Source organism: Lactuca sativa, chromosome 1, assembly GCF_002870075.4.
Source record: "Lactuca sativa cultivar Salinas chromosome 1, Lsat_Salinas_v11, whole genome shotgun sequence".
In the NCBI taxonomy this organism is placed as follows: Eukaryota; Viridiplantae; Streptophyta; class Magnoliopsida; order Asterales; family Asteraceae; genus Lactuca; species Lactuca sativa.
In genome coordinates this window covers 133,230,354-133,374,532 of record NC_056623.2, presented here as the reverse complement: position 1 = coordinate 133,374,532, position 144,179 = coordinate 133,230,354, and the positions used below count along the sequence as shown (strand labels likewise).

Here is a 144,179-nt window from a genome sequence, read left to right as displayed (position 1 = left end):
ACTTATTTAATCTAAACTAGATGGTTACCCCCGCTCCGCGGGGGGCAGAATTTCAACCTTCATACATTTAAGAACCCTTTGGTGCAAAAACCCATGAATGGAACAGCTAAATACGAACAATGTGCTTACTATACCTTCTTTGCATTCTTCAAAAACATTTCACACCTAGGATTTCCAACTGCAAATCCTTGTATTTATATCCATTACATTTTCTGGAGTCAATTATTCCATTCATCCGTTTATAACAATTCTCATGTCTATTCCATTTGTTTACCATCCTCCATATATTTCTCAACCGCATCATAAAGTTGTTCAACAAACGCCACCTAATCACCTCCACTTCCAGGACTCGCACACGATTCCATTTTCTTGTACCTATAATATAAAAAAAATTATAAAATTTTTTGTTGAATTCAAGAATTAATAAATAAAATAAAATGTTTTTTCACCAAATGTCATCGGGACCCAGTACCCACCCGGTTTAAGAACCCGATGAATTTCCATCATGTACTTTCCATCTACATCAACAAATACCAATGTACTTTCGTTTAAGACATTGTATTTTGAAAAATCTGCCCAATTAATTAAAATACTAAAAATTGTCCGCACCATTTGAACCACATGGAATCAAGCAGCGGGAGCAATGAGCCATGTCTCTTCCATAGGTAAGGACCAAAACTTGAACTTCCGCTTCATGGTTATCTGTAGGTGCAAATGACAGTGCTATCACATTTCTCTTCCATAGGTAAGGACCAAAACTTGCAACGTAAAAATAACGCCAAAAAAAGAAAAAATCAGAATTTTCAAAAATCCTAAATCAAATAAAAAAACATTCAGATAGAATTGAAAATAAAAACATACGTACCCCACAACTGGTGTCAAGTGTAGTCCTTACAACAATTCATTAAAACAATCAATTTTTGCAAAGGAAAATTTAAACACGTGTAAGTTATGAATTTTTTTCCTGATTTATAAAATTTATTTGATTTGATGAAACATAAATAATCCAACACCAGAAACAGATCAATAAGTCCACTGCTGTTAAATTAGATTAGAAAACTAAATTTTAGGTTATACTAAAAAAACTATTAAGTGTACCAACGATGAATAAGAAGGTTTTGGAGTAACGAATGAAGGAATAGATAGAACAGGTGCAACTACAATCGCCAACACTATTATCACTTGTATAATGTAGATCTCCACCTAATTTTCCTGGAATGAAAAAGATGAGAGAACTATCATTAAAGAAACTACCAAAATAGAAACGTTTCAGAGCATAGTATGTAATTTGATTCATGGTTGCTCATCAAGATAGGTATAGGTGTAAAGATTCACGGTTGCTTGTCCACTTCTTGAAGCTCGACTCCCATCATTACCTGATTCCATGGAATTGGTGAGTCCATTCCTAGGTTCTTCGGCTGAAACATAGTAACACACAAGACCCAAGGGTTCAGAGATAGAGCCATTGTCTTCCTTAGGAATAGAATCAACATGTTGGACATTATTAAAAAAGAATTGATGCCTTCATGGTCTTCCTGCATAATAAGTGATAAATGCATCAATGGAACCTGAGAACAACAAATAGAAGAAGCATTGTAATAATAATTTAAATTAATAGGTAGTGAATGAAGTGAGAAAACTTATAAAAACTTCACCCTACCATTTAAACTTGAATTCATGATTACATGATATAAGCACATCAACTGGAAGGGAACAGCTAGTGTTGCCAACACTCCTTAAACTTGGATTCAGGTACCTGAGGGCATAAATCATTACATGTAAGCTTGGTATACGAAAAGAAGATTTTAGAATAAACAATCACCATAAAAACTTATGTTATATAAGGTTTATTTATTAAATTTGTGTTTACTGAGATCTTTTTGCCAAAACTACAGTAGTAACAAAAAAAAAGGTTATAAAAAAAGACCAGATAGGGTTTAAAATAGGCATTAAACATTTACCTCCTTCTTGTGAATGCCAAAAACTTTACACATGGCATCATAATTAGAAGCTGGTTTTGTGATTTGTAACTACATTGACAGGATGCAATCTGGCTATGTCAAGATGCTGAGAAAATATATCAAGAAAAACACACAAAAAAACAATCATTTAAAAAAAATCCAAATAAAAGAAATGTTAACATAAACAGTGGAAACCATTCGACTGATTTCTTGTAGGGTGAAATCACATATAAAAATGACAGAAAAGATAGTTGAGGAGAAAATAATCAAAATTAGAAATTGATTTCTCGGCTATTGTTAAATTTTAATAACTTTACATGAAAATTCATGATGATAATATATTAAAAACGTTTAGGCTAATAAGTATTTTTGGTCACTGAGTGGAAGTCAAACAACATAATACATAATAGTATCAGACAAAAAGCATATGATATAACTGAACTTTTAGACTATTAAAATTTATTTATGTTTTATTTCAATAAAAATATTTAAAAAAATAGAAACCGAGTATCTGGAACAGATTCCGGTCCCAACAGTTCTCAGGGTGGTTCCAAAATATCAGAAACCGATGTAACGTAAAAGTATTAACATTTTTTTTTCGTTTGACCATAACAAATTTAGCAAGTTGAAAAGATTATGATGCATTTTTTTACTTACTGGAAGTGGCGCATAATAGCAGTATCTTGTGGTTAACATACTATTCCATGTGACCAAAGATCCAAATCCAAGAATCCAGCATTCCAAGATCGGAACAATCTTCCCCTGAAAATTCAAAATATAATCATCTTTTGAATTATTCATAGTATAAGCCACAAAAATAAACAAAAATTAGCTAAAAAAATGTGGAGCCTCGTAAAAAATCGGAAGAAAATTTGACACAGACCTCAAGTTTCACAGGAGTTTCGTTTGGAGGGACTATAAAATGAAATGAGGGTAATGAATTCTAATCAATTAGACCATGATTTCCAAAACAAATTAAACACATTACGACATAAATTAACAACAAATGATTCAATTATGCCTCAATGTATATACATATACATTAAAGACAGAAATATAGAGAGATACAACTTTGAATGAGTAAACAACATCAAAATATTAATGTATCTGTATATATTTTGAGCCACAACTTTTTTTGTTTGTACAATAAATATGTACTCGTGTTTTGACCAATTTATCCTTGTATTATTATTTACATAGTAATAGATTTAGAAACTTACACAACCTTTTGTTGTCTCTGTTGTAGTCTTTGCACCTTCAACCATTATCATGTGGTGTCCATTGACAAATTTCAATTATTTAAAATAACTTTTAGTGAAACAGAAAAAAAAGGGAAAACATTAGGATCGCTCCCTACTTTACCACAACAGTCATTTGAATCAAGAAAATCCTTTCTCTTCAATCACAAGTTACTAATTCATAGATATGGTGAAGTTACATTGACCATATGTGCAAGCAATGATGTAAGAGACCAAAAATTTGTATTTGACATTTTAACAAACACTTGGTGGACGTAATTCAGTTGAGGTTTTACTGAGGTTCAGAATCAAGAATAAAAAAAAACGAAATCAAATAAGAAAGACGATTACATATTTGTTTTTTATATCGTTGAAGAAGCACAATCCCAAACATTTCCTCATCTGTTTACTGCTTTCCCTAGTCAAACAACAACAACCGTATCAAATTCTGTGACAAACAAATCCAAACAATCCATTTTGTTCCATTTCTGTTGAAAAAACAACAACAACAACAACAACAACAACAACAAAAAGAAGAAGATCAGGGGAGCTGTCGGAGCCGACCCCATTCACGCACCTGCCCAGCCTCTCTCTCTTTCCTCCATCGTGTCTGTCGATTTGAACAACAATCCAAGCACCTCTGTGAACTCAAAGAAACCACCCAAGCACCCCCCCCCCCCCCCCCCCTTATGGCTACTGTACTGATCTCACTCTCTCCATTTTGTTTGGAACCGACGAAGTGGAGAAGAAGAATGACCGATGAGCTAACCGGTTGTGGCAAGCCTCCATCCGACCCTTAATGTTGTTGATTTTGTTTTCTTCTTCTTCGATTGAACATCACAGAACCACGATGGGACCAACAGTTTTTCCCTCCCCCCTTCGCAATCCGCTACCGGATCAGCCCCTTTCTTCCATCACAGTTGACGACAGCTCTTGTTGAAGCCTTCGTCCTTCTTCTCCGATCAAACTAAGAGTCGGTGGAGATTTCCCAATCCATCCCGTTATGTATTTCCATTCGTGTTTCTCTTTTTCCCTCTCTCTACCAGACGAAGAGTACACCACAAAGGGGCGACCAGAGGTCAACCACTCCCCTGCTCAACAGATTTGCCACCATCGAACAACCCTCCCCACCTCCCTGATATGTTGCGTTCGTGCTCCTCATCGGTGTGCGAATGATCCTGATCTGTTAGGAGAAACCGTATGGAAGGATGGAGATGAAGAAGCGGTGGAAGATAAAAGGAAGACGGTGGAAGGATCGGGATATGACAAATACACAAAATATAGGACCAACAATGACAGAAATAAACAATGTAAGTAGAAGGGCCGAATTAGACAAAAATGTGGCAGTTTACTGTAGTTAAGGTACGAAAAATTTAATATATATATATATATATATATATATATATATATATATATATATATATATATATATATAATAAGAAAAATCTTTTAATAATCAGTGAAATTTAAATACAAATAATCTAAATAAATAATTTAGTAAAAATATAACAAAAATTGTAAACTAACTTATAGAAAAAAAAAAGCATAATAATTAGAAGGTGTAATTAAGAAACTCACGTGTCTACTTTTTTAGAAAAAAATCGTATATTTTTTAAGAACGGCAAAAAAAAAATTCAAAAACAAAACAATCTTGCTATTTGATGGAGTTTCCAAGAAACAAGGTCATCTTATGGGTCATCATATTACGTAGATGTGCATGTATTCTTCCTATAAGTAGACCACTTCAAAATAACATTCAACATCTCATCCTCCAATGTGTTGGCCAAAAACCCTCTCGAAGAGTTCAAAGAGTAAAGGTAAAGCAAATATTGATGGAGGACCTCCACCCCCACCCCCACCCCAGATGAAAAAAGAAAAACATTCAACATCTTATCCTCCAATGTCACCGCCTAAATCCAACATATTCCCACAGACGAATGGGGCTTGGAGTCGCCAACCTCGTACGACGGAAGATGTGCATCGTCGCCCAAAAAGTTCATCCACTAACTTGGGATCTCATCATCGAAAGTCTTGGGCAAAAGCCCTCGAAAGGCTCAACAGAAATAATAATGTTGGCGTAGCACCTCCACCCCTGACGAAAAAAGAAAAAGAACAAGGTTCATTCACTAACTTGGGATCTCATCATCGAAAGTTATTGGCAAAAGCCCTCGAAAGGATCAAGAGAAATAATAATGTTCGTTTCAACGAAGAAATGTTTGGCGTAGCACTTCCACCCCATACGAAAAAAGAAAAAGAACAACGAAGAAACGCTAGAAAGTTTGCTCCTGGAGAGTTTGAGGGTGTTCATATATATGGGGCATTTGCGGAAACCTCTACTAAGCCACCATAGAAATCCTCCGCCTATCCACTGTGGTTTAATAAACATAGACGCAGTACAAGCTGGAGCCATTACTAAGCCATCATCACAGTTAAAACATGGTGGAAATAAGGAATCGTAACTTTTTCTATTGTTCATTGTTTGTAATCTTGATTGAAGTTCTAGACTTGTAATCTTGATCAGTGTTTTTCCAAAGTTTTGATGTTCTAATTTTTAAATATCATTTGCCTTTCTCCTAAAATCATTAAATAAGACTTGTTGCAACTCCTATGTCACAAACGCAAACAAGGTATCATTTGATAATTGTACAAAAAAAATTGTAAAACATTATGCAGATTTTGGCAATTTAGCCAATTTTGATTTTGGAATGCTAAAATAGTTGTTCAATTATTCGTGGTTTTTTATGTGCGGGAAAAGTAGAAGAAAACCAAACTAGAGCACACAAAGTCGGCTGCCATAGTCATTAACAAAACTAAAAGGATTTGATGCTACAAAGTTGGTGTGAAAATTAAAAATAAAAAGGAATTTTTGCCTTTACTTCATTTTAGTTTACTCATTATATATATATATATATATATATATATATATATATATATATATATATATATATATATATATATATATATATATATATATATATATATCATATAACCCTTACATTTATCAATTTTGTTGCAAACAATAATTTTAGATTGTTTATATAAATTTTGTCCTCCTTACGAAAACTAAATACTTTTTAGTTCATTGGTAAAGAAATTTTCCTCGGACCCCTGCTAGCTGCGTTAGATCCCAACTAGAAGGTAATTTTGTTTTTTCATTGACATCAACTATCCAAAGCCAAATAAATTAATAAATAAATTCTCTGCTCACAAATACACTTATACATAACTAGGAAAAAACCCTGAATGTTGCCACAGGTTTCTAGGTGTTTCTTAAAATAGCAATTTTACTTGACCAAATGCAAAGGAATCATAAAATAAACATTACATTGCAGAGTGGACATTAATATGGTTTGGAGAAGTCATAGTACGTAGAAACGTCTTTTGTGTTAACTGATGACATTGATATTTGAAAAAAATATATGTTGGAATCCTAAGTCGAGTAGGACTTGGAGACCAAGTAATAGCAACCTAGTTCTTAGAAAATCATAAATAAGTATGTTTCTAGTTTCCTAATTGTAATCTAATTACAAGTTGGTAGTTAGGAGTATATATATACATGGTTTTAGGTCGAGTTATGATCATTGGAAAACATTGTAATATCGTGAGTTTTGAGAGAGTTTCTCATATAATCAAAGAGTTATTTTGATTAGAACAATCATGTTTACATATTCCAATCTTTAAAATACACATTAAATTATTGATGTGACTTGAAGAAAATGTTAACAGATCTATTAAATAACCTGAAATTTTATGGATGCTTTTTGGGCTTTTGATCCTATTGATTTGAGTTGCTAGCTTGAAGATTCAGAAAAATATTGTCTGATGACCATAGGACAAAAAAAGCCAAGCGCGTTCAAATATCCGTTATGGATCCAGTCAACTGATGTGTTTGAAATAGTTTCAAACATATGTGGCACTTGATTCTGGAAAAAAAAAAGATATTATGAGGAAGCAAAATACAAAGTTTAACTTACAGCCAATAACCATAAATGACATAAATTAAATTATTTACTGGAGAAACAAATCACTTTCACTAACATTTCAACATTTCAATCAATACATTGCAACTATTGTCACAAATATTCAGTTTGTATTTCACCCTCAGTTTATGCATGCTTAAACACCAAAAAATATCATGACATCTCTACTAAACACATGACCCTCTACTATTTATACGTATCATGTTTCTATTCTATGTAAGATCACTCCATAAAATCTTTACTTTTTTTTTTTTTTTTTACAATACAAGGCGCTAAGAAATTACCAGCTTCATATATCCCTTTTAGATCATAAAGAAGATAAATTCCTCCCCCGTGTGTCTAGTATCAAAGTTAAAACCTTTCCAATTTGGTTACTATTTCAAAGTTCCGATGCTTATTATTCATTTTATAAAACTCCTAAGGCCTTGCGCTTTTGTTCTTAGACGATGTGGGAACTGAGAATTGGGATATACCCATTAACACTCATTTTCTCCCTTATGTGATACAATCTAATATTTTTTATTTTTTCATTATTTAGAGACATACGAACAAAGATTATAAGAAATGGATGTTTAATCTTAAAAGTTGAAAAGCGTAGTGTGTATATATATATATATATATATATATATATATATATATATATATATATATATATATATATATATATATTCACGGTTTTTCCGGTTTTCGGGACCGGACATCGAACCGGGAGCCTTAAAGGTTCAATGGTTCAACTGGTCTGACCGTGACCGGTCCCGAAAACCGGAAAAAACCGTGAATTCGGTCAGACCAGTTGAACCATTGAACCTTTAAGGCTCCCGGTTCGATGTCCGGTCCCGAAAACCGGAAAAACCGTGAATATATATATATTCACGGTTTTTCCGGTTTTCGGGACCCGACCGGTCAGACCGAACCATTGAACCTTTAAGGCTCCCGGTTCGATGTCCGGTCCGGTTTTCAAAACATTGGATTTTATTATTAGTTTTTAAAACTATAAAAAATGTATTGGTTGAAAAAAAAAATATTTTTATTTTTACTCCTTATATTTATATTGATTGTTTTTAATTTTGATTTAAATTAATTAATATTGGGATCAAGTTCAAGAAATGTAAATTAATTTATATGTATGAATTTAGTACTTTAAAATTAATATTTTGCTCCAAATTATTTTTTTTTCTAATAATTTGACATAATTCAAGTCTATGAACTATTGACAAGTATTAATTATTTAGTTATGCATAATTGATTTGTACAAAAGACTTTGTAACTTATATTTTTTAAAATTAAGGATATAACTAATATGTTTTATAATATATATATATATATATATATATATATATATATATACACACACACACGCACACACACACACACACATTCAAATGTTTCCAACAAGTATTGTGTGCCTCTGACAACTAATCAGAATTAAAAAAAATATTCAATAATAAATCATAAAAGGGTATAGCAGTAACTTAATTATGATAAGTATGGTAAATAGTTAAAATCATTAGTAACCTTTAAATATGGAATTTTTTAATAAACACTACAAAATCACTAATATATCCCTTTATTCAGCATCCTCTCTTTCTAAACCTAGCCCACCGTACTTCTCCCCTCGTCGACTGATGTCCAACCCCACTCCAATCAATTACGGCTTTGTCCCAGACACCAATTACATGGGCAGAAGCACACAACCATGTGTGACCTTCGAGGAGTTTCTCTGCCTTCATCTCAGCTTCGATGTCTTTCTATTTCGAACGAAATATGGTGTACAAATCGGACGTCTGATTCATCATTGCTTAATCCAGGTCAACTTTGTTTCCTCATTTTTTTGTTTTTGTTCAGTAATTTTGAGATTTCAAAAATTACCTCCTAAATTAATGTGAGCATCTGATCTTGAAACTTTAGAAGATCTGACTCCCCATGTCTCTATTTCATTTGACATGTCAACTTTTGTGATAAGTCCTACAAGGAAGAGGCTGATGTCATACTCTCAATTGATAATTCTGGTGTTTTTCGTCTATGCTAATACGTGTGTGTTTAATTTATCAGATGATAACATCAGGCTGCTTCACAACTAGGGATGATGATGTTTAAGTTATAACCTGGAAGTGTTGGACGACCCGGGCAAACCTCGTGGTATTTTTCTTAGATTTTAGTGTTTTGAAACTGTAATGCTTCTTTTCTACTTCACCTGTTAATCTGGTTTGGTGTTGGTTTAATGAGGTCTTTATTTTCTCTATTTTGACTTTGCTTATGATTAATTATTCCATAAACATGATGATTTAATTTGATTTCTTTGAACTAATTTCATACTCTTGATAATACAAATTCTCTAAGAATATTCCAAACCATTTTGGGTGAATATTCATAGTATCATTCTTGCAGAATAAACATGTTTCTTAGGATTAGATTCTATTAGAATAAATTATAAATTTTTAATGAGTATTACATTATGTCAGGATTTATAGTTTTTATTCTCTTATAATGGACAAATTTTATTATTTTTTGAAAGTTGATTAAGTTTGTCATTGTGGATGTATAGAATGTTACTCTTATGCACATAATTTAGAATGTTCATGGTGAATGTATAGAATATTACTCTTGCATATTCGATTTCATAGAAGTTGTTCTCATATAATGCTCAATTTTAAGGAAGTTATTCTCAAATAATGCATGAAAGAAACATTGTGACATCCCCATTTGCAAGGTAACCTTGGTAAGGCCAACTGTGATACCAACTGTGACATCCCCATTTGCAAGTTTAAGTCTAGAAATAAATCCATTCCCAGAGCATTAGTTTAAGCCAAAAGGCTCCTCCTCTCGGAGCTTCCCGGTGCTCCGGGACTTGCTTCTAGCACCTTGGAGGTGCTAGGGAAAAAACCTTGAGGGTTTGGGGTATTTGGGAAGAAAGAAGTGGACAGTTGTGAAGAAAATGGGAGATTTGTGCCTCTATTTATAGGTTGCCAGTGCCGAGTACGCCAAGCGTACTAAAAATTAAGCTAAGCGTAATGGTTAGACTGAGCGTACTCAAAATTACGCTGGGCGTAATGTGCCACGTGTCTCCATCTGGTGACATATTCTACAACTTGGTTAAGACTATTTATTCTAGATAATATTTTGTTGAAAAGTCGTTTTCGACCTCTATTATCTTCAAATTGACTAGCCCGGATCTATGGGCGTTACAATTATCTCCCCCTTAGGATGATTACGTCCCGGAATCATCAACAAAATAGGGCTCACATTGTCACAACTGGAAATTTTGTGTCATGTAATCTATACATTCAAGCTAATGTGAATCAAAAACTTCAATCAAATACATCATACTAGTACTACAAATAGTCATCAAGCAATTGGAAACCTTAGAAGTCCTTGCTTAAGTCCATTTTGGGCTAGGACTCCCTTATTGGATCCAAATGGACCAATAAGCTTCCAATTAGACTATCATGAGCTTAGAACCCTAATTGGGCTCTAATTGGACCCACACTAATTTATTTCAACATTTTGGGCCATATTGGGCCTAGAATGAAATAAATCACAAGCTTTGATCCATAATTTAACCTAATCTAGCTTATTAAAGCATAAAAATCACAATTTTATTTTATAAGGCCAATAAACACCCAAACTACCTCTAATATTGGGCTTAGGGGCAAAAAGCCCAAAAATCCTTTCTTCTCTCCCCATTCTCGGCCCAAGCCCAAGGAAAAAGGGAGAGTTGACTTTGGGTTGCCACCTCACTAATATCCCACATATCTCCATGCATGGACCAACATGTATCAAGGAATGACAACTCAACCTTTTCTCTTCTCTTTCTTCTTGCTCTCGGCCAAACACAACACACACACACTCATAAAAATCTATTCTACTCTCTCTAAATCTTGAAGAACATCTCCTTCCCCCTTCTTCAAAAATTTCGAGAATCAAGAGCTTCTCAAGGAGGCTTTTCCCACAAAATCATCATCTAAGGTAAGTTAATGTTTAACTTATGATCTAACTCCCTCTATTTCATTAAAATCTCTTCTAAATTCATTCATATTTGTGATCTTGCATCCTAGAGGTCGAACTCTTCACCAAAGGGTGCTTAGGCCAAAAATCACTTCATTTTCCTCATTTTCTTTGCAAAACCGAGCCCCCACACCCAAGGTGAGCTTCATACCCCCTATTTTCTGTTTTTATGAGTTTTGTGGGGGGGGGAATACAAGTGAAAGTGTAGATCTATATGTGTTTTGTATGCCTTGTATGATTTCCATGCTTATATGTATGCATTTGTGTGTTATAATGTTGGATCTAGCCATAAAACCCCTCAAAACCGAGATATATCTTGTGTTAAATGACTTTAGCTTCAAATATATTTCTACATACAAAGCGTTTCAAGAAAAATGGTTAAGTGGTTTAGTAACAATTTTCTTTGGGTTAAAAACACAAATTTTGGGCCTAAAATGTGAAAAATACAAAATTAAGGGTCCAAATTGACATATCACGAATTCTGATGGATGAGGTGTGCCAAAATAGTTTCAATAAAACAATTTCTGGAAATATAGTCATTTAGGGGATTAAAAACATAAATTTCAAGCTTAATGGGCTAAAAATGACATTTTTGGCCCAATGAGGCCCATTATGCGAGATTTTCTGTTTTGGAGGGCCAAAACTGTATTTTTCTGTAAAACAGTGGACTATAAGTGTTCCAAATTCTATTCAAAGGTTTAAAATGCTTTTTAAATTTAAAAAGGACCAAAGTTGCAAAAATTTTCCAATTTGGGCCAAAATTGTCAAAGTTGCGAAAAAGAAGGGTTAAAACCGAGAAAACTGCATTTTCTGGGACTTAAACTGTTTTCTATGAAAAATATGCTGAAAAATATTAATTTCAATAATTTTTGGTGTTAAAATGTCAAGAAAATTAATTTAAGGACCAAACCGGGAAGTATTTAATAAAAGGGTTGAAAATGTAAATTTTACAAACAATGAGGGGCTGAAAACAGAAAAATTTCAAGGCTGATTCAATATACACAATTTGATCAAACAATGGCACCGCGACTATCGACGAGATACAGTACATTACAATACCAAAAGTCGTTGTTAAACGAATTGGCTCGGTCTCGAACCAATAGAAATCTACAACTACTAACACTACGACACTACGATACTACGATTCATACAAGTAACGTTTGGTAATACATTATACATGCGAGTGTGCACAGACGTCTACGCACCATCTTTGGGCCCCAAAAGTGTAAAATCTTGTTCGTTGAGCCTAGCTAGCCCAATGACCTGATCTTAAGGCCCGAAGACATTTTTTTTACGGAGTGTTGGGTTTTACCGATCCGACACAACGTAAATGGACTTTCAATGGCTTGTATACTACTGGTCCCCAAGGGTCCTTTGGTATAGCTAGTAAAGTCTACATTTTATGCGAGGCGGGTCGGGGACCCCTCGTACATTTTTATCCCCAACCGGTTAATGAAGTCATCGGGGTCTTCGTGACCTCTTTCTCTTCGGATGTGGGACTACACATAGTCAGGGCGATTGGGTAACGTGATTAGTACGGACGACGCCTACGGGATCGTTAGTATAGCTATAGACTAGTCGTTTGTGTAACGCGTGTTTGTAGCAAATAATCATGCTCAAAAATAATCCAACGTCGCCTGGGACTGACACTACACGCTATGCAATGTTTTCAATGTGACTTCATGGAATTCAAGGAATTAGGAAAACATCGGGTTTTCCTAGGGTTTCAATACATACAAATTTGAAATGCATACTATTTTAAATGAACAATTTTTTTACAAGCATAGAAACAAACAAGCATACCTATGGATCTTCACAACATTTTCAAAAGCTTTTCTTTTCAGAAAATATCGGATTTTCTGGTAGTTTTCAAACAATACAAAACATTGGATTTCAAACACTACTTATGAACTCACCAACATTTCATATGTTGACGTTTTTCAAAATACTTGTATTCTCAGGGAACCAGTGATACAAAGGAAATAATATTCAGTGATGGCTTGCAGTCTATTTATGTACGAATCGAACAATTTATTTTTGGGAATGTAATGTTTAAACAATGTATGTCATGTAAACGCTACCGGTTGTACTATATTAATGCATGGTGACGAATGTTGTTATGTTTCATATATACTCAATGTTATGGTATTCAATTGAGTCACAACAGCCCCCGGACGTTTCCGCCGTCTGGTTCGGGGGTGTGACACACATGATGACTCCATACGTTATCTCTTCATCCTAAGTAATAACCGTAACTTTGATGTTTCTTCGAACGAGTATCTAACGCTTAAGACTTCCTGACTGTAGGCGGTGCTCGATCTTGCACTTGCTCCCTATCATATGTTAGATTCCAAATTATGACCTTCAAGTCAAAATCTCGATCCTCAATGGATACAAACTTATGATAAGTTCTTTTATTACTATCATGGATCGATGTGTCATACTCTAATGACCTCTCATCTTATGTTGCAAAACTTAGACTCAGGTCTCTTAGAGTTAAATTACAGAACAGACTATACCTTCCTTCATATTCTAACGTGATACAATCGCATTTCAATACGTAGCATTTCTAGCTACCAACTTCTTAACAATCATCACGATACTTCTACTGATCGCCTTGGTTAGTTTTCATTTCAATCTTCTAGTTTAAGTCAGATGCTACATCGAACTTGGTTCTCTGAACCACGTATCATACTCATCGTAGTCAGACTCCATTTGATATGACCACTAGGGTCGAAATAATAATCTTTTTAGTCATTACCCAAATGATGGTAACGATATACTTGAATAAAATGAAATGAATTGTTAGCTCCATGGTAACCTTGTGACTTTCCCTGATTCAAGCGTAAGTCCTGTGCTTCCGGTAGTATATGCATCTACTACCTTTCACACCTACTCATACTCATCCCAAGTATTGTCTCGCAGTTTTCCATGTCACCATGCAAGAAAATCACATAACAATTTAACACATCAGATAACAAAACGAAGGCTTTATTATTTCTTGAAACTATTACATAGGTGTTTAAGTTCACCCTAGACTAAGCCTCTAATAGGTTACATCATATGATTCTATCTCTTTGGCAACCTGATAAATCGATCTTCTGGTATGGGTTCCTCATCCTTGGTTCCTTGCTTTGTTTTCGGCTTCGTTGAGGATCATGTGGAATGCCCTTGGCCTTGGTGCTTCGTTTTTCTTTTGGCAATTTCTAGACAGGTGCCCCTTGCCTCCACATATGTAGCATACCTTATCGGTATGTGTACAATCCTTGGAATAGTGACCAATCCTTCCACACTTGTAACAAGTCACTTCTTCGTTGCACTTCCCGAAGTGTTTCTTTTTACACTTCTCGCACCACTTAGTTTCACCTCCTCCTCCTCCTTCAGTCTTTGAGAACTTTCTTTCTTTGTTGGATTTTGCACATCCTTCAAACTTCCACTTCTCTCCTTTCTTATATTTTTCTATACCCTTTTCTCTTAGCTGGGTCTCTACGTTCTTAGCTGCCCTAATAACTGTTTTCAAGGTAATTGCCATTTTGACCATTGGGCCAAAGTCAGTGGGCAATTCGTTAGCAAACCTATCAATATTGGAGAGTTCAGTAGGAACCAAGTAGGGAAATAGCTTCATCCTCTCAATGAATGCAGTGGCATACTCATTCACACTCATATTCCCTTTCTTCAGGTTTTGAAACTCGTTGTTTAGGTCTATCAGATCTACCTCTGAGCAGTACTGCATTTTCAACTATTCCAAAAAGTCTTCCCATGACATTCTTAGGGCTTCTCCTCGTGGCATCGTATCTGCCAATAGCTTCCACCAGCTCAAGACTCCAGTTTTCAGCTGTCTTACTGCGAAGACAGTCTTTTATGTCTCGCTGCAGCTGCAGCTCTCAAACACCATCTCCATCTCGGAGATCCAATCCATAATCTCAACAGGCTTTGGGCTTCCTGAGAGACTCGGTGGTTTCGCACATAATAAATTCATGTACATTCATCCATCCTTGTCGTTTCTCCTCTCCGGGCCATCCCTTCGTTCACCTTGAGTCCCTACTTGACTCACTTGGCGGTTGTAGTTCCCTTCCTCAGATTGCACGGGAATTGGCTCGGTCGGCTCAACAAGTATGGTAGATTTGTCCCTATTTTTGTGGAACATATGTCTCATTTCTTCCCTTCGTTCAGCTAGCATAGCCCGAATCATGGCTTGTACTTCAGCCATGGTGATTGGCTCGGGTGAAACTTCTACTACAACAGGTATTTGCTGAATCACTAGGGGTTGATTCCTATTCACATTCGCATTCCCGTTTCCGCTATCGGTCCTTGCCATCTTGATCTATACACCGAATAAGGTGAATCTAGATCTTTATTTAGGATTGACATTTAAATCATCCTTATCACTCCGAAACGTTTATATGCTAGTTCTAATATCGTATTCGTACATTTAGAATCCTAAACACATAACGTTTCCAGATCCGGTCGGCAACAGACCATATATTCGATCAAACTATAGCATAACAAATCATTTAGCATGTAACAACAATTTAGGCATCATTCCTAAAATAAGCTAGTGCTTGTGTCTATTCAGGTGTATTACCTAAATCTATTAGACACACTCCTCATAATCATTGCCAAGCATTCCATGTTTATGTCTAGAAATAAATCCATATTCCTAGTTCGCTTAAACTAATGCTCTGATACCAACTGTGACATCCCCATTTGCAAGGCCAGAAAAGACCGATTTTGTTTATGCTTTGTAAAAATCAGAGTTCTCTTTCAATAAAAACGTTGCGGAATTTGTTCCTAGAAAAACATGATAATTTCATTATCAAAGCATTTCCGAAGAAATGTATTTTTATTCATTTTAAAGCATTTGGGATGTCATCGTCAATACATAAACATACGCATAAACAGAACTTACATTCATTATCACTAGTGATTTATATCTCCTTAATCTCTCAGTGTAATATGACTTCATATCAACACCTGTGATATAAATAAGTTGAGTGGGTCAGATTGGGAAACCTGGTGAGTACATAGGGTTTTCAACCCACAATAATATAATTATTATGTTTAAACATCAGCAATCAACCCAATTACCCATCCCCTGTATCTTCCTTATTCTTATAGGACTGTCACTAAATCCATAGCTGCCAATGCTCCTTCTTAAAGAACTAATTCCATAGCTGCTATAGTTTATTTGTAACACCCAAAGTTTGGAAAGCCAAGAAAAGAAAGAAAAGCCCAATTTTGAGGGGAGACTCGGCGAGTCCAAGGAGGGACTCGGCGAGTCCGAGCGGGATCCGGGTTGAGGTGCAAGCGACCAACTCGGCGAGTCGGCCAAGGTGACTCGGGGAGTCTGGTCTGAGCAAGGAAAACCCTAAATCCGGGACTTGGAGCCTATTTAAGCGTCTCATTCTCCTCCCTAGGGTTCCTTTACTGCCTCTCTACCCCAGAACGCCAAACCCTAGCCACCATATCCGTTTTTGAGCTAGATCTTGCCTTGAAGAGTGCACTAAAGCTTGGAGAAGGAAGAAAGGCCTTGGAGGTGCAAGAAGGGACTGTAGATTCGGGATTGAGAAGACATTTCAGACCAATTGGAGGTAATAAGTTGTTGCTTGGATTCCCTTTGCACCTAGATCTATTCTTATGTATGAGTTTTGGACATTTTTAGCATGATAAGTAACCATTTCGAGTTAGAGGTCCAGATCTGAGGTTGCTACCTCAGATCCATGCTTGTTTTGGTCTAGAATCCCCTAAAAGTATCAGCCCTTGGTATGTTGAAGAAGTAGGTTTGCCATAAACCCTAGTTTGAATGTGTTTTGAGCCTAGATCTCTTAATCTACATGTAATGTTTGCCACTTTACGTAGGGGATTGGCTTTAGAAGTATGGATCTGTAAGTTGGAAGCCCTGTTTGGCTCGAAAAGTCATTGCATGGATTAAGGACTGAATAGACTCGGCGAGTCCTTCGAGTGGACTCGGCGAGTAGCTTGAAGATGAGGAGGAACTCGACGAGTGGGATGAACAACTCGTCGAGTCGGATGAAGTTAGGCATGAACTCGACGAGTCGGAAGAACAACTCGACGAGTTGGTTGAAGATTGCCTTGTGCTCGGCGAGTCTGTTCTTAGACTCGGTGAGTCAGGCTTCGTAGTCCCAAACCCTTCGAGTTAAGACTCGAATCAGTGAGTCGGGTGGAGACTCAACGAGTTGGACAGGTCAGGACTCGGAAATAGTTGACTCGGCGAGTCATGGACTGACTCGGCGAGTCGGGTCACGAATAGAAGGACCCTGAGCATATGAACTCGACGAGTTATTAGGTGGACTCGACGAGTAGGGTTGACCTGGAAGGTTGACTTTGACCAGGATTTTGACCTTGACTAGAGTTGACCTAGTTGACCTTTGGAGGTCAGTTGGACTAAGGGTTATTTTGGCATTTGTAGCTCGAGGAGCTAGTGGAGCAGTAGTTCGGAGTCAGAGGTCAAGTAGCAGTCAAGGACTAGCAGTATCAGTTCAGCAGTCTCAGGTGAGTTTCCTTCCAGTAGGAATGGGTCTAAGGCCACAATGTCGGCCCGTTTAGCTAGTAGTAGTTTCCGGATTTGATCTGATGCAGTAGATAGTATGTCTGATGCCTTCGTGGCTCGGACAGGATTTATGTGTTATGTGTTCCGGGCTACGGCCCGATGTAGTATGCAGTATATGTGTGTTCATGCTAGTTGATATATTTATGTTATGTTCTGTTCAGTTAGCCCGGACTTCGGTCCGATGCAGGGGACAAGGTCCCAGTCTGTTAGTTCGGACTTCGGTCCGATGCAGGGGGCAAGGCCCCAGTCAGTCCGGATTTCGGTCCGATGCAGGGGACAAGGTCCTAGTCAGTTAGCTCGGACTTTGGTCCGATGCAGGGGCAAGGCCCCAGTTAGTCCGGACTTCGGTCCGATGCAGGGGACAAGGTCCCAGTCAGTTTCCGGACTTCGGTCCGATGCAGGGGGCAAGGCCCCAGTTAATCCGAACCTCGGTCCGATGCAGTGGGCAAGGCCCATTATGTGCTTTATATGTTATTGCATGGTATGTGGTAGATTGGGGGAGCTCACTAAGCTTCGTGCTTACGGTTTTCAGTTTTGGTTTCAGGTACTCGGTTTTCAAAAGCGAAGCTCGGGAAGATTGCAGTGCACACACCATAGTCAGTTAGCCTGGGGATGATTGACTCTGATAATGAGATTATGTTTTGAATTAATAGTCTAAAATTATGTTATGACTTATGATACAGTTTTTGTAAATATGGTTTTAGTAATGTTTTAAAAGAAATTTTTAGTTGTGATTTTTGGGTCGTTACATTATTTATCGGGTACAAAATCCATAGCTACCAGTGTTTATCTAATAGGTACTAAGTCCACAGCTACCAATTCCTAACATGTACTAAGTCCATAGCTACCAGTGTTTGTCCAATAGGCACTAAGTCCATAGCTGCCGATGTTTATTAGGCACTAAGTCTATAGCTACCAATGTTTACTCACATCATCTTTTATTTCTCATCATTCATCTACCTATGTCATACCCAACATATTCGTATATATAAAATATGTATACAGTTTAAATCTTTTAAAACATGTATTAAAAAACGTTCATCAAGCATAGACATCAAGTATTTAGATAATATGCACACATAGCACGTAGTTTATATAAAATATTCCATATCTATGTGTAGGGTGAAAGTAACTACGCACTCACCTGATACGGTTTTGAGTCGGTACTCGGACAGCACTTCGGTACTCTTAAAACAATTTCTCTCAACAAAACCTAGTATCATTACCACTAGGGTTTAGTTTAGTATTTACCGGGACTAATTTAATAGTCTAGCTGTTATTACTATTATATAAGTGTTAAACAACACTACATAACTCATAATAATAGCCCAAATAATTATTTTAAGGTCCTAATAATGTTAGTATAATTAATTAGAAGCTATATTAAAAATAGCGTAGGCGTAGCTCACTTACAGCGGGTTTTATCGAAAATCGGGCTTTGCTGGAGCAGCGTTCCCGAGCCGAAAGACTTTTCCTCTCGGAGATTCCCAGTGCTCCGAGACTTGATTCTAACACCTTGGAGGTGCTAGGGAAAAACCTTGAGGGTTTGGGGGTATTTGGGAGGAAAGAAGTGGAGAGTTGTGAAGAAAATGGGAGATTTACGCCTCTATTTATAGGCTGCCAGCGCCGAGTACGCCGAGCATACTAAAAGATTACGCTAAGTGTAATGGTTACACTGAGCGTACTCAAAATTACGCTGGGCCTAATGTGCCACGTGTCACCATCTGGTGGCTAGCCTTGGGGAGGAAGCAACGGCTGTGATCGCGCCATGTCACCTAAACTCGCACATCACCCTCCCGACTTAGAAAAATCATAACTCTCGCATACGAGCTCCATTTTAGACGTTCTTTATATCCACACGTAGGTGGGATCATAATATATAACTTCCATTTAGAGTCCTTCAGCTAATTCTCGATCGATCTTAAATTTAACAGTAGGAGGAGATTAGACTGTTAAATGACCGTGAAGAATTCGTAACTCCTTCATACGGACTCTGTTTTCGTCATTCTTTTTACTGTTGAGTTCCTATTAATGAGATATTCAACCCTCATTTAGGTCATGTAAGCCAAAAACTGATCGAACTAAAAATCGAGTTTCGGGTTGTACACTGTTAATCTGAAACTTCGAAAAATCATAACTTCCTCATACGAAGTCAGATTTGGGCTTTATTTTTATGGACGCTCTCGGTTTAATGTATTCTACGACTTTTGTTTATATCGCTAAGGATAAATCTCAGTCTATCGTAAATTCACTATTTACGCATTCCGGTATCGTGCCGGTTCCGTCGCGAAACTTCGACGGGTCATAACTTCTTCATTATAACTCGGATTTTGGCGTCCTTTATATGTACGGAAACCTTGTGAAATATTCTACAACTTGGTTAAGATTATTTATTCTAAATAATATTTTGTCTAAAAGTCATTTTCGACCCCTATTATCTTCAAATTGACTAGCCCAGATCTACGGGCGTTACAAACATGATGATCCAATGCTTGAAGGTTGGATGATGGCATGTGGGATGAAGATTGTCACAACTAGAAAATTTAGTGTTGAGATTGTGATTCATGTACAAACTAATTTCCTATATGTAACCTTGCAACATCAAATTAGTGAAATACAAAGTACAATGTTATTTGAATTCATATGACCGTACATTTAGAATTAAGATGAAATTGCCACATGCAAGCCTAAAACTTGATCCAATAGCTAAGCCCAAACAATTTTGGGCCTTGACCTATGATTTCTCGGCCCAACACCCTAGGCCGAAACACATTTCCTTTGGGCCTTAAAGGGCCAAAAACTCTCTTATTGGGCCCAAATAAGCACAAAAGCCATACACACCTCATTGTGCCGAAAACCCTCTATATTCCAGGTTAGAGCATGAGTAAAACAAAAAAAATAATAATAATTGAAATTAGTGGTGACACCTCATAATTACCCAACAAATCTTAAGGTAATTATCTATCATATATCCATGCAAGTGTACTAATAACCATCATATATCCATGCAAATGTACTAATAACCATCATATATTAATGCAAAGTGTATTAATAACCATCAGATATCCATGCAAAGTGTACTAATAACCATCGTATATCCATGCTAATTAACCACCATGTATCAATAACCCACCATTCTCGTCCTCCTTTTAAACTTACGACCAAACATACACACACACACACACACCAAAAACCTCTCTACTCATTTCACTCTCAAATTTCCTCTCATTCCCCCCTCCAAAAATCGTGAGCCATCTCCAAGGAATGATACTTCTTCAAGAGGTCCTAGGAATTTTGGGTAAGTTCCTTGTAAAACTTAAGTATTTTTATACATGTTAAGGTCAAGATCATCCTATTTACACACATTTTTGTGTGACCCCTAGAACACTTTCTATTTCGAGAATCTTTTCAAGCTTGTGCAAGGCTAGGCTTGACATCATCTTCATTTTCTTACCACTACCACAATAAATCATCAAGGGCTTCATACCCCCATCTTTTCGTGTTTTTCATACTTTTCTGGGAGGGGGGGGAGGATACAAGTCAAATCTTGTTTAACCATTGGATATTCGCATGTACCTATGTGTATTGTGTTTAACCGTTGGGTAATTGCATGCATCTTAAATATTGTGTTGAAAACGGAACAAATTCTTGGGTAATAAGGTTTTTATCTTGTTTTAGCTATATAAAATCATGGTGTACATGTTTGACAACATATTTATTACACAAAAATTTCATGATTATCATATGTATTTTGTAGATCGTGACTTGCTAGAGACACAACAAGTTAGAATATTTTGTGTTAAGAAACTCTCAAACTAATTTTTTGTGAAATAAACAAACTACAAAACTTGACATTTTGCTAAAATTAACTTTATTAGTAAAGTATTTTTAACTAAATTGGAACTATTTTTTGATGGGTTAAAACTTGAGAAATTATGCTATATGACATGTTCACTAAGGATTATTTACAAAAAGTATTATAAATAATCTAAATAAAATGATATACAAAACAGAAGTTATGACAGAAAATTTGCGTGTCATAAACTAAACAATATGAAACCTGCCAGTCGCGTGTCATAATCTGTCTATCATGAAGCTGTTAAAGCATGAGCAATAAGCTGTATGTCATAAAGCTGTAAACACGTGTCATAAAACTCCTGTAATAAAGTTACACTAGTAACGGCATTTTCATTATTCAATAATGGGACTCAAAGTTTGTGTAAATCTCTTAAGGCTCTTGTGAGACGTTATATCACCGTACCTACCTAGCGTACACCGTAAGTCTTATAGTTATAACAAGAGTTTCCTGGAGGGAGAGCGAGGTAATTATGTACAGATCTATACAGGGTGATACCCCCACACATGAGTTGTTCGCTACAGCTAGACGGGGCCAGTGTAGGGTGACAAATATCTTACCGAAACTGACACTTGAAAAACCTAATGACAGACATATCAGTCACATCAAGCATGGTTATAAGGACTCACATAAAGATTAATAATACGATTTTGGTTTATGGGAAGCTTACACTTCATCGATTTTATTAAACTACAATTTTTCTTACACCTCCCGTTTAAGGGTTTAAGACTACAATTTTTCTTACATCGAAAAATATTGGATTTTCTGGGAACTTACACTTCAGTTTTACAAACAAAAGAACACAAATGACATGCATGCATATATTCACGGTTTTAGAATGAGACTTACAAACTATTTTCATAGAAAATATCAGATTTTCTGAAAGTACTACGAGAACTATTCTAAACAAGTACAATACCATTTTATACAACATGCTTATGAACTCACCAATTTTTAGTTGACGCTTTTCAAAACGACTTGTATTCTCAGGGATCTGTAACAGGTAATCAGGTCTGTGATGAGGTCAAGTGGTGCAACCTTATGAAATTTTATTTTTTGTCACTTTTGTGTAACTGATGAACAAGTAAAATATGTAAACAATGTAAGTATGTGTTTTCAGTGTATGTCACTTATAATGCTATGTTTCATTCATATTCAATTGTTATGGTATTATACAATAACGTCATCCGCCCCTGGACGTTTCCATCGTCCTAGTTCAAGGGTGTGACAAAGAAGAGCAATGGTCAATGATCTTCATAAAAGAAAGCACTGATAGAATAATTACAATATAATGATAAGACTATATATATAGTATATTCCGGTAGAATATTTACTTAGAACAATCTACAATTAATTTTTGTTTTGTTGATTGTTTCATTTTGATAGAATAGTATATTAAGATTTTTATTTTTTAAGAATGTGATGACAAAAATTTAAATTGTATCAAAAAATTTGTTAATCTTAGAAAGTTCATTTAATCAAAAAATGTTGTTATTTCGTTTGAAGGATGATATGATATTCTTGTAGAATATAGCTTCATATATATATATATATATATATATATATATATATATATATATATATATATATATGAAGCTATAAGAACAAAGGTGTAAGTGAATTTTAATGTTTGATTGAACTTGTAACATGATGCACTCATGTTTAAACGAACTCGGAGGGTGTTTTGTTTAACTTCTAAAATGACTTTTGACTTTTTCTTTTAGAAAAAGCCAAAAAGATGTTTTGGAAGATGAGAATGACTTTTGAAAATGACTTTTCCACTAGAGTAAATTTGGTCTTTTTGAAAAGTCACGAAATCATGATTTTTCCAACTTTTCAACAGTGTTAAATATTAAAATTACTTTTATATCTCCATCTACCCCCAATAAATATGTAAACATGTCATTTTTAGTCATTTTGCATGTAAAAATTAAACCAAACATTTTAACTTTTAATTTTTTCCCTTCAAAAGCTAATCCAAACATATTTTAAAAAAACAGCTTTTCTAAAAAGTCCTTTTACAAAAAGTCGTTTTACAAAAAGGACTTTTGCCCCACAAAAGCTAAGCCAAACACCCTCTAGATAACCTGATAAATCTGTCCAACTTAATAATTACGTAATAAGCTTTTGTACAATTTCATAATGTTAATAGTTTATATACCTAAATAAGTATTTTGTTACTCAAAATATGAAAATGAAGAATTTCGAGTAAAAAGAAGTGGGGGTCTTATTAAGCATCACTGGTGGATACCTATTGCAACAGATTACCGATAAAATATGTTTGCCATGGATTATCGACAGTAGATGATAACGGATTACCGATAGATTTTAGCATTATAAAAATATTTTGAAAAATTCATGGAAAAAAATTACATCAAGAATTATCTTAAGGGATAATGACTTGAAAGGGTAACGAACATTCGATTTTTTTCACATTTAGTCACTAAACTTTTTTTCATTATCTATTTGCCATTGAACTATTGAAACTATTCATATTTACCCTTATGACCGGCTGTTACCGGTCATAAGGGTAAAATATGAACAATTTCAATAGTTTAATGGCAAATATATAACGAAAAAAAGTTTAGTGACTAAATGTGTACAAAATTGAAAGTTCGTTTCCCTCTAAAAAGTTCAATGACTAAATGTGAACAAACTTCCTCTTGTATTATGTTTTATAACAAATTATTTATTTTTGTTAAATTGTAACAACATTTGTTGATGAAAAAATCTATGAAATAAAAAAAAAAAAAAACAAAACCCTGAAAATATATTTAAAAAAAACAAAAAACCGAAACCGAAATAAAAAACCAATGGTTTGACATTTTTCAAAATAAAAAATCAAAATTTCCAATCTGATTTTGGTTTTACTAAAAAATGAACCATTCTCACTGATGTGAATTATGACCATTGGTTTGTCATGCGGAATTTGTGACATCCAATGAATACGTAGTTACAACATCGTCTGAACTTGTAATTCATAGTAAGGGGTTAGAGTATCATCGCATGAATACGTAGTTACAACATCGCCTGAACTCATAATTCATCACCTACAGGTTATGGGCTTGCTGGTGTTTCCACTGGTTGTCTAGAATAGTACGTCTAGCATAGACAACAAGTATTCAAATAATATGCACACATAGTACGTAATTTATATAAAATACTTCATATCTATGTGTAAGATGAAAGTAGCTATATATACCATAAAAATCCCATAAATGCTTCCTAACTTCAAACCCCAAGGTTTACTCTACTAAAGCTTTATATTCTCGGCTCTCTGGACCTAGAAGGGTCCAAATTCCTAACTTCAAACCCTAAGGTTTACTCTACTATAGCTTCATATTCTCGGCTCTCTGGACCTAGAAGGGTCCAAATCTATAACACAAATTTGCAAGAGGGGTTTGAGGCATTCAAAACCCCAAAGATGAAGTGATTCAAGTCCTAACCCCAAAATGGAATCTACACAATAGGGAAGGAAAGGGGTTCATTTTTGTACCTCAGAATGAAGCTCCTTGCTTGAATAACTCAGAACAATAACCTTCCTTGGTCCCTCTTGCTGGAACTTTTCTCCTTTCTTGCAAACTCACACCAAAAAGCTCAAGATAGCTCTTCCTCTCACTCTACACACTCAAGCTCGCTAGGGTTCTCACTTATGGGAAATGTAGTCGCAACTCAAGGCCATAAGTACCTTTAAATAAGGCTTGAGCCCAAAGATTTAGGGTTTTTGCCAACAGCGCGGACTCGTCGAGTCGCCTCACCGACTCGTCAAGTCCATTCATTAATCTGAGTCATCAGTCACGACCTTACTCGACGAGTTGAGGCGTCAACTCGTCGAGTCTCTCTTCTTAATTCAAAAGAAAAATACTTAAATTATGATGCCTGGAAATCCGGATGTTACATTTTGTTTTTTTTTTATTTCATAGATTTCTTCATTAACAAATGTTGCTACAATTAAACAAAAATAAATAATTTGCTAAAACATAATACAATAGGAAGTTTGTTCACATTTAGTCATTGAACTTTTTAGAGGGAAACGAACTTTTGATTTTGTTCACATTTAGTCATTAAACTTTTTTTCGTTATCTATTTGCCACTAAACTATTGAAACTGTTCACATTTTACCCTTATGACCGATAACAGCCGGTCATAAGGGTAAAATGTGATTAGTTTCAATAGTTCAATGGCAAATACATAACAAAAAAAAATTTAGTGACTAAATGTGAACAAAGTCAAAAGTTCGTTACCCTTTCAAGTCATTATCCCTTATCTTAAAATCCTGATCAAATCCATATTTTGAAACCATCAAAAATAATTGCAAAAAAGTACCAGTCAACGTCATCTTATGGGTCATCATATTACGTAGCTATGTATGTATTTGTCCTATAAGTAGACCACTTCAAAATTACATTTAACATCACTACCTCCAATGTCACCGCCTAAATCCAACCTATATTCATGGGCGAAGGGGTTTTGGAGTGGCCAACCTCCTACGATGGAAGATGTGCATCATCGCCCAAAAAGTTCATCCACTCACTTGAGATCTCAATCTACATCCACTACTGCTATGCCACCATCAGGTGGTGCTATATATCAACGCGACATCACTTCGGGATCTCAATCAACATCCACTGGTATCTCACCATCCGCCAGTGCTATATATAATTGCGATGGCAGTACTTCAGCTTCTAGAATTATCTACTCTGATTCAGGACAAAATCCATATAAGGCTTTGGGGAAATCCAAACTACGGACAAAAAATTGATAGGTCGTGCTGGAACCATTACTAGGCCAAGTTCGCTGTTTTGACACATGGTGGTCATAAACAATTGTAACTTTTACTACTGCTTATTCTGGTAATTTTGATTGAAGTTGTCTGTTTTGTTTTGTTTTGTTTTTTATCCCCATATGTCGTGTTTTTATAAAGTTCATTGCTGTAGTTTTTAAATATCATTTACCTTTCTCATAATATTGTCACACAGATACGGAGTAAAACTAGTTGCAACTCCTACTTTACAAACGCAACCAAGGTAGCATTTTTAGATAGGATGGAAAGAGATTGCAAGCTGTTATATAATTCTCTAAATTAAAAAGTTGTTAAGAAATAATGCAGATTTTGACAATTTTGACATTGAAATGTCAAAATAGTTGTTCAATTATTGGTTGTTATTTATGTGTGGGAAAAATAGAAGAAAATCAAACTAGAAAACACAAAGTCGGCTGCTAGGTATATGGTCACCACAGTACCATATTCTATTTGAGCTAAAAATTTCTTGTTAGTACCCTTTAGTCGATGGCAAGTTTCTATTATATTTGAAAGATTTTTTGGTTCATGTTTAGATAATGAATTTTGACTAGAGATCAGAATTCTTTTTTTGTAATGTATGTAGTTTATGTATGTGTGTGTTGCAAGTATTGGTTTGGCTGACGCCAACTCAGCTCCAATGAATATCTTCGGGAACTATCTACGGTAGCTCATTATGGGTCTGAGTTCGGGGAAAATAGTACACAGAGATGGAATCTCGGTCGGGATTATGGAATTAATGTGTTATCCTATATTGTATCTTTTTGAGCTGCCACATAGTTTAGTTCAGAGTAATCAAAAAAAAAATCTTCAACCGAACGGAACTTCCAAAGTCAAAAACTCCATCAGCCCGAAAACCCTAATTCTGATGATTACCTTTCAGGCATATACAACAACTAGTTTCCTTGAGGAGGAAATTATTATCGATCATTTATGAAGCGAATACCATAGATAAGTCCAACCGCTAATAATCTAGATAAAAACCAATTTCTAAATATATGATCAAAAGACTTTTGATGTTGGTCTTGAATTCCCGACAAGATGACAACTTCCAAAGAACATACATCGGACACAATCCAATAACTCACACCTCTCATCACAATCGATCTCATTTCCTAGTGCTCAACCAACTAATAGATCCTCTAAGGATATTATTGCGAACGCATCAATTTGAAATCTTCAACACCACCCAAACACTGTTAACCAACTCGTGGTAAAATGATCATATTTACATACATCAGTCCATAAGTATAAAAGCTCAACATGGAGCTTCTTGTGGACAACCATGACCTTTCTGCCGCCCACTAGATTTTATGACAATTCATCACTAACACACCCCTCCTACGAGAATTCAATGAATGAATCATGATCTCATCGGTGACTAAATTCCCATTCCGGCTCAAGCCAACAACCATTTCTCTATGGGTTCTCCAACTCCACTCACCATTGTACCTAACTTGCGATTACCTCACTAGTCTAAACATCGTTGCCCAAGAAGCTGAAACTATAAAATTTTAAGTAGAGGAAAAACCTAGATCCTTGTGAAACCACTCAAAATTTTGAATTTCATTGACCTAAAACTACTACAACAAGCATTCTGGAACTGACCTTCACCAACATAAATAGGAGAGACATGGCTAATGCCCTCGAGGAATCCATTTAACTACTAGAAAAACTTGAAATCTTCTTAACAGTACTACATGCAATACCAAATCACCACTTGCCACATGCACATCATAACTAGACTTCATGCTAATCTCAAAATGAACAAGTCACTTGAATAAATAATGTACCAAAATCCTGAGGCCCGAACTACTATCCTTAATTCCTAACATACATCTAATACTTAGCCTCTAAAAACTACAACTGCAATATGATGGTGGAAGCTAAAGTCTAACTGTCATCCTACATCAACCAACGCATGCTAAAAACCAACCATAGTTTGGAATCAACACACAAATTCTATTGGGGAAATCATACTATTACATTAAAACACAAATGCTATAGGGAAACCATAGTGTTACATCAACACACAAATGTCATAGGGAAACTGTAGTCTTATATGAACCTACAATCACACAAATGCCAAACATAAGAGCACTCTAGCCAGAACACAACTGGAACCTGGGAAAGTTAGTTATACTTCATTAGGTTTTTGGACCATATCTCGAATCCCAAGTCTTTATTAAACAAGAAAATACGTTGAGATTCTCATCTTAATCTTCAACCCGAGTCTAGCCAACTATTTCTCTACACATGCCAAAACTCTCATATTAATCCGATACTTATAAACCTCAAAATGATTTTCGAACACCATCATGCGCTAATCAACATCTTCCATAACAAAATGAATTAAGGGAAGTCAATCTTTGGAAAAATATGGACAGGCCACAACAAAATCAGGCAATCCTATTGATACAACTAATCCTAGAAAGATTTTACAAAATCTATGCATTGCATCACCACCCTTCTTGACTAAGTTAACCTAAAACTAAACTTTCTACCACTAAGTGGCACATGGAGCACTTGGCGTATGGCGTACAGTCATTTAGTACTTAATGCTAAAATCCCTGAAATATCCTAATAAATCGAGGAAAACACCATTACCAACCGATTAATCGTGGCTTAAACAATCTCATTCCATAAATTCCATACACATTGTTGGCACATAACAAATCCCTAATGATATCATTATGACCTTTAACAACCATAACCATCATGAGGGTTTTTCTCAACACTCGTCTACTCACATATTTTTTATGGTACCAAACGTAATGTTTTACAAAAAAAAGGATCCTTATTACAAGTTAACCTAATTAACCAAAAAAGGACCCCCTGATACAAAAATTGATCAGCCTTTGTCAATCCTTTACAATAGATAATTGATCCTTACTACAAGTTAACCAAGCTCTTTAAATTCGTTACAAAACCTAAGGGGCTCATCCTTTATTCTCAAGAAAATATTCGGCGCTCCCCATGGCGAAATACTTTCCGGTCTTGTTCAACAAATCCTATGCTACGAGGATGACTCATGCATGCCTAAAGACATATGCCTAAATGGTGCTTTGGCTTCCCAATCCACACCCGCGATTTGATAAATTCTAGAATTCTTCTCAACGCTTGGAAGGAAATTCGACAAATCCTTGATAAATATAATGAGAAAACTTTATAATCACGAGCACCCTGATAAAAAATTAATTCCATCGCATCGCGTAACAATAATCCTGAACCAGCAATATCACGTACTCATACAACATATTGTGACAATAGTGAAATTAGGTCAACGATTGTCACCTGTCAATGTGACATGCAATATGCCTAATTTATAATATCTAACAACTTTTAGTTTAAATACAAATTTATACTTCAATATATATAAATAAAAACATAATCTAAATAGTACATATCAACACAATTCTGTGTTTCCAACCATTTTATGACAAAGTCTAACATGTCAAATTAATCACTATTTGAAAGTTAGTTTACCACCCTAGTTTTGCAATACTTTCGCGAGACTATATGCTTGTTTTATATATATATATATATATATATATATATATATATATATATATATATATATATATATATATATATATATATATGTATAAAATAAAATAATAAATATTGTTTTATAATAAACATTAAATGTTATTGATAATTTTATAATTATAACCGATATATCGTTGGTTTATCATTATTATAGAAGTATGTGGGCTTATTTATATGTTATTATTGTTGGATTCACATTACTTTAAAAGCTAATATTGCTATATATATTGTAATTATGCTGCACATTTCTAGATAGAAGTATAGATATAGTCTTGTAACTTAAGGCTTTAGACACACATTCACTTATTGTTGGAACCCTATTATTGCTCTCCGAATCCTAAGTTAGGATTCATATTCGGAGCATTGAACGTGTATGAATTGCTAGTGATGGAATGAGTTTTACCTCTTGTGTTGGAAGAAGGCCTATTTTATAGAAGAAGCTTAGACCGGTCCTTAGCTTCTTCTTCTCGATTTTGTGTTTACCCTTATGATACGATAGCAAACCTTGTTTTTATTAAAATAGTCTTGTTTCTTCCTTGTTTTTTCTTGGCGATGCTTCATAGGATGTATACGGTGATATGGCGATTCTTCCTCTAATGCTCGGTATTATATATGTACTTGTGTCTTTTGCTTGCAGGCCGGGCTTGTTGGCTGGCCTAGTGTTATGTGGAATGGCTGCCATACCCCATTAGGCCCCCAACATAATTTTTATAAAGTGCTACTAATTTATAGTAATTAAGATTAAAAAGGTTTTACTTTCTTGCCTTATCACTTGGCTAAATTGACGTCTCTTTGCTTGATCACACGCCCATAACTGCTAGTAGGCCTTCAGACACATGAACCCCTCTTTAGTAGCAGTTGGCTTCTCGCTTTCCATATCATAAATCCTTGCCAAATCTTATTCAGTTTCTTCCTTTTATTCTTCCATCTCTTGCTTCGATATTTCCTTTGTCATTTTTGATTCCTAAATCCCCGTATGCTTTGCGAAAGAATATCTCATTTAGTGATTCTCAGTGCTCATTCGACCATCAGCCATGAGCGTCTTGACCAAGTGTCACACCCCCAAACCAAGGATGGCGGAAACGTCCAGGGGTGGAGGACTTCATGTTCAGTATCACAACAATATGTATAATAGTGCTCAAAGTAAATACAACCATCATAAATATAATTGAAAAAGTTACACCAAAGTATTTGTTTACATGTTTCAAAATCAATTACAATATGATGACAAAAATAAATTGTTGACGGTTTAACGTCCCATCCTCAAAGCGCTGAAGTTTTCCTGTTTCACTGATTCCCTGAGAATACAAGTAGTTTTGAAAAGTGTCAACAATTAAGTTGGTGAGTTCATAAGAGTTTTGTTTGGAGTAGAAACCGTTTTCCTTTTTAAAAGCGATAGGATATGAATCCAGAAAATCCAATATTTTCTTAGTTAGGTGTAAACAAAATATTCCTATATGATGTGTTGATGAACCCTAGATTGACCCGTAGATTTCCTCTATAATCATCCAGCGTATATGAGTTATAGAAGATTTGAGTCAGATAAAACGTCGAATGTAGTGGGTCTGCCCTAGGTCCACAACCCAACGAGGAACAGGAGATGAGGCGGGCACCACCAATTCTAAGCCAATCCAGACTAAATTCTTGTAGGACTCAAGCATATACGCTCAATGATTATAGTTGAAGTCTAACAATGCTAACCTTTAATGTGAATATAACCTATACATACCATAGTTCACCGGGGAGTAATAGAGATTAGTGAACCTGAACTATGCATATGATAGCTTATCAAAAGTGATGGTGAATATAGCCTATATGATGTGTTAATGTATCCTAGATTGACCCGTAGATTTCCCCTATAATTGTCCAGCGTATATAAGTTATAGAAGATTTAAGTTAGATAAAACGTCGAATGTAGTGGGTCTGCCCTAGGTCCACAACCCAACGAGGAACAGGAGATGAGGCGGGCACCACCAATTCTAAGCCAATCCAGACTAAATTCTTGTATGACTCAAGCATATACGCTCAACGATTATAGTTGAAGTCTAACAATGTGAACCTTTAATGTGAATATAACCTATACATATCATAGTTCACCGGGGAGTAATAGAGATTAGTGAACCTGAACTATGCATATGAATAGCTTATCGAAAGTGATGGTGAATTCCTTTCTTGTAATTAAGTTCCTAGGGTAGATGAAACATAAACTATACCTATTATAGTTTATTACTTTGTTTGTAATATGTATTTACCATAACTATACCGATTATAACTAACGCGTTCGTTTGTGGGGGTATAATGGCTTAACTATACTTATTATAGATTATCTTAATCGTCCATAGCGGCAATAACTCTTTTGTAAGTGTAAGACCTTTAATATTGTGTTTGTTATATGAATAACCCTAAACTATACCTATTATAGTCTATCGATTTATTTCATGGGAAATGAGCATAGGCCTTACTTGTCATAATTTATCAATGTTTATATTTTAATGGATATAGCCTCGTAATATCGTGTATATATATATATATATATATATATATATATATATATATATATATATATATATATATATATATATATATATATATATATATATATATATTTGTCATACTTGTGAAGGTGTAAATCCATTTGTTTTCTGATGTATGTCTATGTAAGAATACAAAATTTGTTATATATTGCAACTACACATAATCACATAACGATGTATACCTTGCTCAACATGTTACAAGGTGAAATGAAATTTATTGTGTTTTCCTGTTAATAACATTTTCTGTAACTGTTATTGGAAAATTTGTAGAAAAATCATAAAATATCCAAATCAGGTTCTGTAACCTCTGAGAGTTTGGAAAATGAGTCTAGTTTGTTCATAATTTTTATAATAATTTTTAATGACCTCTAACTTGGGTGAAAAAGTCCATAATCACAGACTGGTCCGGATTGATGTTTGAAATGATAGGCAGTTTTGGAAAAATCACCATAAATTGTAGAAAAATCGTGTGGAGATGTGCAAGTAGTCATTTTAAAGCTAAGAAGTGGAACTACATGCACCTAAACAGTTTTGAAAACAAAAATATTTAAGATGTCCAAAACAGTCCGTGAATGGAGTGAAACTTTCCTGATGAAAGCTGTTAGAAAAATGTAGTTATGTTCTAAGTATTTTAACTTGTATTCCCCCCCCCCCCCCCCCCTAAAAACTTGAGAAAACGTGAAAATGTAGGGGTATGAACTCACCTTAAGTGTTTTCAGTAGGTAAGTGTTGAAGAAGAGAAGTGTTCAACCCAAGAACACTTGAAGAATCACTTGAAGATTCGAAGCTCTAACACAAATATATTGGAGTTTGTGTAAGATATCCATGATTTGAGTGGAAATAATTGAGATAATCATAAAGAGAATGGACTATGCTTACCAAATGTGGAGGAAAGACTCAAGATCATCCCTTGAATCTCGAATTTCTAGAGAGAGAAAGTGAGAGAGAAAAGAGTTTGATCTTCTTGTGAAATGAGAGCAAATGAGAGAAAATGAGGAGAGAGGATGATTATCCAGCTCTCAAAAGCATGGGGATGGCTTGTGAGGGAGGTAAAAGGTACAAGGTATGGTGGAAAGGAGTGTGGGTGGTCATGGAGTGGGTATGGGGGTTGCTTGTGTCATAAAATAAGGTAAAGTCAACACTCTACCTTTGTACTTTACCTAATCTTATTTGGATAAGATTTTACCCTTAAAATATGATTAAATTACTAATTTAGGGGTTTTATATTTTAAAATAAAGTTTTGGGTGAAAATCCCATGTTAAAACAATTAAAAATGGGTTTAAAACGCAAAAATACGCAAAAACGGGGTGAAAAATGTATTTTCCAGCGAGATTCTTCGGACCTAGGCCGAGGCTCGGTCCCTAGGCCGAAGTTCGGTCAGATGTGCACGGCTCGGAGGGGCTGGTCTCGGAAGCGAAGGCGCGAGCCAGAAGAAGGAGCGAAGGCGGGGTTCGTCCGAAGGCTCGGTCTGATGAGGAGTCAGAAGCGAAAGTCAGGGGTTCGGTCCGAAGTGATGCTAGAACCGAAGGGACTGTTGTGAACAGTAATGAACAGTACTTTCGGTTCGGATTTCCCTTCTATGCGAGGTTCGGTTCGGACCTTTCTTCTTTGCATGGTTCGGTTCGGATGAACAGTAGTCTCGGTTCGGCTCATCAGTCAACACCTCGGTTCGGATTCATGAACAGTACTCTCAGTTCGGACCCTCATGAATAGTAATTTCGGTTCGGTTCATGAATAGTACTTTCGGTTCGGAGGGTTCGTTTCCTTAAGTCCGTTTTTCGCGTAGACTTCCGTTTTTGGGCTATTTTTCGCCAAATTCGAGGGTCGGGATGCCCCGAGTGATTATAGAAAATTGGGAGAGATTTCGAGAGAGATTTGAGAGAGATTCCTCGTTCTCGGAGAGATTTGGGAGAGATTTGACGTACTTAGAGAGATTTCACATACGAAGAGATATTTGAGAGAGATTTCACATCCTTAGAGAGATTTGGGAGAGATTTGACGTACTTGGAGAGATTTCACATACGAAGAGATATTTGAGAGAGATTTCACATCCTTAGAGAGATTTGGGAGAGATTTGACGTACTTGGAGTGATTTCACATACAGAGAGATATGTGAGAGAGATTTCACATACTTAGAGAGATTTGGGAGAGATTTGACGTACTTGGAGAGATTTCACATACATAGAGATATGTGAGAGAGATTTCACATACTTAGAGAGATTTGGGAGAGATTTGACATACTTGGAGAGATTTCACATACAGAGAGATATGTGAGAGAGATTTCACATACTTACAGAGATTTGGGAGAGATTTGATATAAGAAGAAATAGAGTGAAAACGATTGAGAAAGATCTCATTGGTGTCCTTTTTGAGTGTCCGGCTACGCACTGCAAGGTCCGTAAATCCCGTTACGCCTTGTTTAAGGATCCTGCATACTCCCGATGAGTATGCGACATTGTTTTATCGGTTTGGCTTGCCACGTACCTCAGTTTAAGGTTAAGGAGATCTAGGTGTACGCACTTTTTGATTTAGGATCCCTCGTTAGAATAAAGAGTCGCTTAGGAGTTTCTTATCATAAGCTCTAGTACTTACAGCAAAATGAGCGGACTGGTTTGACTTGTTGACTTTTGTTGACTTTGACTTGACTGAAAATTGACGGTTGTCACACCAAGTTTCTATTATGTATCATCTTGTCAATGAGGATGGTGTCATTCTTCTTTCTCCTAATGCAGCCATCGATCGCCCCCCAATGGGTAAGGTTGGTTTCTGCCCTTACTAGTTTATAATCGGCCTAAGTGTGCCCCTATCAGCATTCTTTGGTTCGGTTGTTGATGTTGGATTAGGTGTCTAAACTTATAACTATAATTGGTATGAAGTATCATGGTCCTTTTTGATTGCCTTCACTCATGCAACTTGATAGGATGACTAGTGGAGAGAGAGAGTAGGATTTATTATATGAATAACAAATTGGTACTCGAAATGATTTTATTAATATATTATAAGATTAATATATTAGTAGGAAATCATATTATTAATTAGTAATTAATCATAAATTAATATGATATTAATTTTGGGATTAAAGGAACTGATTAATAATTGATGGGTTGTTTTGCAAATCATTAATAGTTGTGAAACTGGGCTATTGGACTCCTTAATTAGGAGTGGACGAAATCATATAGGGAGGCCCTATAGATTTCGTCTAAGGCCTCATAAGGAGGAGTCCATGGGTTTCTTACGCCTTAAGCAAGGAATTATGGTTTCCACCTAAAAATCCTAGCAGCCTCAACTATATAAACCCCCTTAACATGGGGTTTTCGGATCCAAGCTTCTAAGAGTTGCCCTAGCCGATTTCCTTGTCTCACAATCATCATCCTTTGCATGGAGTGTTTGTGACTCCATTAGAGAGGAAACATTTGAGGAGCTAAGCTTTCAAGAGTCAAGGTGGTTCTTGTTGTTACTACAAAAAAGTGAGGTAATCATCTAACACTAGTTTATACATGAAAATCAAAATTGTAAGCTATTCTATAAGGTTATTGCTTTGGTGTTCATATTTGTATGTTCTGTAGAGAAAAACTTAGATCCAAAGCAATTAGGTTTGCATGATCACATAAGAATGTAGATATGGTCAAAACCCATCAGTGTTATCAGAGTCTAGGATTTTTTCAATTGAATTGATGCAATAGTGAATTGTCCAAAGAACAAGAAAATCGAATTCTGCTGTCTGATCAGTAAACTCGACGAGTTGAATATCAAACTCGACGAGTTGCATGAACTCGATGAGTTAACTTGGCAAATCGACGAGTTGACTCGTCTGTCCCCTAAAATTTCGATTTTTAGATCAGATTTTGAATAGGTTAATTACTATAACTCGTTTTTATTGCCTAAAATCGATTTTTCTGAATGGTAACATGATATCCTTATCAAAATTAAAGGATTTGGTTAAATTTGGATAATATAAGATTATTTCGATTCAAAGATTTAACCTAGTATATATTGAAAAGTTTTAAAATACACCCTTTTTGTTATATAGTTTAAATTTAAAATTAAAAGTTTTAATTTTAGAAATTTAAATTGTTAAACCCTGGTATTTTTGAATAGTTTAAAAAATACACCCTCATGGATTTTATTAATAAAATTAATTAAGTGTTTAAGTAAAAGAGCAAATTAATAATTCTATAATATGGTTTATATTTAACTAAATTATAAGTCTAATTTATTAAAGGATTAATCTACTTAGTATTTTAAAAGAATAAAATATAACTTATACTATATAAAATTAAAAGCTTAATATGTTATATATGTGTAAGAAAATGTTAGTCTTACCGTTAGTAGGCCTCATTCACGAAGCTGGTCTATAAGGAGTGTTTAAGGAAGTGGCTTGTAAAATGTCCGCCATTAGCTTACCCACCGCACCCTTGACTAGTGGATGGTCATTAGCCGAACGGGTTTCATAGGACACTTAAACTCTAATTAAAAGTATAATGAATTATAAAGTAACTAAACGTTTTTATATAAATTTACAATCTTAGTTACTTTAGGAAAATATGAATTTGATGCTAACGCATGAAATTGCACGTTGCATCTTATTGGTTACTAGTGGAATGACAATGGGTAGCTCATAAATTATCGTTGATTATTGGAGCGTGTGTGGTTAACCATCACATTGATTAGATGATAAATGACATCGAGAACCAAGCTAATTTGCATGGTTATTCACACCTTGTTTATGATCTTCGGTATCCCAGTTACAAACTTGAAGGGCATAATTGAGATTAAACATATCATTGAAAAGTTCAATGAATTTCAAAAGATCTAGGAGTTTCATCTAAAACCTAATTCGTTAAAATTTTGTTTTTTTGGTGGAATTGGTAAATCCTCATATACCTACCTTCAAATAATTTGAACTAGATTACGACATCCATCTTTTGAATTTTGAATTATTATGTTGGATCCTAGCCTTAATATTTCATTTGGGTGTTATATTGAGGATTAAGTCAACTAATTTGAATTTTCTCCCTTTGTAGATGTCTAGCTCTAACAACTATGGTCTTCGTTATCCTTTTGGAAAAAGTTTCCTCTTTGAAGATGATCTTCCACGTGTCGATCAAGGTGAAAAATCAATCCGTTTTTTGCGCATTGGTGGAACTAGAAATCATTATTTTCTTCCTCCACCTCCTCTAGTGATTTTCCCTGACCCATGTTTCCGTCGACTTTAAATGATCAAGGTCACACAAGCCCTATTACCATGCAAGCATCGAGATGGAAATCTTATGTGTGCACACATTCTGAAGATGAAGCTACATATTGACAGACTGGGAACGTTGGGTGTCGTTTTCCCGAGGAAGCTAGTTGACAGACTGAGTCATATGGTCAGTTTGCTAAGGACTACTATATGATAGATCACGATAGGACCCTTATTGATTTGGCGTATTTGCTAATTGTTGCTGAACCAGTAATGCTTTGGCACACTGGTCAAGCAAATTTGTGTGGAAGATCTACTTCCGAAATTTCCATGGACATACACAATGATAATGATGATAGTCCATACATCCATCTTTAAGTACCACACAACTAAACTATAAATCCTGAACTAAACCATCAAGTTCTAAAAAGTTGCAACTTTAGTCCCCAACAAACCTACACTAACCAGATTTAGTCGGTACTACCCATAGTTGTTGGGTGATTAAGATTGCAAGGAAATAGGCATTATTTCCAACATACGTATAATAATATTGTCACACCCCAAAACCGATAACGGCGGAATACGTTTCGGGGTGGATGACGTAGTGAACAGTATCATCACAATTGCATAATAGTAGAAACAAGAATCATACAACCATAGTATTATATAGTGAATTTAATTACAAGCGTGTGTAGTAATGTTTAACAATCACCCAAAAGTAATTCAAAAATAAGAGATGGGTCTTGTATGCTCCACCTTCTCCAAAAATGCCACGTCTGTACCTGTCTATCTTTGACCTGAAGATACAAGTTATTTTGAAAACAATTATCAGCATAAAGCTGGTGAGTTCATAAGAGTTTAGTGTGAGTTTTTGTATCCAAAGCATTAGTGTTTAAAAATGTATCATTTATGTTCATAAGTAGTAGAAACTTAGAAAATCCCATATTTTCCAGAAAATACATTGTAAGTGGCAATCTGTGAAAAGTATGCATTCTTTGTCTCTTTGAAAACAATTTATTGTAAAAATACTTTGGCAAATCTCCAAATAACAAGTGTGATAGGATAAATTAAGCCCGTGACCAATGATAGAGGTGCGAGCTTCCTTTAGTGATAAATACTTACTTACTTCGGGATGCAGTTTAGCATTTAGTGTAGTATTTTAGAGTAGTTATGGTGTATTCCTTGTTTACTGGTAGTGAGGATAATAGAGAATCCCATGACCTTCCCGGTCATGCACAATATAGTGAAGTAGTGGCATCCCTGGGCCGGTACGGCACGGACTGAGTTTAACAGTCGGGATGTAATAGCGTCTGCCCCGTATAGATCTATACATGTAGAGTCGTCTCCTGCTGGAACACTCCGGGCGTAGTGAATAGCGAATAGAGTATCTTATAGCGGGTTAGTGTATTATTGTTTGTTTAGTGTTTTCTCCATTGTTATAGTGTAATAATCTGTTAGTATTGATCATAGTGTATTCTCTTACTAGTGTATCGTCTAGTACTAGTGAGTATTATAGTGTAGGTATTAATAACTTTAGCGAGTAGTAGCGGTAGCGACACTAACCATACCTATTATGGTTATCTTAGTGGGGACGTTTCTTAGCACGTTAGTAAATTTAGCATTAAGTGAAAGCAGAAATATTCGTATCCCATACTGATATACAGATTATATAAGTAAGAAATCAACGACAGTCAGACGGATAACTACTACCCTAAGCCCACAATCAAACAAGAACAGGAAATAAGGCGAGTTATCAGTCCTAAGTCCTCCAAGTCTTATTTATATAAATATATCAGAGTGGTTACATTTTATAAGTAAATTGATTTAATAAAAGTATTTTTCCAAAAGAACATTTATTATCTGACTCACTGTTTAAAAATAGTTTGAAAAGGGTGAAACCCGTTTATAAGGCATAGGGACAAATCACATGTGATTTGAACTAAGAGTAGTGAATCACATGTGATTAATCCTTGTAACTCGGAAATCGATCTGTAAAACTTTACATAAACATTTATAAGCAACTTGTATCTCCCCCCTAAAACATGTAAAACACTTGAAAGGTTCATTAAAGGGGTACGAACTCACCTGAAATCGCGGAAATCGGGTGAATCGGGTAAATCGGGTAATAGTGTCGATTGAGCGTTTGGTACCAAATAACCACTTGAGCACCTTTTAGGACCCTAATGTCATATGAAATATGTATTTTACAAGAAGTTAATCATCTTTTGCTTTTCATTATAGAATTTGGACATTCTAGTGTCGTTTTCGGGGTTTGAAGGCCTAGAGAGGGTCCCCGGGAGTGGTACAAGGCCATGGATGATTTATGGGAGGGTTCTTGAGTTTACTCTCTTAGAGTTTATGGCCTTAAAGCCATTAATTGGGAGTTTACGGCCGTAAGCCCCCTAGGCTTGGCCGTAAACTCAAGTGGTGTCCCAAAGTGTATGTTTAAGGCCTTATATCACTTCCTTAATTTAGTGGTGTGTGTTTTGGACCAAGAGGGAAGGATTAAACATCAAAATTTGTGATATTTTTGGGGAGTTTACGGCCAAGACTTGTTCTTGGGCCATAAACTCCTATAAGTCCTTTAAGATGATGGTTTTACTTGTACAACATGGTCCCAAATGGCTTAGAAAAATCCTAGAAGGCCCTATAGTGAGTTTGGATCAATTTGGCACATATTTATGGGGAGTTTATGGCCCAAGAACATCCTTGGCCGTAAACTCTTCATTTGGTGTCAAAATGAAGTGTTTAATGGTACAACACACTTCCAAAGGCCTTAGATAAATTCCTTTCATGCATTAGGGTAGTTTAGGGGCTTGTTTGACACAAAAGTTTGGGTGTTTACGGCCCAAGCTTAGCCTTGGCCGTAAACTCCACTTTTTATGTTCAAATGATGATGTTGAATGCCTTTAAGCCTTTCTTGTTGTCAAGTCTAAATTCCTAAACACCCTAGAAGAGTTTTTGGAGCCTTAAACATGGATTTGGTGGGTGTTTGAGGTGTTTACGGCCTAAGCACATGCTTGGGCCGTAAACTCCTTTTTAAGCATCATTCTCTTGTGTTTTAAGGTCCAAACTCTTCTAGTTATAAGCCTTAATTAGTATACTAACATACAAGAAGGAAAAAACTTGGTCTTTGGCTTGGATTTGGGGGTTTACGGCCTAAGGAGCTTCTTAGGCCGTAAACTCCTCTTTGAATCTTGATTCCTATGGTTTTTGGCCCTCAAATTCAATGAAGCATGTCAAGAATAAGATAGGGGATGAGTACTTACGTTTGGAAGTCGGAAATTAGCGGGATCGGGGCCGATTTCGAGTCTAGAGAGAGAGAGTAGAGAGAGAGAGTGGGTGTGTAGTGAATGGGTGTTCAAATGTTGTGCACACCCATTGCATATGTCTCGGGAAACGCACCCGATACACGGCTACCCAATGTTTAAAGTTAACTGGGTTAAAACTTTTTACCCGGGTGAAGTGGTTGAAAAGGTAATATAACTTTATTAGGTTAAACGGGGTTAACGCATACGAGTTATATTCCTTATAATAATATCAAGCCATGTTTAAATTTAGACATTCGGATATTGACGATTTCAAATATTACATAAAATAACGTATAGTGACACGTTCCGTTAGTGAAAATGGGATTTTTAACGGAATTAAGTTTGGGGTTGTCACATCATCCTCCCGTTAGGGGAATTTCGTCCCGAAATTCAGAATACAAACAGATACGATACTACAATACTACTAAGCGAAGAGATGAGGGTATTTGAGTTTCATTTGATCCTCGCGCTCCCAAGTGAATTCCGGTCCTCGCTTGGCGTTCCACCGAACCTTCACAATTGGGATGCGGCTTTGTTTCGTCCGCTTTACTTCACGATCTAAAACCTCATCAGGTTCTTCCACGAAGTTGAGGCTCTCATTGATCTCGATCTCGTCAAGGGGGATCACGAGAGTCTCGTCCGACAGACATTTCTTCAAGTTGGAGACGTGGAAGGTTGGATGTATGTTACTTAGTTCGCGGGGTAAGTTTAGTTTGTAAGCTACGGGGCCGATTCTGGCAATAATCTCAAAAGGCCCTATGTACCTTGGGTTCAACTTTCCACGCTTCCCAAAGCGTATCGTGCCTTTCCAGGGCGAGACCTTCAGAAGGACCCGGTCTCCGACCTGGAATTCCAAGGGTTTCCTTCGTTTGTCGGCGTAGCTCTTTTGTCGATCCCTAGCGGCTTTTAGTCGTTCACGTATCTGTACAATCTTCTCGGTCGTCTCTCGAATGATCTCTGGACCAGTGAGGGCACTATCAGGAGTTCGTCCCTTAGCTAACTGAGTGTCTCCCACCTCGGCCCAGCACAAAGGGGATCTGCACTTCCGTCCGTAGAGGGCTTCGAATGGAGCTGCCTTGATGCTTGTATGATAACTATTGTTGTAGGAAAACTCCACAAGAGGTAAGTGTGTATCCCATGATTTCCCGAAGTCAATCACACAAGCTCGCAGCATGTCTTCTAAGGTTTGGATCGTCCTCTCACTTTGTCCGTCAGTCTGCGGATGGTAGGCTGTACTCATATCCAGCCTCGTCCCTAGTGCCTTTTGTAATGATTGCCAAAATCTAGAGGTGAATCTACTATCTCTGTCTGATATAATAGATATAGGGACGCCATGCAATCGCACTATTTCTTTTATATAAGTCCTAGTGAGCTTTTCCATCTTATCCGTCTCTTTGATGGGTAGGAAGTGGGCGGACTTGGTCAACCTGTCAACGATGACCCAAATGGTATCTAATCCACCTGCTGTCTTGGGCAGCTTGGTGATGAAGTCCATTGTGATTCGCTCCCACTTCCATTCTGGTATTTCTGGTTGTTGGAGGAGTCCTGATGGCTTTTGACATTCTACTTTGACCTTCGCGCAAGTAAGGCACTTACTTACAAAGGTAGCGATCTCTGCTTTCATGTTCGGCCACCAGTATAGCTTTTTGAGATCCAGATACATCTTATCTGAACCCGAGTGAACGGAGTAACGAGTGTTGTGTGCTTCTCTCATAACCAAATCTCTGAAACCTCCATGGCGTGGAGTCCAAATTCGGTCCCTAAAGTAATAGGCTCTGTCACCCTTAACCTCCAGATTTTTATCCATTCCACGCAGAGATTCTCCCGTCACGTTTCCAGGCTTTAAAGCTTCTAGCTGAGCCTCTTTGATCTGTGTGGATAGATGTGAGTGTATAGTCATTGTCAACGACTTGGTTCTTCGTCCGGAATATTCTTTTCTGCTCAGGGCGTCTGCTACTACGTTGGCTTTCCCCGGGTGATATCTAATTTCACAGTCGTAATCGTTGAGTAATTCGACCCATCGACGCTGTCTCATGTTGAGTTCTTTCTGGTTCAGTATGTGTTGGAGGCTTTTATGATCAGTGTACACCACGCTCTTCGTCCCATACAAGTAGTGTCTCCAGATTTTTAGTGCGAAGACGACCGCTCCTAACTCGAGGTCGTGAGTAGTGTAGTTCACTTCGTGGTTCTTTAGCTGTCTCGAGGCATAGGCGATAACCTTGCCTCGTTGCATCAAGACACAACCGAGCCCCTGACTGGATGCATCATAGTATACGACGAAATCTTCTGTCCCTTCGGGAAGGGATAATACTGGTGCGGTGCACAGGGCTCGCTTCAGGGTCTGGAATGCCTTCTCCGGTTTCTCTTCCCAGTCGAATGGCACACCCTTTTGTGTTAGCGTGGTGAGAGGCTTCGCAATCCGAGAGAAGTTTTGGATGAACCGTCGGTAGTAGCCAGCGAGGCCTAGAAATTGACGAATTTCCGTAGGCGTCTTTGGTGCTGACCAGTTCTCAATAGCCTTAATTTTGGAGGGGTCCACGTGGATTCCTTCCTCACTGACCACGTGTCCTAAGAATTCAACTCTACGGATCCAAAACTCGCACTTAGAGAACTTTGCATACAACTTCTCGGATCGCAGGGTTTCCAGGACTAATCGTAAATGGCTTCTGTGCTCTTCCTCGCTCCGAGAGTAGACAAGAATGTCGTCAATAAAGACAATGACGAACTGATCTAGATATGGACGACATACCCTATTCATCAAGTCCATGAATACTGCGGGGGCGTTAGTCAGTCCAAAGGGCATCACTACGAACTCGAAATGCCCGTAGCGGGTTCGGAAAGCTGTCTTTGGAACATCTTCCTCAAGCACCCGTAATTGGTGATACCCCGATCTAAGATCAATCTTGGAGAAGTAACTGGCTCCTTGGAGTTGGTCGAATAGGTCGTCGATACGAGGGAGAGGATAGCGATTTTTGATCGTGAGTTTATTGAGTTCCCTATAATCGATGCACATCCAAAACGACCCATCCTTTTTCTTCACGGACAAGACCGGAGCTCCCCAAGGTGAGAAGCTCGGTCTTATAAAACCCTTGCTAAGCAGTTCGTTGAGTTGACCGGATAGTTCTTGCATTTCGGCGGGCGCTAGGCGGTAGGGCGACTTAGCTACGGGGGTAGCTCCTGGGATTAGGTCGATTCTGAATTCAACCTGTCGTTTAGGAGGTAGGCCTGGGAGATCCTCCGGAAAGACATCAGGAAAATCGCATACTACAGGAATGTCTTTTGGATCCTTCGATTTCTGGTTAGTGTCGACGACGTGAGCAAGGAAGACGCGATATTCCTTGCGCAAGTATTTCTGAGCCTGAATACTAGAGATGATACGAAGGTTTGTACTTGGCTTATCTCCGTATATCAATAGGGCCTCTCGATTCGGAAAGTTCAGGCGAATGACTTTCTCGGAGCATAGAATGTCGGCGTAGTGAAGGCTTAGCCAATCCATACCAATAATGGCATCGAAATTTTTGATTGAGACTGGTATAAGATCGATTAAAAAGGGGTGATCATCTAATGTGAGAGTACAACCTATATAGATTTCATTAGAGCTTTCTGTCTTCCCATTAGCCATTTCTACAACGAATGTTTCTTTTAGTGGTTGAGGGGTTTGTTTGAGTAAGTGTTTAAAGTTCTGATTTATGAAGCTCCTTTCTGCACCACTATCGAATAAGACACAGGCATAAGAGTTGTTGAGAAGAAACGTACCCGTGACGACTGTGGGATCGGCTACTGCTTCATTGTGACCGATAGCAAGTAACCTTCCAGTTCCCCCAGCATTTGCAGTCTTCGGACAGTTCTTCTTAAAATGGCCCGCTTCACCGCAGCCATAACAAGTTGGGGTCACTCCCGTACCAGGAACCTGTGTGATAGGTTTGGGAGGGGCCTTGCAAAATCGGACAGTATGGCCCTTCCGACCGCAGTTGGAACATTGCAATTCACGGCATGGACCGTTGTGGTGAAAAGGGCACTTGGGACACTTAGGCAAGTTCCCACTGTAAGCCTTCGGCGGGGCTGGAGCAGCTGGTACGGCCGGGGTGGTGGTAGCATGAACCGCCACAATTTGCTGATCCTTGGAGGCGGTTTGAGTCTTCTTGCCCTTCTTCTTATCCCATCGTTTCCTTTTTCTGTCAGATGATCCGGATGGTGCAGTGGTAATTGTGGTTGTTGTTGCTGGAGTGGAGGAGATTTCGTGGTTGATCAGACTCTGGGCCAATTCCTTGGCGCTGTCAAAAGTGGTAGGGCGTGAGGCCAGAACATTTCCTCGATACGGGGGCACTAAACCCCAGATGTAACGCTCAATCTTCTTGCTTTCAGAGGGGATCATGTTGGGACACATAGCCGCCAAGTCGCAAAACCTGGCCGTATAAGCCGTTATGTCGGTCCCCTTCATCTTGAGGTTCCAGAGTTCTTCCTCAAGCTTCTGAACTTCGCCCCTAGGGCAGTACTCCCCTCTCATAAGATCCTTTAGAGTGTCCCAGCCCATGGCATTGGCTGTGACCAAGGAGAGTGCGTTGACATGGCCGTTCCACCATGACAAAGCCCTATTAGTGAAGGTAGCAGTAGCGAACTTGATTTTGCTCTCTTCGGGACAAGAGCACATTTCGAATACAGCTTCGGTTCTTTCGAACCATTGGGACAATGCCAGAATTCCTCCGCTCCCATCAAAGAAAGTAGGTTTACAATTCATGAAGTCTTTATAAGTGCATCCCTGCACTCGTTGGTGGACTTCACCAAATCTAGAATTTCCACCGCTCGCATCACCTGAGTTCATATGGGCCATGGCTGCTGTTACAGCCGCAGTCACAGCCGCTTGGAACAACACTGGATCGAACTGCGGAGGAGGAGGTGGTGGAGGAGGGGTTTGAGTTTCAGGTCTTCCTCTGCTGGGACGCTTTCGTGGAGGCATCCTTCACTGGAAGATCATAGAAATGATAGTAATAGTAAGAGCCTATTGCGAATATGAATAGGGTGTCTCATGGGTTAAATCAACATAACCCAAGATCAGGGTAAGAGTTATAGCAATAGAGAGATCAACTGCCAAAATACTGGTATTAATGATGCAACACAAGTTCATGAAAATTGACCTAGCAATAGGTCTTACATCACACCATAGAGAAAATGTTGGCAGTTTAGAGGTTCAGCTAGAGTACTTTTAAACTAGGAATGTTTATAGACAAAAGACCTACGGAACATAGAGATAAAAGGCTAGTCCTTTAAACAAAGAGTGAGGTAACTAGATGTCTTCTACTGGCGACGGCTGTTTGTCGGGCGAACCCTTAGATCCTCTAGTTGACGCATAACTTCTTGAAAGTGTCGATCATGAGTCCTTTGGCGTGCTCGGAGTTCCCTAACTTCAGCTCGGGATGCAGCTAGCTGATGCTGCAGAGCCTCGGTGGTCCTCCTTGTCCTGTCCACGGCTTCCTCGAGTTGGCGAATGCGAACAGTATTGAGGTTTGAGTTGGCATCCACTTCTACAATTCGACCAATAGCGGCTTGACCTTGCTCAACATTCCTGGCAATCCTTCGGATCATGATGGGCAGAACCCGATCCGCCGATCCTCCTTCGCTTATGTTGTAGAAACTTCGGTCTCCATTGTAAGGCAAGGGCTGACTCTGCTCCTCGCTCCATCGACGCAAGGATATTACCCACATAGGAGTGGGGCCCTGAAATGTCGGTCGGGGGTTAGGGTTCGGGGCTTCAGGAGGTTGGTTGTTGACTTCTGGCTCGGAGCTTGAGCTATCCGAGAAGCCTTCAGCATGATGATCATCCAAAGGAATAGGGTGATCGTCGTCTGACTCCTCTTCGAGCCATCCTCCATTGCCCTGGTTCGGGAAGTACGGATCACCGGGTAGGTGGAAGCCAGCCATGCTATCTATGCGAGAAAGGGGGAAAGAAGATTAATAGACGTACTGTTCTAAGATGCTTATAGGAGGAATCATTACCAGTTGACCCAATACTTGCATAGTGCATACCGATCACATGTAACCGAAGCAAGATAGTCCTGCGAATAAACCACCCTAACTTCAGACCCCCAATCAAACAAGAACAGGGAATGAAGCAAAGGCTGCAGATTCTGAGTCTATAGCGCCCCAATCACATGTAATCGTGGTGTATCCACTTAGCAACTATTGTCCTACTAGTAACGACCCTTAATGATAACACATACGTATAATCTAGAGATACAAAATACTCCTATAGTATTCTTATGTTAGCGTTATTGTGGTATTTTTGGTAAGTTTTAGACTTGTTGCAACATCACAACCGAACTTAGGCACATGCTAGTCACCCTCAGGAAAACGTAGTTGATCAGGCTACATCACCCTGAATGTGACTATATGTCTCTAAACCCAATTGTGCTGCCCAACAATCTTAATACTTTTGTTTTGTTCTAGGATGATACTGATTTCTGCGTTTCATAGTGATGTGTGTATATATATACTTAGTTAGATCTTTTAGATACTTAACAGTATATATTTTTGGTCAGAGTGTTTTAGTCCCGAAGTGTTTATAGTTCGTATATCTTTTATAGGTTGATATACTTGATTCACTATAAACAATGCTCTGATACCAATCTGTCACACCCCAAAACCGATAACGGCGGAATACGTTTCGGGGTGGATGACGTAGTGAACAGTATCATCACAATTGCATAATAGTAGAAACAAGAATCATACAACCATAGTATCATATAGTGAATTTAATTACAAGCGTGTGTAGTAATGTTTAACAATCACCCAAAAGTAATTCAAAAATAAGAGATGGGTCTTGTATGCTCCACCTTCTCCAAAAATGTCGCGTCTGTACCTGTCTATCTTTGACCTGAAGATACAAGTTATTTTGAAAACAATTATCAGCATAAAGCTGGTGAGTTCATAAGAGTTTAGTGTGAGTTTTTGTATACAAAGCATTAGTGTTTAAAAATGTATCATTTATGTTCATAAGTAGTAGAAACTTAGAAAATCCCATTTTTTCCAGGAAATACATTATAAGTGGCAATCTGTTAAAAGTATGCATTCTTTGTCTCTTTGAAAACAATTTATTGTAAAAATACTTTGGCAAATCTCCAAATAACAAGTGTGATAGGATAAATTAAGCCCGTGACCAATGATAGAGGTGCGAGCTTCCTTTAGTGATAAATACTTAATTACTTCGGGATGCAGTTTAGCATTTAGTGTAGTATTTTAGAGTAGTTATGGTGTATTCCTTGTTTACTGGTAGTGAGGATAATAGAGAATCCCATGACCTTCCCGGTCATGCACAATATAGTGAAGTAGTGGCATCCCTGGGTCGGTACGGCACGGACTGAGATTAACAGTCGGGATGTAATAGCGTCTGCCCCGTATAGATCTATACATGTAGAGTCGTCTCTTGCTGGAACACTCCGGGCGTAGTGAATAGCGAATAGAGTATCTCATAGCGGGTTAGTGTATTATTGTTTGTTTAGTGTTTTCTCCATTGTTATAGTGTAATAATCTGTTAGTATTGATCATAGTGTATTCTCTTACTAGTGTATCGTCTAGTAATAGTGAGTATTATAGTGTAGGTATTAATAACTTTAGCGAGTAGTAGCGGTAGCGACACTAACCATACCTATTATGGTTATCTTAGTGGGGATGTTTCTTAGCACGTTAGTAACTTTAGCATTAAGTGAAAGTAGAAATATTCGTATCCCATACTGATATACAGATTATATAAGTAAGAAATCAACGACAGTCGGACGGATAACTACTACCCTAAGCCCACAATCAAACAAGAACAGGAAATAAGGCGAGATATCGGTCCTAAGTCCTCCAAGTCTTATTTATATAAATATATCAGAGTGGTTACATTTTATAAGTAAATTGATTTAATAAAAGTATTTTTCCAAAAGAACATTTATTATCTGACTCACTGTTTAAAAATAGTTTGAAAAGGGTGAAACCCGTTTATAAGGCATAGGGACAAATCACATGTGATTTGAACTAAGAGTAGTGAATCACATGTGATTAATCCTTGTAACTCGGAAATCGATCTGTAAAACTTTACATAAACATTTATAAGCAACTTGTATCTCCCCCCTAAAACATGTAAAACACTTGAAAGGTTCATTAAAGGGGTACGAACTCACCTGAAATCGCGGAAATCGGGTGAATCGGGTAAATCGGGTAATAGTGTCGATTGAGCGTTTGGTACCAAATAACCACTTGAGCACCTTTTAGGACCCTAATGTCATATGAAATATGTATTTTACAAGAAGTTAATCATCTTTTGCTTTTCATTATAGAATTTGGACATTCTAGTGTCGTTTTCGAAGTTTTAAGGCCTAGAGAGGGTCCCCGGGAGTGGTACAAGGCCATGGATGATTTATGGGAGGGTTCTTGAGTTTAATCTCTTAGAGTTTATGGCCTAAAAGCCATTCATTGGGAGTTTACGGCCGTAAGCCCCCTAGGCTTGGCCGTAAACTCAAGTGGTGTCCCAAAGTGTATGTTTAAGGCCTTATATCACTTCCTTAATTTAGTGGTGTGTGTTTTGGACCAAGAGGGAAGGATTAAACATCAAAATTTGTGATATTTTTGGGGAGTTTACGGCCAAGACTTGTTCTTGGGCCGTAAACTCCTATAAGTCCTTTAAGATGATGGTTTTACTTGTACAACATGGTCCCAAATGGCTTAGAAAAATCCTAGAAGGCCCTATAGTGAGTTTGGATCAATTTGGCACATATTTATGGGGAGTTTACGGCCCAAGAACATCCTTGGCCGTAAACTCTTCATTTGGTGTCAAAATGAAGTGTTTAATGGTACAACACACTTCCAAAGGCCTTAGATAAATTCCTTTCATGCATTAGGGTAGTTTAGGGGCTTGTTTGACACAAAAGTTTGGGTGTTTACGGCCCAAGCTTAGCCTTGGCCGTAAACTCCACTTTTTATGTTCAAATGATGATGTTTAATGCCTTTAAGCCTTTCTTGTTGTCAAGTCTAAATTCCTAAACACCCTAGAAGAGTTTTTGGAGCCTTAAACATGGATTTGGGGGGTGTTTGAGGTGTTTACGGCCTAAGCACATGCTTGGGCCGTAAACTCCTTTTTAAGCATCATTCTCTTGTGTTTTAAGGTCCAAACTCTTCTAGTTATAAGCCTTAATTAGTATACTAACATACAAGAAGGAAAAACTTGGTCTTTGGCTTGGATTTGGGGGTTTACGGCCTAAGGAGCTTCTTAGGCCGTAAACTCCTCTTTGAATCTTGATTCCTATGGTTTTTGGCCCTCAAATTCAATGAAGCATGTCAAGAATAAGATAGGGGATGAGTACTTACGTTTGGAAGTCGGAAATTAGCGGGATCGGGGCCGATTTCGAGTCTAGAGAGAGAAAGTAGAGAGAGAGAGTGGGTGTGTAGTGAATGGGTGTTCAAATGTTGTGCACACCCATTGAATATGTCTCGGGAAACGCAACCGATACACGGCTACCCGATGTTTAAAGTTAACTGGGTTAAAACTTTTTACCCGGGTGAAGTGGTTGAAAAGGTAATATAACTTTATTAGGTTAAACGGGGTTAACGCATACGAGTTATATTCCTTATAATAATATCAAGCCATGTTTAAATTTAGACATTCGGATATTGACGATTTCAAATATTACATAAAATAACGTATAGTGACACGTTCCGTTAGTGAAAATGAGATTTTTAACGGAATTAAGTTTGGGGTTGTCACAAATATTTGTTCGTTAACTTTAAAAACTTACATACTTATTTTTATATATGTGTTGGTATATATTCAAGGCGGTCAACGTTTTGAAATATTCAACGTAAATTTAGAATTTTGTTCATTAATTTTAAAAACTTATTTTCCATTTTATATGTATATGTCTGTATAAATTTGATTTCATCTACGTTCTGATGTATTTTTTTATTTATTTATTTATTTATTTTTTTTTTTTTATGATTTTGTGCTTATTTTATGTATAAAAAACTAAACACATACTTAAATGAATGACGAAAACATAATAACGGTCGAGTCTCCGTAAATTTAGTTGATACATTAAATAAAGTTTCAAATCGATAAATAAAATGTCATTAATCAACATGACAAAAATAAGAAAGTTAAATGGGCTTTATAATGTTTTGGAGTAAAAATATGCAACTTTTGGATATATTTTGTTAGGAAACTCATTTTCTTCTATTGTGAAAAACATTATAGGTTTAGTTAGTTTATCATTAATTTTTTCTTTCGTTGTTATTTTTGTGTATGTGTTTATTTTTTTCATACATGAAAATAAGCACGAAAAAAAATTATGTTAAAACGTAGACGAACTTAAATTTATATCGGCATATATGTAACAAAACAGGTAACTTTTTTTTTCTTTTAATTAATGAATGAGTGTTCTAAATTTACGTTGAGTACTTCAAAAGGTTGACAATCTTGAATTTATGGCGGTACATATATAAAAAGAAGCATGTACAAAAATATTTTTTAAGTTAAAGAACAAAATTTATTATACACAACCCAACTCATAAGTCAAAAACATACATAAAATTAAGCACAAAAACGTAAAAAAACATTATAATAAAAAAAATAAAAAATAATTATATCGAAATATAGACAAACTCGAATAATATAATATGTTCTTTTTTATTTTAAAGCACGAAAATTACTATATGCGATCGACTCTATATAGGAAATGTACACAAAATTAAGCATGAAAACATAAAAAACAAATATATACAAAACATAGACAAACTTTCATTTAAACCGACACAAGCATAAAAAAAAAGTTTTTTTTTTATTTTTTATTTTTTTATTTTTTTTATTTTTAATATCAATTGAAAAATTCTAAATTTCCATTAAAACATTGTTCATCTTCAATTTATTCCAACAAAAATATAAAACTAACCGCATAAAAATTAGTTTTTTTAGGTTAGATAAAGTAAACTATATAAACACTATGGGGATAAATAATAGAGGGATGAAAAGAGAATTTAACATAATTCAGGTCAAGGATCAAAGTTAAATTTTTAAAAAGTAAAAAAAAAAGTCAAAGACTCATAAAATTAAACTATAAACCAAATTACATAAATCGTTAATATGGTTTACCTATTCTTATAAACTCAGTCCTTGACCTGAAAAAACCAAACTACCTTAACGCATAAAAAACTAACTCTGTTTGTAAAAATGTACATTTATGCATGTTTTGGAAACCACAAAAACCAGGTTCGCCAAAAAGAATTAACAATGATTGAGTTTGTGGTGAGATTATTTAGGTAACTTTGAGTAGATTTTATAATATATATATATATATATATATATATATATATATATATATATATATATATATATATATAGGGTTAGGTTATTTTGTTTTTACTAACTATTGTGTGCCAGAATGCACAAATCTAGACCACCGGATGAAATAGAATCAAATATAATGATCTGATGGTCTATGATATCGCAATAGGGTAACATGTACCATATAATCACACAAATTCCAGCATAATGGCATTTTAGTCAATCAATCTATATTAAAAAAGGAAAATTTTGGATTTTTAGGGATAATGAATTCCTTTATTTTTTAAAATATGAATAATTTAAAATAATCCAAATTTAAATCTGATTTTATTCTGTCAGAATGTCAAACATTAATTAGTAAGGATATTTTCGATTTTATTCTTGTGGAATATATTTCCAATGCATATATTTTTGATAATTAACCTGATTTAATAATTCAACATATATTCTTCATATACATTCGAACGTGAATACAAAATCATACATATTCTTACGAACTAATAGTCTTATACAATTTAATATAGTTATACATATTCTAACAGAATATCATCAAAAATGAATAAAAATATTAAGAAATAACATTCTTAAATATAGAATTATTAAGCAAATACACATGCTCTTCATCAAAGGTCCAAATAATGTACTTAATTCAAACTATGATGAAAAATGTGATATATTATCGTAAGAATGTAATTCTTCGCAAAATATATTTGTTGTTGACCTCGATTCCAAATCTTTCTCTTGTATGATCAATATTGAATTTCTTCTTCAAAGCCATTCTGAAAGAATAAAATGCATTATTCATTAGTATTACCAATGGAGCTAATGTACTTGTTGTTAACAAACATTCTCAAAAGACATTATAACAGAATGTATTTCTACAAATAAATTCTGACAGAATAATAGACATTCTAAGAGTTTTGACAGAATACATACCACATGACCAGATTCTAACAGAATGTATTTCATTTTTCCTATCTTGCAATGTTTTTTACTTTTCCTATCTTGACAAATAAGGGGAGATTGAAATAGAATTCTGTCGAATTCAGTGTCTTCAAACCCTAAATCCACAAAAAAAATAATAATAAAAAAATAAAAAGACAATCAACTTTCAAATATTAACAAATTTGGAGCATTCTAAAAGAATAACAACTGTAAATTCTGATAGAGTGTAGTAGACATCAAACAATTGTAATTTATTCTAATCGATATTTCATTGAACACCTTTTAGGCACACATTGTATCATCACAGATTCTATCAGTTGTTACTCATTAGTCAAAGATTTCATATAATATAAACACACATTTATACAAATAAATGCTTGCAGCAATTTTGTATCCTACAAATTCATATTCCAAATCAATAACAAAACATATTTCTAGAAAATCACAACGTACCTTGGTAGGCTGGTCTTTTCCTCTCTTCTAATCGATCTATCATCCACAAACGGTGATGTGGTGACCCTTAAATCGACATCACCTTCAAATCGTCTAGTATTGCAGGAATCAGAGAGAGGATAGACACAACCATTGACTGAGTGGACACCCTCTAATTACTTGTTGCTTGAAGGAGGCATCTTCGTTGTTGCTGCTTCTCTTTTTCGTCTCCGGTCGAAATCAGCGATGTGGGGCGAGAGGGATAGAGAAAGGTGAAGATCGACAGGTAAATCAAAGGCAAATCGAACCTGCCCAAAAGGAACAATCGTGAAAAAATGAGAGGTGATAGGGGGAAACCCCAAAAATCGATGGAAAAATGTGTGTAAACGGCAACAATGGAATGGTCGGCAATTTGGTTAGGGTTATGAAGATGCAAAGGTAGGATTAGAGAAAGAGAGGGAGAAGAGATAATAAAGGAAAAAAATTGATGTCCACGTTTGTAAAAGAAATATATTAGGTATTTGTTTTGTTCCCTTAATTGTAGGGATTTATTTAAATGATCTCATTAATTGCTAGTGCAAAAAACCAAAAATACCCTTTTCTATTTAATTAATTATTTAATTATTTGCAATTTTCTGATTGGTGCATTTAGGCACACAATAGTTGCTAAAAACATTTGAACCTAGCTCTCTCTCTCTCTCTCTCTCTCTCTATATATATATATATATATATATATATATATATATATATATATATATATATATATATATATATATATATATATATATATATAAGTAGGTTTATACGAAAACATAAATATGTTGCGAAAACGCGAAAACAAATTTCATCTTATAAAAAATCAAACACATGTACTTTAAAAACTAAATTTATTAGCAATAAATTAAAGATAATACATTTACATTAGAGGATGTTATAAAATATAGATTTACAGGTAGTTTTAACAACCGTTTTCTTTTTCACGTCCTTAATCACTTTTAAATTCAAGTTTTCATAATAAAAATGTCAGAAAAACATGTTTTGCAAATATGAAACAATTTCTCATGTATCATCGACTATCATCATGTAGTTGAAAGTTTAGATGAATTGTAGTCCAAAATATAAGGTTGGGGTGACATAATCTCATAGGTTGAGGTGGCATAATCTTATATATATATATATATGGGAAAAGTGAATATACATTACGTCCACACCAAAACGTAGGTACTAAACCTTATGAAAATACGTTGTTTTACAATATAAAGATTGCGATTAGGGATTTAAGATTAACAATTGAAGATGTAGATTCATGATCTACATAATAGTTTTGATAAAGAAGCAAAAACATTGATTATCTTCGACCTTGAAATGGGGGATAACAATATTGTTCAGTAGAGTGATGTAATAAACAATTATGGAGGAAAGAAAACAATGATGGTTAAACAATAATGAAAGGATTAAATGTTATTGGGGACAATATATTAACAAGTGAAAACCAAATCATGTATAATTACTACGTTAAAACTAAATTTTTTAAAAGTTTAGTACCTAAGTTTAGGTGAGGCTGTAATGTATATTCTTTATCCTATATATATATATATATATATATATATATATATATATATATATATATATATATATATATATATATATATATATATATTATTCATTTACCCATTATTAAGACTTTACCCATCGCTGAATTCTTTATCTATTCGGTCGTGAAAATATATTAAAATAAAGGAAAATAGACAAAAACAAGCGACCAAAAGCTTTTGTATAAAAAAAAAGCTTTTGTATCAAACTAAGTTTGGTTTATATTTTAATATTTAAAGGATCCAAGTGGTAGTTTTCTTTTTGAGGCAAGTTTAAATATTTTAACTTTTATAATCGACCGGTGTATATGAAAAAATTGTTATTTTGACTATACTTCAATATGCAATTCGTATAGAAAATTTTATTATAACTTTTATATTCTACCATGAATGAAAAATAATTATGACTTAAGATAGGATATAAATGGGCTTAAATATCTTTTGATTTTATATATTTTGTCGGAAAAAATAGGATGTTGGTGAGGATATCACTTTAATGTCATCCTCATGAATAGTTCCCTTGGGTTGGGTTGTGAATGTTGATAGTCACTAACTGATCTATACCTAAATACTACCTATGTCTTCTAAGAGATTTGAACCCATAGCCTCTCATTTGTGAGAGTCACTCCTTACCGTTAGGCCAAAGACCCTTTGAATGTTAACAAACTAAACTTAATAATATATTATTAGTTGTTTTATAAAGTCTTTAAAAGATTTAAAAAGAAAAAAGGAAAATGAAAAAAATGCTTGATTCAATCAAGAAGACTAGTGATTAGATATGAAAAAAATTAATGAGTAATGAAAATTGTTAAAAAAAAAATCTTTAAGTAATAAGGTAAATTTTTAACTCCATTTACTACAAAAATAAATTTTCCGGTTATCGTATTTTGGATAAATATGAATTAACATTAGAGATATTGTTTACACTATAATCATTTATGTGGATATCATTCATTTCGAATAAAATTAAAACTAGTTTTTAATCTCGTAAAGATTTTTGTAATATTTTAAACTTTAAAATATGTGAAATAGTAGTAAAAATAGGTATAATTTATTTAATCTAAAGACAAAACTTTAAAAATGGTCCCTGTGGTTTTCAAAAATATCAAGTTTAGTCCCTAAGTTCAAAAAGCCTCATAGATGGTCCCTGTGGTTTCAAAACTTTTAACATTTGGTCCTTCCGGCTAACTCCGTTACCATTTAGCCGTTAAGTCAGGGGCATTTTTGGTATTTCACTACACAGGGACCATTTATGAGGTTTTCAGTTACTTTTTTTTAAATAAATAAATAAATAAAAGTTAATATGCAAGGGGTCCCCTCTCTCTCTCTCTCTCTCTCTCTCTCTCTCTCTCTTCGTCCTCTTCCTCTTCCTCTTCCTCTTTCCAGTTTCCATTGAAAGCAAATGTGTGTGCATTTCCAGAACTACAATCCATTGAAAGCAAACTCGCCGGAGAAGTCTCCTCTACATTGCCACCTCCATCCACTCCATGGTGTGAATCACCGCCGTTGAAGTCGCATACTCATGCTCCTTCTCATAGGCGTCAAACATCACCGTCAAGTGTTTCACAGCGGCCATCGCTTCTTCACAAGCAATCGCCGATGCGTAATTTAGAGTTCGAGGCTAATCTAAACTAAGATGCTTCACAGTTTATGGAAAAAACGGATAAACGAATAATGTCCGAATCATCAACGAAATATGTTGAAAACAATAACAAAGGGAGAAGACCTAACAAGATCTCTATTCGTTTCCGGGAAAACAGCAAGCAACACGACGGTGTCGCGGAAGAAAATCGCTCATCCACACCAATGGATGATTCCATTCCGCCGCAAGCAGCGGCATCAGCAGAAGATGAATCATTGCCAAAAAGTTTCCAAGAGCTTGGATGGGCTTAACGATTCCACCAAAGACGAGACGAACAAGACTGGAAAAGGGTCCATAAGATTTATCGGAGGCACCGGAGGCGAAGGTGGCTTCATTGTCGGAGATTTTCGACCTGAGGAACAAGGGTATGAAATCGCTTAGAAATAACGCAACAACGACCTAAAGCCTTGGCATCACCGATCTTGTTGAAGATCAAGAGGAGGAGAGAGTTTGGAAGATGGTCGGAAAAGAAGAATTAAGAAGGAAAAGGAAAAGGGTTCTGGGATTTGAAGAATCGAGGGATTAAAGGAGAGAGAGAGAGAGAGAGAGAGAGAGAGACCCTTTTAAATTTCATTTTTTTTTTCTTTTTTGTCAAAGAAAAAAAGAAAACATCATAAATGGTCCCTGGGTACTGAAATGACGAAAATGCCCCTCACTTAACGGTAGAAAACTGACGGTGTTAGACGGAAGGACTAAACATTAAAAGTTTTGAAACCACAGGGACCATCTGTGAGGTTTTTAAAACTTAGGGAGTAAACTTGATATTTTCGAAAACCACAGGGACCATTTTTGAAGTTTTGTCTAATCTAAATAAGAAAAATCTTTTAATAATATGTTAAATTTAAATACAAGTAATCTAAATAAATATTTTAGTAAAAAATAACAAAAATTGTAAACTAACTTATAGAAAAAAAAAACATAATAATTAGAAGGTGTAATCAATGTTTTAAATAACGTAAAGTGTGGCTTGGCGGCAAGGTAAAAGTTAAGCCATGACAAGCCTTGGCGAGTCATGACGTTTTTCAAGGTGTGACTATATTATATACATTAAAAGATATAAATCATATAATTATTGAATTTTATCAAATATCTGAAGTTTTTAGAAGTGTTATATTAATATTTAATAGAAAAAAGTGAATAAAAACTCATTTATTTTAGGCCCAATAAAAAAAAACAAACGAAAAAAAAACAAAAAAACTAGCGCCTTGAAGAAAACTTGCACCATAACGCGATAAGACACGCCTTGACACGTTATTTGGGTGCCACGCTTCATAAACCCGCCTTGGACGTTTTCATAACAGCTACACCACGCGTCACGTGCGTTTTTTAGAACCATGGGTGTAATTAAGAAACTCACATGTCTACTTTTTTAGAAAAAAATCGTATATTTTTTAAGAACCCCCCAAAAAAATTCAAAAATAAAACAATCTTACTATTTGATGGAGTTTCCAAGAAACAAGGTCATCTTATGGGTCATCATATTACGTAGATGTGCATGTATTCTTCCTATAAGTAGACCACTTCAAAATAACATTCAACATCTCATCCTCCAATGTGTTGGCCAAAAACCCTCTCGAAGAGTTCAAAGAGTAAAGGTAAAGCAAATATTGATGGAGGACCTCCACCCCCACCCCCACCCCAGATGAAAAAAGAAAAACATTCAACATCTTATCCTCCAATGTCACCGCCTAAATCCAACATATTCCCACAGACGAATGGGGCTTGGAGTCGCCAACCTCGTACGACGGAAGATGTGCATCGTCGCCCAAAAAGTTCATCCACTAACTTGGGATCTCATCATCGAAAGTCTTGGGCAAAAGCCCTCGAAAGGCTCAACAGAAATAATAATGTTGGCGTAGCACCTCCACCCCTGACGAAAAAAGAAAAAGAACAAGGTTCATTCGCTAAAATGTTTGCTTCACTTGATTTAAATGCTAAAAAGTTTGCTCCTGGAGAGTCTGAGGGTCCGAATGTTCATATATATGGGTCATTTGCGAAAACCTCTACTAAGCCACCATAGAAATCCTCCGCCTATCCACTGTGGTTTAATAAACATAGACGCAGTACAAGCTGGAGCCATTACGTACTAAGCCATCATCACAGTTAAAACATGGTGGAAATAAGGAATCGTAACTTTTTCTATTGTTCATTGTTTGTAATCTTGATTGAAGTTGTAGACTTGTAATCTTCATTGTTTCTAATCTTGATTGAAGTTCTGGACTTGTAATCTTCATCAGTGTTTTTCCAAAGTTGATTGTTCAAATTTTTAAATATCATTTGCCTTTCTCCTAAAATGGTTAAATAAAACTTGTTGCAACTCCTATGTCACAAACGCAAACAAGGTATCATTTGATAATTGTACAAAAAAAATTGTAAAACATTATGCAGATTTTAGCAATTTAGCCAATTTTGACTTTGGAATGCTAAAATAGTTGTTCAATTATTCGTGGTTTTTTATGTGTGGGAAAAGTAGAAGAAAACGAAACTAGAGCACACAAAGTCGGCATAGTCATTAACAAAACTAAAAGGATTTGATGCTACAAAGTTGGTGTGAAAAATAAAAATAAAAAGGAATTTTTGCCTTTACTTCATTTTATAAATTTACTCGTTATATCATATAACCCTTACATTTATCAATTTTGATGCAAACAATAATTTTTAGATTGTTTATATAAATTTTGTCCTCCTTACGGAAACTAAGTACTTTTTAGTTCATTGGTAAAGAAATTTTCCTCGGACCCCTGCTACCTGCGTTAGATCCCCAACTAGAAAGTAATTTTGTTTTTTCATTGACATCAAACTCAAAATTACACTTTTATATTTTCTACCTTCCAACTTTCATTACTTAATTTAACACTAGGTGTGAGACCCATTTATTATATGGGTTTATTTAAAAAAAATTAAATATAAAATTTTATCAATTTGAAAAGTTTAAATTTATAAGAAAAATAAGAAATTTTTTGAATTATTAAAATTAATAAGACTTTAATGCATTGGATACATTACATATATAAACCATTTTTTAATAAATACTTTACATATATATTACCTTATATATTAAATGTGGAATTTTAATTTAATAAAATCAAAAATACAATAAAATGACAAGTAGAAAATACAAAATTTAAAATTTCTAGAAAATACCATGTATCCAAATGAATGAGAAGAAGACATGTGGCAAAAAACCTTCATTTATTATAGTAGATTTTGATCATCTAAAGCCAAATAAATTAATAAATAAATTCTCTGCTCACAAATACACTTATACATAACTAGGAGAAAACCCTGAATGTTGCCTCAGGTTTCTAGGTGTTTCTTAAAATAGCAATTTTACTTGACCAAATGCAAAGGAATCATAAAATAAACATTACATTGCAGAGTGGACATTAATATGGTTTGGAGAACTCATAGTACGTAGAAACATCTTTTGTGTTAACTGATGCCATTGATATTTGAAAAAAAATACACATAAAATTATTAATGTGACTTGAAAAAAATGTTAACTGAGCTATTAAATAACCTGAAATTTTAAGGATGCTTTTTGGGCTTTTGATCCTTTTGATTTGAGTTGCTAGCTTGGAGATTCAGAAAAAATATTGTCTGATGACCATAGGACAAAAAAAGCCAAGCGCTTTCAAATATCCGTTATGGATCCAGTCAACTTATCTGTTTGAAATAGTTTCAAGCATATGTGGCACTTGATTCTCGAAAAAAAAAATTTATGAGGAAGTAAAATACAAAGTTTAACTTACAACCAATAACAATAAATGACATAAATTAAATTATTTACAGGAGAAACAAATCACTTTCACTAACATTTCAACATTTCAATCAATACATTGCAACTATTGTCACAAATATTCGGTTAGTATTTCACCCTCAGTTTATGCATGCTTAAACACCAAAAAATATCATGACATCTCTACTAAACACATGACCCTCTACTATTTATACGTATCATGTTTCTATTCTATGTAACATCACTCCGTAAAAAAATTAATTTTTGTTTTTTTACAATACAAGGCGCTAAGAAATTACCAGGTTCATATATCCATTTTAGATCATATAGAAGATAAATTCCTCCCCCATGTGTCTAGAATCAAAGTTAAAACCTTTCCAATTTGGTTACTATTTCAAAGTTCCATACTCCTTGTGACCAAAATTCAATATGGAAGTTTAAAATAAAGACCAAAACCAAAAAGGATTATACTTTAGACTATGCATTGTAAGACCAAAAACGACATCAACTATCCTAAGTTCATATATATATATATATATATATATATATATATATATATATATATATATATATATATATATATATATATATATATATATATATATATATATATATATATGCTTGCACAAAACAGCGATGATAATTAACTTTATTAGTAAAGTATTTTTAACTAAATTGGCACTATTTTTTGATGGGTTAAAACTTGAGAAATTATGCTATATGACATGTTTGATGGGTTTTGAGCATTCTAACACTTCCTAAGTGTACATGCAACCCTAATAATCTTGGATCTATATTTGTCTAATTATCATGCAAAGTTGTATTCCAAGGTTATATTCCTATTTGGCATACATGGGGAACAATTTTTAACTTGAATGAAAGATAGAATAACTTACCTTGTTGTTGCTTATGTTCCTTGAAACCTTGTGAGCCTAGCACCCCAAGTGTGATGCCTCAAATGCTTCACACAACACCAAATGCTTTTGGAAAGACTTTTGAGAGAACACACACTTCCTAAAATCGGACTAGCCCTCTTGTTTCATATGTGTCGCCGATTTTGGTGGAGAATGGGACTCTTATATAGTGTTGACACATCTAGGGTTATACCATGTAAACCCTAATGTGTCATGACTCTTCATTTCCATGACCCATGAGTTTGTAACTCCCATGGAGCATCCTATGGGTGGAATCCAACTTGATAATCCATGGAGCCTCTTAGCCCACTATACAAGATATGGAGGATTTACATAATCAACCCATATATTTATTAGTTATCTTTTGATCACTTAATTAATTCTAAATTAATTCTTGATTAAACTAATCAAATAATATTATTAATATATTAGAGCTTATAATATATTAATAATCTCCAAGTGTTATTTCTCTCATTTAGTCTATCCAATTGCATGGTGCCATGCAACCCGAATGGACCATGCCGGGTCGGGTCAAGTACTTACCAGAAATAGTTATGGACTTAGACAACTTATCCAACAGTCTCCCACTTGGATAAGTCTAATAACTATAACTGTAATACTTCAGGAACCGATCGGCAATCGCAGCTCTTTCAAGGTCTCTCAGAACTGAGAAGATGTTGATACGCCATTTAAGATAAGTGATCATATAATCCTCTGTTCTAGATATCAGCCGGACAAATACATGGAACAATGTCTTACTTATTGTCCAGCAGTTTGTTTCCCGATTTCCGATTTGTTTGAAAAAGAACTTAATTGAACACATCAACTTAGTTTTGACCGGGCCCGGTACATAGGTCAAAACAAAATCATCGAGGGACCCAGATATCGGCTTCTAATCCAAGAAGGAACATATAAACTTCGACTCATATGTTTGTTCTACCACTCATTGAATTATACACAAAAGCACGTTTTATAACATCGAGTTACCAATGCGTTTTCGTACAATCAATGCATAACCAACTCGTAAGTAACAAATCATATCTCTAGGTTTGAAGACTTATATGATATTACCGTCTCATGATCACTCGAGATAAAATTCCATGAAGTGATTCCAGTGAGTGTGGGTTGAGTCCAATGCTCAGAACTTATGAGCACTCATGATTGTTGTAGCCATGTCCAACACCTTAGACCTCTGCAACCAATCATGACAGTCTTGATTCATACCTACTTCCGACATATGATCGACTGTGGAGGTTTGAATAATATGATATACCAAACATAATTATTCTGGAAGTCAAAACATGCAAAAGAAATATAGTAAACGATCGACAAGAGATAGCAACACTTTACTCATAAATAAAACACCTTTTATTCATCATCTAATGCCAATTACACTTTACAAATTTCGAGGTTATCTAATTACTAAATCTAATATCATCCTTCAGCCATATGCTCCGAGCATGCTGGAGATGCTTAACCCGAGTCAGTCCCTTCGTGAGGGGATCTGCTGGATTCTCATCCGATGATACCCTATTTGCCATGAGGAGTCCTTTTTCTATTCGATGTCTGATAAAATGGTATTTTCTGTCGATGTGTCTGGATCTCTCGTGATCCCTTGGTTCCTTGGCTAAGGCAACAGCTCTTTCACTATCACATAAAATTTCCATTGGCTCTTTAATAGCTGGTACAACTCCAAGGTCTCCAATGAAGTTCTTCAGCCATATCGCCTCCTTTGTTGCCTCGTTAGCTGCAATATACTCTGATTCACAGGTTGAATCAGCCACTGTCTCTTGCTTGGAACTCTTCCAAGAAATTGCTCCTCCGTTTAGGGTAAAGACCCAGCCTGACTGAGAGAGAAAATTATACCTATCAGTCTGGAAGCTAGCATCACTATACCCTACAACTCTCAAGTCATCACTCCCACCAAGGGTAAGGACCCAGTCCTTAGTCCTCCGTAGGTACTTAAGGATATTCTTTACCGCAGTCCAGTGTACCTTGCCAGGGTTCCCCTGATACATGCTAACCATGCTCAGGGCAAAGGCTACATGAGGTCGAGTACAAGTCAATGCATACATGATCCATCCTACAGCCGAAGCATAAGGTATTCGACTGATTTCTGCTATCTCAGCCTCAGTGCTAGGGCTTTGTGTCTTACTCAATCTAGCATTACTTTGGATGGGTAACTCGCCTTTCTTGGAGTCCTGCATGCTGAATCTCTTCAGCACCTTATCCAAGTAGGTACTCTGACTAAGTCCTTCATAGAGAAACACTTCCCAAGCCAGGACTTAACTTCCTGCAGAGTTGGGATGTCATTTCCTATGAGTAGTATGTCATCCACATACAATACCAAAAAGCTAACTATACTCCCACTAGCCTTGATATACACATAAGATTCATCTTCACTCCTAGAAAATCCAAATTCCTTGACTTTCTCATTAAAGCAAAGATTCCATCTGCGAGGTGCTTGCTTTAATCCATAAATGGATTTCTCAAGCTTACACACTCTATTAGGGTACTCGTTGCTGACAAAACCTTCTGGCTGACTCATGTAAACATCTTCAGTCAACTTTCCATTAAGGAAAGCGGTGTTGACATCCATTTGCCATATTTCATAGTCATGAAATGCAGCTATGGCTAACAGAACCCTAATAGACTTAATCTTGGCCACTGGAGAAAGGTCTCATCATAATCAACTCCTGGAGTTTGTGAGAAACCCTTTGCAACCAGTCGTGCCTTATAAGTGTGTACTTTACCATCCATGTCGGTCTTCTTCTTGAAGATCCATTTGCACCCTATTGTCTTATGACCTGGTACATTCTCAACCAAGTTCCAAACTTGATTGTCATACATGGACTGTATCTCGCTGTCCATTGCCTCTTTGCACTTGGGTGACTCAGGGCATGCCATGGCTTCCGCATAACTGTTAGGTTCTTCCAGACCTATCAGTGTCTCATCACTGATAAGTGTATCACCTTCTGCAGTAATATGGAATCCATAGTAATGCTCAGGTGCATTCCTGACCCTTGTGGAACGCCTCAGAGGTACAGACTTGTCAATTGGCTCAACAGGAGTTTCCTCCTCAAGTTGAGTGCTAGGGTTTGAAGTTCCTTCACCGCTTGACTCTTAAATTACTTCAAGACCAACTTGCCTCCCACTGTCTCCTTGGCTTATAAACTCTGTCTCTCGAAAGAAAGCCCTCTTAGCTACAAAGATCACATTTTCACTAGGTCTGTAGAAGAGGTAACCAAAGGATTCCTGTGGGTAGCCGATGAAAATACACCTCTCGCTTCGAGGTTCGAGCTTATCATGAGTCTCGAATCTCACGAAAGCTTTGCAACCCCAAACCTTGATGTGGTATAGTTTGGGTACTTTACCAGTCCACGTCTCATGAGGAGTTCTGGCAACTTTCTTTGTAGGGACTAGATTAAGGATATGGGCAGCAGTCTCTAAGGCATACCCCCAGAATGAGATTGGTAGCGAAGCTCGACTCATCATGGAACGAACCATATCCAACAAGGTTCGATTACGCCTCTCAGCTACACCATTCAACCGTGGTGTCATGGGAGGTGTCAATTGTGAGACAATCCCACATTTCCTAAGATAGTCGAGGAACTCTGAACTAAGATACTCAACACCTTAATCGGATCGAAACATCTTAATGTTCCTGCCCAATTGATTCTCGACTTCCTGTTTAAATTCCTTAAACCTTTCGAAAGTCTCTGACTTATGCTTGATTAAGTAGACATATCCATATCTACTGTAATCATCAGTAAAAGTCAAATAATAACGATTAACATCCCTTGTGGAATGTTTGAAGGGCCCACACACATCCGTGTGTACAAGATCCAACAAACCTTCACCCCTCTCATAAGACCCTGTGAAGGGTAACTTTGTCATTTTTCCAAGCAAGCATGATTCGCAACTATCATCTGACTTTAGGTCAAATGACTCCAAGACTCCATCCTTTTGGAGTTGGCCTATGCGTTTCTTGCTTATATGTCCAAGACGACAATGCCATAATGATGCTTTATCTAAGTTATTATTAACAGAATCAATACACAATACATTATTTCCTAAGTTATCAACCACAGATACTGTTTCATACACACCATCACAAGGTAATGCTTTAAAATAAAGACCATTATTAAAGAAAGCATTAATAGAACCAACTTCATTATCAAATGAAAAGGTGAAACCTTGTTTATACAATGCATGAAAGGAAATAATATTTCTTTCCATTTCTGGCGAACAACAACACTTATTCAAATCTAAACTAAACCCACTACTTAGCGATAAAGTATAAACTCCAATCTTGGTGACATGTAAAGCTTTCCTATTCCCCATGATTAAGTTTATTCTTCCTTGCTTCACATTCTCATTTCTTCTTAGTCCCTGCAAATCAGAACATATATGAATACCACAATCGGTATCAAGGACCCAAGAGTTAGAATGGGGTGAGTTATTAGATAGGATATTGTAAATACCTGCATGGTTGGGTTTAACTTTCCCATCCTCCACATCTTGCTGGTATTTTGGGCAGTTTCGCTTCCAATGTTATTTTTCATGGCAATAGAAGCATTCAACCTTTTTTGGGTCAGAGGAAGGAGTGATGAAACCTTTCTTGGTTCCACTTGAAGAAGAGTTGTCAAGGGTCCTAGCCTTGGTACCCTTCGAAGAGCTCTTTCTCTTCTTCCCTCGACTTTTCCCGATTGCTAGAACCGGAGCGGAGTTTGGAGTAGGAGTGTTAACAACCGACTTCCCCTTAAGACCTGTTTCTACGGTCTTGAGAAGACCCTGAAATTTGCTGAGTGTGACCTCTTCTTTATTCATGTGATATGTCATGCGGAATTGATTATAGCACGATGGTAAGGAGTGCAAAATGATATCTATTGCAAGCTCCTAAGGGAAGTTCACATTAAGCTTCAGCAACCGATCCACATTCCTTTGCATTTTCTACATGTGGCTCGTGAGTGATTCCCCTTCCTTCATCATGGTTGTTATCATGGAGCAGATGATTTCATACCTCTCTTGTCGTGCACTTTGATGGTATCTTTCCATCAGATCTTGGTGCATTTCAAAAGAGTGGAAGTCCTCATAGGACTTTTGGAGTTCCGCTGTCATCATGGCCATCATGATGCATGCCACTTTGGTAGCATCCCTTTCATGTGCCTGGAAGTCAGCGATCTCCTGGGGAGTTGCAGTGGTCTCATCAATCTCCTTAAGCTCCTTGTCGAGCACATATTCTTTGTCCTCGTAGCGGATAATCATCCTGATGTTTCTGATCCATACATTGAAGTTGGATCCATCAAAAGTGACTTTCCCACACAAGTTTATAAGGGTAAAGGAGCCATTGGGATTAGAGCCAGAAGCAACATTGTTTGAAGACATCTGAAGGAAGAGGACAAGATTAGTTTAGATATTAAGAGAGTCCTTAATAAGACACCCAAATGTAATATTAAGGCTAGGATCCAATCACAATATATTATAACTTAGAAGTGGTATGCCGTAATCCAAGCTATAACATATTTGAAAGGTAGGTGAATGATGATTCACCAATTTCCACCACGAAAACCGAAATATTAAATATTAGGTTTTTGATTGGTTTCTTAGAAATTCCTAGATTCTTTTGAGATTCAATGAACTTTTCAACGGCATGTTTCAATCTCGAGTGTGCCCTCCAAGTTTTGTGACTGGGATACCGAGGATCACAAAACGAGGTGTGAAGTAACCATGCAAATCACTTGGTACCCTTAAAGTTTATCACTCAATCGATGTGCCGGTAAACCACACACGCTCCACCGATAATATGATAAACCTTAAGTCACCCTTTACCTACCTTGTTAAGTCCAAGTTAGTGTGCCGATTAAGCACACACGCTCTACCAACGACTTAGACAAAGTGTAAAATGTGATTTCATGGATTAGCACCATATTCACATTTTTCCTAAAGTAACTAAGATTGGGAATTTCATAAAAGCATTTAGTTACTTGATAATATTCAACATACTTTTAATGAGAATTTATAAGTCCTTGTTCTACCCGTTCGGCTAATGACCCTCCACCAGTCAAGCAAGCGGTGGGTAAGAGTGGACACCCATTAAGTTGCCATTTTATAGACAACAACCTTATACCCACCTTATAGATTGGCTTCGTGAATGAGGCGTACTAGCAGTAAGACGACTTTGATCTTATATATATATATATATATATATATATATATATATATATATATATATATATATATATATATATATATTATTAACTTATAATATTATAAGTATAAGGGTTGAATTTTAACTTTTACAATTCTAAGGGTTGGAACTAAAGTTTTAACATGACTTTACTTGTTCCAAAACTGGAGGGCAAGTTTTGTAAACTTTCAAAACTTTTCATTTCTTGTAACTTATGTGTTAATTAGGGTATTAAAAATGAAGACTCTTCATTTTTATAACCCATGTGTTCTTTTAATGGTTTTAAAGCAAAGTGACTTTTGGTTTTCCATAACTTGAGGACAAGTTATGGAGTCCATTAAAACACATAATGATCAAGAATTAATCTACCACATAGGTTACAAACAATTCCTATGATCATCAAAACATCATAAGATCAAGAACATGAATATGAACACTTTCATGAATCACAAATTACACTTAAAACTTTGTAATTTTGATAGCTGTTATTGTAAATGGATTAGCAAGAACATTACACCATCTAAAACAAGTTTTCAAGTACCAAAACAGTTTAGGGTAATGTTTCTAGTCCATTTCCCGCAACAAATGTCGAAAATCTGCATTCTAAGGCTCCTACTCGTCGAGTGCACGAACCTACTCGGCGAGTAGGATGAAGATACACATGAACTCGGCGAGTCCCCCCGTGGACTCGGCGAGTTCATCACGCAGATGTCACAATATCGACTTTTTTCAACAATTTAGCACAAATAACAAACAAACAAGCCTAGTTTCTGATACCACTGATGGGTTTTGAGCATTCTAACACTTCCTAAGTATAAATGCAACCCTAATAACCTTGGATCTCTGTTTGTCTAATTATCATGAAAAGTTGTATTCCAAGGTTATATTCCTATCTAGCATACATGGGGAACAATTTTTAACTTGAATGAAAGATAGAATAACTTACCTTGTTGTTGCTTATGTTCCTTGAAACCTTGTGAGCCTAGCACCCCAAGTGTGATGCCTCAAATGCTTCACACAACACCAAATGCTCTTGGAAAGACTTTTGAGAGAACACAAACTTCCTAAAATCGGCCTAACCCTCTTGTTTCATATGTGTCGCCGATTTTGGTGGAGAATAGGACTCTTATATAGTGTTGACACATCTAGGGTTATACCATGTAAACCCTAATGTGTCATGACTCTTCATTTCCATGACCCATAGGTTTGTAACTCCCATGGAGCATCCATGGAGCATTCATGGAGTATCCTATGGGTGGAACCCAACTTGATAATCCATGGAGCCTCTTAGCCCACTATACAAGATATGGAGGATTTACATAATCAACCCATATATTTAATTAGTTATCTTTTGATCACTTAATTAATTCTTCATCAAACTAATCAAATAATATTATTAATATATTAGAACTTATAATATATTAATAATCTCCAAGTGTTATTTCTCTCATTTAGTCTATCCAATTGCTTGGTGCCATGCAACCCGAATGGACCATGTCGGGTCGGGTCAAGTACTTACCAGAAATAGTTATGGACTTAGACACCTTATCCAACAATGTTCACTAAGGATTTTTTACAAAAGGTATTATAAATAATGTAAATAAAATGATATACAAAATAGAAGTCATGACAGAAAATTCGCGTGTCATAAACTAAACAATATGAAACTTGCCAGTCACGTGTCATAATCTGTCTATCATGAAGCTGTTCAAGCATGAGCAATAAGCTGTATGTCATAAAGATGTAAACACGTGTCATAAAACTCATGTAAAAAATTTACACTAGTAACGGCCTTTTCATTATTCAATAATGGGAGTCAAAGTTTGTGTAAATTTGTTAAGGATCTTGTGAGATGTTCCTTCACCGTACGTACCTAGCGTACACCGTAAGTCCTGTAGTTATAACAAGAGTCTCTTGGAGGGAGAGCGAGGTAATTGTGTATAGATCTATATAGGGTGATACCCTCCACACATGAGTTGTTCGCTACAGCTAGACGAGACCAGTGTAGGGTGACAAATATCTTACCGAAACCGACACTTGAAAAACGTAATGACAGGTATATCAGTCACATCAAGCCTGGTTATAAGGACTCACATAAAGATTAATAATACGATTTTAGTTTATGGGAAGCTTACACTTCACCGATTTTCTTAAACTACAATTTTTCTTACACTTCCAGTCTAAGGATTTAAGACTACAATTTTTGTTACATCGAAAAATATTGGATTTTCTGGGAACTTACACTTCAGTTTTACAAACAAAAGAAAACAAATGACATGCATGCATATATTCATGGTTTTAGAATGAGACTTACAAACTATTTTCATAGAAAATATCAGATTTTCTGAAAGTACTACGAGAACTATTCTAAACAAGTACAAAATCATTTTATACAAAATGCTTATGAACTCACCAATTTTTAGTTGACACTTTTCAAAACAAGTTGTATTCTCAGGGAGCCGTAACAGGTAATCAGTTCTGTGATAAGGTCAAGTGGTTCAACCTTATGAAATTTTATTTTTTGTCACTTTTGTGTAACTGATGAACAAGTAAAATATGTAAACAATGTAAATATGTGTTTTCAGTGTATGTCACTTGTAATGCTATGTTTCATTCATATTCAATTGTTATGATATTATACAATAACATCATCTGCCGCCAGACGTTTCCGCCGTCCTAGTTTAGGGGTGTGACAAATATGAACGATGGTCAATGATCTTCATAAAAGAAAGCACTAATAGAATAATTACAAAATAATGATAAGACTATATGTATAATATATTCTGGTAGAATATATACTTAGAATAATCTACAATTAGTTTTTGTTTTGTTATTAGCGAGTGTTTCATTTTGATAAAATAATATATTAAGATTTTTATTTTTTAAGAATGTGATGACAAAAATTTAAATTGTATCAAAAAATTTGTTAATCTTAGAAAGTTCATTTAATCAAAAAATGTTGTTATTTTGTTTGAAGAATGATATGATATTCTCGTAGAATATAGTTTTATATATATATATATATATATATATATATATATATATATATATATATATATATATATATATATATATATATATATATATATATATATATATATATATATATATATATATATATATGAAGCTATAAGAACAATGGTGTAAGTGAATTTTAATGTTTGATTGAACTTATAACATGATGCACTCATGTTTAAACGAACTAGATAACCAGATAAATCTGTCCAACTGAATAATTACGTAATAAGCTTTTGTACAATTTCATAATGTTAATAGTTTATATACCTGAATAAGTATTTTGTTACTCAAAATATGAAAATGAAGAATTTCGAATAAAAAGAAGTGGGGGTCTTATTAAGCATCAGGTTTCTATATGATAACAATATTTGATACAGTGGGCTCATCACTGGTGGATACATATTGCAACAGATTACCGATAAAATATGTTTGCATGGATTATCGACAGTAGATGATAACGGATTACCGATAGATTTTAGCATTATAAAAATATATTTAAAAATTCATGGAAAAAAATTACATCAAGAATTATCTTAAAATCCTGATCAAATCCATATTTTGAAACCATCAATAATAATTGTAAAAAAGTACCAGTCAACGTCATCTTATGGGTCATCATATTACGTAAGATGTGTATGTATTTGTCCTATAAGTAGACCACTTCAAAATTACATTTAACATCTCATCCTCCAATGTCACCGCCTAAATCCAACCTATTCTCATGGGCGAAGGGGTTTTGGAGTGGCCAACCTCCTACGATGGAAGATGTGCATCATCGCCCAAGAAGTTCATCCACTCACTTGGGATCTCAATCTACATCCACTACTGCTATGCCACCATCGGGTGGTGCTATATATCAACGCGACATCACTTCGGGATCTCAATCTACATCCACTGGTATCTCACCATCCGCCAGTGCTATATATAATCGCGATGGCAGTACTTCAGCTTCTGGAACTATCTACTCTGATTCAGGACAACATCCATATAAGGATTTGGCGAATTTCAAACTACCGACAAGATGGGGGAATGCACGGCCATAAAATTGAAAAGTTGTGGTGGTCATAAACACTTGTAACTTTTACTGCTGCTTATTTTCGTAATCTTGATTGAAGTTGTCTGTTTGTTTTTTTTTTTTAAATGTATTTGGATCCCCATATGTCGTGTTTTTATAAAGTTCATTGGTGTAGTTTTTAAATATCATTTACCTTTCTAATAATATTGTCACACAGATACGGAGTAAAACTGGTTGCAACTCCTATTTTACAAACGCAACCAAGGTATCATTTTTAGATAGGATGGAAAGAGATTGCAAGGTGTTATATAATTATCTAAATTAAAAAAGTTGTTAAGAAATAATGCAGATTATGACAATTTTGACTTTGAAATGTCAAAATAGTTGTTCAATTATTGGTTGTTATTTATGTGTGGGAAAAATAGAAGAAAATGAAACTAGAAAACACAAAGTCGGCTGCTAGGTATAAGGTCGCCACAGTACCATATTCTATTTGAGCTAAAAATTTCTTGTTAGTACCTTTTAGTCGATGGCAAGTTCCTATTATATTTGAAAGATTTTTTGGTTCATGTTTAGATAATGAATTCTGACTAGAGATCAGAATTCTTTTTTTTGTAATGTATGTAGTTTATGTATGTGTGTGTTGCAAGTATTGGTTTGGCTGACGCCAACTCAGCTCCAATGAATATCTTCGGAAACTATCTAAGGTAGCTCATTATGGGTCTGAGTTCGGGGAAAACAGTACACAGAAATGGAATCTCGGTCGGGATTATGGAATTAATGTGTTATCCCATATTGTATCTTTCTGAGCTGCCACATAGTTTAGTTCAGAGTAATAAAAAAAAAAAAATCTTCAACCGGACGGAACTTCCAAAGTCAAAAACTCCATCAGCCCGAAAACCCCAATTCTGACGATTACCTTCAGGCATATACAACAACTAGTTTCCGTGAGGAGGAAATTGTTATTGATCCTTTATGAAGCGAATACCATAGATAAGTCCAACCGCTAATAATCTAGATAAAAACCAAATTCTAAATATATGATCAAAAGACTTTTGATGTTGGTCTTGAATTCCAGACAAGATGACAACTTCCAAAGAACATACATCGGACACAATCCAATGACTCACACCTATCATCACAATCGATCTCATTTCCTAGTGCTCAACCAACTGATAGATCCTCTAAGGATATTATTGCGAACGCATCAATTTGAAATCTCCAGCACCACCCCAACACTCTTAACCAACTCGTGGTAAAATGATCATATTTACATACATGAGTCCATAAGTATAAAAGCTCAACATGGAGCTTCTTGTGGACAACCATGACCTTTCTACCGCCCACTAGATTTTATGACAACTCATCACTTACACACCCTTCCTACGAGAATTCAATGAATGAATCATGATTTCATGTGTGACTAAATTCCCATTCCGGCTCAGGCCAACAACCATTTCTCTATGGGTTCTCCAACTCCCCTCACCATTGTACCTAAGCTGCGATTACCTCACTAGTCTAAACATCGTTGCCCAAGAACCTGAAACTATAAAATTTTAAGTAGAGAAGAAACCTAGATCCTTGTGAAACCACTCAAAATTTTGAATTTCATTGACCTAAAACTACGACAACAAGCATTCTGGAACCGACCGTCACCAACCGTAATAGGAGAGGCATGGCTAATGCCCTCGAGGAATCCATTTAACTACTAGAAACACTTGAAATCTTCTTAACAGTACTACATGCAATACCAAATCACCACTTGCCACATGCACATCATAACTAGACTTCATGCCAATCTCAAATTGAACAAGTCACTTGAATAATTAATGTAGCAAAATCCTAAGGCCCGAACCACTATCCTTAATTCCCAACATACATCTAATACTTAGCCTCTATAAACTACAACTGCTATATGATGGTGGAAGCTAAAGTCTAACTGTCATCCTATATCAACCAATGCATGCTAAAAACAAACCATAGTTTGGAATCAACACACAAATTCTATTGGGGAAATCATAGTCTTACATTAAAACACAAATGCTATGGGGAAACCATAGTGTTACATCAACACACAAATGTCATAGGGAAACCGTAGTCTTATGAACCTACAATCACACAAATGCCAAACATAAGAGCACTCTACCCAGAAAACAACTGGAACCTAGGAAACTTAGTTATACTTCATTAGGTTTTGGACCATATCTCGAATCCCAAGTCTTTATTAAACAAGAAAATACGTTGAGATTCTCATCTTAATCTTCAACCCGAGTCTAGCCAACTATTTCTCTACACACGCCAATACTCTCATGTTAATCTGATACTTATAAACCTCAAAATGATTTTCGAACACCATCCTGCACTAAGCAACATCTTCCATAACCAAATGAATTAAGGGAAGTCAATCTTTGGAAAGATATGGACAGGCCACAACAAAATCAGGCAATCCTATTGATACAACTAATCCTAGAGCGAGTTTACAAACTCTACGCATTGCATCACCAACTCCCTTGACTAAGTTAACCTAAAACTAAACTTTCTAACACTAAGTCGCACCTGGAGCACTTGGCGTACGGCGTAGAGTCATTTAGTACTTAATGCTAAAATCCCTCGAATATCATAAGTCGAGGAAAACACCATTACCAACCGATTAATCATGGCTTAAACAATCTCATTCCATCAATTCCATACATATTGTTTGCACATAACAAATCCCTAATGATATCATTATGACCTTTAACAACCATAACCATCATGAGGGTTTCTCTTAACACTCGTCTACTCACATATTTTTTATGGTACCAAACGTAATGTGTTACAAAAAAAGGATCCTTACTACAAGTTAACCAATTTAACCAAAAAAAGGATCCCCTGATACAAAAATTGATCAGCATTTGTCAATCCCTTACAATAGATAATTAATCCTTACTACAAGTTAACCAAGCTCTTTAAATTCGTTACAAAACCTAAGGGGCTCATCCTTTATTCTCATGAAAATATCTAGCACTCCCCATGGTGAAATACTTTCCAGTCTTGTCCAACAAATCCTATGCTACGAGGACGACTCGTGGATGCCTAAAGACATATGCCTAAATGGTGATTTGGTTACCCAAGCCACACCCGCGATTTGATAAATTTTAGAATTCTTCTCAACGCTTGGAAGGAAATTCGACAAATCCTTGAGAAATATAATGAGAAAAATTTATTACCACAAGCACCCTGATAAAAGCTTAATTCCATCCCATCTCGTAACAATAATCCTGAACCAACAATATCACGTACTCATACCACATATCGTCACAATAGTGAAATTAGGTTAACGATTGTCATATGTCAATGTATGTGACCTGCAATAGGCCTAATTTATAATATCTAACAAATTTTTGTTTAAATTCAAATTTATACTTCAATATGTATAAATAATAACATAATCTAAATAGTACATATCAACACAATTCTGAGTTTCCGACCATTTTATCACAAGGTCTAACATGTCAAATTAATCACTCTTTGAAAGTTACTTTACGGCCCTAGTTTTGCAATATTTTCGCGTGACTATATGCTTGTTACATATATATATATATATATATATATATATATATATATATATATATATATATATATATATATATATATATTTTGTTTTATAATAAACAGTAAAGGTTATTGATAGTTTTATAATTATAACCGATATATCGTTGGTTCACCATTATTATAGAAGTATGTGGGGTTGTTTATATGTTATTATTGTTGGATTCACATTACTTTAAAACCTAATATTGCTATATATATTGTAATTATGTTGCACATTTCTAGATAGAAGTATACATATAGTCTTGTAACTTAAGGCTTTAGACACACATTCACTTATTGTTGGAACCCTATTATTGCTTTCTGAATCCTAAGTTAGGATTCATATTCAGATCATTGAACGTGTATGAATTGCTAGTGATGGAATGAGTTTTACCTCTCGAGTTAGAAGAAGGCCTATTTTATAGAAGAAGCTTAGACCGGTCCTTAGCTTCTTCTTTTCGATTTTGTGTTTACGCTTATGATACGATGGCGAACCTTGTTTTTATTAAAATAGTCTTGTTTGTTCCTTTTTTCTTGGATATGCTTCATAGGATATTTACGGTGATATGGTGATTCCTCCTCTAATGCTCGGTATTATATATGTACTCGTGTCTTTTTCTTGCAGGTCGGGCTTGTTGGCTGGCCTAGTGTTATGTGGATTGGCTGCCATACCCCATTAGGCCCCCAAAATATTTTTTATAAAGTGCTGCTGATTTATAATAATTAAGCTTAAAAAGGTTTTACTTTCTTGCCTTATTACTTGGCCAAATTAGCAGCTCTTTGATTCTCGTTGCTCATTCGACCATCATCCATGAGCGTCTTGACCAAGTTTCTACTATGTATCATCTTGTCAAAGAGGATGGTGTCATTCTTCCTTCTCCTAATGCAGTCATCGATCGCCCCCCAATGGGTAAGGTTGGTTTCTGCCCTTACTAGTTTATAGTCAGCCTAAGTGTGCCCCTATCAGCATTCTTTGGTTTGGTTATTGATGTTGGATTAGGTGTCTAAGCTGATAACTATAATTAGTATGATAGTATCATGGTCCTTTTAGGTTACCTTCACTCATGCAACTTGATAGGAGAACTAGTGGAGAGAGAGAGAGAGTAGGTTTATTATATGAATAATAAATTGGTACTCGAAATGATTTTATTAATATATTATAAGATTAATATGTTAGTAGGAAATCATATTATTAATTACTAATTAATCATAAATTAATATGATATTATTTTTGGGATTAAAGGAACTGATTAATAATGGAGGGGAATAGGTGTTGTTAGCTTACGAGTAGACTAGATTTGCCGTTTCAAAAAAAAATAATAATAATGGAGGGGTTGTTTTGCAAATCACTAATAGTTGTGAAACAAGGCTATGGGACTCCTTAATTAGGAGTGGATGAAATCATATAGGGAGGCCCTATAGATTTCGTCCAGGGCGTCATAAGGAGGAGTCCATGGGTTTCGTATGCCTTAAGCAAGGAATTATGGTTTCCACCTGAAAACCTTGGCATCCTCAACTATATAAACCCCCTTAACATGGGATTTTCAGTTCCAAGCTTCTATGAGTTGCCCTAGCCAATTTCATTGTCTCACAATCATCATCCTTTGCATGGAGTGTTTGTGACTCCATTAGAGGGGCAACACTTGGGGCACTAAGCTTTCAAGAGTCAAGCTGGTTCTTGTTGTTGCTACAAAAAAGTGAGGTAATCATATAACACTAGTTTATACATGAAAATCAAAATTGTATGCTAGTCTATAAGGTTATTGCTTTGGTGCTTATATTTGTATGTTCTATAGAGAAAAACTTAGATCCAAAGCAATTAGGTTTGCATGATCACATAAGAATGTAGATATGCTCAAAACCCATCAGTGTTATCAGAGCCTAGGATGTTTTTCAATTGATTTGATGCAATAGTGAATTGTCCAAAGAACAAGAAAATCAAATTCTGCTGTCTGATCAGTAAATTCGACGATTTGAATATCAAACTCGACGAGTTCACTTGGCAAATCGATGAGTTGACTCGTCTGTCCCCTAAAATTTCGATTTTTAGATATGATTTTGAATAGGTTAATTACTATAACTCGGTTTTATTGCCTAAAATTGATTTTTCTGAAAGGTAACATAATACCCTTATCAAAATTAAAGGATTTGGTTAAATTTTGATAATATAAGATTATTTTGATTCAAAGATTTAACCTAGTATATTGAAAAGTTTTAAAATACACCCTTTGGGTTATATAGTTTAAAGTGAAAATTAAAAGTTTTAGTTTTAGAAATTTAAATGGTTAAACCCTGGTATTTTTGAATAGTTTAAAAAATACACCCTCATGGATTTTATTAATAAAATTAATTAAGTGTTTAAGTAAAAGAGAGAATTAATAAATCCACAATATGGTTTAAATTTAACTAAATTATAATTCTAATTTATTAAAGGATTAATCCACTTAGTATTTTAAAAGTTTAAAATGTAACCTTATACGATATAAAATTAAAAGTTTAATATGTTATATATGTATAAGAAAATGTTAGTCTTACCGTTAGTAGGCCTCATTCACGAAGCTGGTCTATAAAGAGTGTTTAAGGAAACGGCCTGTAAAATGACCACCATTAGGTATCCACTCTTACCCACCGCACCCTTAACTAGTGGATGGTCGTTACCCAAACGAGTTTGATAGGACACTTAAACTCTAACTAAAAGCATAATGAGTTACAAAGTAACTAAATATTTTTATATAAATTCCCAATCTTAGTTACTTTAGGAAACTATGAATTTGATGCTAACGCATGAAATTGCACGTTGCAACTTATTGGTCACTAGTGGAGCATGTGTAGTTAATCGGTGCACTAATACGTGACTAATGAAGAATGACAGTGGGTAGCTCTTAAATTATTGTTGATTAATGTAGCGTGTGTGGTTAACCAACACATTGATTAGATGATAAATGACATCGAGAGCACCAAGCTACTTTACATGGTTATTCACACCTTGTTTATGATCCTCGGATCCCAATTACAAACTTGAAGGGCATAATTGAGATTAAACATGCCATTGAAAAGTTCAAGGAATCTTAAAAGATCTAGGAGTTTCATCTAAAACCTAATTCGTTTAAAAATTTGTTTTTGTGGTGGAATTGGTAAATCATCATATACCTACCTTCAAATAATTTGAATTGGATTACGACAGCCATCTTTTGAATTTTGAATTATTGTGTTGGTGTAACACCCCGTTCTTCGAATGTTCAATTATAAGTCCCCGAGATTTAAGAGGAAGGGTAATTCTGCTCCCTTTCGAGAAATGAGCTTCATCCGAGAAGGTTTCGGACGGGTGTATGTGTTAGAAGTATTGGGCTTCTCGTCACCTCACATGAATGTAAGTTATTTGAGAGTGGGTTTAGATTAGAGGAGTTGCGGTGCCTAGAAGTTGATCATTGTTATAGTTCTTTGTGGAATAAGAAGGGGGATGGTCCCATGCATGCATGGCATGCATGTATGCTTTTGATTTTTCAAAGGCGGCTGGGTACGCCCATCATAAGCTGGATGTACGCCCAGCGTAAGTGAGTGATCGATGCGAGTTGGCCGGGTGAGTATGCCCCGCGTACCAGGGAGGTACACCCAGCGTACTCTCAGAAACCCCAAACCCTATTTTTAGGGTCAGCCACTATATAAGGAACATGATGGTTCACCCCTCAGTCTCCATAAGCTTATCTTCAACGCCAGAGAAACCCTAGATCTCGTATTCCCTCCATATTTGAGTGTGTTTGACTTTGGAAAGCTCTTGTTGGCAAAAGAAAGGCTTGAAGGAGAAAAGGGAAGTTGTCAAAGAAGAAGAAGAACGTGTGGAGCTTGTCGATTTGAAGAAATACCACCCTTTGGAGCTGGTTTAAGGTATAAAGTTTCTTGCTTGACCTTCTTATGGCATAGATCTATGTATTTTGAAGCTTTGCCTCCATTCTTGTCCCAAAAGTTGTCTCCTTGTTGTATAGCTCGATTTAGTCAGGATTATCTGTCCTTTCAGGCCTTTGGAGAGGTCATGAGTGATAAAAATGAGGTCCCAAGGGCTGTAGTTATTCCATGTATGAGTTATATAGGTCTTAATGGATTAAGACCTTAGATTAAGGGCTTAAGGACGTCCCAAGTGATAAAGTCTGAGACTTTTGAATTTTAATCATATTTGACCTTTGGATCTGAAGTTTGGGCTTAAGAGCTTAAGCCATTAATAGGTTAGAAAGGCTTAATGGATCTCGCAGTTACGCCCCGCGTAACCTTCGAGTACGCCCCGCGTAGCGGGCCAGTGTCCCGTTTTCTTTTGGCGATCTTTGCAGTACGCCCAGCGTACCAAGGAGAGTACGCCCAATGTACTCCTCCTGTGGACTTCCTTTTGGGCTTTTGTGTTGGGCCATTTGTGGGTTGTTGGTGTTTGGGCCATGTTTGGAAAGTATGAATAGAATATTTTGGGCCCAATTAATATTATGGATATTGGACCTAGGCCCATTTGGTGAGGTGGGCCCAATTTGGTAAATTGGGCCAATGTGGGACTTTGTGTGAGATTGGGACTTTGGTCTTGGCCCGATAAGTGAAAGTATGATTGACCTTATGTTTATTTTTGTGATGATGGTTAGTTCGGGATTTGCGGTGAGTTGGTGATTCGAGAGTCTGCTTCTTCGGTTTAGAGTGTCGGCAATCGCGAGGTGAGTTATCCTCACTATATCGATAGGGTCTACGGCACCAAGGCCGACCCTTTATCGGATGGAAATCCGGATAGTTGTCTATTGTGGTATTGCTTGATATGGGCCGGAAGGCATTATGATATGGGCCGGAAGGCATTATGATGTGGGCCGGAAGGCATTATATATTATGTGGATCGAAAGGTCATGGCCTGGAAAGGCGTATGTGCGTAAGTAGTATTTTGGCTGAGACGTAGGGTGATGTCATGTTCATGATCGGTTAGGTCGGTAACCTGGTTAGGGTGATGATATGTTATGTGATCTGTTTGATCGACTTGTTGACTGTGAACTGTTATATGATTGAATGTTATGTACGTAGGGTTGTTTGGACTGGGGTTTGACCCGATATGCATGGCTGTTCTATGTTCTGTTATGTTATGTATGCTCTTTATGTTATGGGTCGGAAGGCAATATGTTATGGGCCGGAAGGCAATATGTTATAGGACGGAAGGCAATATGTTATGGGCCAGAAGGCAATATGTTTTGGACCGGAAGGTCGTGGCCTGGAATGGCGTATATGTGGTTGGTATTTTTGGGGTATCTCACTAAGCTTTCGGGCTTACAGTTGTGGTTTAATGTTTTTCAGGTTCTTTAGGAGACTGTGGCAAGGCAAAGGCGTGATCGTACCGTTCCTCGCGTTGGTGTTTTATGAAATGGAGCTGGGAATACTCTGATAAATAATGTATTGAAAACCTTTTTGTAATAATGTTATTAAAATGAATTGTTTTGAAAAGTTTAAATTGTTTTGAAGTTTTTGGTCGTTACAAGTTGGTATCAGAGCCTTGGTTTGAGTGAATTGGAGGAACACTCGTGTGACTCCCGTCTCAAATCGAGGAGGGTTTTAAAAAGAGAAATTAAAATGGTTTTCAAATTAAGTAAAAGGAGGACGCGGAGGTACGATCAGCCGGAGCCAGTAAGTAACCCCAAGATACCATACATGATATATGTCTTATTGAGCTTGATAGAACAACATGCTAGTGGTAGGCTAGGGATCTTCAGGATTTCATGATGATGTTGCCTGTTATGTGACGCCTGCTAGCCTAGGGTTTTCCTTTGTTGAGATTTCCAGTGTTCCTCTAGGAGTGAGGATCGAGCGCTTGCTATGTATATTTGTCGCTAGGGTGTTGTGGTAGTACTTCATACAAATATGGGTAGGTGTCGAAGGTAGTATGGGCCCGTACTACTGAAAGCACAGGACCCATACGCGTATCAGGGAAACCATGACCTCTAGGGTTGGGTTGAGAGTTGATTCCCGGGATAGTGGGAAGTGCCTGAGGTTTTGTGATTATTTCAGTATGGTGATTTCGAGGCATGATGGGAGTGGATCCGGGTCAGGATCGGGTGCAGGAGAAGGAGTTGCGGACGGGTCAGTACCGCCCGAGGTTATCGGTCAGATGAGTACGCGCGAGTTGGATGCGAGGATTCATGAGATCCTGAATGATGAGGTTGCTGCTTTGTTCTGGGCCGAGCTGCCAGAATTGTTTGGGTCGATCAAGACCACCATGGTGGAGTATTTTGATGAGCACTATGCGGTTCTTACGGAGACGGCTGCCGCGGAGGCTACAACGGATGTAGCAGCGGCATGGGGAGGAGCTAGTAGGGGTTTTTAGTATCGGGAATTCGATAATACGAAGCCTCCCACCTTGATGGAGTTCAGGATCTGATTGTTGCTATGAGATGGCTATCAGACGTGGAGGGTTGCTTCTTCACGTGTTCATGCCCTGCTGATCAGAGGGTGAGGTGTGCTCTGAACCTGTTAAGGGTCGGGGCAAAGGATTGGTGGAGATTAACCACGGGGTCATACTCGGATGCGCAGCAGGCTGCGATTTCATGGGATCAGTTCAGAGAGATGTTCAGCACTCGTTATGTTCCGCAGGTCGAGAGGGAGAGGTTGGCTCAGGAGTTCCTTGAGCTGAAGCAGGATACGGAGTCGGTGACGGAAATCACCAGGATGTTTGCTGATAAGGTGATGTTTTGCCATGAGTTCGCTTAGGAGCAGGCTCAGATGTCCCGATATCTGAGTATGCTAAAGAGAGATATCATACAGTTGGTGTTCGCGCAGAGGTGCGAGACCTTGTTGGAGTTGCAGGAGGCCGCCAGGCGGCGTGTGTTAGAGATTGAGTTGCAGTTGCGTGAGCTGAGGAAAGCTCCGGTTCAGTCGCAGCCGGCGACGAAACGGTCTAAGACCGTTGATTCCAGGATAGGAGATCAGTGCAGCCACGTTTGTGGAAAGTGGGAGAGGGGTCACGCCGGAGTTTGTCGGTCCGGTGGTGCATGCCGCAAGTGCGGAAGGGAGGTGCACTATGCGAGGGACTGCCGACAGTCAGTGCCGGTGCGAGATTTTAGGTTATGTTATCATTGTCGTCAGGTTGGACACTTGACGGTCAACTGTCCATAGTTTGCTGGAGGACCGGTGCAGGCTCCAGCACCGGCCACGTTGAGGATCACGGGTGGATGTCAGAGTGGAGCGGAGCCCCCAAGGGCTTAGAGTCGTGCTTATCAGCTTGCAGCTGTGGGTATGTTTCTTTCTTGTTGTTATGTTGATTTATGATTATTGTGGAGTGTCCTTTATCTGCTAGTCTCGTTGGATGGTTTTCGTTTTGGTATCCGTTGTTCCTTGAGGATTTGGCATGATTATGGATGAGTGTTTCGGATTTTCGTTTTGGTATCCGTTGTTCCTTGGAGGTTGGTATGGTTATAGTTTGGTGTTTCGTGCTATCGTTGGTTATCATTCGTGAGGGTTATTAGTGGAGATGCAGCATTGGTTTGAATGTCGGGTAGCATCTGCAGTCTGAGGAGTGGATAATTGGAGATCGGGTTCCTTTTGATCAGATTGATCAGTGTGGAAATGGGTTTTGTGCAAGGTTGTTTTGGGAGGTCGGTGTTAGCGGCCGGTGGTTGATAGTCAGTGCCCTAAGTGGGGGAGAATTGGAAATTCTCTGGATGATTGATAGACTTGAGAGATTGTTTAACTGCTTGGGATTTCGGCAGTATTTCTTTCAGCCGAGAGCGGACTGGTATGGGTGAGTAGCAGGCATACGGGGCGGATTACAGACTTGGGGCATTTGAGTGTGGAGGGCCTGGGATCAGGTCGGGATTGAGTATGTATGTTGGAGATAGAGTTCGAACCCTTAGAGGGCTAGAACAGTATGCATGGGAGGATTCCCGGAGAGATAGCCCAGAATAATGTATGCTAGTTGAGCGGTCCGGATAGACTGAAGGCCGGAAGGCGTATCAGTCAAGCTGAAGGCCTTGGAGGGCGGTTCAGTCATGCTGAAGATTCTGCAGGTGTTGTTAGTCCGGTTCGAGGAAATGGATTGAGTACGCCGCGATGTGTTAGCACTAGAAGGTCTGGCCCCGGGTATTGATCTCGATTAGTGGAGAGGGTGCATGGACTCGAGAGTCCTTGCGAGGAGATTCAGAGCATGTGTGTTGCTTGGATAGCGGTTATGCTATATGGGGGTGGTGCAGCGTTGGGTGAGCACCGTGGCACTTGTCGTGGTGACAAGGCAGCCAAGTGGATCTCCTTGGTGAGGAAAAAGAGAGAGGAGTGTAGCTACGAGGGGAAGAGTAAATTCCTGGAAGTGAAAGTGGCAGTGTAGAGTTATGATCGGAGTGGTCCGACGGTGGTCATTGAGCAGTGTGATTGCGATGATGGTATGGAATGACATCATGATGGGATGTCTGCTGAGGACGTGGGAGGGATTCCGCGGGGGCAGAGCCAAGAGTCTCAGGAGGGGTACTGGGATGGAGTCTGGGACTCCCAACTTGATTCTGATCAAGGAGTAGTGTATGTAGTGGTGATTCCTCCCGGGGATGTTAGAGATGTCGTCAGTGTGGCGGGTTTTTCCCAACCCGAGAGTGCTAGGGCTGGTTCAGCGTGAGCGTGTGATTACAAGAAGAGAACTTGTGGGAGTTTCTCTGTGACTAAAGAATGTGTCCTTCTGTCAGCTCGGAGTGGATATAGTTGGATTCGGATTGGGAATCCGGTGGTTCATGGTTATTTCTAGCTCATATGGGTCGAGTGATTATTGTGATCTGGAGCAGTATTGCATCATGGGTAGTACCCGATTGTTGAGTGTGACTATCAGAGGGTACAGTCGGTGACCGACTTGAGGCGGTGGTCAGGACACCGTGAGAAAGGAGGAAGTGAGTTACGGGTTTTGATAGTTGTACCTTGAGGGAGCTGGTTTGGTTAGTACCAGGTAGTGCGTTGCAGGGGAAGTTCTGATTTAGAGTTACTACAGGCTTCGAGGACGAAGCCTAATTTAAGTGGGGGAGAATTGTAACACCCCGTTCTTTGAATGTTCAATTATAAGTCCCCGAGATTTAAGAGGAAGGGTAATTCTGGTCCCTTTTGAGAAATTAGCTTCATCCGAGAAGGTTTCGGACGGGTGTATGTGTTAGAAGTATTGGGATTCTCGTCACCTCGTATGAATGTAAGTTATTTGAGAGTGGGTTTAAATTAGAGGAGTTGCGGTGCCTCGAAGTTGATCATTGTTATAGTTCTTTGTGTAATAAGAAGGGGGATGGTCCCATGCATGCATGCTTTTGATTTTTGAAAGGTGGCTGGGTACGCCCAGCGTAAGTGAGTGATCGATGCGAGTTGGCCGGGTGAGTACACCCCGCGTACCAGGGAGGTACGCCCAGCGTACTCTCAGAAACCACAAACCCTATTTTTAGGGTCAGCCACTATATAAGGAACATGATGGTTCACCCCTCAGCCTCCATAAGCTTATCTTCAACCCCACAGAAACCCTAGATCTCGTATTCCATCCATATTTGAGTGTGTTTGACCTTGGAAAGCTCTTGTTGGCAAAAGAAAGGCTTGAAGGAGAAAAGGGAAGTTGTCAAAGAAGAAGAAGAACATGTGAAGCGTGTAGATCTGAAGAAATACCACCCTTTGGAGCTAGTTTAAGGTATAAAGTTTCTTGCTTGACCTTCTTATGGCATAGATCTATGTATTTTGAAGCTTTGACTCCATTCTTGTCCCAAAAGTCCTCTCCTTGTTGTATAGCTCGATTTGGTCAAGATTATCTGTCCTTTCAGACCTTTGGAGAGGTCATGAGTGATAAAAATGAGGTCCCAAGGGCTGTGGTTATTCCATGTATGAGTTATATAGGTCTTAATGGATTAAGACCTTAGATTAAGGGCTTAAGGACGTCCCAAGTGATAAAGTCTGAGACTTTATGAATTTTAATCATATTTGACCTTTGGATCTGAAGTTTGGGCTTAAGAGCCTATGCCATTAAGAGGTTAGAAAGGCTTAATGGATCTCACAGTTACGCCCCGCGTAGCGGGCCAGTGTCCCGTTTTCTTTTGGCGATCTTTGCAGTACGCCCAGCGTACCAAGGAGAGTACGCCCAACATACTCCTCCTGTGGACTTCCTTTTGGGCTTTTGTGTTGGGCCATTTGTGGGTTGTTGGTGTTTGGGCCAAGTTTGGAAAGTATGAATAGAATATTTTGGGCCCAATTAATATTATGGATATTGGATCTAGGCCCATTTGGTGAGGTGGGCCCAATTTGGTAAATTGGGCCAATGTGGGACTTTGTGTGAGATTGGGACTTTGGTCTTGGCCCGATAAGTGAAAGTATGATTGACCGTATGTTTATTTTTGTGATGATGGTTAGTTCGGGATTTGCGGTGAGTTGGTGATTCGAGAGTCTGCTTCTTCGGTTCAGAGTGTCGGCAATCGCGAGGTGAGTTATCCTCACTATATCGATAGGGTCTACGGCACCAAGGCCGACCCTTTATCGGATGGAAATCCGGATAGTTGTCTATTGTGGTATTGCTTGATATGGGCCGGAAGGCATTATGATATGGGCTGGAAGGCATTATGATATGGTCCGGAAGGCATTATGATGTGGGCCGGAAGGCCTTATATATTATGTGGACCAGAAGTTCATGGCCTGGAAAGGCGTATGTGCGTAAGTAGTATTTTGGCTGAGACGTAGGGTGATGTCATGTTCGTGATCGGTTAGGTCGGTAACCTGGTTAGGGTGAGGATATGTTATGTGATCTATTTGATCGACTTGTTGACTGTGAACTGTTATATGATTGAATGTTATGTACGCAGGGTTGTTTGGACTAGGGTTTGACCCGATATGCATGGTTGTTCTATGTTTTGTTATGTTATGTATGCCCTTTATGTTATGGGCCGGAAGGCAATATGTTATGGGCCGGAAGGCAATATGTTTTGGACCGGAAGGTCATAGCCTGGAAGGGCGTATATATGGTTGGTATTTTGGGTGTATCTCACTAAGCTTTCGGGCTTACAGTTGTGGTTTAATGTTTTTCAGGTTCTTCAGGTGACTATGGCAAGGCAAAGGCGTGATCGTACCGTTCTTCGCGTTGGTGTTTTATGAAATGGACCTGGGAATACTCTGATAAATAATGTATTGAAAACCTTTTTGTAATAATGTTATTAAAATGAATTGTTTTGAAAAGTTTAAATCATGTTGAAATTTTTGGTCATTACAGTTGGATCCCAGCCTTAATATTTCATTTGGGTGTTATATTGAGGATTAAATCAACTAATTTGAATTTTCTCCCTTTGTAGATGTCTAGCTCTGACAACTATGGTCTTCCTTATCCTTTTGGAAAAAGTTTCCTCTTTAAAGATGATCTTCCACGTGTTGATCATGGTGAAAAATATCCCTTTTTCATGCATTGGTGGAACTAGAAATCATTCTTCTCTTCCTCCACCTCCTAAAGTGATTCTCCCTGACCCATGTTTCCGTCGACTTGAAATGATCAAGGTCACACAAGCCCTATTAACATGCAAGCATTGAGATGGAAATCTTATGTGTGCACACATTCTGAAGATGAAGCTGCACATTGACAGACTGGGAACATTAGGTGTCATTTTCCCGAGGAAGCTAGTTGTTGACATGGTTCTTCGATCACTTCGTGAGTCATATGGTTAGTTTGTTAAGGACTATTATATGATAGATCATGACGGGACCCTTATTGATCTGGAGTATTTGCTAATTGGTGCTGAAGCAGTAATGCTTTGGCACACTATTCAAGCAAATTTGTGTGGAAGATCTACTTCTGAAATTTCCATGGACATACACAATAATAATGATGACAGTCCATAAATGATTTGTTTTCCCGAGGGAGAGAAATCGGCCAAAGTGAAAAAGTTTCAGCGCAAGAGAAAGGTCGGATCTGAGATAGTTCCATGTATCACTCCTAAAGAGTCCATTTGTTTCTAAAATCAATTAAAGGGGAAATTGTTGAGAGAAAAACATGGAGACACACTAGAACAAAAGTTAGAACAAGTATATAGCAGAATAGTTAATCTCAAAGGATCTAAAAGCTCAACAATAATATAGCTATATAATTAGAGTGTTAGTTGCGGAAAGTAAATAAATAGAAATGACAACAATTGTTATATCAAGTATACACTTAAGCTGATTCGTAACAAAGAGTGCAGTCACTCCAAGTTAATAAGGAAGATCAAGCTTAGTGATTAAGTCTTAAAGACTTACTCCGGAGAGTGATTATAATCAGATGTGTTTTAGTAGCGATTGAAAGTATGAAGAGTAGAGAGACAGAGAAATGAAGAAGATAACTTGGAGAAATATATTTAGAATAATTCGCAAGTCATCCGAGTGTAAGAGTATGAAATACAATAGAATAAGTCTCTATTTATAGAGGCTCTGAACTATACTAGACTATAACTCTATAAGCAGTCATGCAAGGCATACTGGGTAATAGAGTGTATTACATAAAAGACAAGTAAAGTAATCTAGTTAAGTAGACTGCGGTAGCAATGCCTGAATGCGGTTTATGATGAAGACATGACTCCGGTGCTGGATAGGCTGCGGGTGTTGAGCCGTTGAGGCAGAGAGATGGTTGTGATTGCTGAGTTCAAGAGGGTCACTTTTATGATTCAACAATTTCCACCTGAGTGACCTCTTTAACCCCGGTTCAGCTATCAAGTTTAAGGAACTTGATCAAAATCCACCAGAAATTTCTAACATTTTCCAGCCAGGTGTTTCTTCTTGAAATTTCAAATTTGACTTCTGCAGTAGTGTGCTTCAATTTTTCAACTGCGGTTCTGCAGATGTCAAGTTGTTTCTTGGGCAGGCGGTGCATGATATTCATTGGAATGAAATATTTGACATTGTCAATCTTCCGTTTGAATATGATTCCAAGTTCAGGGATGTTTGTTGCGCCTAGTGATCTTTCTTCAAAGCCTTCAGTAGGCATTGGCACAGGTTTAAGTGGAGGGAGATCAAACTTCTTGATGATGGTGGGGTAGATATCCGCATCTATCTTGGCAAAGTCACAGACTGTATCCCTCAGAAAAGAGTTGGGTTTTTCAAGCGCTATTTGCATTTTAGCGTACTTTTCTGCGTTGTTCTGGAATACTCTGGCAATAAGGAAAATCTCTTCCGGATTCATGCATGGGAAGTCTGCCTGGGTGCGGATGTAGTCATGCTCCCTTCTGGTGAGGGTATACTGGATAAAATCAGCCTTCATGAACTTCCGTATCTTGTAGTTCTTGACTGCGGATGGTCTATCGTTAGACCATATATTTCCAATGGAGGAGCCATGCTTAGCATAAAATCGGATAAGTCTTTCAAACTCCATTGGCAGTCGTTTGTGAGCAGGAAGGCTGCAATCAAATGACTCAAATACTGCAAAGTATTTGGCATTGGGAGAATTTGGAATATCCCAGTATCCATCATCAGGTGGTTCAGCATATGTGAGGTGTGGGGTGTAGTGTTCATCTAAAAGCCTGCGGTGCATATTGACCAATGAGTTAATCAAGGACTCATCTACCATAGTGTCGAATCCGCATTCTCTCCAGATAAGTTCAGCAAGCTTGGCCGCCTTCCAATCATGCTTTCTTTCGGCTGTGGCAGGGGAATCAGTGGAGCTTGTGGATGACATATTTTCCTCAAGATTTTTGAAATGAGGAGGAGTCTCAGGCTTTTTGGGAGTGTCTTTGGGAGGTGAAGAGTGGGGAGATGGAGTATGTTGAGATGGTTGCGGTGAGGTCTGCGGTGTGGGGATTATTCCAGTGGTAATGGGGGGACTCTGATGAATGGAAGTATCAGAGTGGTGGACTTCATCTTTACTTCCCCCTCTTGAGGAAGGCGACTGAGGTGCTTCCTCAAACCATTGCTTAAGTCCATCCACCTTGGCACAAACTTCTTGAAACTGAGCTTTGATGGTCTCTGCCAATCGAGAATTGTTTGGAGTGGAGGAGTTGAAGAGCAGCTTGTGTATTTATTTGGTAAACTGGAGGATCTCAGGGCCATGGAAGTTGGAGGTAAGGGATTTCTGCATTCTGTTAATGGTTGCGTGAAGAACAGAGATAGTGGATTCATAAGCAGTATGAGTCTCATCTATCACTTTCTGAGAATGAGCAGCTTGATCTGCGATGGCTGCTTGAAGATCCTTTTTGATTGCGGTCACCTTAGTAATGAGGCGTTCCGTTGTAGCCATGAAGTCCTTATGGTCAGCCTTGCGGTTGTTGTCAAGGGACCGGATCCCCATATCTACTTTGAGAGAGATACGTTCAGTAGCCATACGCTACCTTGTCTCCAGTCGTTCAATTCTTTCTATCAAGGACTGTGGTCCTGGAGTGTCTTTAGGTGGAGGTTGAGTAGGTTTCACCTCAGCCAAGATTTGATCCACTTTGTCTTGTAGACTCATGAACTCCTTTCGGGTGACAACATTCTTTTTCTTCTTCTTCTTTTCTTTGGGCTTGGAAGTTGAATACTGAGAACCACTAGACTCCTCTTCTTCTTCAAACATCATTAGGTCGTCGTATGAAGGGTTCGGTTTGTTGACCTATTGGGTGTCTTCATCATCAAAACGAAAGGTGGGAGCTGAGCTGAGCTCGATTGCAGGCCCTTCGTCTTGTGATGGGTTGACTGTAGGAGTGGGAAATGGAATAGAAGTTGGAGTAGGAGGGACTTTGGAGGTACCTGCAGCTGCGCTTGAAGCTTGAGCATTCTGAATTGTTTTGGCGATTTGATCGATTCAGTTTTGAACCTTTTGAATTGTGGCTATGGTATGTGCATTACTAGTGGCATATGCCCAATACCTAGCCACGAACTGGATCTCTTGCTCTTTCTGTTGCTGTTGTTTGATTTGTTGCTCCTTGTAGGCTTGGAAAGCCCGTTTGAAAGCAGCATACTTCTTTTTATCTGACTCGGTTACCGGATTGTACTGTAACCAAGAGTCATTCGAGTTATCTCCGTCAAATCCTTCAAAGCACACTGAAGTGTCCTTCGGGTCCACGGATCCTTGCACATTTGTTCTCACCATGCCTAAACCACCTATGAAAGATGAAAGTAGAGTAGGATTTCCTGGGTTTCCTCGGTCTCCTTGACCCGTGGTCAAGTCTGGCCTCGACCCAGTTCTGGCATTGGCGAAAGAAGTGCCCTGCGGGTGGGAAGGTGTTTGAAGTGTTTGGGTAACAAAAAGAAGGATGGAGCGCAACTCCTCTGGGGAAAAGACATGCAGTCGGGAAGCCCTGGAGACCTTAGGGCGTGAACCAGTGGCATCCTCTTGGGAGTGCATTGGGGGGGAGTCTCCATGTAGATGTGTATCAGACTCACTTGCTGAGTCTGACTCGAAAATAATACAGGTATCGAATGGGTGTGCGGCCACCCCAAGGACTACCGGAGCCTGTTGAGAGGCTTCAACATCGATCCGGTCATGCATATGGCTAGTGGTTTCAGTTGTCCTCCTTTCCTTGATGATAGAGATAGGTTGCCTATCCTCATCTGAATCAGTGACAGAAATGGTTTGGGGAGGTCTTGTCGTGCGTTTCTTTGTGGGTGCGGTTCGTTTTGGTGCATCCTTTTTAGGTGTGCTTTGTTTCTTCTTTGATGCCACAGTCTTTCTTCTTTGAGAAAGGTTGGATAGTGTAGTGGCAGAGGGGACTGCAGTACCTTCAAGGATAATGGATGCGGATGGAAGAGGCGGGGTAGAAGGATATGGGGCAATACCCTCCGTAGCCTCAATGCAGTCAGAGACATCAGCAGTCTCAAGACCAAGAAAAGTCAGAATATGGGTGGGAAGCCTGCAGATAGGTCCAAATAAAGTTTGGTCAGAAGAGAGGTTGTACCTTTTTAGATCCTTGGTGACAAAGAAGTTGATGTCACTGCCCATGTCAATGCCAGCATCTGCATGTAAGTCTGAGATGCATAGAGACCAGAATCGAGCAAACGTGAGCTCGGTTGGGTTCTCCCTTGGGGTGCTCTTTGGGGATATATTGGAGGAAATCGTCCCAAAGAATCTGCCCATAGTTAACATCGTGGCCTGTGTAGATGCTCCACACCAGTTCTAGTAGCTTTAATCCAACGTTGTCAATGCCTCCGGTTCTGTCGAATCGACAGCGGATGACGAAATGACACAGGAACTGCCAAACCGCAGGCAGTTGATTCTTTTTAAACTCACCAATCCCTCAGATTGGTTTCTGATATCCCATCTAGTAGAGTACGGTTGTGACGTCAGACATGGATGGAGAGAAGATCTTGATGGATGGGTGAATCAGAAGATTAATGGCGGATAAAAACTTCTCTTTGGTCAAGATGACCAAGGAATCATTGATGAAGTTGAGGTGCATTTCTTGGGGGTTCTCCAATGGTCGATATGCAGAAAAAACACATTTAAAGAGTGTTGAAATTGGAACGACGTCTATAAAGGCATCGAATAGACCAAACAGAATATGTTTTTTGAGAAATTTGATCATAAGCATGGTTGGGGCATTGTAAGAGGGGTGATCTTCAAATATTGCTCTGAAATTGCTTGAAGGTGTTGTTGGAGAATCGGAACCAGTTGGATTCACAGAACCTGAAGCCTTGGAATGTTTTTTAGATGCACCTGATTTCACCATTGTGAGTGAAGTAAGATAGAGTTCTTGAGAGTTATGGACGTTTTGAAGGTTGAGAGAAAACAGTCGATAATCAGAGATCGTAAAAGATTATTGGGAAGAAGATGGGTTTATATAGGGGGTGAAAAATGTTTTTAACCCTAAGTAAAAGATAGAAGAGGGTAAAAACGTCGATTAGGATTTTTGGCGGGAATCTTTTTATTTGATTAACTCTCAGCCACACAAAAATTAAAACGGGTTTGAAAAGATTTTTTGAGATTTTCAAAAGAGGGTTTGTATTTAATGTTAGGTCAGACGTATGTCAATACGTCAGGCAATCGTGGGGGTGATGAGAGAGAAAGTTGTAACTGATGGGACGTGGTAGGAAGAGAAAAAGACAAATTAAGCATGAGTTTATTGGGAAAATATTCCTTTTGACATCATGCCTAATGTGACAATCCGAAATTTCCATTCGGTCAAACCCTAAAGGTCAACCACTTCGTATGGTAAGTCAAAGTCATTATTTCTTATTTTTAAGGAATATAAAGTTCGTTTGATTTTTTTTTAATTTTATTTTTAAACGAACGGGTGAAAGAAAGTGTCGTCTCGGGTTTTGATTTTTGAAAAATGCTAACACTTCGCGTATTAGAAACACCCGACCAAACTTTTATGTTTTGGGTTTAGAAATCACCCAAAACCGTAAACTCATGCCTATGTATGAGTTTACTCCCCAAAAAGTTAGTCATTTGTGTTTACTCCCCAAAAGTCAAAAGAGTAAACTCCAAAATATCCTCTCACGTATCATCCGAGATTTAATTCAAAATCTTCAAAGTTGTAAGTGTTCTAACCATTTCAAGTTAGTAAAACACTTAATATAGTGTTTGTGCATCTATTCATCCATTCATTTTTTGTTTAGATTTTCCAAAACACCAAGAACACCAAGAACACCAAGAACACACACTAAGTGTTCTTGGCCTTTTAGCACAAATCAAGCCTTCCAATAGTAAGTGCTTCTATCCTTGAGTGATTTTAAGCTAGTATAACATTTAAACATCAAGAAAATATGTCAAGAACACAAGACTTGAGGTGTTCACGGTCCAAGGAGATGCTTGGGCCGTAAATACCATAAATGACACCAAAGTGTGTCTAAGCCTCAAATCTAAGCCCTAGTTGATGTTTAAACCTTCCTTGACAGTTTAAACATAGAAAAACATCAAAGACCATCAAATATAGGGGTTTACGGTTTGGGGATCTCCCAAAACCGTAAACATCCTAAAGTGAGTTTAAGTTGGTCATTTTCCTTCCTTAGGCTTAGAAACTAGCACATACACTTACCTAATTGTGTTAGGGACTTGAAAACATGCGTTTACACTCTTCCATATGGGTTTACGGTTTATGAACCCAAGGGAAAACGCCATGAGGCCGTAAACTCCTCAAATGAGGTCTTTTGATGCCCTGGTCCATTCCAAAGGCCAAACGACTTAGTAGAATTGCTCCAGGAGGTTTGTTAAACCACCAAACAACACCTAGTCATTAGGACTAGAGTTTACGACCGTAAACTCTAAAGTTTACTGCCGTAAACTCTTGGTGTCATGACCATCAAAACCGTAAACTCCAAGGGAGTTTACCCTTGGACCCCAAACACACTAGCTTTTCCTACAACACTTAGATGCAACCCTTGAGACTTGTAACACTTGTATGAAGTGTTTAGCATGTCCTAGAGTGTCCTAACTTGTTTATTAGTTGTTTAAAGACTAATTGTGTATATACATATATCCTTATATGTTATTAGGATCTTTGTGCATGTCTAAGTCTTCACTTGACACCAAGCACTTATCCGACACTTCCTTCCGATCCACTTACTACAGGTGAGTTCATACCCCTTCATCAATGTTTCAACTAGTTTTAAATGTTTTATGGGGGGGGGATACAAGTAGAATAATGCTAGTTATTATATTAATCACATGTGATTAATAAGCAGCATACAAATGGTTGGCTACTCATTAGCCGTTTTACCAAACAATTTACTTTAAATGTTTTTCATAAACACTTTATGTGTTTAAAAATCCTCTTTACACTGTACATTTTACTCTATATGTTTTATTTCGAACTTATTTACAATTGTGACTCAAACAAATGTTTCCTTATACTAAAGTTGTTTTTATCAAACCCATGCCTTCAAAAGGTTTTATAGATTGATATCAAGTCGATCTTTTCTTAGATAATAATTATGTTCAAAGGTTTTACAAAACTTATTTTATGCTTTTATATTATAAATTGCATGCCTCTATATGTATAGTTATATAAGTAATGTTTAAAAGACTTAGGAAGGCTATCCACCTTGTTTCCTTTTCCTCGATTTGGATGTGGTCTGATAGGATATTGGGTACTCGTCCGAAGGTTGTTTAAATATTAGTTATATATCATGTGTAATATATAGTCATAAAAGGGTCCTTCCAGTTCATCCAATGCCGTTGGGTAGCAAGAGTATACATCCATATTCATACGTCCCAGTTAGATTACTAGTAAACTACCGTATGGGTAGTTTAAGAAGATACTAGAACTATTACTAGAACGCGATACCACACAATGAGTCAGTTCATTCATGAGTCAATAATTTACATCATATTACTATACTTGCTAGATAGAGAGCGTGCACACTACAACTAGAACATTACAGTACATTACTATACTTGCTAGATAGAGAGTACGTACACTACAGCTAGAAAATTACAGTACATTACTATACTTGCTAGATAGAGAGCACGTACACTACAGCTAGAACATTACAGTACATTACTATACTTGTTAGATAGGGAGCACATACACTATAGCTAGAACATTACAGTACATTACTATACTTGCTAGATAGAGAGCACGTACACTATAGCTAGAACATTACAGTACATTACCATACCATTACATAGATATGGTCACATGATCACATTTACATGAGTACACTTACAAGAATTACTAGTACATTTTATATGTATAGATTCTGTTATATAATCCTCATTCTTATCTTTACCTTGTGATTCAATCACATAATCGACGAGATAGATTGGATTTAATATCCTAGTACCCAAGGATGCGTTGTGGGACTGACCATTCCTTGAATCTCTGTTAGCTACAGAGGTAAAAGCACATCCACGGATGTCAACGGTTGATACCATTACAGGTATACTTTTGGGGACTGACTATTCCTATACCCAGCTGTTAGCAATAGAGGTAAATGTATATCTACGGATGACTACAGTTAAGATTGTTAGTTGCCCTTGTTCCAAAGGGTAATACTAATATAGTTTGGTCTTGGTAGAAGAATACATCCAGAACAGTTAGGTCTTGGTAGAAGACTACATTCAGAACAGTTAGGTCTCGGTAGAAGACTACATTCAGAACAGTTAGGTCTTGGTAGAAGACTACATTCAGAACAGTTAGGTCTCGGTAGAAGACTACATTAAGAGCAGTTAGGTCTTGGTAGAAGGCTACATTGAGAATAGTTAAGTCTTGGTAGAAGACTCCTTTTTTTTTTTACTAGTAGGAATCATAGGGATTTCTAGGGTTTTTCAAACGTTTACAGTTGTTTTACAAACATGTTCATACTTACAATTCATATACATTTTCATACTTACAGTTCATTTGCATTTTCAATACTTACAATTCGTATACATACAAATACTTACATTTCAAATACATACAAGTATTTGTTGGATAAGGTGTCTAAGTCCATAACTATTTCTGGTAAATACTTGACTCGACCCGGCATGGTCCATTTGGGTTGCATGGCGCCATGCAATTGGATAAACTAAATGAGAGAAATAACACATATGGTTTATTAATATATTATAAGTTCTAATATATTAATAATATTATTTAATTAGTGTTGATCAAGAATTAATTTAGAATTAATTAAGTGATCAAAAGAATAACTAATTAAATATATGGGTAGATTGTGTAAATCTTCCATATTTTATATAGTGGGCTAAAAGACTCCATGGATTAGCAAGTTGGGTTCCACCCATAGGAAGCTCCATGGAGTGAACCCATGGATTGAGAAATGAAGATTCATGTCACATTAGGGTTTTAGCTAATGCAACACACTATATAAGGACCATGTGTCTCCCCAAAATCGGCTACACTAGTGAGACACTAGAGAAACTAGAGGGCTTGGCCGATTTTGAGTGTGTTAGAGTATTCTCTCAAGTTTATACTTTGCATTTGGTGTTGTGTGAAGCATTTGAGGCATAACACTTGAGGTTCTAGGCTTACAAGGTTTCAAGGAACACTTACAACAAGGTATGTAATTCTATCTATTATTCAATTTAGAATTGTTCCCCATGTATGTTAGATAGGATCATAGCCTTGGAAATCAACTTTGCATGATAATTAGACAAACATAGATCCAAGGTTATTAGGGTTGCATGTACACTTAGGAAGTGTTAGAATGCTCAAAACCCAACAGTGGTATCAGAGCCTAGGCTTGTTTGTTTGTTATTTGTGCTAAATAGTTGAAAAAGTCGATATTTTTGCAATCTGACTGATGAACTCGCCGAGTCGATGGGGGGACTCGCCGAGTTCATGTGAATCTTCAACCTACTCGCCAAGTAGGTTCATGCACTCGGCGAGTAGGAGCCTCAGAATGCAGATTTTCGATTTTAGTTGCTGGAAATGGACTAGAAACATTACCCTAAACTGTTTTGGTACTTGAAAACTTGTTTTAGATGGTGTAATGTCTTTGCTAATCCATTTACAACAACTAGATATCAAAATTACAAAGTTTTAAGTTTAATTTTTGATTCATGAAAGTGTTCATATTCATGTTCTTGATCTTATGATGTTTAGATGATCATAGGAATTATTTGTAACCTATGTGGTTGATTAATTCTTGATCATTATGTGTTTTAATGGAGTCCATAACTTGTCCTCGAGTTATGGAAAACCAAAAGTCGCTTTGTTTAAAAACCATTAAAAGAACACATGGATTATAAAAATGAAGAGTCTTCATTTTTAATACCCTAATAAACTCATAAGTTACAAGAGATAAATTTTTTTGAAAGTTTACAAAACATGCCCTCAAGTTTTGGAACAAGTAAAGTCTTGATTAAAACTTTAGTTCCAACCCTTAGAACTTTAAAAGTTAAAATTCAACCCTTATACTTATAATATTATAAGTTAATATATATATATATATATATATATATATATATATATATATAGGTATAAGATTAAAGTCGTCTTACCGCTAGTACGCCTCATTCACGAAGTCGGTCGCTTGACTGGTGGAGGGTCGTTAGCTGAACAGGTAACACAAGGACTTATAAATTCTCATTAAAATTATGATGAATATTATAAAGTAACTAAATGTTTTATTAAATTCCCAATCTTAGTTACTTTAGGAAAAATGTGAATAAGGTGCTAATCCATGAAATTACAATTTACACTTTGTCTAAGTCGCTAGTGGAGCGTGTGTGGTTAACTGGCACACTAACTTGGACTTAACAAGGTAGGTAAAGGGTGACTTAATATTTATCATAGTATCGATGGAGCGTGTGTGGTTAACCGGCACATCGATTGAGGGGTAATTTATTAAGGGTACCAAGTAATTTGCATGGTTACTTCACACCTCGTTTTGTGATCCTCGGCATCCCAGTCACAAAACTTGGAGGGCACACTCAAGATTGAAACATACCTTTGAAAAGTTCATTGAATCTCAAAAGAATGTAGGAGTTTCTAAGAACCAAATTAAATATTTTAATATTTCAACATTAGTGGAAATTGGTGAATCGTCATTCACCTACCTTTCAAATATGTTATTAATTAGATTACGGCATACCTCTTCTAAGTATAATATATTGTGATTGGGTCCTAGGCTTAATACTACATTTGGGTGTTTTATTAAGGACTATCTCTATTTCTAAACTAAACTTTTCTTCTCTTCAGATGTCTGCAAACACTGCTGCTTCTGGCTCTAATCCTAATGGCTCCTTTTCTCTTATGAACTTGTGTGGGAAAGTCACTTTTGTAGGATCCAACTTTAATGAATGGATCATAAACATCCGAATGATTACCCGCTACGAGGACAAAGAATATGTCCTCGATAAGGAGCTTAAGGAGATTGATGAGACAGTTGCTACTCCTGAAGAAATTGCTGACTTTAGTGCACATGAAAGGGATGCCACCAAGGTGGCATGCATCATGATGGCGACTATGACAGCCGATCTCTAAAAGTCCTACGAGGACTACTACCCTTTTGAAATGCACCAATATTTGATGGAAAGATACCATCAAAGTGCACGACAAAAGAGGTATGAAATCATCTCCTCCATGATAACAACCCGAATGAAGGATAGAGAACCCATCACGGGCCACATGCAGAAAATGCAAAGATTTGTGGACCGCTTGCTGAAGCTTAATGTGAACTTCCCCGAGGAGCTAGCAATAGATATTATTTTGCACTCCTTACCTTCATGTTATGATCAATTCCACATGACATACCACATGAATAAGGAAGAGGTCACTCTCAGCAAACTTCAAGGACTCTTAAAGACCGCGGAAAGTGGTCTTAAGGGTAAGGTAGTTGTTACTACTCTTACTCCTACCAACTCCGCCCCTGTCTTGGCAATTGAGAAAGGACGAGGGAAGAAGAGAAAGAGTTCTTCGAAGGGTACCAAGGTTAGGAACCTTGATGGCTCTTCTTCAAGTAGAACCAAGAAAGGTTTTATCACTCCTTCTTCTGACCCAAAAGAGGCTGAATGCTTCTATTGCCATGAAAAGGCACATTGGAAGCGGAACTGCCCAAAGTACCAGCAAGATGTGAAGGATGGGAAAGTTAAACCCAACCATGCAGGTATTTACACTATCTTATCTAATAACTCACCCCATTCTAATTCTTGGGTCCTTGATACCGGTTGTGGTATTCATATCTGTTTTGATTTACAGGTACTAAGAAGAACTGAGAATGTGGAGCAAGGAAGGATAAACTTGATCATGGGAAACAGGAAAGCTTCACCTGTCACCAAGATTGGAGTTTATAATTTATCGCTAAGTTGTGGGTTTTGTTTAGATTCGAATAAGTGTTGTTATTCGCCAGAAATGGCAAGAAATATTATTTCCTTTCATGCATTGTATAAACAAGGTTTCACCTTTTCATTTGATATTGAAGTTGGTTCGATTAATGCTTTCTTTAATAATGTTCTTTATTTTAAAGCATTACCTTGTGATGGCGTGTATGAAACAGTATCTGTGGTTGATAACTTAGGAAATAATGTATTGTGTATTGATTCTATTAATAATAATAACTTGGATAAAGCATCACTATGGCATTGTCGTCTTGGACATATAAGCAAGAAACGCATAAGAGAACTCCAAAAGGATGGAGTCTTGGAGTCATTTGACCTAAAGTCAGATAATAGTTGCGAATCATGCTTACTTGGGAAAATAACAAAGTCACCCTTCACAGGTTCTTGTGAGAGGGGTGAAGGTTTGTTGGACCTTGTACACACAGATGTATGTGGACCATTCAAACATGCCACAAGGGATGCTAATCGTTATTATTTGACTTTTACTAATGATTACAGTAGATATGGATATGTCTACTTAGTCAAGCATAAGTCAGAGACTTTCGAAAGGTTTAAGGAATTTAAACAGGAAGTCGAGAATCAATTGGGCAGGAACATTAAGATGCTTCGATCGGATTGAGGTGGTGAGTATCTTAGTTCAGATTTCCTTGACTATCTTAGGGAATGTGGGATTGTCTCACAATTGACACCTCCCAGGGCACCGCAATTGAATAGTGTGGCTAAGAGGCGTAATCGAACCTTGTTGGATATGGTTCGTTTCATGATGAGTCGAGCTTCGCTACCAATCTCATTCTGGGGGTATGCCTTAGAGACTGTCGCCCATATTCTTAATCTAGTCCCTACAAAGAAAGTTGCCAAAACTACTCAACGAGATGTGGAATGGAAAAGTACCTAAACTAGACCACATCAAGATTTGGGGTTACGAGGCTTTTGTGAGACGCGAGTCTCATGATAAGCTAGAACCCCGAAGCGAGAGGTGTATTTTCATCGGCTCCCCACAAAGATGCTTTGGTTACCTCTTCTACAGACCTAGTGACAATGTGGTCTTTGTAGCAAGAAGAGGAATCTTTCGAGAGAGAGAGAACTTATAAGCCAAGGAGACAGTGGGAGGCAAATTGACCTTGAAGAGCTTCAAGAGTCAAATGGTGAAGGAACATCAAACCCTAGCCCTCAACTTGAGGAGGAAACTCTTGTTGAGCTAATTGACGAGTTTGTACCTCTAATGCATTCCACGAGAGTTAGGAATGCACCTGAGCATTACTATGGTTTCCATATTACTGGGGAAGGTGAGACACTTATTAGTGATGAGACAGTAGTAGGTCTGGATGAACCTAACAGCTACGCGGAAGCCATGGCAGGCCCCGAGTCTGCGAAATGGAAAGAGGCTATGGATAGCGAGATACAATCCATGTATGACAATCAAGTTTGGAACTTGGTTGAGAATGTATCAGGTCGTAAGACAGTAGGGTACAAATGGATCTTCAAGAAGAAGACCGACATGGATGGTAAAGTACACACTTATAAGCCTCGACTGGTTGCAAAGGGCTTCTCTGAAATTCCTGGAGTGGACTATGATGAGACCTTTTCTCCAGTAGCCAAGATTAAGTCTATCAGGGTTCTGTTAGCCATAGCTGCATTTCATGACTATGAAATATGGCAAATGGATGTCAAAACCGCTTTCCTTAATGGAAAGTTGGATGAAGATGTTTACATGAGTCAGCCAAAAGGTTTTGTCAGCAACGAGTACCCTAATAAAGTGTGTAAGCTTGAGAAATCCATTTATGGATTGAAGCAAGCACCTCACAGATGGAATCTTTGCTTTGATGAAAAGGTCAATGAATTTGGCTTTTCTAGGAGTGAAGATGAGTCTTGCGTGTATGTCAAGGCTAGTGGGAGTATAGTTAGCTTTTTGTTATTGTATGTGGATGACATACTACTCATAGGAAATGACATCCCAACTCTGCAGAAAGTTAAGTCCTGGCTTGGGAAGTGTTTCTCTATGAAGGACCTAGGAGAAGCTGCATATATTCTAGGGATAAGGATCTTGAGAGATCGGAGTAAAAGACTAATTGGACTTAGTCAGAGTACCTACTTAGATAAGGTGCTGAAGAGATCCAGCATGTAGGACTCCAAGAAAGGAGAGTTACCCATCCAGAATAACACCAGATTGAGTAGGACACAAAGCCCTAGCACTGAGGCTGAGATAGCAGAAATGAGTCGAATACCTTATGCTTCGGCTGTAGGATCGATCATGTATGCTATGACGTGTACTCGACCTGATGTAGCCTTTGCCCTAAGCATGGTCAGCAGGTATCAGGGGAACCCTGGCAAGGCACACTGGATTGCGGTAAAGATTATCCTCAAGTACCTACAGAGGACTAAGGACTGGGTCCTTACCCTCGGTGGGAGTGATGACTTGAGAGTTGTAGGGTATAGTGATGCTAGCTTCCAGACTGATAGGGATAATTTCCGCTTTCAGTCGGGCTGGGTCTTTGCCCTAAACAGAGGAGCTATTTCTTGGAAGAGTTCCAAGAAAGAGACATTGGCTGATTCAACTTGTGAATCAGAGTATATTGCAGCTAGCGAGGCGGCAAAGGAGGCAATATCGCTGAGGAACTTCATTGGAGACCTTGGAGTTGTACCAGCTATTAAAGAGCCAATAGAAATTTTCTGTGATAGTGAAAGCGTTGTTGCCTTAGTCAAGGTACCAAGGGATCACGGGAGATCCTGACACATCGACAGAAAATACCATTTTATCAGACATCGGATAGAAGAAAGACTCCTCGTGGCAAAGAGGGTATCATCGGATGAGAACCCAACAGATCCCCTCACGAAGGGACTGACTCGGGTTAAGCATCTCCAGCATGCTCGGAGCATAGGGCTGAAGGATGTTATTAGATTTAGTAGTTAGATAACCTCGAAATTTGTAAAGTGTAATTGACATTAGATGATGAATAAAACGTATTTTATTTATGAGTAAAGTGTTGCTATCTCTTGTCGATCGTTTACTATATTTCTTTTGCATGTTTTGACTTCCAGAATAATATTGTTTCGTATAACATATTATTCAAACCTCCACAGTCGGTCATATGTCAGAAGTAGGTATGAATCAAGACTGTCATGATTGGGTGCAGAGGTCTACGGTGTTGGACAAGGCTACAACAATCATGAGTGCTCATAAGTTCTGAGCATTGGACTCAACCCACGCTCACTGGAATCACTTCATGGAATTTATCTCGAGTGATCGTGAGACGGTAATATCATATATGTCTTCAAACCTAGAGATATGATTTGTTACTTACAAGTTGGTTATGCATTGATTGTACAAAAACGCATTGGTAACTCGATGTTATAAAACGTGCTTTTGTGTATAATTCAATGAGTGGTAGAACAAACATATGAGTCGAAGTTTATCTGTTCCTTCTTGGATTAGAAGCTGATATCTGGGCCCCTCGATGATTTTGTTTTGACCTATGTACCGGGCCCGGTCAGAACTAAGTTGATGTGTTCAATTAAGTTCTTTGTCAAACAAATCAGAAATTGGGAAACAAACTGCTGGACAATAAGTAAGACATTGTTCCATGTATTTGTCCCGCTGATATCTAGAACAGAGGATTATATGATCACTTATCTTAAATGGTGTATCAACATCTTCTCAGTTCCAAGAGACCTTGAAAGAGCTATGATTGCTGATCGGTTCCTGAAGTATTGCAGTTATAGTTATTAGACTTATCCAAGTGGGAGATTGTTAGATAAGGTGTCTAAGTCCATAACTATTTCTGGTAAATACTTGACCCGACCCGGCATGGTCCATTTGGGTTGCATGGCACCATGCAATTGGATAAACTAAATTAGAGAAATAACACATATGGTTTATCAATATATTATAAGTTCTAATATATTAATAATATTATTTAATTAGTGTTGATCAAGAATTAATTTAGAATTAATTAAGTGATCAAAAGAATAACTAATTAAATATATGGGTAGATTGTGTAAATCTTCCATATCTTATATAGTGGGCTAAAAGGTTCCATGGATTATCAAGTTGGGTTCCACCCATAGGATGCTCCATCGATGCCCCATGGAGTTAACCCATGGATTGAGAAATGAAGAGTCATGTTACATTAGGGTTTTACCTAATGCAACACACTATATAAGGACCATGTCTCTCCCAAAAATCGGCTACACTAGTGAGACACTTGAGAAACTAGAGGGCTTGGCCGATTTTGAGTGTGTTAGAGTATTCTCTCAAGTTTATACTTTGCACTTGGTGTTGTGTGAAGCATTTGAGGCATCACACTTGAGGTGCTAGGCTCACAAGGTTTCAAGGAACACTTACAACAACAAGGTATGTAATCTATTATTCAATTTAGAATTGTTCCCCATGTATGTTAGATAGGATCATAGCCTAGGAAATCAACTTTGCATGATAAATAGACAAACATAGATCCAAGGTTATTAGGGTTGCATTTACAATTAGGAAGTGTTAGAATGCTCAAAACCCAACAGTATTTACATACAAATTAAGACACTAAAATACTTATGATCTCACCAGCTTCAAAGCTGATACTCTCTTTCAAAATTACTTTTATCCTCAGGTCATCATAGATAGGTATCGATGCAAGGTTCAGGAAGATGGTGCTCGATCAAGACGCATCTGTCATTTTTATTTATACTTTAGTGTTTATAAAAATTTGACAGAACACAATTGTATAATAATTATATTATTAATGCAATGGATGATATTGTTGCTTGTTTACTACTTTTCATTGTTGTGACACTATACATGACGTCCTCCGCCCCAGAACGTTTCTGCCGTTCTTGGTTTTCGGGTGTGACAGATTGGTATCAGAGCATTGTTTATAGTGAATTAAGTATATCAACCCATAAAAGATATACTAACTATAAATACATAAGGGATTAAAAATAGTCTGACTAAGAGTTTTTACTTTAAATAATAAAATATTTAATTAAGTATACGTGCTGCATTCATACTAAAATCTGTGTCACTTGGACAGTACAAAAGAATTACGGTTGTTGGGCAACACAGGTGGACTTAGAGATATATAGTCAAAACTGGAAAGATATAGCCTGATCACTTATATTATCCGAGGGTTGACTAGCATGTGCCTAAGTATAGTTGTGTGGTTGCAACAAATCTAAAATCTTACCAACCCTACCACAATGAGAACAATAGAACATAACATTAAACTTAAAATACTATAGGAGTGTTTGGTGTTACTATAAGTATGTTATACTTGAGAACTAAAACGGGATCTTCATTACTAAGTTGATAGTTGATAAGTGGATACACTAAGGCTATATGTAATTAGGATGTTATAGACTTAGAATCTATGAAAATTTTACTTCACCCCTATTCTATGTGAATACGGAGTTAAGGTCACTTATTCGAAGGTCTATCCTGTTTAGATTACACATAACTGGTATGCACTTCACAAACGGCGATGTAACTAATGAAGATTTTTTAAATAATTATCGAGATAGTTCGTCTAATAATTAATCTCTTACCCCAAATTCTCGCATAGATAACATAGCTGGACTCCATCCCCACGACAACCAGTATCTTCCGAACGAAGTCATAGCTGGTTGGTTTGAAGAAGAACCAGAGAATGATCATCCTATCCCCGTGAATGATCACCATGATGAAAACCTTTCAGACGATGCTAACTCTGAAACAGAGGTTGAGAACCTACCCCAGGTAGCTCCCGTTCCAATTCCTAACCCTCGTCCGACTTTTCATGGCCGACGCCTCCATGGGTGGAATGTTTGGAAACATGGATCCAAGGACAAGATCAGCCCATGCCATTTGATGGAGACTGAAGCTTTTATGACCTCAACAATAGGGGCTCAGCAGACAGAGTCTGGCCAATCTTGGACCGGAGAGTGGCCCGAAATGAGATTTAAGGCAGGGCAGCCCTACATCAGATCACCGAAGTTGTCGCCGATGCTAGAATGCATACCCTCTGCACCATTCGTCTAGAAGACGCTTGCGGGAGATCTGAGAGAAATCATGAAACCCTGCTGTAGGCACTGGCAGAATCACGAGCCGAAGTCATAGAGCTCCGAGCACACCAGAGGGTGTACGAAAGACACCTACTTGACATGGAACGTCAATTGGCTGAACTAAGAGTTCACCAGAGGGATGACCGTCGCCAGTAGTAGACGCTTTACTTTATTTTCCTTATTAAAAGGAATCATTTTTCTGTCTATGCCCGATGTGGCATTTTCTATGAAATTATCTTGTACTGTAAGTACTTTTGGTTAGGTCTTTATGCTGTCAAGACTATCTTCGCTGGATATGATGTAAGACCTTTACAAGGTCAATTTTCCCGAATCTTTACGTCGTGAATATAAAAGATATTGATAGCCGGATAACTTCTGTGTCATTCTTTAGTCAAGTACTCTTATAATACTTTCATTCGAGTCTATCTGAAACCTGCTTTAGTCAAGTCATTAGACTATAGTAATTTAGCTCCGGAGACATTTCCAAGTCTCTTTTAATGGTTGGATCTTGTTATTCACCCACCAACGATACCTCGGCTTGAATGACAAACGTCTTGAGACCGTTCTACAAACTTACTTCCATTCCGTACTAGGACTGCATCATAGGGATGTAGGTCAAACCTCCGTGAACATACTTTCGATCCATGCTAGGACTGCATCATAGGGATGTAGGTCAAACTTTCGAGAACATAGTCGTACTCTTTACATGAACAATATAAGTACATCAAGGGTCAACCAAAGTCGCTCACAAAATCCTTATCTTTCGTGTTACAGAATCATGTCGTCATCCGGAAGCAATCAATCGAACAGCGAGACCCCCGCCTTTCCTATGGACGCCGTTACCTTCCAAACAGCAGTTACAGCTGCCGTGGTAGCTGCCGTAACCGTTATCCTTGCGCACCGTAGCGCTATCAGCACAATCAATGCTGATGATGGAATTGAAGTTTCCAATTTTGGTATCTATCCAGGAAGTCGTCAAACGGTAACAGTCACAGGCTCGCAAAGCCGAAAAGCAGAGAACAAGAAACGAAAGCGTCAAGCCCAGAAAGAACGCAAGAAATCCCAAAGGTTAGCTATGCAACAACAGCAAGTGGAAACTCCTGCCATTCCCGTACCGAGCAATCCATACGAGGGAAAACTCCCGAAGTGTGATAAGTGTAGTTTCCATCATCATGGGGCTTGCCATGAGATGCAATGTTGCAATTGCCTAAACATAGGGCACCATGCTCGTAACTGTGGAGCACTGGCACGACCCATCACTGAAGTCCCTTTCATTGGGACTAACCCTACACATGAGAGTAGTTATAAAGCCGAACGCTTTAGGAAGCAGTTTCCAAGGTGGAGTAATGAGGAAGGCACTCGTGTCCACATAACACTGGCTAAACACCTCATTTCCACCACCAATGTTGGTGTTGTCCAAATATGTCACCAATGTGGTGAAATTGGACACCTCAAGAAGGATTGCCCGATAGCGAAGAACTCGGGAGCAGATGGGAAGATTCTCCGGATCACAGCTGCAGGAGAACCTACTCCGGAACCCACGTTAATGTAATTTAGGCGCTTCATTGTAACAGACTTATAAACCATCCCAAAACTAGTGCAACTGGAGTCTTACCTTTTGCGAGATCCTGTCTGTATAGGGATTCTCGTGCTGCATATACATTTCTTTTGTAGTATAACTTATTCGCAACAATAGTCTTGTGGTAAATCTAAAGTTCTGTAACTTTGTTCATGGTTGGACGGTTGTGTTTTGTCTGTACACGTCTTATGTTCAATCTAATGTCTTTAAGTTTCTGTATGATTCCGACATTATCATACAACTAGATTCAATTTGATCGACACCATACCAGCTTCATACGTACATCTCTTTATCAGTAAACGTCTTTTTAACGAAACCGTCATTTCAGAACACCGAAGTACCCATGACTAGAGTACCTCATAGCTCCTCTCCTTTCCGAAGAAATCCCCAAAATACCACTCGTGCAGTACGTCAAGTTCAACCCAAAGATTCATATGGTTGGTCTATCGCTGAGGAATGTATACATAAGGGTAATATATAATCAAGGTTCTACAGGTTTAGAATTGATGATTCCACTTTAACTTCTTTTTCCCCAATGGGATATGAGGTTAAAGAAGAATCAGTTATTCGACTACCTTTTCAGTCTTAATTATACACGACTCGTATACACGAGATTGTGATTGTCAAACCATGTATGAATTCTAATATGAACTTCAGGACGGAGAACTGCCTAAGTCTACGAGTAATCACATCGTCATGTGAACAAACTTAGAACCTAGTACGACTCTTGTAAACCGATCGCCCTACAGTCTAAACACCTACGGAGATACAAGAAAAGCCCGGACAACTTAACGAACTACACAAAAATAAAATTAGAAGACTAGGCTTCTCACCATGGAGAACTCCGATCTTATTCTTCCAGAGATCGACGGATTACATCGTATGTACCTCGGATATCGAGGACTCCGTCAAGATTTTTCATTAGAATTCGTTATCTCTGCCTCGCATAGATGAAATGGTTGAGCAAACGCAAGGAAATAATTAGTTTCAGAAATGGATCCGAGATCTGAATATCGCCAGTTCGAGTGTTAGGTAAGGATGTCCGGAAGACTATCTTTCGAACTCAATGCGGACACTTCGAGTCCGTAGTGATACCCTTCGGATAGGACCAATACGCCCATAGTTTTTATGAGCTAAATGAGTAGGGTACGTATTTCTTACTTGGATCAGTTCGTCATTTCTCCCTGTCATGACTTACTTATCTACCCTCGTAGTAAGAAGAAACCCATGGAAACATTTCCTTCAGAGGAAATTTTCGCAAAGTTCTCTAGGCACGAGTTTTGAAATTAAAGAGTTAAATTTCTATGGCACACTGTTAGTGATGTGGGAAATTTTGAGTACTCTTACAATTTGTCAAAAGCGTTGAGAATTTGTCGAAACTAGAGACGCCGACAGACATTCGCCAAATTCTAGGTCTAACAGAACTACCGTCATAGTTCAACCAGAACCCCTCACAAATCACAGGAAACTGTACGACCTTGACCCGACAAGGAATGACCCTTGACTGGGAAGTCAAACAAGAAAAGGAAACCTTGGAGATTCCAAGTGAGAGACCAAGTTCTTTAGGAAGTCTCACTCTGGGAATGGCTTAATACGCTTCGTAAAGTGTGGAAAGCTAAATCCAAGATAGATAGGACCTCCGAGACTGTTGCCAGAATCGGTCCTGTATCTCGCAGACTAGATCTACTCCACAAACTCAGTAACGTACATTCTACTCTTCGCATTTCGATCGTGAAACCATACCTTTCCGTTAGGACTCTTGTAAGTCCACTGGTTCAGATCCTCGCCTTCGTATTAGAACCGTAGTGACCCTCGACCTAGAGGTCAAGCGGACGAAGCAACGCGGTCGCCCGTTAGTGAAGGTTTGTTGGGATACCAACCGAGAACCCGATTTCACTTAAGAGCGCTAGAACCAATCGATTAGGAAGTTTCCTCCTCTCGACTCGATCATTCATGCTTACTTCCTTATCTAAATTCTAATTTCGGGACGAAATACCCTTTAACAAGGGGATGATGTGACAACCCGAAATTTCCATTCGGTCAAACCCTAAAGGTCAACCACTTTGTATCGTAAGTCAAAGTCATTATTTCTTATTTTTAAGGAATAGAAAGTTCGTTTGATTTTTTTTTAATTTTATTTTTAAACGAACGGGTGAAAGAAAGTGTCGTCTCGGGTTTTGAATTTTGAAAACCACAAACACTTCGCGTATTAGTAATACGCAACCAAACTTTTATGTTTTGGGTTTAGAAATCACCCAAAACCATAAACTCATCCCTATGTATGAGTTTACTCCCCAAAAAGTTTGTCATTTGTGTTTACTCCCCAAAAGTCAAAAGAGTAAACTCCAAAATATCTTCTCAAGTATCATCCAAGATTTAATTCCAAATCTTCAAAGTTGTAAGTGTTCTAACCATTTCAAGTTAGTAAAACACTTAATCTAGTGTATGTGCATCTATTCATCCATTCATTTATGTATTTTGTTTAGATTTTCCAAAACACCAAGAACACCAAGAACACACACTAAGTGTTCTTGGCCTTTTAGCACAAATCAAGCCTTCCAATAGTAAGTGCTTCTATCCTTGAGTGATTTTAAGCTAGTATTACATTTAAACATCAAGAAAATATGTCAAGAACACAAGACTTGAGGTGTTCATGGTCCAAGGAGATGCTTGGGCCGTAAACACCATAAATGACACCAAAGTGTGTCAAAGCCTCAAATCTAAGCCCTAGTTGATGTTTAAACCTTCCTTGACATGTTTAAACCCTTCCTCATTGAGTTTAAACCTAGAAAAACATCAAAGACCATCAAATATAGGGGTTTACGGTTTGGGGATCTCCCAAAACCGTAAAAACCCTAAAGTGAGTTTAAGTTGGTCATTTTCCTTCCTTAGGCTTAGAAACTAGCACATACACTTACCTAATTGTGTTAGGGACTTGAAAACATAGCTTTACACTCTTCTATATGGGTTTACGGTTTATGAACCCAAGGGAAAACGCCATGAGGCCGGAAACTCCTCAAATGAGGTCTTTTGATGCCCTGGTCCATTCCAAAGGCCAAACCACTTAGTAGAATTGCTCCAGGAGGTTTGTTAAACCACCAAACAACACCTAGTCGTTAGGACTAGAGTTTATGACCGTAAACTCTAGAGTTTACTGTTGTAAACTCTTGGTGTCATGACCATCAAAACCGTAAACTCCAAGGGAGTTTACCCTTGGACCCCAAACACACTAGCTTTTCCTACACCACTTAGATGCAACCCTTGAGACTTATAACACTTGTATAAAGTGTTTAGCATGTCTTAGAGTGTCTTAACTTGTTTATTAGTTGTTTAAAGACTAATTGTGTATATACATATATCATTACATGTTATTAGGATCTTTGTGCGTGTCTAAGTCTTCACTTGACACCAAGCACTTATCCGAGACTTCCTTCCGATCCACTTACTACAGCTGAGTTCATACCCCTTAATCAATGTTTTAATTATTTTTAAATGTTTTATGGGGGGGGGGGATACAAGTAGACTAATGCTAGTTATTATATTAATCACATGTGATTAATAAGCAGCATACAAATGGTTGGCTACTCATTAGCCGTTTTACCAAACAATTTACTTCAAATGTTTTTCATAAACACTTTATGTGTTTAAAACTCCTCTTTACACTGTACATTTTACTCTATATGTTTTATTTCGAACTTATTTACAATTGTGACTCAAACAAATGTTTCCTTATACTAAAGTTGTTTTATCAAACCCATGCCTTCAAAAAGTTTTATAGTTTTCTTAGATAATAATTATGCTCAAAGATTTTACAAAACTTATTTTATGCTTTTATATTATAAATTGCATGCCTCTATATGTATAGTTATATAAGTAATGTTTAAAAGACTTAGGAAGGCTATCCACCTTGTTTCCTTTTCCTTGATTTGGATGTGGTCTGATAGGATATCGGGTACTCGTCCGAAGGTCGTTTAAATATTATTTATATATCATGTGTACATATATAGTCATAAAAGGGTCCTTCCAGTTCATCCAATCCCCTTGGGTAGCAAGAGTATACATCCATATTCATACATCCCAGTTAGATTACTAGTAAACTACCGTATGGGTAGTTTAGGAAGATACCAGAACTATTACTAGAATGCGATACCATATAATGAGTCAGTTCATTCATGAGTCAATAATTTACAACACATTACTATACTTTCTAGATAGAGAGCACGCACACTACAGCTAGAACATTATAGTATATTACTATACTTGCTAGATAGAGAGCACGTACACTACAGCTAGAAAATTACAGTACATTACTATACTTGCTAGATAGAGAGCACGTACACTATAGCTAGAACATTACAATACATTACTATACTTGCTAGATAGAGAGCACGTACACTACACCCAGAACATTACAATACATTACTACACTTGCTAGATAGAGAGCACGTACACTATAGCTAGAACATTACAGTACGTTACCATACTATTACATAGATATGGTCACATGATCACATTTACATGAGTACACTTACAAGAATTACTAGTACATTTTGTATGTATAGATTATGTTATATAATCCACATTCTTATCTTTACCTTGTGATTCAATCACATAATCGACGAGATAGATTGGATTTAATATCCTAGTACCCAATGATACGTTGCAGGACTGACCATTCCTAGAATCTCTGTTAGCTACAGAGGTAAAAGCACATCCACGGATGTCAACGGTTGATACCATTACAGGTATACTTTTGGGGACTGACTATTCGTATACCCAGCTGTTAGCAATAGAGGTAAATGTACATCTACGAATGACTTCAGTTAACATTGTTAGTTGCCCTTGTTCTAAAGGGTAATACTAATACAGCTTGGTCTTGGTAGAAGACTACATACAGAACAGTTAGGTCTTGGTAGAAGACTACATTCAGAATAGTTAGGTCTCGGTAGAGGACTACATTCACAACAGTTAGGTCTTGGTAGAAGACTACATTCAGAACAGCTAGGTCTCGGTAGAAGACTACATTCTAGGTCTTGGTAGAACGCTACATTGAGAATAGTTAAGTCTTGGTAGAAGATTCCTTTTTGTTACTAGTAGGAATCATGGGGATTTTAGGGTTTTTCAAACGTTTACAGTTGTTTTACAAACATGTTCATACTTACAGTTCATATACATTTTCATACTTACAGTTCATTTACATTTTCAATACTTACAATTCGTATACATACAAATACTTACATTTCAAATACATACAAGTATTTACATACAAATTAAGACACTAAAATACTTATGATCTCACCAGCTTCAAAGTTGATACTCGCTTTCAAAATTACTTGTATCCTCAGGTCATTATAGACAGGTACCGATGCAAGGTTCAGGAAGATGGTGCTCGATCAAGACGCATCTTTCATTTTGATTTATACTTTAGTGTTTATCAAAATTTGACAGAACACAATTTTATAATAATTATATTATTAATGCAATGGATGATGTTGTTGCTTGTTTACTACTTTTCATTGTTGTGATACTGTACATGACGTCCTCCGCCCCAGAACGTGTCCGCCGTTCTTGGTTTTGGGGTGTGACACCTAAAATAGGTCTGATACTGTAATTATTCAGAAAGAGAATGTGAAAGTTTCTAAAAGGAATGTTTTATTTTATTTAGTGAAGGATCATTAAACAGAACACAAAGATTCGAGAGTTAATGAAATATTTGAGAAATGATTATGATGATTGTGGATGGAAACGTCATTGCTGTTGAGAGTCTTCGTCGCGGATGAACAGTGAGGAACTGAGAAGAAAACACTTGTACAAAAATTAGTAATACCAGAACATTAGGACCCTTGAGAGATACATATGACATATGGTTGCGGTATCTAGGCTGCAGTACCAAAAACATCTATCACATGTAATTCTCAGTTAGAACCGCAATGGAGACTAAGACTGGTCTGCGGCAGCTAACAATTCAAAAAGTATTGCGGGTCTGGATTCATCATCCCTAGCATTTGTAGGAAGGAGTTTAGCTTTGTGGAGTCGAGTGCTTTTGTGAATACATCAGCAATCTCTTCATGAGAAGGGACAAAGATGAGTTCAATGTTACCTTTCAAGATGTGATCTTTGATGAAATGATATCGTAGTTCGATATGTTTGGTATTTAAGTGCTGAATAGGATTGTGAGACATAGCAATAGCACTTTCAGAGTCACAATATATCGGTATTCGCAACATTCTATACCCGTAGTCCATTAGTTGAGTTTTCATCCAAAGGACTTGAGAGCAACAGCTGGCTGCGGCCATATATTCGGCTTCTGCAGTTGATAGAGAGACACAACTTTGTTTTCTTGAGGACCAACTGACGAGACATTCTCCTAGAAATTGACATCCACCTGAGGTACTTTTACGATCGAGCTTGCATCCAGCATGATCTGCATCTGTGAAAGCTTGCAGACTAAAGTTATTGCCTGCGGGGTGCCATAGACCAAGAAATTTGCTTCCTTTTAGGTAACGAAGAATCTGTTTGGTTGCGGTCATGTGAGAGACCTTTGGGTCAGCCTGGTACCTCGCACATACACCAGTTGCAAAGACAATATCTGGTCTGCTTGCGGTGAGATACATCAAAGAACCTATGATACCTCTAAAGGTCTTGTGATCCACGGATTCTCCAGGGGGATCAGCAGAGATCTTATAACCAAATGCCATGGGGACCTTTGCAGATGAACAATTTTCCATTGAATATTTCTTCAATAGTTCAGTGGTGTACTTCCCTTGAGGAATAAATATGCCTTGTGGTACCTGTTTCACTTGAAGACCTAGAAAGAAGTTAATCTCTCTATTCATGCTCATCTTGAACTTGTTGGTCATGAGTTTAGCAAATTCATCTACCATGCCTTGATCTGTCGAGCCAAAGATGATATCATCCACATAAATTTGTACCATCATAAGGTGGTCACCATTTGCTTTTCTAAATAATGTGGGATCAATCACTTGTCTTTTGTATCCGGATGAGATAAGAAATTCAGAAAGTGTCTCATACCCTGCTCTTGGGGCTTGCTTTAGACCATAGACTGCTTTTTCAAGCTTGTAGCAGTGGTCTGGAAATTCAACATTTTCAAATACTGGAGGTTGTTGAAGATAAACCTCTTCTTTTAGTTCTCCATTGAGAAAGGCACTTTTAACGTCCATCTAGTGTACCTTGAAGTTTTTGTGGGCTTCGTATGCTAGAAATATCCGGATGGCTTCCATGCGTGCTACAAGAGCAAACGTTTCATCATAGTCAATGCCTTCTAGTTGGCTATAACCTTTAGCGACAAGCCTTGCCTTGTTTTTGATAATTGCACCATATTCATCTAGCTTGTTCTTGAAGACCCATGTTGTACCGACAATAGTATGGCCTTGCGGGATGGGAACAAGTTGCCACACTTTGTTTCTTTCAAATTCTTCCAGCTCTTCTTGCATTGCGGCTATCCAGTCCGGTTCAAGCAGTGCTTCTTTGATCATTCTGGGCTCTACCGAGGACATAAATGCTGCATAGTGGCAGTGATCAGATAAGTCCTTGGAAGATCGAGTCTGGATACCTGCGGATGGGTTGCCAATGATTTGACCTGGTGGGTGGTCTTTCATCCATACATGAAGACGTGGCAGCAGATGATCAGCAGCTGCGGTAGAGGGGATATCTTGAATGTCAGAGGGATCTGTGGTTGGGGATGGCAGATGACCCTGTACTTGAGAACAACTTGCTGAATCATCTTGATCTAGCAGAATTCTCTTGAGTTGCCGGGAGAGGTTCCCCCTGGGTTGCGGACGGGAGTTCCTCTGGAACCTGAGAAGGTTCCCCTGGACTATAGATGGGAGAGTGACAATCTGTGGATCGGTTCTAGTGTCAATATTCTCTATGAGTTCGTCATCCGAATCCGAAGATGCATTTGATGGTAACGTTTCTCTGTGGGCAGGAATTTGAGCAACATCAAGTACTGGAACCTCAACGGTTGCGGCTAGATTCGAAGTAGAGCTTTCCCCCTCAACCGCAGAGGTGGAAGTATTGAGAGATATTACTTCAGATGGAGATGGTCCAGAAACATCGGCATGTTGTTGTTGAGCTGCGGGTGACACAAGAACTTCGGATAGTTTCCCCGTTTCAACAGGATCAAAAAGATCGTCATAATTGACTTCAACTAGATTTAAGGAACCTGAAGAGACAGGAATATCACATTCCATGATTGCGGTGGTTTCTGTGGACGGAGGGGCGTTGCGGATGTGAAGATCATCAAATTTCACATCAAAGCTTTCAATGACCATTCTTGTACGTCTAATGAGCACTCGATAAGCAACTTTGTTAGTGGAATAACCAAGGAAGATGCCTTCGTTAGACTTAGGTGCAAACTTGTTGAGTTGGTCGCTGTTGTTGATCACGAAGCATCTACACCCGAAAATGTGAAAGAAGCGAACATTCGGTTTGCGATTGTTAAGCACTTCATATTGTGTTTTATTGAGACGCTTGCACACGATGCTTCGGTTTTGGACAAAGCATGCGGTTGCTACAACTTCAGCCTATAAGTAGAGAGGAAGTTGGGCGAAGTTAAGCATGGATCTCGCTGCTTCTACTAGTGTGCGGTTCCTTCCTTCTAGTACACCATTTTGTTGCGGTGTATAAGGTGCTGAGAAGTTGTGAGAGATGCCTTTGGAGACCAAGAAACTGTTGAGAAGATGATTAATGAACTCAGTGCCATTATCACTGCGGATGCGTCTAATTGGAAGCTTGATCTGAAGTTCGATTTCTTTGATGAAGTTGATGAAGATTTGTTGTGTCTCTGATTTGAGTCTGAAGAAGAAAACCCATGTGAAGCGTGTATAGTCATCAACAATAACCAGTATATATTTTTTGTGGTGGAGTCTGGCTACGGTTGAGGGACCACAAAGATCAATGTGTAACAGCTCTAGTGGTTTAGAAATAGAAGAATCCATTATCAGAGGGTGACTTGCTTTTGATTGTTTGCCGCATTCACATGCTGGACAGAGAGTATCGTTGCTGAATTTGAGAATAGGGAGACCGCAGACTATTTCTCCAATGACCAGGTTGTTGATGTACCGGAAGTTGAGATGAGCTAGCATGCGATACCATAGCCAACTGAGTTCGGATACGGCTTTGGACAGGAAACACAACTGCGGTCTGCCAATGATTAGAGAGACATCTAAAGGATACAGAGACATCTAAAGGATACATGGTTCCTTTGAATCGAGATTTGATCAGACATGAGCTTCTATCACTTGTCATTACGTAAGAAAACTAATCATCAAATTCAACATGATGTCCTGCTTTACATAGTTGGCCAACACTGATGAGATTGTGCTTAAGGCTTTCTACATAAGCAACCTTCTGAATGGAAAAGTTCCTTGTTGTAAGAACACCGTAACCTCGGATGAAACCGTATGCATTTTTGCCAAACGTGACATTTCCACCATTGCATATAGGCATAAAATCCCGAAGGTACTCTAACCTTCCAGTCATGTGCAAGGAGCAGGCACTGTCATTTAACCATTCTTCTTCTTGTTCCTCCTTCCACAAAGCCTGAGGATTACACGGTTAGTTTAGGCATCCAAACAAGTTTGGAGCCAGGGACAATTGAAGTATTATTGAATGATGCATAGTCTGTGACAACTTGAAATTTCCATTCTGAACAAACCATATCAAGCCAATAGAAGTTAGAACAGTTACAGTGAAATTCTAGACTTTGAGTATAAGTTTGAGTATTTCAGGATTAGCAGTTAAGGAAATATCAGGAGAGTGGTTGCACTAGTGTTTTGTGCAACACTGTTATTCCAATACTCTAGGATATTAGAGTTCATTCCGGGAATAAAATATTTTCTGCCAAAAATCTCAGGACTATATATAGAATTCTGAACCATATTCATTCATTAGTTACATTTCCAACTAGAGAAAAGCCGAATTCTCTCTTACGGATCTTCGGGTTTTTATCCCAAATCGTGAGTACTTCTATCTAGTTGTATTATATAGCTTAGATTGTGTTTTATAACATCAAAATCGGATCAAAACCCCAAGATTTGGGAGTTTACCGCCCAAGAACACTTGGAGAGTAAACTCCTTTTTAAGGGCCAAAAGAGTGCCCAATGTCCCTCAAAGCCTTGGAACTCAAACTAGAAGCCACCAATACATGTTTAGACCACCAAATCATTTAGAAACAAAAGGGGAAAGTGACTACACGGCCAAGGAAGTTCTTGGGCTGTGAACTCCATGTTTAGGTGCCAAAATGCCTTAAAAACCTTCCTTAAGCCAAGAGACTAATTTAGACATGTACCCTAAAGTGTTTATAGCCTAGAGAACATAAGGAATCACAAGGATAAAGGAGTTTATGGCCAAGACAAGTTTTTGGGCCATAAACCCCTATAAATGCGACAAATGACACCCTAACTCCTTCCTTATGCCTAGAACCCAACTTAGATCATATCTTTAAAGTGTTAGGAACCTCAAAACATCAAATGGTACTCCTTACCATGAGTTTACGGCCGTAAACTCATGGGGGAGTGGTCCCAAGGCCGTGAACTCCTAAATGGAGTTAAAAAGAAGCCCAAACACTTGTTTAATCCTAAAAGCACTTCACCACTTAAGTTGTAACAATTCTAAGCTTCATTTAGGGACCGCATTGAGAGTTTACGGCCAGGAGTTTACTCCAATGGGCCGTAAACTCCAACCCATATGGTCTTTTGACCATAAACTCCCATAAGAGGTCTTCCACTCCTTTATCACAACCCATTAGCCTCCTAGCACTTGACCAAAAGTGTTTTCCTCACATTAGGATGTTTATACATGTTTAATTAGTGTTATAATCACTAATTGTTTATATACATATGTCTTCATATGTAATTAGGACCATTGTGTGTGTCTAAAGTCTGCACTTGACACCTAGCATTCCTACCTCTTCGGTTCATCTGTGTCACCCACAACAGGTGAGTTCATACCCCTTAATCAATGTTTTAACTCTTTTTAAATGTTTTATAGGGGGGATACAAGTAGAATTATGTTAATTATTATATCAATCACATGTGATTAATAAGCAGCATTCAAATGATTGGCTACTCATTAGCCGTTTTACCAAACAGTTTCCTTCAAATGTTTTTCATAAACATTTTATATGTTTAAAACTCCTTATTAAATTGTTTATTTTACTCTGTATGTTACATTTCAAACTTATTTACAATTGTGTTTTAAACAAATCTTTCGTTATACTAAACTGTTTTTTATCAAACCCATGCCTTCAAAACCGTTTTATAGATTGACATCAAGTCGATATTTTCTTAGATAATAATTATGTTTAAAGGTTTTATAAAACTTATTTTATGCTTTTGTATTATAAATTGCACGCCTCTATATGTATAGTTATATAAGAAATGTTTAAAAGACTTAGGAAGGCTATCCACCCTATTTCCTTTTCCTCGATTTGGATGTGGTCTTGTGGGATATCGGGTACCCGTCCGAAGGTCGTTTAAATATTAGTTATATATCATGTATACATATATAGTCATAAAGGTCCTTCCAGTTCATCCAATGCCTTTGGGTAGCAAGGGTATACATCCATGTCCATACGTACAAGATAGATTACTAGTAAACTACCATATGGGTAGTTTAGGAAGATACTAGAACTATTACTAGAACGCGATATCATACAATGAGTCAGTTCATTCATGATTCAATACTTTCTAGAACATTACAGTACATTACTACACTTGCTAGATTGAGGGAGCATACATTACAGCTAGAGCATTACAATACATTACTATACATGCTAGATACAGAGAGAACACACATTACAGCTAGCACACGTAGAACATTACAGTACATTACTATACTATTACATGATCACACTTACATGAGTACACTTACATATACATAGAACAGACGTCGCTAGATGCTATAGCTTGGAACTAGTTCATGATCTAACTATACCAATGAATCACAACACAATTGTGATCGTTATATCAGGTATACATGATCAGAGTAATGTGGATGCTCATGGCTTGCTTACATGCATGCGTCGTGGGTAGGTCCCTAAATCCCTTTGATAGGGGAACGTATAGCCTGGGATCTAGACATCACATTATACCCTAACCCTCAAATAAGGCAGTTGAGTACCGATGTAGTTATTTATATCAAATACTACAGTACTCAGAAGAATTACCCTAGACTTTAGGTAATTGGTACGGTTGTAGTTCGACACTACACCGTAGTACTATATCATTTTCCCATTACATTCACTTCGTGAACATTCACACGACGCACGATATTGTAGAAACTATCTTTTTGATTAATGGTAGTCAGACTTGAGAAAATACACACTCTTACAAGAGACACACACAGACACTAGATGCCCTGGTAGAAGGCTACATATAGATCAGTTAAGTCTTGGTAGAAGACTCCCTGTTATAATAGTAGGAATCATAGGGATTCCTATACTTTTTCAAACATTTACAGTTGTTTTACATACATTTTCAATACTTACGATTCATATACATACAAATTCTTACATACAAATTATGACACTAAAATACTTATAATCTCACCAGCTTCAAAGCTGATACTCACTTTCAAAATTATTTGTATCCTCAGGTCATCAATAGACAGGTACCGATGCAAGGTTTAGAGAAGATGGAGCTTGTTCAAGACTCATCTTTCATTTTGATTTATGCTTTAGTGTCTATTATAATTTGACAGAACACACTTGTATAATAATTCTATTATTAATGCAATGGATGATGTTGTTGCTTGTTTACTACTTTTCATTGTTGTGATACTGTACATGACGTCCTCCGCCCCAGAACGTTTCTGCCGTTCATGGTTTTGGGGTGTGACAGAGTGGTATCAGAGCATTGTTTATAGTGAATTAAGTATATCAACCCATAAAAGATATACTAACTATAAATACATAAGGGATTAAAAATACTCTGACCATGAGTTTAAACTTTAAATAATAAAATATTTAATTAAGTATACGTGCCTGCATTCATACTAAAATCAGTGTCACTAGGACAGTACAAAAGAATTACGATTGTTGGGCAACACAGGTGGGCTTAGAGACATATGGTCAAAACTGTGAAGATATACCCTGATCACCTATATTATCCGAGGGTTAACTAGCATGTGCCTAAGTTTAATTGTGTGGTTTAAACAAGTCTAAAATCTCACCAACCCTACCACAATGAAAACAGTAGAACATAACATTAAACTTAAAATACTATAGGAGTATTTGGTGTTACTATAAGTACATTATACTTGAGAACTAAAACGGGATCTTCATTACTCAGTTGATAGTTGCTAAAGTGGATACACTAAGGATATATGTAATTAGGATGTTATAGACTTAGCATCTATGAAAATTTTACGTTACCCCTATTTTGTGTGAATTTGGAGTTAAGGTCACTTATTCGAAGGTCTATCATGTTTAGATTACATATAACTGGTATGCACTGCACAAATAGCGATGTAACTAATGAAGATTTTCTAAATAATTATCAAGATAGTTCGTTTAATAATTATTTTCTTACCCCAATTCTCGTGAAGATAACATGGATGGACTCCATCCCCACGGCAACCAGTACCTTCCAAATGAGGTCATTGCTGGATGGTTTGAAGAAGAACCAGAGAATGACCATCCTATCCCTTTGAATGATCACCATGATGAAGACCCTTCGGACGATGCTAACTCCGAAACCAGGGTTGAGAACCTACCACAAGCAGCTCTCATTCCAATTCCTAACCCTCGTCCAGCTTTTCATGGCCCGACGCTTGAGTGGGTGGAATGCTTGGAAACATGGAGCCAAGGACAAAACCAGCCCATGCCATTTAATGGTGACTGAGGCTTCTATGACCTGAATAATGGGGGATCAACAGACAGAATCTTGCCAATCTTGGTCCGTAGAGTGGCACGAAATGAGATTCAAGGCAGGACAGCCCTACATCAGATTACCGAAGTTGTCGCCGATGTGAGAATGCATAGCCTCCGCACCATTTGTCTAGAAGATGCTCGTGAGAGATCTGAGAGAAACCATGAAACCCTGCTTCAAGCACTGGCTGAATCACGAGCCGAAGTCATAGATCTCCGAGTACGCCAAAAGGTGTACGAAAGACACCTACTTGACATGGAACGTCAACTGGCTGAACTGAGAGTTCACCAGAAGGATGACCGTCGCCAGTAGTAGACGCTTTACTTTATTTTCCTTATTAAAAGGAATCGTTTTTCTGTCTATGCACGATGTGGCCTTTTCTATGAAATTATCTTGTACTGTAAGTACTTTTGGTTAGGTCTTTATGCTGTAAAGAACTATCTTCTTTGGATATGATGTAAGACCTTTACAAGGACATTTTCCCGAACTTTTACGTCATGAATACCAAAGATTTTGACAGTCGGCTAACTTCTGTGTCCTTTTTGATTCAAGTACTCTCATCATACTTTCATTGGAGTCTATCTGAAACCTACTTTAGTCAAGTCATTGGACTATAGTAATTTAGCTCCGGAGACATTTCCAAGTCTCTTTTAGTGGTTGGATCTTGTTATTCACCAACCCACGATACCTTGGCTTGAATGACAAACGTCTTGAGACCATAATACAAAATCACTTACATTCCATACTAGGACTGCATCATAGGGATGTAGGTCAAACCTTCGCGATCATACCTCCAATCCGTACTACGACTGCATCATAGGGATGTAGGTCAACCTTTTGAGAACATACTCTTACTATTTGATTGAGCAATCGAAGTACATCTAGGGTCAGCCAAAATCGCTCACAAAATCCTTATCTTTCATGTTACAGAATCATGTCATCATCCGGAAGCAATCAGTCGAACAACGAAACCTTCGCCTTTCCTATGGATGCCGCTACCTTTCAAACTGCAGTTACAACTGCCATGATGGCTGCCGTGACAGCTGTCCTAGCGCACCGTAGTGCTATCAGCACAATCAATGCTGATGATGAGATTGGAGTTTCCAATCGTGGTATCCATCCAGGAAGTCGCCAAACAGTAATAGTCACAGGCTCGCAAAGCCGAAAGACAGAGAACAAGAAACGAAGGAATCAAGCCCAAAAAGAATGCAAGAAATCCTAAAAACTTGCCATGCAACAGCAACAAGTGGAAACCCCTTCCATTCCCGTACCGAGCAGGCCATACGAGGGAAAACTCCTGAAGTGTGATAAGTGTAGTTTGCATCATCATGGCGCTTTTCCATGAGATGCAATGTTGCAATTGCCTAAAAATAGGGCACCATGCTCGTAGTTGTGGAGCACCGGCACCACCCATCACTCAAGTCCCTTTCATCGGAACCAACCCTACACACGAGAGTAGTGATAAAGCCGAACGCTTTAGGAAGCAATTTCCAAGGTGGAGTAATGAGGAAGGCACTCATGTCCACATAACACCGGCTAAACACCTCGCTTCCACCACTAATGTTGGTGCTGTCCAGTATGTCACCAATGCGGTGAAATTGGACACCTCAAGAAGGATTGCCTGACAGGGAAGAACTCGGGTGCTGATAGGATGATTCTCAGGATCACAGCTGCAGGAGAAACTACGTCGAACCCTTGTTAATGTATACTAGGCGTTTCATTGTAACAGACTTATAAACTATCCAAAAATTAGTGCAACTAGAGTCTTAAGTTTTGCGAGATCCTGTCTGTATAAGGATGCTCGTGCTGCGTATACTTGTCTTTTGTATATACCTTATTCGCAACAATAGTCTGGTAGTAAATCTAAAGTACTGTAACTCTATTCATGGTTGCACGGTTGTGTTTTGTCTGTAAACTCCTTATATTAAAATCTAATGTCTTTAAGTTTCTGTATGATACCGCCATTATCATACGACTCGATTCAATTTGATCCTCACAAAAATAGCTCCGTACGTACATCTCTTTGTCAGCAAACGTCGTTTTAGGGAAGCTGTCAAATAAGAACACCGAAGTACTCTTGCATGGAGTACCTCATAGTTCCTTTGTTTCCGAAGAAATCCCCGAAGTACCACTCATGCAGTACGTCAAGTTTAATCCAGGGATTCATGCGGTTGATCTATCACTGGGGAATGTATACATAAGAGTGATATATAATCGAGGTTCTATAGGTTTAGAATTGATGATTCCACTTTAACTTCTTTTTCCTTGATGGGATGTGAGCTTAAAGAAGAATCAGTTATTCGACTACCTTTTCAATCTTAATTATATATGACTCGTATACACGAGATTGTGATTATGAAACCATGTATGAATTCTAATATGAACTTCAGGACGGAGAACTGCCCAAAACTACAAGTAATCGCATCGTCATGCGAACAAACTTAGAACCCAGTATGACTCCCGTAAACAGATCGCCCTATAGTCTAAACACCTACGTAGATACAAGAATAGTACAGAAAACTTAACGAACTGCACATAAATAAAATTAGAAGACTAGGCTTCTCACACTGGAGAACTCCGGTCATATTCTTCTTCCAGAGAGTGACGTATTGCATCGTATGTACCTCGGATATCGAGGACTCCGTCAAGATTTTTCATTAGAAATCGTTATCTCTGCCTCGCATAGATGAAATGATTGAGCAAACTCAAGGAACGAATTTCTTTCAAAAATGGATCTAAGATCCGAATATCACCAGTTCGAGTGTTAGGGAAGGATGTCCGGAAGTCTATCTTCCGAACTCGATGCGGACACTTCGAGTTCGTAGTGATACCCTTCGGATAGGACCAATACGCCCATAGTATTCATGAGTTTAATGAATAGGGTCCGTCTTTCTTACTTGGATCAGTTCGTCATTTCTCCATGTAATGACTTACTTATCTACCCTCGTAGTAAGAAGAAACCCATGGAAACATTACCTTCAGAGGTACTTTTTGCGAAGTTCTCTAAGCACGAGTTTTGAAATTGAAGAGTCAAATATCTATGACACACAGTAAGTGATGTGGGAAATTTTGAGTACTCTTACAATTTGTCAAAACCGTTGAGAATTTGTCTACACCAGAGACGCCGATAGAAATTCGCCAAATTCTAGGTCTTACAGACCTACTGTCATAGTTCATCCAGAACCCCTCGCAAATCACAAGAAACCGTACGACCTTGACCCAGCAAGGAGCAGCCCTTGACTGGGAAGTTAAACAAGAAAAGGAAACCTTTGGGATTCCAAGTTAGAGACCAAATTTTTTAGGTAAAACTCACTCTAGGGATGGCTTAATACGCTTCGTATTGCGTGGAAAGCTAAATCCAAGATAGATAGGACCTCCGAGATTCGTACCAGAATCGGTCCTGTATCTCGCAGACTAGATCTACTCCGCAAACTCAGTAACACACATTCTACTCTTCGCGTCTCAGTCGTGAAACCATACCTTTCCATTAGGACTCTTGTAAGTCCACTCGTCGAGATCCCCGCCTTCATATTAGAATCGTAGTGGCCCTCGACCGAGAGGTCAAGCGGACGAAGCAACGCCATCACCCATTAGTGAAGGTTCGTTGGGATACCAACCGAGAACCCGATTTCACTTAAGAGAGCTAGAAACGATCGATTAGGAAGTCTCCACCTCATGACTCGATCATTCATACCTACTTCCTTATCTAAATTCTAATTTCGGGACGAAATCCCCTTTAAAAGGGGGATGATGTGAAAACCCGAAATTTCCATTCTGAACAAACCATATCAAGCCAATAGAAGTTAGAATAGTTACAGTGAAATTCCAGACGTTGAGTATCAGTTTGAGTATTTCAGGATTAGCACTTAAGGAAATATCAGTAGAGTGGTTGCACTAGGGTTTTGTGCAACACTGTTATTCCAATACTCTAGGATATTAGAGTTCATTCCGGGAATAAAATATTTTCTGCCAAAAATCTCAGGACTATATATAGAATTCTGAACCATATTCATTTATTAGTTACATTTCCAACTAGAGAAAAGCCGAATTCTCTCTAACGAATCTCTGGGTTTTTATCCTAAATCGTGAGTACTTCTATCTAGTTATATTATATAGCTCAGATTGTGTTTTATAACATCAAAATCGGATCAAAACCCCAAGATTTAGGAGTTTACCGCCCAAGACCACATGGAGAGTAAACTCCTTTTTAAGGGCGAAAAGAGTACCCAATGTCCCTCAAAGCCTTGGAACTCAAACTAGAAGCCACCAATACATGTTTAGACCACCAAATCAATCAGAAACAAAGGGTGAATGTGAGTTCACCGCCAAGGAAGTTCTTGGGCCGTGAACTCCATGTTTAGGTGCCAAAATGCCTTAAAAACCTTCCTTAAGCCAAGAGACTAATTTAGGCATGTACCCTAAAGTGTTTATAGCCTAGAAAACATAAGGAATCACAAGGATAAAGGAGTTTATGGCCAAGACAAGTTCTTGGGCCGTAAATCCCTATAAATGGGACAAATGACACCCTAACTCCTTCATTATGCCTAGAACCCAACTTAGATCATATCTTTGAAGTGTTAGGAACCTCAAAACATCAAATGGTACTCCTTACCATGAGTTTACGACCGTAAACTCATGGGGGAGTGGTCCCAAGGCCGTGAACTCCTAAATGGAGTTAAAAAGAAGCCCAAACACTTGTTTAAGCCTAGAAGCACTTCACCACTTAAGTTGTAATAATTCTAAGCTTCATTTAGGGACCCCATTGAGAGTTTACGGCCAGGAGTTTACTCCCCTAGGCCTTAAACTCAAACACATATGGTCTTTTGACTGTAAACTCCCATAAGAGGTCTTGCACTCCTTTCTCGCAACCCATTAGCCTCATGGCACTTGACCAAAAGTGTTTTCCTCACATTAGGATGTTTATACATGTTTAATTAGTGTTATAATTAGTAATTGTTTATATACATATGTCTTCATATGTGATTAGGACCATTGTGTGTGTCTAAAGTCTTCACTTGACAACTAGCAGTCCTACCTCTTCGGTTCATCCGTGTCACCCACAACAGGTGAGTTCATACCTCTTAATCAATGTTTTAACTGTTTTTAAATGTTTTATGGGGGGATACAAGTAGAATTATGTTAATTTTTATATCAATCACATGTGATTAATAAGCAGCATTCAAATGATTGGCTACTCATTAGCCGTTTTACCAAACAGTTTCCTTCAAATGTTTTTCATAAACATTTTATATGTTTGAAACTCCTTATTAAACTGTTCAGTTTACTCTGTATGTTACATTTCAAACTTATTTACAATTGTGTTTTAAACAAATGTTTCGTTATACTAAACTCTTTTTATCAAACCCATGCCTTCAAAACCGTTTTATAGATTGACATCAAATCGATATTTTCTTAGATAATAATTATTTTTAAAGTTTTTACAAAACTTATTTTATGCTTTTGTATTATAAATTGCATGCCTCTATATGTATAGTTCTATAAGAAATGTTTAAAAGACCTAGGAAGGCTATCCACCCTATTTCCTTTTCCTCGATTTGGATGTGGTCTGGTGGGATATCGGGTACCCATCCAAAGGTCGTTTAAATATTAGTTATATATCATGTGTACATATATAGTCATAAAGGCCCTACCAGTTCATCCAATGCCCTTGGGTAGCAAGGGTATACATCCATGTCCATACGTACCAGATAGATTATTAGTAAACTACCATATGGGTAGTTTAGGAAGATACTAGAACTATTACTACAACGCGATATCATACAATGAGTCAGTTCATTCATGAGTCAATACTTTCTAGAACATTACAGTACATTACTATACTTGCTAGATTGAGAGAGCATACATTACAGCTAGAGCATTACAGTACATTACTATACAGGCTAGATACAAAAAGAACACACATTACGTCTAGCACACATAGAACATTACAGTACATTACTGTACTATTACATGATCACACTTACATGAGTACAATTACATGATCACACTTACATGAGTAAAATTACATGATCACACTTACATGAGTACGCTTACATATACATAGAACAGACGTCGCTAGCTGCTATAGCATGGAACCAGTTCAGGATCTAACTATACCGATGAATCACAACGTAATTATGATCTTTATATCAGGTATACATGATCAGAGTAATGTGGATGCTCACGGCTTTCTTACATGCAGGCGTCGTGGGTAGGTCCCAAAATCCCTTTGATAGGGGAGCGTATAGCCTGGGATCTAGACATCACATTATACCTTATCCCTCAAATAAGGCAGTTGAGTACCGATGTAGTTGTTTATATCAAATACTATAGTACTTAGAAGAATTACCCTAGACTTTAGGTAATTGGTACGGTTGTAGTTCGACACTACACCATAGTACTATTTCATTTTCCAATTACATTCACTTCGTGAACATTCACACGACGCATGGTAATGTACAAACTATCTTTTTGATTAATGGTAGTCATACTTGGGAAAATACACACTCTTACAAGAGACACACACAGACACTAGATGCCTTGGTAGAAGGCTACATATAGATCAGTTAAGTCTTGGTAGGAGACTCCCTGTTATAATAGTAGGAATCATAGGGATTCCTAGAGTTTGTCAAAGGTTTACAGTTGTTTTACATACATTTTCAATACTTACAATTCATATACATACAAATTAAGACACTAAAATACTTATTATCTCACCAGCTTCAAAGCTGATACTCACTTTCAAAATTACTTGTATCCTCAGGTCATCAATAGACAGGTACTGATGAAAGGTTTAGAGAAGATGGAGCTTGTTCAAGACTCATCTTTCATTTTGATTTACGTTTTAGTGTCTATTATAATTTGACAGAACACACTTGTATAATAATTAAATTATTAATGCAATGGATGATGTTGTTGCTTGTTTACTACTTTTCGTTGTTGTGATGTTGTACATGACGTCCTCCGCCCCAGAACGTTTCCGCCTTTCATGGTTTTGGGGTGTGACATAGTCCGAGGTTGCGTGGACAGGTCTCTTGTAAACTTTCAGACCTAGTCTTGGGTGTTTGTTCAGATTTGGATTATTGTGAGTGTTTTGAAAAATATGAGGTTTTTGACTTTCATTCGTTTGGACATGAGATAAAACCTTTTGACAACTACACTGACATTTACAAAAGGAGATTTTGTCATTGAATCTGACACTTTGCTTGGTCAGCGGCTTGTAGAATGAATTGGACTTGGTACCGGTCCGAGGTGGGTAACTTCTGACATGCATGTTGTTTGGTTTCTAAAAAGTTTGTTTTGAACGCGCTTTAGCACGTGTAAATCTTTGAGTCCTTTTAGGTGGATTTGGTAAGATACCCTTCCATTTGTTGAAAGTTTGACGTGATTTTAAAAGTGTTGGAGTGGGTAAAATTCCTTTCCAATTCGGGTCATTTGAGGAATAGACCTGAAAAATGTAGTTTCGAAAAGACTTGACACCTTTTTGGGTTATGTCAGAAGTAGTGGGAATGACTTTTGAAGCTGGACTTTCCTTTTTGCTTGTATTCACGAAAGAAGAGCTTTTTGAAGTGTAGTGTGAGAAAACAAATTTTTCTGGACTCTTAGATTTTGGAATTCTGACATGTTTCTTATTTTTTGAAAAACTTTGTCTGTTAGTGCTTCGTGATCTAATTTCTTCTTTAAAAGCCCTTTTTGCAAAAGATTTCGGTGAACCACAATCATTGTTATTCAACTGCGGTTTCCTGAAATTTTTTGAAAGAGTTTGAAAACATGGGCTTGAATCATCGGAACTTGAGGATTTTGGGATTTGAGAGCATTGACCTACTTCAAAATTTTCTAAGGGTAACTCATGAAATACTGGCCGAAGAGTTCTGGTTCCTTGAACTGATGACTACGGTAGAGATGACTTGACTACCGCAAAGTAGGTCTTAGATGGAACTTTGGTGGGACACTTTTGGGACATTTGACTACTATGTGAGACACCGTGGTCTGAGGACAGAGGTGGAAAGTCTTCTAAGACTTTGAGGACTTCAACAATAATCTCTTCATTAATTACAGATGAAGTTTGAGAATGAGTGGTGCCACAGATAGGAATTTGATCACATGTGTGAGCCGAGACCTCAGGCACAATTTCCTCAATGACACAATTATTGCTTAAATTGTGCAGTGTACCAAAGTGAGTTTTGATATCTTTGGGAAAAGTCTTGTCATTGACAGGGAAATGGAATTCTCTATCAGGTGGGACATACAATCTGTCTTTGTTGAACCGGGTTGAGGAATCCATTGTGGTAGGATATCCATTTGACCAACCCTAATTATATGTATTGTCCACAGTTCCATTGTTTACCAAGTTTTAAATAGCCTCACTTTCATTAAACAATTTTTCAATTAAAAGATTTAAGCGTACAATTTCTCTCTGAGCCAAATCTCTCTGATTCAAAGCTATCTCTAATTGGGTTTCACTTAACATTCTAGCATCTTTTTCTAACTCTAGATCCTTCTCTAACATAGCCATCTTAAGTCTTTTGTTATCCAGTCGTCCTCTCACATGGAAAATCTCTTGGGAAATAATTTTCTTCTCATCTAAGGCTTTGTTATAGTCTCTAAGGACGGCAACACAAGTGTCATTAAGATCATCTATGTAGGGTTGACAGTCATGCATACTATAATTTAAAGTTTGGATCATGAGTTTTACCTATTCGACAATGCTTAGAGTTCCATCCTTTGCCATGTAGCAGTAGTTCTTGTTCATCATTTTAGACCCATCATCATTCGTAGTGGCCAGCATGCAGATTTTCCCTTTTCCTTTAACACTGCTGATGGTCTCTTCTTTGTCACTGGATGAGCAAACTTGATGGTCTCTTTTGACGTGGGCCACATATGCCCTTGCCTTTTCCTTTTCTTCTAGCTCTTGAGCCATTCTAAGGTAGAATGCTCTGTCTTTGACTACATTGGCCTTATAATCTTTTGCAAAGTGATTTTTTTTGTTGCACTTGTGACAAATCACAACATCAGCCTTCTCCTCTTATTAAGTACTGGAGTCAGTAGTCTGAGGAGACTGTGTTACTTCATTTGGTTCATTGTTCTGAGATTGCGGTGGTGGATGAGAATTTTTGGGATATCGAGAATGGTTGTTCTAAGAACCGAAGTTACGGTTGAATGGAGGTTTGTTGAACTGTTGATTCTTGCGGAAGGAAGGAGGTGGTATACGGTTGAACTGTTGGTTAACTAGAGCAATAGCCTTCTGGAATTCTTCTTCATCATCATACTCAGAATCTGCTTCGTTTGACTGCGGTGGAGTGTCATACGATGAAGAGTAGGATGACTGCGGTGGAATTTGTGCTATGAGAGCCAGTGGTCCTCCGAAATCAGCACAGTCTTTGGGTACGGTGGATTCTTGTGCTTGAAGCTCTCAATAGAGCTTGTAGAGTGACAGAGAGTGAATCTTCCTATCGTCGTGGACTATCATTTTAACAGTAGTCCAATGTCTTCCTAAACCATTAAGAAACTGGAGGTTGGTTTCATGGTTGCTGGGGATGGTGTCCGCATTGGATAACTTAGTGACTATCAGGTTGAAATTTTTGAAGGAGTCTTCCAAACTTTCTCTAGTATGAGCTTTGAAGTTGTTGAAATCGTTGAGTGCGGTAGTGAGCTTCTTGTCTTGTGCTTGTTCCGAGCCTTCGTACAGGTTCTTGAGAACATCCTAGATCTTTTTGCAGATTTGCAGTTTATGATAATGTCGAAGTGATCAGGAGCAACTCCACAGAAAATTTCATAGAAAACAACAACATCATCTTACATTTTATCGAGATCATCCTTGGTAGGACGGCTCATGGCTGGTTGACCTCTTCCTAGCCTGGTCGTAGCGCCGTCAGTTTGGACTGGTGTAAGGACTGGGACATGTGGTCCTTCTTCTAAGGATCGCCATACATCTCTTCCCAGTCTTCTCAAGTACCTCTCTATTCTTTGTGACTAGTGATGATATTCATTTGCTACCATGAATGGGGCTCGATTAGAATCGCCAACATTGTTGGAAACATTCAGAGATAACGATTGTGCCATTTGAAATTTTTTTAAGAAATGAGCTTTAGTGGTATAGAAAGCTTTTTGAACAAACAGAGTTCCGATCTCCAAAAAGAAACCACTTAGGCTCTGATACTAATTGTTGAGAGAAAAACTTGGAGATACACTTGAACAAAAGTTAGAACAAGTATATAGCAGAATAGTTAATCTCAAAGGATCTAAAAGCTCAACAATAATATAGTTAGATAGTTAGAGTGTTAGTTGCGGAAAGTAAATAAATAGAAATGACAACAATTGTTATATCAAGTATACACTTAAGCTGATTCGTAACAAAGAGTGCAATCACTCCAAGTTAATAAGGAAGATCAAGCTTAGTGATTAAGTCTTAAAGACTTGATTTGGAGAGAGATTATAATCAGATGTGTTTTAGTAGCGATTAAAAGTAAGAAGAGTAGAGAGACAGAGAAATGAAGAAGATAACTTGGAGAAATATATTCAGAATAATTCGCAAGTCATCCGAGTGTAAGAGTATGAAATACAATAGAATAAGTCTCTATTTATTGAGGCTCTGAACTATACTAGACTACAACTCTATAAGCAGCCGTGAAAGGCATACTGGATAATAGAGTGTATTACATAAAAGAAAAGTAAAGTAATCTAGTTAAGTAGACTACAGTAGCAAAGATTGAATACGGTTGATGATGAAGACATGACTCCGGTGCTGGATAGGCTGCGGGTGCTGACCCGTTGAGGCAGAGAGATGGTTACGGTAGCTGAGTTCAAGGGGGTCAGTTTTATGATTCAACAGAAATGGAAGCGAAGCTGCCCTGACTACTTGAGATATCTAAGAGATGGTAAAGTCAAATTGTATGACTTTACTTCATTCACTATCTAACTCTATTAAGTTTCTATGTATAGATTCTTATTACATGATGTAAAGTTGCATTTTGAGTCTGATCGTGAAGAGATGGATTTCGGTCGAATGGTTCGATGATCAGATTTTTGAGATGCTGCTTAGGAGTTATGGTAGATTTCTTAGAAATATCTAGAAACATACTTTTCATACGTATTTGCATTGTAGCGAGAAGTTTTCCACACATTATTAATAAAACGAATTGTTTGTTTTATTTTATGTTTTCTTGCAATGGCATTTATGAAAATTGATGTTTATATTTCTATTAAAAGCAATATTGGAATAATGGATTTGTTTATCACTTGTGGTAATGTCATAATTTACCAATTGAGGAAAGATTCTCGTCACCCATGTTTCAATAGGACATAAACTTGGAATCATACGATTTGAGTTGTGTGATGTATGAGAATCTTGATCGTTGGGAAATTGGGATTGATTCCTTATTCACATATATATGTGAGGAAAGCGAAAGAATAAAGGATCTAGTACACATTGATCTACACTGGTCAGATCCACTACAAAGGATGATAAGACTATTCGTCAAGATTTACTGTTGGTGCAGTAAATATGGTTATGCTTATAAGTTTAAGTGTAATTCTGATACACTGAAAAGTTTTAATGTATAGTTGAACGAATAAGAAGAATCAAATTGGCCAGAAAGATAAAAGTTTCTGCAATCTAAAAGGAAAGTAGAATACTTTGGTATCATGTTTTATGATAATCCAAATGATTATGGAACCATGTCACAATTGATCCTCTAAGAAAATATTTGTGCATTTTATGACTAAGAAGAGGAATCAGGCGTTGCTAAAATGGTTAAATAAAAAATATGACCAAGCTACAAAGTTTAGACAGAATAAGAATATTGTTGGGCAAAAAAGGCAATCTAGTACAAAGTGTTGAACCTCGACCTTTAGAAAGTGGTAGTTGGATGACCAAACTAAAATTTTAGACAAAATAAAGATATTCAAAGGCTAAGATGGTAACCTAGGACAAAGTATTGAATCTTGACCTTTAGAAAGTTGTAATCGGATGACCGAGCTACAAAGTTTAGACAGAATAAATATATTCTTGGGATAAGTTGGTAGCCTAGGTTGGAGTGTTGAGCCTCGGCCTTTGGAAAGTTGTAGTCGACTGACTGAGCTTAGATAGAATAAGGATATTTGTGGGCTATGCAGGTAAAATAGGTCGGAGTATTGAACCTTGACCTTTAGAATGTTTTATTCGGTTAATTGAGCTACAAAGTTTAGACAAAATAAAGATATTCTTGGGCTAAGCAGGTAGCCTAAGTCGGAGTTTGGAACCTCTACCTGTAGAAAGTTGTAGTCTGGTGATGGAGCTACAAACTTTAGATAGAGTAAAGAGACTCTTTGTCTAAGTAGGTAGTCTGGTGCAGACTATTGAACTTAGACCCTTGTTTCAATTGTTTACGAAACCACTTCGATGACCTTGGCCGTTTTTCCTACAACATGCTTCTAGTAGGTTGGTGCAACATAAATACAAACAGGCACGTCTTTTGTGTGCTGTCCTATTTACTTTCATGGTTTATTATGAGCATTTGTCACACACCCAAACCTGAACGGCGGAATCGTTCGAGGGCGGATGACTTCGTGTAGTATCGTAACAGTTGAATACATAGTAAAGAAAGTAAACACAACCATCATATATATAATTTAGAAAGTTAAATTGTTGAATGATAATTGTTTAAAAAACAAATTACAATATGATGACAAAATGAGTTTTAAAACTGACGCCATAGCATCACTTCTCCAAAAGCTTAAGTTTACCTGTATTACTGAATCCCTGAGTAATACAAGTAGATTTGAAAGAGTAGATCAACATTTAAGCTGGTGAGTTCATATGTATTTAATGTCAATGTTTGTATAAATTTGAATGAAATTGTTTGTAGATGTTTGAAAACTCCTACAAAATCCCATATTTCCTACTAGTATAAAAGTAGCCTTCTACCAAGACCCGACTGTTTTGAATGTTTGCCTCTAGAAATCCAATATTTGTCCATAAGTGTGTGGTAGTTTAAAAGTTTTAAAACTGTAATGCAATAGTGTTTTTCATGCCTAGAATAGTAGATTTATGTATGTATAAAATCGCTAAGGCATTTTATAACCTCATAAATCAACGTGTTTTTACTACTCCATGTGATTTTTACAACCATGCTATTGACCCAGACTGCCTCAAACAACGTTCTTCAGGTGTTGGAATGTTATGATGTTTGTCACCCCAGACCTGTCGGTCTAATTGTAGCTAATAGTTTAGGTGCGGGATTGTCAATCCCGTATAGATCTATACACAAGTGTCACGCTCTCCCTACAATATATTATGGTATATAATACAGGACTTTAACTATATACTTGAAAGTACGTGAAGTTGAATTTCTCACAAAACTTAGTATTAGATAGATTTACGTATGAAAAGTCCATTTGTTCTTATATATGAAGGTATTTCCTTGGTATAGTACTTGTAGTACGTAAAATTTCATGAATATCTACTAAACTATACCTATTATAGTTTTTCCAAATGTGTGATTTGTTTGTATGATAAACCCTAGTGCAATAGCGACTTTGTATGCAAGTATAACGTTTGTAATAATATTATTGAACATTCATACTCAAAATATAAATAAAGTGTTTGATATTTATATAACAACATGTTTTATTCCAAAAGGACAAAGTATTATCGTGATATGTTGTCTGAGAATGTTTTCGTAAGATAGTTATAAATAACATATGATTGATTATAACCAAAAGTATAGAAAAAGATTTATGTTATTCACATGAGGATAATCGTGTGTTTACTTGTATTTCCCCCTTAAAAGTGTGTAAAAGCATTTACAAAGCATCTAAAAACATAGTTATAGTGGTATGAACTCACTTGATAGATTGAAGAAGGTGAGACAGAAGTCGAGCAGAACTTCGACTGGGAAAGAAGCAAGTTCCTTGGGAACTTCGGGACTTCGAGACTTGCATCGTGTGCTAGGGTTGTTAATGGGGTTTTGGGGTGGTCTCGGGAGGCTTAACACAAAGTAGAAGTTGGAGAAAGGATGGAAATGAACAACCAAAGCCGGCTGCCCTCAATCCTTATTTATAGGTTGAATTTTCTAGGTTCACGTCGTGAATCTCAAATATTCACGTCGTGAGTTTAGTCGTCCTCAGGTGAGTCATCGCGACTTGTGTCTACCAGGCTCCAGAAAGCGTCAGAAGTCAGTTCACGTCGTGAACACTGTTTTCACGTCGTGAATCTCAAATTTTCTATGTCCCTTTTTTATAACACAATCGATATTCAATATATCTCTTAAACACCGAAATCACCGTGTTCATTGTGCAATGTTTAATTCCACATGCCAAACCATGTTGTATAATCACTACAATTGGTATCAGAGTGGGTCTTCAATGATCAACGTGATTTTTTGAAGAACGATTCTCGGTTTGGCAAAATTTGTCACAATTGGAGCAATTTTTGGTGAGTCTCTCTCTATGACCTCTCTTAATTTCATTAAAATTGTGCGTTGCATTTTTGATTTGTGATCATTTGACTCGTTTGATCAATTTTTTTTTTAAAAACCCATTTGTTATGATCCAATAAATTTTTTGTTGATCAAAGCCCGATGAGATATATATACAGTAAAGTCCAAATATTTTCATCGATTTGAATAAAAAAGTCCTAAACTTTATTTTTTTTTACAGTAAAGTCTAAATTACCAGCATTTTTTGACACTTTTACACTTTTTTTCCCGGTTAGCCAGTAATTAGGAGTTTTTTTGTCAAAAAAATAAAGTTTACGACTTTCTTGTCAAATCGTCAATTAGGACTTTACTGTCAAAAAAATAAAGTTTAAGATTTTTTTGTCAAATCGTTCAAAATATTGCAACTTTAGTGTATATATAATTTTTTTTGGTTAGAAATTTAATGGTATGATACTCTTTAAGCATAAGAGTTATTGAAATTTTCTCTAATCTGTTAGATCTTATTGAAATCGTTAACGTTTGCTTCTTGTTAATTCGTTTTTTTAATCTCAACAAACCGACACTGAAAAAAAATTAAGATAATCAAGAAAGAAAGAAAGAAAGAACCAGAGTTGTGTTGGTTTTTTGCAGCCCCAAAAAATGGAGAAATAAGAAACCGAGAAAAATAAAATTGTCCTTCTTTCCCTTCTCCACATTCACACCCTTTTGACTAGGCATGTGTTGTTTGTGTTTGTATAAAGCCAGGGCAATTTCGTTTTTTTTATGTTTCTTATTTCTCCATTTTTTAGACTGCAAAAAGCCAACACAACCTTGGTTGTTTCTTTCTTTCTTGATTATCTCAATTTTTTTCAATGTCGGTTTGTTGAGATTAAAAAAACAATTTAACAAGAAGAAAACGTTACGGATTTCTATAGGATCTAGCAGATTAGAGAAGATTTCAATAACTCTTATGCTTAAAGAGTATCATACCATTAGATTTCTAACCAAAAAAAAATTATATATACACTAAAGTCCCAATATTTTCAACGATTTGACGAAAAAGTCATAAACTTTATTTTTTTAACAGTGAAGTCCTAATTGACGATTTGAAAAGAAAGTCCTAAACTTTATTTTTTAACAAAAAAATCCTAATTACCGACTAACCAGAAAAACGGATAAAAGTGTCAAAAACTGCCGGTAATTTGAACTTTACTATCAAAAAAATAATGTTTAGGACTTTTTTGTCAAATCGATAAAAATTTTGGGACTTTACTTTATATATCCCAAGCACGATCCAATCTCATATTTGTTTGTTCGATTTGATTCTCAAATAGCCATGGATCGTTTTATGTCAAAAATGGTCGTGATATTCAAATGATTGAGCCCAAATCAAAAGAACTCGTTACTTTCATTAATATGAGAATTGAGCCCATAAAATTTTCGATACTTTTCACCAGCGACCCAAATTAGTTTCAATAATATGTTCTAATTCCCAGTTTCTTGATTATCTGATCTCATCTTGATACCTAATCTCATCTCAATATTTTATATATCACTTTGTCGATTATCTTGTAGTCGAGTATCCTACAATTTTTTAATGTTGAAATCATTCTATGATCAATCTCGTAGACAGTTTAGATTTAATCGAATTGATGAATTGAAATCAAAAGTCCATTAAAAGTCAAAATCGACTTTTGACTATGGGATTTTGACTGAGTTGAAATTCGATTCATGCTGTTTGCAATTAGAATTGAATTTCGGGTGTGTTATTGGTTATTGAAGTCGAATATATTTGGATTATAGTCGAGTGTTCAAATCGACTGGTATGATTCGAAATCGATTTCAATCGTAGTGATTTTGATTATGATCTTTCGCACCTGATAATGTATTGGGAACGAAATCGAGTATGTGTGATAGTTTGCTGTGAGTCGATTTTGAATGGTTTGTTTGATTGACATTGGGAACGTCATGCTATGGGGACAAAGATTTCAAAGCGATCAGTATCGAGGATCGAATGTGAGAATGATCGTTGCCTCGTAATTTATAAAAACGAAATATTGATGAACTGGGAACGAACAGGTGATGTCTGTCGATTGTTGATCTGGAGTCAAAGATCAATTGTTGGATCTAATAAGAACGAATGGTGTTGAAATTGAATGTATCTGATGGGTTCGAAATCAGTTTACAAGTTCAATTATTGATGAGATAACGAATTGGGTTACAGATCGATTGAAGGTTTAAAAAAGATTGTCGAATTTGGGTTGTTAACCAATCGAAGTCAAAATGAATGTTTAATGGGTCTTAGATTTCAACCGTGAACTGGGTATGATATCCAAGGCCGATTGATGAGTTTGGATTGATTTCGAAGGGTCAAGTTTGATTCATTGTTAATGATTGATTGATGATTTGGGATCGATGTTCGATAGATGTTTAAGGTGAAATGGGTTTATTGGAGTTGATTTTACTTTTGATTCCAAAGGTTTGATGTTGCTTTTGGGTTGTATGTTGAACTCGATTTGATATTGATAAAGGCTGAGAGAACGAAGATTTGGAATCAAGATGTTTGGGTGAATTAAGATTCGAGGGGAAACAGATGGGTCAGATGGGTTGGATGTGAACAGCCAAAAAAATTTCTTTATAACTAACGAAGATTTTTGATTGCTAATGGTTGATTTGCTTCATTGAAACTAACGAAGGGACGATTATCTTAATTAACAAAGTGAAGAAGGAAAAATTTTCGTTAAAATTGTGGGGGGAAAAAGTTTCGTTAAGAATGATACGGAAGATGAAGTTTTGTTAATAGTGTGTATTTTCGTTAGATTTGGGGAAGAAGAAGAAGAAAATAAAAGATTCATTCATATTGGCAAATGATTTCGTACGAAGGGTGGGAGTTTTGTACGAAGGTTGTAGATTCGTGTGAATTAAAGAAGAAACCCAAAGTTTCGTATATGAATGGCCTTTAAAGTTTCGACAGTTTTTTCCTTTTTACAAAATTTTGTATGTTTGGACAAAGCTTGGTATGTTTTGAAGAAGAGTGCAAATTTTACGAAAATGGTCCCTAAACATTCGGTTGTTTAACACTTTTTCCATGTTTTCATACGAAGGGATAAAAGCTTCGTTAGTTTTGAAGGGAAATAAAGATGTTTCGAAATCAACCCTTGGAGTTTCAGAAATTAGGCCCCTGCAGTTTATACAAATTGACGCTTTCTACCCAGCTTTGAAAAAAAGGGAGAGTTTTTCATTTTTGGCTATTTTGGGCGCACCGTGTCACTGCAGAATTTTGAAATTGACAATTTCTACCCATTATTGAGAAATTTGGTGAAAGGCGGTTCGTGAACGAAGCTAAAAATTGGCAATTTTTTGATTTTTCGGATTAAAGCACAAAGTTTATGCCACATGTTAAGGGGGAGCTTTGATAAAAAAAAAAAAATCCGAATAGAGCACGTTCTCTTTCCTTGAAGGTTTTATAATCAAATTTCGATGATAAAAAGGGGGGAAATTTATATGGAAATTCGAACTTGAATTTTTCATAGTACGCGGATTTAAAGACCGAAGTGACCATGAATTTTTGAAGCTTACGAAGTGATGCGATTGGAAGTTTGGAAATGATTTATTCGAAATGGGTTTGGTTTTATTGAATATTTTTGGGGTGTGCTTTTATGCTTAACTTTTGGTGATCAATTCAGAGTTTGAGAAGCTCGTGATCATTCGTTGATGCTCAGTTTCTATGGTCTCACATCCTAGAGCCCAAATTGAAGAATCATGGAAGATTTGAAGATTGAAGTTCGTTTCAACATCTGTCACCCTTGAGGCTCGGATCGCATAGTTGCTCGATTTTTGAGGATTTGAAGTGGGTCGTCCATTCCTAACTTTGAGGGAGCGAATGTTGGGGTGCAAAGTTATTCATGTATGACTTTGTAATGTGTTGACATTTGTAAAACCCAGTTGCATGTGCTGCATTAGCCTGTTGACCCATGAGTTAGATAGAGTGAGAGAGAGACATGTAAACACCTCTATATAAGGTGGGTTTAGTCCACTTGTAGAGGCATGCTTGAGAGGTGTAAAAGTTCAGTTTGTGAGTGTGTGTTATTTATGTAGATGTAGATCTATGTCCCATTTTGTAACACAATACATATTCAATACATCTCTTAAACACTGAAATGAACGTGTTTAGTATGCAATCTTTAATTCCACATGCCAAACCATGTTTTATAATCACTACAGTAATACGATTAGACTGTAAGAAGCATTGGATACAAGTTTGTCTTGCGGTTTGGTCTTTTACATGCTGTAATGTATTTCCTCTTGTATAAGGTACTTGGGTCCCTCTTTCTCTGTATTCAGTCTTTATCTTCTCATCTGTTGTGTCTTCTTGCTTGATGGGCCGATGAACCGTTTCCATCATTTTTTTCCTCAAAGACGGTTGATTATGTAAAGCACCCGGTTGCAAACCGTATGTGAAAGTGGCGACTACCATGCTATTTGATTGCTCTGAGGTATTGAGTATAGTTTTACTATATCGCTAGACCAAGGCGCTTATATATTCATCTTCCTGTTGTCTGTATCTAAAGATAGCTTGTACATCTATCGTGTGCATCCTTTGTTGCACGAAGTGGCCAACAAATTCTTCTCATAATTGATTGAAGTTATGCATGCTTTCAGCCAACAAGATTTTCTTAGTATGTAAATTGGAAAGGTGGAGGTAATGGCGTGTATAACTATACATTTGGATTGGCCATTAGGCTACCTGCTTGGTGTTGCTGCAAAAAAGGTGGAAATGTATGCATGGTGGTGTCATTATTTTTCATTGCAAGTTTGCTAGGTTCTCTTGGTTCGCTTCCTCCTGCCTTGCTCGAGCCACCGCATGCTTCCACCATGAATGAGTGATCCTGTCTAGCTTTCTTTGCTCAGCCCTCCGCCTGTTCACTTGTCTCTACATCATGAGGTGCACTCGGTTGGGTTGATGGTATGTTATGAATCTGTGGTTCAACAACCTTAATTGTCGATGTGATTAGTGTGAAGGTAGGGAGTATACTAATTGGGCTAAATGGTGTTTCGTTGTTTGGATGAGATGATTTTGTTTTTATTGCATGGATATATATATATATATATATATATATATATATATATATATATATATATATATATATATATATATATATAGATGGCACCAATGTTTGTATGTGGCTACGTAGACGTTTGTGACAAGAACATTCAAACTCTCCTTGTGTGGCCGTGAACACTCCTTGGCCGTAAACACATCCTTGTGTGACCGTGAACTCCTTTCATACAACAACATGTGATTGTAAAACTTCATTTCAATTGTTTCCTAGTACCTAAGGTTGTTCACTTACATGATTAGCTATTATATACACTATCTGTATTTCTATATATGCGATTACATGTCTAATAGGATCCAGTTGTGCTTCGGGACTTCATTTGTAATCTTAATCATCCTATATCTATCTTTCATTCGAATCATTCACTACAGGTGAGTTCATACCCCTAAACTTATCTTTTAATGATTTTAAATGCTTTTATGGGGGGAATAAAAGTACAAAACAATGTAGTTATAATATCAATCACATGTGGTTTATAACTATCAAACTAGAGGATTTCTTATACTTCAAAACTGTGTTATCAAACAAACTGTTTCAAATCATTTTATAAATTGGCATCAAGTTATCAATAACCATTCAAATGGTTAAAACTCTTTTATATGATAAACTCTTTATCATTTTTCAAAACTCTTTTAAACTTATATATTGTCAAAATCGTGTCTATATGGATATATATATATATATATATATATATATATATATATATATATATATATATATATATATATATATAAACAAGGTTTAAAGGGCTTAGAACTGATAATTCGCTTTATTTTCTTTTCCCTGTTTCGATGTGGACTTAGGGTATCGGTTGTTTGTCCGAATATCATTTAAATCTTAGTTATATATTATGTATATATATGTAGATATAAAAGTACTTCCAATCAGTTCAATACCTTTGGGTAGCAAAGGTGTACAAACATGATCAGTCATTCAATTACATAGCTTACTAGTAAACTATAATAGGTATAGTTTAGGAGGTTACTACTTACTATTTCTATAACAATGAATCAGTACTTACAAGAGTTAGTTATTACCTGAGTTAGTTCTTACATGAGTTAGTTCATACATAAGTTAGTTCAAACATACAATACCAATAACAAAAAAGAACATACAATAACAAGAATAGAAAGGAACATACAATAACAAAAACAAAAAGGAACATATAATAACAAGAACAGAAAGGAACATACAGTAACAACAATAGAATGGAACACACAATAACAAGAACAGAACGGAACATACATCCTTTTACAAGAACAAGATAGCATTAATGTGAAACCATAACTTCACGACATAGCAATATACTTGTTAGGTCGCGCTTTGTAACCAGAGTCTTCTGGAGGGAGAGCGGGCATTATCTGTATAGATCTATACATGACTAACAATCCCGCATCCCGACTGTTCTCTATAGTTTGGCCGGCAGGCCAATGGGTGACAAATGTCAAACCAGTTTCGACACCAGCAGATCGTTGTGTTAAACACTCGTCAATTAGTATGGTTATGGCCACATCTTATCTTAACCTTAATTAAACAAATTGGTTTTAAGGTAGTTAGTGCTTCAGTAGTTACTTATTACAACATTACTGTACACTGTTATTTTCCCATTACATTCATATAGTGATCTTCTCACATAAAAGGTAAGGTAAACTATTTTCTGGTAATGATAGTCATATACTTGGGAAAACACTCACTTTTACAAAAGAACAAACATACATAACATTCGGGTCTTGGTAGAAGACTACTCTTCATTTTAGTAGAAAATATAGGATTTTCTAGGAAGTATACCAACTTTACATCAAACACTTACAAAAATTTTCTTCAAACTTATACAAACATTTGACACAAAAATACTTATCAACTCACTAGCTTTAATGTTGATGTACTCTTTCAAAATAACATATATTCTCAGGTCACCAGTAGACAGGTAGACAGGTACACTGGACCAGGTTTTGAGAAGACGAGCGTGTTCAAGACTCGTCTTTTATTTTGATATATACATTTTTGGTGTCTTACAAATACATTCAGAACATACTTGTATTAACTATATTATTAATGCAATGCATGATGTTGTTGCTTGTTTTACTATTGTACATTGTTATGATAATGAACATGACGTCCTTCACCCCCGAACGTTTCTGCCGACATGTGTTTGGGGGTGTGACAATTTGGGTGGTAGTCTTAGCTAAAGCTTCATCAAATGAGAAGTCCATGTGACACACTACATGATACATGAACAATATAGGTTAAAAAGCCATACCGAGGGCGGACCCCCGGCATTGCTCTCGGATGCCTATGTTAGAAGCCATATCCATAGAATTGAACATGTATAAATTGCAAGTGATCGCATGAGTCTTACGTCCCTATTTGGGGAAAGGCGTGTTTTAAAGCAGATGCTTAGACCAGTTTGTAGCTTCTTATTTTAGATTTCATGTTAACACCTAGGTTACGATGGAAAAATTATTTTATTAAAATATTCTTGATTTTTCTGTGTAGAGATACTTCATAGGATGTGTACGGTGATAAGGTGACTCTTACTCTAGTGCTTTGTATTATTTATGTACTTGTGCCTTATAATAACAATAACAGAAAGGAACATACAATAATAAGACCAGAAACGAACATAGAATAACAAGAACAGAAAGGATCATATAATAACAAGAACAGAAAGGAACATATAATAACAACAATAGAAAGGAACACACAATAAAAAGAACAGAAAGGAACATACATCCTTTTACAAGAACAAGATAACATTAATGTGAAACCACTACTTCACGGCATAGCAATATACTTTTTAGGTCGCGTTTTGTAACCAGAGTCTTCTAGAGGGAGAGCGGGCATTATGTGTAGAGATCTATACGGGACTAACAATCCCGCATTCCGACAGTTCGCTACAGTTTGGCCGGCAGGCCCAGGGGTGACAAATGTCAAATCAATTTCGATGCCAGAAGATCATTGTGTTAAACGCTCGTCAATTAATATTGTTATAGCCACATCACTTTTTAACCTTAATTAAACACATTGGTTCTAAGGTAGTTAGTCCTTCAGCAGTTACTTATTACAACATTACTGTACACTTTCATTTTCCCATTACATTCATATAGTGATCTTCTCACATAATAGGTAATGTAAACTATTTTCTAGTAATGATAGTCATGTACTTGGGAAAACACTCACTTTTACAAAGGAACAAACATACATAACAGTTGGGTCTTGGTAGAAGACCACTCTCCATTTTAGTAGAAAATATAAGATTTTCTAGGAAGTGTACCAAGTTTACATGAAACACTTACAAAAATTTTCTTCAAACTTATACAAAGATTTGACACAAAAATACTTATCAACTCACTAGCTTTAATGCTGATGTACTCTTTCAAAATAACATGTATTCTCAGGTCACCAGTAGACAGGTACACTAGACCAGGTTTTGAGAAGAGGAGCGTGTTCAACACTCGTCTTTTATTTTCATATATACATTTTTGGTGTCTTACAAATACATTCAGAACATACTTGTATTAATTATATTATTAATGCAATGCATGATGTTTTTGCTTGTTTTACTATTGTGCATTGTTATGATAATGAACATGACGTCCTCCACCCCCGAACGTTTTTGCCGACATGTGTTTGGGGGTGTGACTATGTTGGTGGTAGTCTTAGCTAAAGCTTCATCAAATGAGAAGTCCATGTAACACACTACATGATACGTGAAAAATATAGGTTAGAAAGCCATACCGAGGGCGGACCCCCAATATTGCTCTCGGATGCCTATGTTAGAAGTCATATTCAGAGAATTGAACATGTATAAATTGCTAGTGATCGCATGAGTCTTACCTCTCTATTTGGTGAAAGGCCTGTTTTAAAGCAAATGCTTAGACCGGTTTGTAGCTTCTTATTTTAGATTTCATGTTAACACTTAGGTTACGATGGCAAAATTCTTTTTATTAGAACATTCTTGCTTTTTCTGTGTAGAGATACTTCATAGGATGTGTACGGTGATAGGGTGATTCTTACTCTAGTGTTTTGTATTATTTATGTACTGGTGCCTTATGTTGGTAGGCTAGGCTTGTTGACTGGCCTGGTGTTATGTGGTTTGCTACCATACCGCGTAAAACTATCCTTTTGTTTGTGGGTCCGACATCGATGAATCATGCA

The 144,179-nt window shown here is 37.2% G+C and overlaps 1 protein-coding gene across 14 annotated transcripts; it reads right to left on the bottom strand.

Moving 5' to 3' along the window:
• Positions 1–111: 111 nt before the first annotated feature.
• LOC111892175 (probable methyltransferase PMT19) lies at positions 112–4,483 on the bottom strand. 14 transcript variants are annotated; one of them, XR_008224097.1, is made up of 10 exons: positions 3,777–4,481; positions 3,551–3,608; positions 3,182–3,216; positions 2,619–2,723; positions 1,962–2,067; positions 1,661–1,756; positions 1,377–1,568; positions 610–1,212; positions 477–518; positions 112–375 (listed from the first exon to the last, which is right to left on the bottom strand). XR_008224097.1 is itself a non-coding variant. In XM_052764040.1 (10 exons), exons 6-10 carry the CDS (start codon positions 1,384–1,386, stop codon positions 149–151), a joined length of 513 nt encoding a protein of 170 aa, XP_052620000.1. In that variant the 5' UTR covers positions 1,387–1,568; positions 1,661–1,756; positions 2,619–2,723; positions 3,182–3,216; positions 3,551–3,617; positions 3,777–4,483; the 3' UTR covers positions 112–148. The 14 variants fall into 14 exon arrangements, 10 of the variants coding, with proteins under 10 accessions (XP_052620000.1, XP_052619995.1, XP_052620003.1 ...); XM_052764040.1 differs by lacking the exon at positions 1,962–2,067 and having other exon boundaries at positions 450–518; positions 610–702; positions 1,099–1,212; positions 3,551–3,617; positions 3,777–4,483; XM_052764035.1 differs by lacking the exon at positions 3,182–3,216 and having other exon boundaries at positions 450–518; positions 610–702; positions 1,099–1,212; positions 3,551–3,617.
• Positions 4,484–144,179: the final 139,696 nt, after the last annotated feature.

Coding starts and splice junctions, on each gene's coding strand:
- LOC111892175 (XM_052764040.1), bottom strand. Junction 703..1,098: donor AACCTTCTTATTCATCGTTG/GTACACTTAATA, acceptor TTGCACCTACAG/ATAACCATGAAGCGGAAGTT. Junction 519..609: donor GATTCCATGTGGTTCAAATG/GTGCGGACAATT, acceptor TTGTTGATGTAG/ATGGAAAGTACATGATGGAA.